The sequence below is a fragment of the Manihot esculenta genome, chromosome 3 (genome assembly GCF_001659605.2).
Source record: "Manihot esculenta cultivar AM560-2 chromosome 3, M.esculenta_v8, whole genome shotgun sequence".
Lineage (NCBI taxonomy): Eukaryota > Viridiplantae > Streptophyta > Magnoliopsida > Malpighiales > Euphorbiaceae > Manihot > Manihot esculenta.
Genome location: NC_035163.2, coordinates 22,949,132 through 23,062,068, shown reverse-complemented (window position 1 = coordinate 23,062,068; position 112,937 = coordinate 22,949,132). Strand labels below are relative to the sequence as shown.

At 32.7% G+C, this 112,937-nt stretch overlaps 11 protein-coding genes across 16 annotated transcripts in view; 5 read left to right on the top strand and 6 right to left on the bottom strand.

Moving 5' to 3' along the window:
* Window positions 1–19,532: 19,532 nt before the first annotated feature.
* Window positions 19,533–22,988, bottom strand: LOC110610444 (3-hydroxybutyryl-CoA dehydrogenase). Its single transcript, XM_021750367.2, has 5 exons — window positions 22,974–22,988; window positions 22,542–22,755; window positions 21,215–21,436; window positions 20,900–21,012; window positions 19,533–20,121 (listed from the first exon to the last, which is right to left on the bottom strand). The coding sequence occupies exons 2-5, from the start codon at window positions 22,725–22,727 to the stop codon at window positions 19,752–19,754; spliced, it is 891 nt and encodes a 296-aa protein (XP_021606059.1). The 5' UTR covers window positions 22,728–22,755; window positions 22,974–22,988; the 3' UTR covers window positions 19,533–19,751.
* A 6,215-nt stretch (window positions 22,989–29,203) lies between these two features.
* Window positions 29,204–30,194, top strand: LOC110610446 (squamosa promoter-binding protein 1). The gene is made up of 2 exons (XM_021750369.2): window positions 29,204–29,564; window positions 29,704–30,194. Exons 1-2 carry the CDS (start codon window positions 29,206–29,208, stop codon window positions 29,951–29,953), a joined length of 609 nt encoding a protein of 202 aa, XP_021606061.1. The 5' UTR covers window positions 29,204–29,205; the 3' UTR covers window positions 29,954–30,194.
* Window positions 30,195–31,266: 1,072 nt separating this feature from the next.
* On the bottom strand, window positions 31,267–36,941 carry LOC110610445 (probable protein phosphatase 2C 39). The gene is made up of 5 exons (XM_021750368.2): window positions 36,722–36,941; window positions 33,845–34,090; window positions 32,406–32,682; window positions 31,781–31,935; window positions 31,267–31,650 (listed from the first exon to the last, which is right to left on the bottom strand). Exons 1-5 carry the CDS (start codon window positions 36,752–36,754, stop codon window positions 31,513–31,515), a joined length of 849 nt encoding a protein of 282 aa, XP_021606060.1. The 5' UTR covers window positions 36,755–36,941; the 3' UTR covers window positions 31,267–31,512.
* Window positions 36,942–38,921: 1,980 nt separating this feature from the next.
* On the top strand, window positions 38,922–39,635 carry LOC110611581. The gene has a single exon (XM_021751970.1). It carries the CDS (start codon window positions 38,922–38,924, stop codon window positions 39,633–39,635), a length of 714 nt encoding a protein of 237 aa, XP_021607662.1.
* Window positions 39,636–44,910: 5,275 nt separating this feature from the next.
* Window positions 44,911–57,401, top strand: LOC110612062 (germinal center kinase 1). 5 transcript variants are annotated; one of them, XM_043955201.1, is made up of 21 exons: window positions 44,911–45,107; window positions 45,657–45,785; window positions 46,430–46,486; window positions 47,043–47,070; window positions 47,159–47,281; window positions 47,355–47,466; window positions 47,674–47,711; window positions 47,851–47,904; window positions 49,162–49,230; window positions 49,324–49,440; window positions 49,574–49,642; window positions 51,453–51,532; window positions 53,767–53,892; window positions 53,992–54,262; window positions 54,684–54,776; window positions 54,881–55,048; window positions 55,968–56,098; window positions 56,186–56,315; window positions 56,607–56,731; window positions 56,864–57,046; window positions 57,214–57,401. In XM_043955201.1, the coding sequence occupies exons 2-21, from the start codon at window positions 45,691–45,693 to the stop codon at window positions 57,242–57,244; spliced, it is 2,100 nt and encodes a 699-aa protein (XP_043811136.1). In that variant the 5' UTR covers window positions 44,911–45,107; window positions 45,657–45,690; the 3' UTR covers window positions 57,245–57,401. The 5 variants fall into 5 exon arrangements, with proteins under 5 accessions (XP_043811136.1, XP_021608406.1, XP_043811135.1 ...); XM_021752714.2 differs by having other exon boundaries at window positions 45,489–45,785; XM_043955200.1 differs by having other exon boundaries at window positions 45,421–45,785.
* Window positions 57,402–58,018: 617 nt separating this feature from the next.
* Window positions 58,019–61,786, bottom strand: LOC110610513 (PRA1 family protein H). Its single transcript, XM_021750459.2, has 5 exons — window positions 61,648–61,786; window positions 60,580–61,064; window positions 59,944–60,080; window positions 58,604–58,675; window positions 58,019–58,486 (listed from the first exon to the last, which is right to left on the bottom strand). The coding sequence occupies exons 2-5, from the start codon at window positions 61,011–61,013 to the stop codon at window positions 58,422–58,424; spliced, it is 708 nt and encodes a 235-aa protein (XP_021606151.1). The 5' UTR covers window positions 61,014–61,064; window positions 61,648–61,786; the 3' UTR covers window positions 58,019–58,421.
* LOC110610791 (protein yippee-like At5g53940) lies at window positions 61,694–64,850 on the bottom strand. Its single transcript, XM_021750866.2, has 5 exons — window positions 64,567–64,850; window positions 64,262–64,305; window positions 62,201–62,309; window positions 62,041–62,096; window positions 61,694–61,953 (listed from the first exon to the last, which is right to left on the bottom strand). The coding sequence occupies exons 1-5, from the start codon at window positions 64,660–64,662 to the stop codon at window positions 61,869–61,871; spliced, it is 390 nt and encodes a 129-aa protein (XP_021606558.1). The 5' UTR covers window positions 64,663–64,850; the 3' UTR covers window positions 61,694–61,868.
* A 7,022-nt stretch (window positions 64,851–71,872) lies between these two features.
* LOC110610790 (ethylene-responsive transcription factor 4) lies at window positions 71,873–72,967 on the bottom strand. Its single transcript, XM_021750865.2, has one exon. It carries the CDS (start codon window positions 72,878–72,880, stop codon window positions 72,194–72,196), a length of 687 nt encoding a protein of 228 aa, XP_021606557.1. The 5' UTR covers window positions 72,881–72,967; the 3' UTR covers window positions 71,873–72,193.
* Window positions 72,968–77,806: 4,839 nt separating this feature from the next.
* Window positions 77,807–81,488, top strand: LOC110612036 (pentatricopeptide repeat-containing protein At5g18475). Of its 2 annotated transcripts, XM_021752675.2 has the most exons (3): window positions 77,808–78,019; window positions 78,120–78,184; window positions 79,804–81,488. In XM_021752675.2, exon 3 carries the CDS (start codon window positions 79,838–79,840, stop codon window positions 81,413–81,415), a length of 1,578 nt encoding a protein of 525 aa, XP_021608367.1. In that variant the 5' UTR covers window positions 77,808–78,019; window positions 78,120–78,184; window positions 79,804–79,837; the 3' UTR covers window positions 81,416–81,488. The 2 variants fall into 2 exon arrangements, with proteins under 2 accessions (XP_021608368.1, XP_021608367.1); XM_021752676.2 differs by lacking the exon at window positions 78,120–78,184 and having other exon boundaries at window positions 77,807–78,019.
* A 17,567-nt stretch (window positions 81,489–99,055) lies between these two features.
* LOC110611454 (putative RING-H2 finger protein ATL19) lies at window positions 99,056–99,631 on the top strand. Its single transcript, XM_021751817.2, has one exon. The coding sequence runs from the start codon at window positions 99,056–99,058 to the stop codon at window positions 99,629–99,631; it is 576 nt and encodes a 191-aa protein (XP_021607509.1).
* A 462-nt stretch (window positions 99,632–100,093) lies between these two features.
* The window catches only part of LOC110611453, a 14,301-nt gene continuing 1,457 nt past the window's right edge, over window positions 100,094–112,937 (bottom strand). Inside the window, exons 5-17 of the mRNA XM_021751816.2 lie at window positions 110,723–110,826; window positions 109,114–109,180; window positions 108,943–109,014; window positions 108,568–108,729; window positions 107,574–107,647; window positions 107,367–107,464; window positions 106,802–106,906; window positions 105,299–105,396; window positions 102,746–102,883; window positions 102,498–102,545; window positions 101,594–101,708; window positions 100,823–100,923; window positions 100,094–100,409 (exon numbers count right to left, since the gene is read on the bottom strand). Coding sequence (XP_021607508.1) covers window positions 100,323–100,409; window positions 100,823–100,923; window positions 101,594–101,708; window positions 102,498–102,545; window positions 102,746–102,883; window positions 105,299–105,396; window positions 106,802–106,906; window positions 107,367–107,464; window positions 107,574–107,647; window positions 108,568–108,729; window positions 108,943–109,014; window positions 109,114–109,180; window positions 110,723–110,826 — 1,269 coding nt within the window. The 3' untranslated portion in view covers window positions 100,094–100,322. The remainder of the gene's footprint in view (window positions 100,410–100,822; window positions 100,924–101,593; window positions 101,709–102,497; window positions 102,546–102,745; window positions 102,884–105,298; window positions 105,397–106,801; window positions 106,907–107,366; window positions 107,465–107,573; window positions 107,648–108,567; window positions 108,730–108,942; window positions 109,015–109,113; window positions 109,181–110,722; window positions 110,827–112,937) is intronic.

Here is a 112,937-nt window from a genome sequence, read left to right as displayed (position 1 = left end):
TGCTTCAATGGAAAGAATCCATCCGGTTTTCCATGTTTCCATGTTACGGAAGTTCGTGTCGGATCCGGGTAAGGTTCTTAGTGAGCCTGATGTGGAGATCCTTGGAGATCTCACCTATGTTGAGCAGCCGGTGCGGATCCTAGACACTCAGATCAGAAAGCTAAGAAACAAGGAAATCCCGATGGTGAAAGTCCTTTGGAATCACCACAACATCGAAGAGTGCACCTGGGAGACACGGGAGTCTATGCTCCAGCAATATCCTCATCTCTTCTAAGGTGAGTGTTTTGTGTTTTGTATGTATGTTTATGTTTTATGCTATGCATGTGCTAGTTTGAGGAACATTCGGGGACGAATGTTCTTAAGGGGGGAGAATGTAATACCCGGCTAGACTCCGGTATCGGAATTCCTACCGTTCGGTGAAATCTCGGATGTCGAAAACCTCTAGAAGAGTAAAAACATATTTTTATAAAATATTTTCATGTATTTTATGGTTTTAAGTAAGAAAGAAATTAAGTTTTAAATGAAAAAGACCATTGAGGGAAATCCATGTTCGGCCGCCGAACATGCATGAGTTTTGGAATCACCTTCGGCTTCCGAAGGTGGCCTGGCCAGCCACCTATAAAAGGATCCATGGCCGAAAATGGGCGAGCTTTCTCCCCTATTTTCGGCCAACGGTGAGTCCATGCCCTCCCATGGTTGGATTTGATGATTTTCCTCAAATCTTTCAAGTTTTAACAAGTTTTAACTTGGTTTTGAAGATTTTTGAAGCTAAGATCAAGTTTTGGAGCTTGGAGGTCCAAGGAGCTAGATTTCTCCCATCTCCAAGTTAGGATCGTCTCTCCTCTCGATCTTCAAGAGGTAAGCTTAGATCCTACCTTTCTTGTATGTTTTAAACAAGTTTTGAGAGGTTATGGGGTAGAAATGCATGTTTAGGTTAATGTTGAGTTTATGGATAATGTGTGTTGTATGAGTTGTTATATGTGTTTGTGTTGGGGTTTAGGTTAGTTTGAGACCCCTATATGCTTATTTGCTTGTGTATGCATGTTGTAGAATAGCTAAATGCATGTTTGAATGGTTTGGGAGGCAAAATGTGCATGGGGAGGCTGAGTTCTGCCCTTTGGAAGAACTCAGGTTCGGCAGCCGAAGGACTTTCGGCCGCCGAACCTGCCTGTGGAGGCAAGCTTTCGGCTGCCGAACCCTGCTCCCGAAAGTTGGACTTTCGGCTCTAGAAGGGAGTTTCGGCCGCCGAAGGTGCCGCCGAACATGCACGAGTTTCGGCTCTGGAACCACTTTCGGCCGCCGAAGGTGCTGCCGAAAGTGACTGAGTTTCGGTTCTGGAGGGACTTTCGGCCGCCGAACCTACCGCCGAAAGTGCCCTGTTCAGCCTTCCTTTGCATGTTTTCAATGATTGTTTTAAGGTGTTTTAAGGGGTTTTTGGGGAATAGTTTAGAGTCATGTTCATGTATGTTTGGTCCCTCATTTGAGTCCACCTGTGTAGGTTCGGACCTGAGGAACCGAGGACCCCAGCAGTGAGATAGCTACTTCAGAGTCTTTTCAGAGCTAGCCTGAGGTGAGTAGAATGGATCTTTACGTTTCAAAGTAAATAAATTTAGAGCATGTTCATGCATCACGAATGCCATGTGATATATTAGGTTGTTTGCATTAGAATTCACGAATATGTTGCATTGCATAATATAATGTTGATGTGGATGGGTGTTGAATGATCCATTAGCCCTCGTATGATGACATGATATGATATGATATGGTATGGTATGTAAGACCAGTGATGTAACAGCCCGGAAACCGAACTGCTACCGGCACTAGGATCCAGATCGGCTTAAGGCCGCCGGGACCCATAGTAAGCCTACTGTGAACTCTGTGTACCTGTGATATCCCATACATGATCATACATTTTCTGTAAATATTAAAACTTTTCTCTGTTCCAAGGCTTAACCTGTGCATGCACTATCTCTAGACTATAAAACCCCTGCTAGAGCTCTCATCTTTGCTCTAGGCGGGTCCTCTCATATACTGGTAAGCCTGGTTTTTCATATACAATAAATCATTTACATAACAGATCAAAAAGGGATTACAACACATAAGGTCAAGCATCATCTATCCAACATACACTATCTTTTACAATTACATGTCCACACTAGCTATTACATAACTCTGCTCTTTATCTGTACCCTGCTAACTACTCTGGACTCTGACCTCTGACCCTGCAAGACTGGGGTGAAGGGAGAGGGTGAGCTATACTAGCCCAGTGAGTAGTCCATATAAAACATGTAAACATGATCTCATGGAATGCATCATAACACAAGTAAATCACATAATCTCAGACGGACTAATTCAAAATTCCCCCACATTGCTCGGCCCGCGAAGGAGCTCCTCAGGTCTTCATTCAGCACCCTATGGTACCGTGTGCCCGGCCCTTTCAGGGCTCCTCAGGTCTTCATTTAGGGGGCTAATGAATCCAAGCTACGCCCGATCTGTACATGCACTGATTAATGCAACATCTTCGTGCTCACTAATGCAATACTATAAACATGGCATAAATGATGCATGAAACATGCTAAAAATGTTTGAGTGCTCATTGAAAGATTTAGTTCAGTTCCACTCACCTCTGGCTGACTCTGTCCTGACTCTGCAGGTTCTGAAGCAGTGCTCACTGCTGACCTCCTTGGTTCCTCTGGTCCGTTCCTACACAAGTGGACTTAAATGAGGGACCAAACTAACTCAAGAACATCTCTAAGAAACTCCCCAAAAACCCTCTAAAACATCAGAGAACACTCACATAAATCATGCAAAAGAAAGCTGGACAGGGCACTTTTGGCGGCAAGTTCGGCGGCCGAAACTCCCCTCTAGAGACGAAACTCATGCATGTTCGGCTGCACCTTCGGCAGCCGAAAGTCTCGTCCAGAGACGAAACTCAACCTTCGGCGGCACTTTCGGCGGCCGAACCTTGCCTCCAGAGACGAAAGTCCAAATGTTCGGGGGCAAGCTTTGGCAGCCGAAACTGCCTCCACAAGGGGTTCGGCGGCCGAACCTTCCTTCTGCGGCCGAACCTGGTTTTGCCCGTTGGGCAGAAACCAACTCTGTTTCATGCAAACTTCACCCAAAACCTATCCAACATGCATAGCAACTACTCCCAACTAGCATATACCATATAACAGGCATAAAGAGGTCCTAACCTCTTATAACACCTCCATCAAACATACCAAATAACACTTAAGCATGCATATACACCAAAGATCATCAAAAAGCTCAACTAAACCCTATCATGCATACTACCCATAAAACTTCCCTAAAACCTTCAAAACTCAAGAAAGGAAGTTTAGGATCTTCACTTACCTCTTCCAAACAAGAGATTAAACGATCCCAACGTGGAGAGATGGAGAAATCCTCACTCAAAGTCTCCAAGCTTCCAAACTTCACTCTTTTGCTCAAAAACTTCAAAACCACATGCAAATCCATCAAAACCATGAAAACGTTGAGAAAACACATAAATCACTGAAGGAAGATCAAGTCTCACCTCAGCTCGTGCAAATGGACAGCAAATCTTATCCATTTGATCGACCTAGGGCCTTTTATAGTTGGCTGGCCAGACCAACTACGGCGGCCAAAGGAGAACCCGAAAGTGACCTTCGACGGCTGAACCTTGGCTTTTCTCCCTTGTTGCTTTTCTTTCAAAACCTTACTTCTTTAAACACTTTAAAACATGAAACTACTGTCAAAACATAAAAAACATAGAAAAACATAATCCGTACCCTTCCAGAGGATTCCACATCAGAAAGTCCACCGGACTACAAGACTTTCGACGCCGGACTCTAGCCGGGTATTACATACTCCCCCCCTTAAGAACATTCGTCCCCGAATGTTCCTCAAACACAAAGCACATAAACACATAGAAAAGGGGAAAGCTAACCTCAAAACAGATATGGGTATTACTGGCGCATAGACTCCCGTGTCTCCCAAGTGCACTCTTCTAGGTTATGGTGGTTCCACAAGACTTTTACCATCGGAATTTCCTTGTTTCTCAACTTTCTGATCTGGGTGTCAATGATCCTCACTGGCTGCTCTACATATGTGAGATCTCCTAGGATCTCCACATCAGGTTCACTGAGAACCTGTCCCGGATCTGACACAAATTTCCGTAGCATAGAAACATGAAAAAACTGGATGGATTCATTCCATCGATGCAGGTAAATCCAGCTTGTACGACACATTCCCGATCCTCTGCAGAATCTCAAAGGGACCAATGTATCGTGGAGCTAGCTTACCCTTTCTCCCAAAGCGAACCACGCCCTTCATTGGAGACACCTTTAGCAAAACCATATCCCCCTCCTGAAACTCTAACTGCTTCCTATGGACATCTGCATAACTTTTCTGTCTGCTGACAGCTGTTCTGATCCTCTCTCTGATGATAGGCACTAATCTGCTGGTAAACTCGACTACCTCTGGCCCTGCAAGAGCCTTCTCTCCTACCTCTTCCCAACAAACAGGTGTTCTGCACTTCCTCCCATACAGAGCTTCATAAGGGGCCATCCCTATGCTAGCATGATGGCTGTTATTGTAGGCAAACTCCACCAGAGGTAGATGCTGCCTCCAAGAACCGCCAAAGTCTAACACACACAATCGGAGCATATCCTCTATGGTCTGGATGGTCTTTTCTGACTGACCGTCTGTCTGTGGATGGAAAGCAGTGCTAAACTCCAACCTCGTGCCCATAGTAGCTTGCAGACTCCGCCAAAACCTGGAGGTGAACTGAGGTCCTCTATCTGATACGATTGACACAGGAACTCCATGCAGCCGTACTATCTCATCTACATACACCTGCGCTAGCTTGTCCACAGAATAGTTACTCCTGACTGGCATGAAGTGAGCAGATTTAGTCAGTCTATCCACAATCACCCATATGGAGTCTAGCCTGTTGGACGTCGCCGGTAAGCCCACTACAAAATCCATAGCGATGTTCTCCCATTTCCACTCTGGAATCGGCAGTGGGTTAAGCATTCCAGCCGGCTTCTGGTGCTCTAGCTTCACCCTTTGACATGTTTCGCAGGCTGACACATATTGTGCCACTTCTCTCTTCATCGCTGGCCACCAATACACCTTTCTCAAGTCTTGATACATCTTGGTGGCTCCAGGGTGAACGCTATACCTTGCATTATGAGCTTCCCTCATAATGTCTTCCTTTAGCTTGCTGTCATCTGGTACACATAACCTCATCCCGTGACGAAGAATCCCTTCACTGTCAAATCTGAACTCTGCACTGTTGCCTGACTGAACAGTCCTGGAAATTTTCACTAACTCAGGGTCCTCATGCTGTTTCAGAGCTACCTGCTCTAGAAACACGGGTGTAACTCGCATCTGTGCAATCAAAGCACCTGTACCAGATAACTCTAACCGTAGTCCTTCTTCCATGAGCTTGTAGAAATCCTTCACCACTGGCCTCCTCTCTGTTGTAATGTGGGATAAACTGCCGAGTGACTTGCAGCTTAAGGCATCAGCTACAACATTAGCCTTACCCGGGTGATACTGGATCTTGCAATCATAATCACTGAGCAATTCTACCCACCTTCTTTGCCTCAAGTTTAGCTCTCTCTGGCTCAAGATGTGCTGCAGGCTCTTATGATCTGTGTAGTTCTCACACTTTACCCCATAGAGGTAATGCCTCCACATCTTGAGTGCAAAGATAACTGCTGCCATCTCCAGATTGTGTGTAGGATAGTTCAGCTCGTGCTTCTTCAGCTGTCTAGAAGCATAAGCTATTACTCTGTCATTCTGCATCAACACACAACCCAATCCCACTCGGGATGCATCACAGAACACTGTGAAGTCTTCATCACTGATCGGCAGAGCTAACACCGGTGCTGAAGTCAACCGTCTCTTCAACTCTTCAAAACTCTCTTCACACTCTTCTGACCATACAAACTTCTGGTTCTTTCTGGTTAATCTGGTCATCGGAGCAGCAATCTTCGAGAAGTCCTGAACGAACCTCCGTTAGTAGCCTGCCAAACCCAGAAAACTCTTGATCTCTGTTACTGTCATGGGTGTAGGCCACTTGGCTACTGCCTCTACCTTCTTGGGGTCCACTGCTATACCTTCATCTGATACTACATGTCCCAAGAAAGAAATGCTCCTTAGCCAGAACTCGCACTTAGAGAACTTGGCATACAAGCCATGCTCCCTCAAAGTCTGCAAGACTATCCTCAGATGCTGGGCATGCTCCTCTGCATCCCTGGAGTACACTAAGATATCATCTATAAAGACAATCACAAAGTGATCCAGGTACACTCTGAAAACTCTGTTCATGAGATCCATGAATGCTGCAGGGGCGTTAGTTAACCCGAACGGCATGACTAGGAACTCATAATGCCCATATCTGGTCCTGAAAGCTGTCTTAGGTACATCCTCTTCCCTGATTCTCAACTGATGGTATCCGGATCTCAGATCTATCTTCGAGAAACAACCTGCTCCTGACAGCTGGTCAAATAGATCATCGATCCTGGGTAGAGGATATTTGTTCTTGGTAGTGACCTTATTCAACTGTCGATAGTCGACACAAAGTCTAAGAGGTCCATCCTTCTTCCTGACAAACAGTACTGGAGCACCCCAAGGTGAGGTACTCGGGCGGATGAAACCCTTGTCTACCAAATCCTGTAACTGCTCTTTCAACTCTATTAGCTCTGCTGGTGCCATCCTATAGGGAGGCATAGAGATCGGTCTAGTACCAGGCATTAACTCTATCTCGAACTCGATTTCCCTAATAGGTGGTAGTCCTGGAAGCTCTTCAGGAAACACATCTGGGAACTCGCTAACAACTGGTACTGAGGATGGTTCCCTAACCTGCATGTCTAGCTCTCTCACATGAGCTAGGAACCCCTGACAACCCTTCCTCAACAATCTACGAGCCTGGAGGGCTGATATCAACCCCTTAGGTGTCCTTCTTCTGTCTCCTCTGAAGACACACTCTGACCCATCCTGGTCTCTGAAACTGACTACCTTGTCCCTACAGTTCAAGGTAGCATTATACGAAGATAACCAATCCATCCCTAGAATGACATCAAAATCTGCCAACTCTAGAACCACAAGGTCAGCTGGAAGGTATCTACCCTCGATACACACTGGACTGACTTGACAGACTGACTCTGCCAATGATGGGTCACATCTAGGTCCACTGACCCAGAGAGGACACTCTAACTCGGAGACTATCAAACCCAACCTCTTTGCGGCTCTAGAAGCAATGAAAGAGTGAGAAGCACCGGGGTCCATCAAAGCATACACCTCTGAACACCCAATGATGAGATTACCTGACACCACTGTGTTCGATGTGTCTGCCTCTTGTTGAGTCATGGTGAAAATCCGTGCTGGGGCTGACGGACCTGCACCTCGGGAACCCATCCATGATGAAGAGGCTGACCCTCTTCCTCTACCTCTGCCACTGCTCTGAGGTACGGCTGAAGCTGCTGGCTGTGCTACACTGCCTGAGGTCATCTGCTGGGATGGTGCCATAAAGGTCGCCTGGGGGCAGTCTCTTGCAATATGTCCCTCTCGCCCACATCTATAGCAGGCTGTAGATCCCATCAGACAAACTCCTCGATGTGGTTTCCCACACTTCTGACATACTGAACTACCTGTACTAGAGCTGGAGCCGCTTCCCATTCCCAGTCCTGACTTAATCCTGCTCCAGAACTTGCCTCTCTTGGATTTAGACTTCTCTCCCTTTCTGCTGCCAGAAACCGCTGCACTGGGGGTCTTAGAACCCGAAGACTGTGCCACCTGCCGCTTTCCTGTTCCCTGTATGATGGCACTTGCCTCCATTTTTCTGGCTGCATCCACAATGGAGTGGAAACTCTCTTTCTCTGCTGGAAGAATCAAGGAGAAATACATGGGGTGAAGCCTTGTGGCATATCTCCTTGCCTTCTTCTGATCCGTATCATACGCCTGCCCTACGTATGGTAACAATGCCAGGAACTTATCTGTATACTCATCAACGCTCATCTCCTCTGTCTGTCTCAGCTGTTCGAACTCGACAACCTTCATCTCCCTGGCACTGTCAGGAAAAGCCCACCCTGCGAACTCATTGGAGAACTCTTCCCATGTCATGCTGTCTATTCTGAGGTCCACATAGTTCTTGAACCATTCTTTTGCTTTCTTGCACTTTAATGTGAACCCTGCCATCTCAATGGCCCTGCTCTCATCAGCTCCCAACTCACTGGTTATCATTCTGACTGCACTCAGGTACTCAAAGGGATCATCTCCTGTATTGAATTTAGGAGCATCCAACTTTAAGTACTCGGTCATCTTCACCTTATGTCCCCCTGATGAACTAGGCTGCTGTGCGTCAACAACAGGGGCTATAGGTTCTGGTATTGGTGGTGGAGGTACTGGTTCTCTTGGTTCAGGTTGTGCTGAACTTGGCTGAACAGGTGGGGGTGGATACATGTGATATGGTGGGTAAAAAGAAGGATAAGGCATATAGGGCATATAAGGTGGATATGGGGCAAAACTGGAGAAATCCGACGTACCTCCCATCGGATACCCCGGGCCCTGTGAAAAGGGTGGATAGCTATACCCTGAGGCCTGTGAGCCTCCTTGGGACTCTCCCATCCCTTCTTCAGACCTTCCTATACCCATACTTTCCTCTCTGCTCTGACCAACTTCCATAGCCGCTCTTTCTTCCTCTGATCTTCCCCCTCTCTCTACTCCTCTTCTGCTCTCGTCAGAAGACCTTCTAGGATCTCGTGACGTTCCTTCCCTGCTTGACCTGTGAGATCTTGCCCTTGGCAATGCAGGAGGACGAGCAGCTGTACCCTCACTTCCTGGTGGGACTCCAGTCAATCTCGCGGATCAATGAGTTCCTCGCATCTTCACTCTCTGGAACACAACACACGTAACATAGCACATTAGCAACATATATGGCACATGCATGAATCATAGCAGTTCACACATCAGATAGACAGGACTGACATCCTATCCTAGTAGACATGTTTTCCTATGGTGCTTAACCATCTATGACCTCTATGAGCCCGACTCTCTCTCTATAGGTCCGACCATATGAACCTAGGGCTTTGATACCAATCTGTAACAGCCCGGAAACCGAACTGCTACCGGCACTAAGATCCAGATCGGTTTAAGGCCGCCGGGACCCGTAGTAAGCCTACTGTGAACTCTGTGTACATGTGATATCCCATACATGATCATACATTTTCTGTAAACATTAAAACTTTTCTCTGTTCCAAGGCTTAACCTGTGCATGCACTATTTCTAGACTATAAAACCCCTGCTAGAGCTCTCATCTTTGCTCTAGGCGGGTCCTCTTATATACTGGTAAGCCTGGTTTTTCATATACAATAAATCATTTACATAACAGATCAAAAAGGGATTACAACACATAAGTTCAAGCATCATCTATCCAACATACACTATCTTTTACAATTACATGTCCACACTAGCTATTACATAACTCTGCTCTTTATCTGTACCCTGCTGACTTCTCTGGACTCTGACCTCTGACCCTGCAAGACTGGGGTGAAGGGAGAGGGTGAGCTATACTAGCCCAGTGAGTAGTCCATATAAAACATGTAAACATGATCTCATGGAATGCATCATAACACAAGTAAATCACATAATCTCAGACGGACTAATTCAAAATTCCCCCACATTGCTCGGCCCGCGAAGGAGCTCCTCAGGTCTTCATTTAGGGGGCTAATGAATCCAAGCTACGCCCGATCTGTACATGCACTGATTAATGCAACATCTTCGTGCTCACTAATGCAATACTATAAACATGGCATAAATGATGCATGAAACATGCTAAAAATGTTTGAGTGCTCATTTAAAGATTTAGTTCAGTTCCACTCACCTCTGGCTGACTCTGTCCTGACTCTGTAGGTTCTGAAGCAGTGCTCACTGCTGACCTCCTTGGTTCCTATGGTCCGTTCCTACACAGGTGGACTTAAATGAGGGACCAAACTAACTCAAGAACATCTCTAAGAAACTCCCCAAAAACCCTCTAAAACATCAGAGAACACTCACATAAATCATGCAAAAGAAAGCTAGACAGGGCACTTTCGGCGGTAGGTTCGGCGGCCGAAACTCCCCTCCAGAGACGAAACTCATGCATGTTCGGCTGCACCTTCGACAGCCGAAAGTCTCGTCCAGAGACGAAACTCAACCTTCGGCGGCACTTTCGGCGGCCGAACCTTGCCTCCAGAGACGAAAGTCCAAATGTTCGGGGGCAAGCTTTGGCAGCCGAAACTGCCTCCACAAGGGGTTCGACGGCCGAACCTTCCTTCTGCGGCAGAACCTGGTTTTGCCCGTTGGGCAGAAACCTGCTCTGTTTCATGCAAACTTCACCCAAAACCTATCCAACATGCATAGCAACTACTCCCAACTAGCATATACCATATAACAGGCATAAAGAGGTCCTAACCTCTTATAACACCTCCATCAAACATACCAAATAACACTTAAGCATGCATATACACCAAAGATCATCAAAAAGCTCAACTAAACCCTATCATGCATACTACCCATAAAACTTTCCTAAAACCTTCAAAACTCAAGAAAGGAAGTTCAGGATCTTCACTTACCTCTTCCAAACAAGAGATTAAACGATCCCAACGTGGAGAGATGGAGAGATCCTCACTCAAAGTCTCCAAGCTTCCAAACTTCACTCTTTTGCTCAAAAACTTCAAAACCACATGCAAATCCATCAAAACCATGAAAACGTTGAGAAAACACATAAATCACTCAAGGAAGATCAAGTCTCACCTCAGCTCGTGCAAATGGACAGCAAATCTTATCCATTTGACCGACCTAGGGCCTTTTATAGTTGGCTGGCCAGACCAACTACGGCGGCCGAAGGAGAACCCGAATGCCATGCACGTTCGGCGGCCGAAAGTGACCTTCGGCGGCCGAACCTTGGCTTTTCTCCCTTATTGCTTTTTTTTTCAAAACCTTACTTCTTTAAACACTTTAAAACATGAAACTACTGTCAAAACATAGAAAACATAGAAAAACATAATCCGTACCCTTCCAGAGGATTCCGACATCAGAAAGTCCACCGGACTACAGGACTTCCGACGCCGGACTCTAGCCGGGTATTACAAGTGAGGCTCATTCTACGCCCCTGGTACGATGTAAGAGAAAGACCAGTGAGGCCCATGCTATGCCCGTGGCACTATTGGAATGTGTAGAGGGCTATTGGTGACAAGTCCATCCTTGATGTGATTTGTTTGTGATGTGATGCATTTCATGAAAACATGAATTTTAATATAATGTCTTTACTATTCTGCTCACTGGGCTCTAGTAGCTCACCCCATTCCCTTAATCCCCCAGGTTTGCAGGTACGGGATAGATCAGGAAGTCAACAAGAATAAAGTCATGTTTTATGTAATATCTAGTTGTGGACATGAGAAAGACATTGTAATGTAAAGTATAGTAATGTAGTGTAATGTAAAGAATTGTATTGAGGATAGAATTGTGCTTGGCCCTAGAGTATGTTAATCCCTTTTTGGTACATGATCCTTTAATGAAATATTTTATTGATGTTTATGTAAACCAAGCTTAATGTATGATATGTTGCCCCATTGGAGCATTTGATGAGGGCTCCAGTGTGGGGTTTTATGATTATGAGTTGGTGCATGCACAGGTTAAGCTTGGTAAATGAAAGAAAAAGTTTAATGTTTTATGTATATGTTTGATCATGTATGGGATTTAACAGGTATACAAGATGTATGTTAGACTTGCTACGGGTCCCGGCAGCCTTATGCCGATCTGGATCCTAGCGCCGATAACGGTCCGATTTCTGGGTCGTTACAGCAAGCATCTTAGTGGTCCATCTGTCCCACCACTTGTTTAGCTGGAGAATTTTTCTTATTTTTATTTTATTTTCTCAATTAATTTTAGCCAAGTGTTATGGAGATGGGAAAGTGTATAAATACCACAATGCCTAGCAGAGAGAGTGTGTGTGTGTGTTCTTACATGTAACCAATAGAAGCTTGAGAGAAATACATTGTACCGAGAGCCCCTAATTTCTCCACTTGTAAATTTTCTCTGAATCAATACAAGTTTAGCTTTCCATTTTCAATTCTTTTGCAATTGAAGTTTCTTCCTTCTCTTATTGCTTGTTTAATTAGCCATAGCTTCCAAGGGAGTTGTGCACTCTAGGTTCAACCTCTGCTTGTTGAACTGCTGTCTTTTGAGGAAAGGCTGACTTAGCTATAGAGATTGGTCTAAGTACCGCATGTAGTCTTCTGGCAAGGAACGTGACAAGTGGTATCAGAGCCCGAAGAAAGTGAGCATAGCAGAACCAGTTGAGCAAGTTGTCCATGGTGGCCAAGCTGGTGGCAAAGAACAACCCCCATGGTGACCCAACCTGCTGGATGAAAGAAGGGATCCAGAAGTAAGTCTCGTGAACCCTCTCGTATTTCTAGCGAGATGGGGGATGTGGAAACTAGGCTGGCTAAAGTGGAGCTGGAGCTCGTGGATAGTGAGGAAAAGTTCAAGGAGATTGATTTGCACTTGGAGGAGCTCATGTCAGCTGCTGATGAGTTTTGAGAGGAGGTGCAAACTGCCTTGAATGGTACCATCAAAAAGCTGGCTAGTGATAATGAGACAACACGCCACAATTTTAGGGGGGAAGTAGCCACGTTGAAGGAAGAAAAACGGTTCTTGCAGGAAAAGCTTGACCGAGTGTTGGGAAAAGTTAGGGAAGTTGTTGATGAGCTCACCTTGTTGAAAAAGGTAGTTGCACAATGGAGCACCTCTAGTCCATCCACATCTATGGGGACGTTGCCCACTTCATAGAGGATGGAGGTACCAAATCATTTCCCTTTTTAAGGCTCAAGAAATGCCAAAGAAATTGATAATTTCTTATGGAGCTTGGATCAATACTTTAGAGCCATGAGGACAGTGGATGAAGGTACTAAGGTTAATAATGCATCCTTATATTTGGCTAACACAACCATAGTATGGTGAAGGAGGCAATATGTTGACATGGAAAAGGGTCTTTGTACAATTGCTACTTTGACTGACTTTAAGGAGTTGAAAAAGCAATTCTACCTTGAAAATGTAGCCATGGAAGTAAGAGCTAAGCTGAGAAGGCTAACCTAAAGGGGGAGTGTTCGGGACTATGTTAAAAAGTTCTCCGAGGTAATTCTTAGGATTCCTGATTACACTGATAATGAAGCTCTATTTGCATTTTTAGATGGATTGCAAAATTGGGTAAGGCTGAAAGTTCAAAGAAAGGGAGCTCAGGACTTGGCTACAACTATATCAATTATTGAGTCCCTTGTAGAGTTTAGAAAGCAGCCTGACAAAAGTAAGGCTAAGTCTCACAAGGGCAAGGGAGCTACTGATGTAAGCCATAAGCCAAGTGACAATCCCAAGAGTGGTAAGAAGAAGGAGAATGCTTTTAAGTTCAAGAAGCCCGAGTATTCCTCCAACAAGAATGTAGCCCGGCCACCCATTAAGTGCTTCCTCTGTGAAGGTCCTCATTGTGCCAGAGAGTGCCCTATGAAGAACAAGCTCTCTGCGATGGTGGAGGACAAAGAAGGGGGCAATAAGAAGGGAGAAGGGGCGAGCATGGGGTCACTCCAGTTGGCAGCTATGAGCAAGCAAGACCTACCCAAGGAGAAGAAAGGTCAGCTCTATTTCAATATGATGACAGGGAATAGCAAGTATGTGCCATAGTTGACATCGATGCTTCTAATAACTTTCTTAGGCTTGAAGATGCAAACCAGATGGGAGTGAATTATGAATCCACTTTGGCATGACTAAAAGCTGTTAACTCCAAGTCTAACATGATCCATGGTGTGGCAAAAGATGTTAAGGTGAAGATAGGTGAGTGGCTAGGAACTCTTGACTTTACTATTGTGATTATGGATGATTATCCTTATGTTCTGGGGATGGAATTCATGGATAAGGTGAAGGCAATTCCTGTAACGACCCGGAAACCGGACCGCTATCGGCGCTAGGATCCAGATCGACTTAAGGTCGCCGGGACCCGTAGCAAGCCTAACATGCAACCTGTATACCTAATAAAATCCCATACATGGTCATACATTTATATAAAAATTTTAAACTTTTCCATATACCAAGCCTGTCTCGCATACATTATACATGTCACATATAAACCCCATACTAGAGCCCTCATCAAATGCTCTAGTTGGGTCAACATCTCATAAGACAAGCTTGGTTCAACACCAACATCATTAACACATTAACAAAAACAGATCATGTATAAAAGGGATTACAACAGACCATAGGGCCAAGCACAATACTAATACTCATATCTTTACATTACATTACACTTTATAACATTTCACAAATCATGTCCACACTAAACTATTACATAAACAACCTTTAGCCTCGAAGACTCCCCGGTCTATCCTGAACTTGCAAGCCTGGGGGTTAAGGGGGGTGAGCTAAAAAAGCCCAGTGAGCAGAACAATAAAACATTAATATAAAACATGCTCTCATGGAATGCATCACAACACAATTAATTCACATCACGAATGGACTGACCCAAAATTCCCTCTACTCTGTGCCCGGCCCTCGAAGGAGCTCCTCAGGACTTCTGTTACATACAATAAGCTCTGTGTCCGGCCCTCAGTGGGGCTCCTCAGGACTTCTGTTACATACAATGACAATCTAGAGGGCTAGTGAGTCGTCCTATTGTCCATCCACACCCACAATGAATAATGCAATGCGTCATATTCGTGAGTTCTAATGCAATCAACCTATTATATATCATGATGTATGAATTATGCTTAAAACATTTAATTTCTTGAAATAAGAGATTAGTTAGTTCTACTCACCTCTGGCTGACTCTGAACTGACTGAAAAGCAGCTATCTCACTGCTGGGGTCCTCGGTTTCTCGGGTCCGAACCTACACAGGTGGACTCAAATGAGGGACCAAACAAACACTAACATAACTCTAAACAACTCCCCAAAAACCCCCTAAAACACCACAAAACATTCATAGAAAACATGCAAAGGAATGTTGAACAGGGCACTTTCGACGGCAGGTTCGGCGGCCGAAAGTCCCTCCAGAGCCGAAAGCCATGCACCTTCGGCGGCACTTTCGGCGGCCGAAGGTTCCTTCCAGATCCGAAACTCATGCATGTTCGGCGGCACCTTCGGCAGCCGAAATTGCCCTCCAGAGCCGAAAGTCCAAACTTTCGGGGGCAAGCTTAGGCGGCCAAAAGTGCCACCACAGGCAGGTTCGACGGCCGAAAGTGCCTTTGGCTGCCGAACCTGAGTTCTTCCAGAAATGGCAAAACTCAGCCCTTATGCACATTTAAGCCTCCCTAACCTTCCAAACATGCATTTGGCTATTCTACAACATGCATAAATACATTCTCAAGCATATAGGGGCATAAAACTAACCTAAACCCCAACAAACATCAACATAGCAACTCATTTTAGCATACATTTATCCTTAAACTAACATTTTTACAACTAACCTAAACATGCATTTCTACCCCATAAACCTTCATAAAACTTACTTAAGACATCGAAGGAGGCGAGGATCGACGCTTACCTCTTGAAGATCGAGAGAAGACGTGACCCAGCTTGGAGATTTGGGGAAAACGGGTTCCGGAGGTCTCCAAGCTCCCAAACTTCGATCCTTGCTTAAAAACTTCAAAACCAAGCTAAAACTTGTTAAAAACTTGTAGGATTTGAGGAGAAAATACAAAATCATCAAAGGGGTGGCGGAGAATCACCTTGCCCGAAAATAGAGAGAGAAAACTCGCCCATTTTCGGACAGGGGGCCTTTTATAAGTGGCTGGCCAGACCACCTTCGGAAGCCAAAAGTGCCTCCGCAACTCCACCAAGTTCGACGGCCAAACCTGGATTTTTCTCCTTTGTCCTTTTTCTTTCAAAACTCAATTCTTTCTTACTTAAAACCTTAAAAACATGTAAAAGCATTTATAAAAACATGAATTTTCCCTTCTAGAGATTTCCGACATCTGATATTCCACCGGAAAATAGGAATTTCGATGTCGGGGTCTAGCCGGGTATTACAATTCCCATTCCATTCGCTGATTCAATGTGCATTATGGAGGATGGGAACATTTTCACCATTCCTCTAGCATGAGGGAAATCTAGTCATAGCCAGTCACTTTTCGCCATGCAATTGGGTAAAGGAGTCAGGAAAAAGAGCCAACCTATCTTGTCTCCTTAAAGGAGGAAGATGCCAAAGTGAAGCCTAATGCCATTCCTATGGAAGTGCTAGATGTCTTGGAGGAGTTCAAAGAGCTGATACCGCCTGAATTGCCTAAGAAGTCACCACCAAGGAGAGAGGTGGATCATGCCATTGAATTAGAGTCTGGTGCCAAACCACCTTTCGGTGTGCCTTACAGACTTGCACCTCCAGAGTTGGAGGAGTTGAGGAGACAGTCTAAGGAGCTCTTGGATGTTGGTTTCATTCAGCAATCGAAGTCACCATATGGAGCTCCTGTTCTATTTCAGAAGAGTAGAAAACGGCTGAAGCCAGATTAGGTAGAGTGAGGAGGCAAAAGCCACTCCAAGAGATAATGGGCAACCGTGAGAATCCCTCTCCCAAATTGTGTCCACATAATCCTTGTACAATTAAAATTTATTCCTTGCACTTTATATTATTATTTGAGTGAATGAAAGCTCCTCATTCTTAACTCTTATGTAACGAGTTCTTCTTCCTTCACCATTATGAATGTTTAGCTTCTGTTGTGCTATACTCTATTGTGTGTTGATTGTTTAGCTCTTTTGATTGAGTGATTTAGAAGGTGAAAGGCTGACTTAGTCTTGGGGGAAGGAGGAGAGTTTTCACCTCCATAAAGTTTAGGGATGTGCAACACTATGCTGGGGAAGATGTTGCCGAGAAGATTGGGTAGAGAGTATTCAGAAGGACCCTTATGTGTAGGATTACCATTTCTGCATACACTGGTCAGGGGACTAGAGCCACTCCACCAATAAATTTAAGGCAGGACGAAACCAGTCAACATGGCAAGACTTCTCAATCGGCAGGCTATATATGGACTTAATCAAGTCCCGCATGGGTGCAGTGAGTTAAAAGCACATGATTATTTGAATTATATTTTTATAAATTAAAACTATACTTTTGGATTTATGGTAATGTGATTTGGAATAGATAATATTCATTAAGCTCATTATTTTTTTATGTTATGCAGGGTATAATTAGTATCAAATCCTTATTTATTTAATTATTTACTAGTTTCTTATTTTGAATGTTTCATTTTCTTTTTTCTTTTCTGTTCTAACAAAGCTTCAACAGGGTTTCCGTCCTTTCACCCTACCAACTTCAAAGTTTAGTGGACGTTGGGCCTCACAAGCTGTAATTGCAGTTTGTGATTCTTTTTAAACTGTTGCATTGAATATATTCTTCTGATGCTCATAGAGCTAAAAGGTTGGCAAGTCATGTTTCGAAATTTCTGGTGAACAAGGTTCGATTTCCTCTCCTTTTCCTCTAAATACCCACTGAAAAAACAAAAAAGTGTATAAATATACTTAGGATGTCCTAGTTAGCTGTCAGAGCAAATTTTCTCGAAAAAAATTTTCTCAATTTTTCGAGTTATACTTGTCTTTATAAGTTAAGAAAAAAAAATAGTATAGAGCAGTTCTAATACCAATCAAAATGCTCGATATTCAATTGGGCAAGCAATTTTTAGACAAAAACTACTTAAGACTTCCATTCAATCACTTAGATTTGATTGCATACAAATTCTAATATTGGGCCATGGGTCATTAGTTACCCTCTTATTGATTACCATAACTCTGCCAAGCTGCCTTCTCAGTAATTACCAGCAGCAAATTATCAATGGATACATTGAGCCAATCTCATTTGCTCTAAAGCATATTCATGGAGCCAAAGAGCACACTATACATCTTTTACCATAATCATTTAGACAATGTTTTAGAAAGAATAGCTTCCCTTTCAAATGGCCTCAAATCAATTTGAAGAACATGGAGTTGTAGCTGAACAAATCAGGAAAATTTGTGGGGAAATTTTGGAAAATATCAAAATATCTTGGCAAATTTCAATTATACCTCTTAGAACTGCTAAAACAAATGCTTTAGAATGCTTACAAACCATAAAGACTCCCTTTTATGGGAATGGGTTGATTCACATTTTCTATTACTGTCATGAGACAAACTGATATGCAAAGCGATCAAGCAGAAACTCGCATACATTTTGCCAGATTAGAGGCAAAACAAAATGTGAAATTTTATTTTCCATGCATGGCAATTAAAAGGTGGAAACATTTCAGATGAACTAGAAAGAAAAAATTTTACATATTACATACAGCAGCAAAGTAAAAGAGCAGTTCCATCATTTTCAAACAGCATCAATCGTCTCATTCCTTTTTTCCTTCCTTGGAATCTTCTACCTTTGCTTCCTTGGCCTTTGGCTTTCCTTGCTTGGGCTTCACGAAGCAGAAACATGAGCAACAAGGACACTGGAACAAGAACTTCATTGCTTATGCCTTCTCTCTCTCTCTCAGCTCTGAAAAATGGACCAAAAACCTTGTATGCAGCAAAAGTCTTAGCTTTCTTTGGCCTTTTTATCCTCTTTCTGGTCTAATAATGTTGGTTATTAATTTGTGCAAATTGTTTTTATCCGTAGGATTCAAAGATCAATCGCTTTCAATAAAGAAAAGCTAAGAATGACAGTAGGGGTGTGGTAGGGTTGGCTATGAGAAACAATGAACTTAATGCTCTTAATAGGCTCTCTCTCTTCTCTTTGTGGGCCATATTTCGTCACTAATGTGGAAATTTAGAGGCTCCTTCTGATTCTTCTGTCTCACCCTAAATGATTCCCTAGTGCTTAGAAACAATAAATTTAATTTACATTACCATGTAGCTAGAAAAGTTTCAAATCTTGAGTTATATTGATATCAACTGGGTTAGAATTCAATGATCATAATTGGAAATTTTGTTAACAAATTTTCTTTTTTTTTTTTCCTTTTTTTTTGTTCATGGACAAGCAAGAAGCATAATCAACAGCAAGCATGGTGGTGGTGGTGAATCTGAGTTTGCTTTAAATGTGGACAAAGAAAAGATAAATAAAGCATGTGAATTGCAATCTAGTTTGCGACTTTCAGGGTTGCTTTTGCCGGTAGAAGAAGAAGATAATAATAATAATTGTGAAGAGGAGTGACGTGGAATTATCGTCACTTCCATACTCAAAAAGCGTCTGACATTGTTAAAATTGAAGGCTCTGGAACTTCCCTTGGGATCTTCTAGGCGTGCATACTGTCGCATTACGGTACTCAATAATTTTAAATCGATGCTATCACCATCATTGTATCTGATAGAATTCAGAATATTATTGAAAATAAGATAATAGAAAGAATACCAAAGTAAACCGATTTACATCGAATTAGATTCACATCAAATCATCTGCTTGGTATCTGAGTTATAATATAACAAAATGACAAGGCAATGTCATATTGAGGTCTTATTAAAGAATCTACTAGGCTATAATATTAACAATTCATCAATATATTTGAACAGATGATAGAAAAGTCTGTGAAGTTCATTACTTCAAGCACAATCTTCCCCTTATATAAGTGTGGGGATGGGGGAATCTTGCCCACCTTCTGGGAGCTTGTTCTTAATTTGCAAGGATCCAAAGGAAGAAAACAACAGTAGGAGGAGTTGGTATTGGACACTTATTTGCATGTAATTTATTTACAAAGCACTACACTATTGGCAAAATACTATGCTATAAATTTCAAAGCCGAGCTGATGGCTTTACTTGTTCAAGGGATTTACGATAGTCATATACTCCGATGCCACGTTTTCGTCCAACACGACCTGCATCAACATACTGCACGAGAAGTGGACAGGGAGCATATTTACTGTCCCCTAAGCCAGCATGAAGCACTTTCATTATTGACAGGCAGACATCTAATCCAATAAAATCTGCAAGCTCTAAAGGACCCATTGGATGGTTTGTTCCTAACTTCATTCCTGTGTCAATGTCCTCCTTTGTTGCCACTCCTGTATAAAGAGTATGAAATGCTTCGTTTATCATTGGCATTAGAATTCGGTTTACAATGAAACCAGAAAAATCCTGTGAGCATATAACTGTCTTGCCAAACCTGCAGATATAACAGCCATTGGTGTTAAAGCAGATAGTGGACTGTAATTATTATAATGCAGTAAGGACAATAAAAAAAAAAGGAAGAGAGATATTCTGTTTGCCTACTGCAACTTAAAAACAGAGGAGAAACAAAGAATAGAGACCATCCAGAAATATTTAATGGATGTTAAAGTATAACAAAGTTTTTTATCGCAGGCACATGCATATGTTGGGAAATAAATTTGGTAGAAAGTCCCATTGAAAATTCAATAATGGAATGACGCAATATAAATGGATGAGTTGTGATATACTAATATTGGATTGATTAGTCATTTTTTATGCGCAAACAGCTCAATAAATTGTACATTCCATACTAAAAATGAATTAAAGTACAATATGTTTGTCACTCTCTTCAAATTTAATATATTATTCGAGCTCTGATTGGGCTGTGAGATTAACCACTCACTTGGCCGTATGATTGAGCCCATATTGAATTAATGCCAATTAATTGTCAAGTAATAACCATGTGTTTGCACTCACAGGGAAGCATTGGGAAATTAATTGGGTAAAAAGTCCCATATTGAAAATATAAATAATGGAAGTGCACAATATAAATAATTGAGCTTTAATATCGAATTATCTAGTCATTTTGATGCACAAGAAGTTCAATCACTTGTATAAGCTAATATTAAAAATAAATTAAATTTTCATATGCCCATCATTATATATACAGCGAATACCAAAATTTAATCATTCAAACGGCAATTAAGTTTCTAGTAAGAGTGTATTTCGGTCACCTCTCTGCCAAGGTCTTGGTTGCGTAAAATGTCTCATCTGATGTGTCTGCACCACGCACAATCTCAACTAATTTCATTATTGGGGGAGGATTCATAAAGTGCATGCCAATTACCTGCAGATGATATGTTTTCCATGACCTAGTTAGAATCTTGATTTGTTGAAAATAATGCATAAACATGATGAAACGGAAGAAAGAAACTCCATAGTAGACTCGCACAAAATGTTGATATGGGAGATATTTTAATGAATTAAATGTGCTTATTATATGTTCCAAGGTAAACTAAGGGTAAAAGAAGAAATAATCTAAGCACAACCTGGCTCGGCGTGCTAGTTGCTGAGGCAAGACGTGTTATGGAGATAGAACTTGTATTGGAAGCCAAAATGGCAGAACTTTTAACAATCTTATCTAGTTCAAGAAATAACTTTTTCTTCACATCTTCAGATTCCACAATAGCTTCAATAACAAAATCTGCCTCATGCAGCTCTTCCAACTTTGAGGTGCAATATAGACGCCCCACAGCTTCACTGAAAGCTGCCTGTCAAGTGGAATAGGCATAATATTTTAAAGTTCATGCACATGGGTTTACGGGAAAACCATATTTTTATCAACATCTTATTCTCACAGTAGCCAGGTATTCTTGAAGTTAATAAAGCTCAATCCCATTATTCCTATTAACATCTTACTAACACCGGAACCAACTATTTCAGTGTAAAAGTTCAGTTGGTAGCTTAAAATCCCATCAAAAAATATTTCAACTCTCAAGACCCAATCTAATTTGAACCTAAAATCATTAAAACCGCAAGTTTGCATAATGATTAGATTAAAGTGGCACATAAACAATAAAAGGATAAAATTAAGACCAACAGATAATTATTTCACAAGCCAATACACAATAAGAATGAAAGAATAAATAGAGTAAATTGGTGATTCTTACCAGCCACACAAGTTTGTATTTATGGTTGGCAAGGGTAAAAGCAAGCAAGCACTTCCCTTATAGTGCAGATATATGCACAATTTTACAACGTGCTACTCTTCAAAATGGGTATGCATTTGCTAGGTTCAAATTCGGGTTTTAGGCTGGAGTCGACCGTCGGTGGGGTCTGGATATACAAATTCCGACACCCAGCATTTTTTTAACTTAATAAGAAGCGTTTTGAGTCTGTTGATTAACCGAATATGTCAATTTTAACTTAGAAACTCATAAAACTCCTTACCCTATGTTTCGATCCTTAATTGTGCAGGAGAATTGGAGAGAAATTAAAGAGAGGAAATGAATAGAAAAGAAAAGAAAAAAAATTTTTATTTACTCTATGATGTTTGGATAAATAAGTAGTTTAGAGAAGAAATCAAATTTCTCCTGTAAAAGAAAGAAGTATATGCAGGTGCTTTATACCTATTTCCCACTCTTTCCCACCAAATTGGGGGGAAATTTGTTGGGGCATTTGCAACAAATTGGGAAATACAATTTCCCCTCTTTTCCTCTCCTTTCTCTTCTTCTCTCCTAATTCATGTCCAAACAAGACAAATTTGAGAAACTTCTTTTCTTTTCTTTTCTTTTCTTTTCTTTTCTCTTCCCTCCAACCAAACAAAGCATTAGACAAAACAACCAACAGGAAGAAAACATATAATATTTGATTGACCTGAGAGAGGTGACCTTTGGAGACGAGACGCTGGATGTTACCGGCAATAGATTTTCTAGCTCTGGAGAGAGCAGCAAGATCCGTGTCAAGGAGCAAGACATCGAGCCCGTATACGGCGGCAAGTTGCGCGATACCAGAGCCCATCTGGCCACTGCCAACGACGCCTATTATCTTGGTCTCCGCCATATTTTTCCACTTGCCGTACCTTTTCCTTCTAATACCACAGAAAAGAATTGTTAAAAATAAATTAACAAATAAATAAGTTGATTAATGAATTATTTATTATTATTATTATTAATTAATTAATTGGCATAAACCAATAAAAAATGTATTTTCATTTTGGTGATTAAATCAAATATATTAGTTTTAATATGACTGATTAAAACTTTTTATTTAAATTTATCTAAATCTAACTAAAAATTATTAAATTACCCCAATTCATATCAAACCCTAATTGCTACTACTCCTGTCATCATTTCACCACTGCACCATGGCAATTGCATACTGGATTTTGCAAGTCCTCAATTCTAAGGCGTTGCTGTTTGTTCCACATCAAAATCCTCTCTTCAATTTTGTGTTGCAATCAATTGTTTCAAAGCTAGCAGTGAAGGGTTTCTCAAAAGGGCTATCAATTCTCATCATCAAATTTTCTAATCAATATAGTTTTATAACAGTGAAGTGGAAAATAATTGCACTTTAAACAATTAAAATAAATTTTAATTTGAAGGCCCAAACCAATTTATGAACTCCCTGAAGTAAGAGTTTGCCAAAGCAAAAGCCCTATTTCAATGAATTGACCCATATGTCATGATCTAGCCTAACAAGGGCATACAAACTCTGGGATAAAGCTGGTTCTACCTAGCTTCTTTGTTTTCCCAATTCTTCATCTGAATTTTCCTTCTTTTTTTTTTTTGTAAGTTTTTGGTGGGTTACTATCAACATTTGATATATATATAAAATATAATATGTTCTGGTGGTTTATTCTAATATTTCATAATTCTTTTATTTTTAATACTAAAAATTAAAAAATTAAATATTAACAATAGTAATTAAATTGCTTAAATATTAAAAGTATTTATCATTGTAGAATTAAAAATATAAAAATACCAAAAATATTAAAAAAATATAAATAATTTTTTGGCCAAAAATATAAGGAACGTGAATAAATTGAGAGAAGAGGCAGCTGTCTCACATTTAGCATTCTATCCTCAAAGTGCATAAATTTTGTCGATTTGCATGTTTCAAACAAAAATAAAAACTCATAGAATCTGATACGCTCTCTACTTTGTTCATTTAATTTCCAAATAAAATTCCAGCTGGAAAAGATTGATCTAAACATGAATAGAAAGCAACTAAACATACCATTTCAAAAAAAAAAAAAAAAAACAACTAAACATAATTCCAATATTCATTTTTTTCCTATGTGCAAATCGAAAATGACCTATAACTGCAATTCCAATTATCTTTATCTGACAACTATTTTGCACTCTCACTTTATTTCTTTTTCATTTTCACATCTGAATTTTTTAGAAGTGTAATTACATATTTAATTTTTAACAATATCAATAATAAAATTTATAAAATATAACTATTTAACTTCATTATAAGATAATTTATACTAATCACGTTTGGCACTGTCATGAACGATGTTGATAAAGATTTTTTTTTAATAATGCATAATAAAACGATATCGGCCCGTAATTATGTCAGTCATTTTTAATGGCGAAATGCAAAGTTAAATTTTACATTAATTTAAGATAAGGTAACGTGTCTCTTGTAATCTAAGATAATCTTTTTCTTTTTAAATTAATTTTTATGAATAAAATAGACACGATTTATTTTTTAAAATAGTATTAGTCTCCTATTAAATATTGAATTTATTATCAGAACATCATGCTCCGAATATTTAATTTTAAGTGTGAGAAGGTATATTAAATTCTCATATTAATTTAAAATAGAGTAATACACTCTTTATATTTTTAAGTGTTATTTCTCCTTAAACTAAAATTTCCAGAGTAAATTAGCCTCATCTCATATTCTTAGGAGGTTCTAGTTTAATTTTTTAATTAGCAATACTCCATTTAATGGATTTTTTCTAATGACGAGATGAAAAAAATTAAAAGAAATTAATATATTTTATTTAATTTTATAATTATATAAATTTTAATAATGATAATATTTTAATATGTTTAATCTTCTTATTACGTGTGCATCACATGTCGGTCGATTAAAATTTGAAAGCCTTAATAGTTTTATTTGTATAAAATTGATATATCTGAAAGGAAAAAATATATATTAAATTTCGTTCGGCTTTAATTTAAAAGAAAAATTAATTTAAGTTTAAGGAGTGTCTAAACTGATATAAAATTCAACGGTATTTTTTAATGCAAATATAATAATTAAATAAATACATTTATAAAACTTGTATTAAATATAATGCAAGTAAAAGTGAAATACAAAGTGACTTTTTAAATAAAAATCAAGAGTAGCAATACGTGGTTGAAAGAAAAATAATTAAAAAAAAGTATGCATTCACTTATGATTTATTTTGTACACATAGAAAACACCATATATTTTATTAAATTAGTACATATTTAGCATTCATAGTAAGAAAATTTTAATTTTCTACAAATTGATTTTGAATTTCGGATACAATTATTGTCGATTTTAAAATTAGGGTATTTGATGTAGATTTTTGTTCTAAAAAAAATTCTTTTATTGAAATTGAATTTTTTATATGCTTAGATACTACGCAGAATTTTTTCTTTCTTTATTCTAGTTTTGGTTCGGATTATTTTGACAGATGTAACTGTTTTTATTTATATTTAATTTAAATTTTTTTATAAACATAATTCTCTCTGAAACTATTATTTTATAGGAAGATGATTTAAATGAATTTTTACATAATAATATTTTTTAACAAAACTTTGAAAAAATTATTTTTTAATAAAAAATAAAATTATATTAAAAAATAAAAAAAAAATAAAAAGACTCAATGTACCACCAAACTTATAATAATAATAAATAAATGAAGAATAATATATCTGCAAGCTCAAAAAAAAAAAAAAAAAAAAAAAGAGCAAGAAGAATATATATAGGACCAAAATCCAACTCAATATTGAAAGTGATGAGCACTCTATGGTGGTGAAATACCTTTTAAGGTAACGTCCTATCAATATTTTCAAACCTTTTAGATAATTAATTAAATTTTTAATTTTTAGTTTTTAATTTTTAATTTTATTATTCAAAATTTAGACGTATAAAGTAAAGTCAAAATTTGTTTAATAAATTGGCTTTCATTCTTCGAAATTTGAATGAATTTTAAAAAATCCATGGAATAAAATTTTTAGAAAAAAAAAAAAAAAAAAAAAAGAGTTAAAATGTCGTTAGATTCAGGGTTTAATAAGCTTGACAGTTGTAGTATCCAAAAAGGAAAAACAAACCAAAAAGGAAAGAGCGACGCGGAAGAGTGGGGAGGTGAAAGCCAGGTAAGTTCTGATAAATGACCATTGATTTTTTTTTTTTTTTATTCGTCCAAAAATTTTTGTGACCTTTCTATTGGTCAATATTTTTTTTATTCTTTTATCTTTTTAGTTGTTGTTGTTTTGGCAATTTCAACTCTAATGATGGTCAGGAATCCTATCCCCAGCATAAATTCCAATTTTAATCAAAACTCACCCATGATTCTCTCTTCTTTTTTTTACTCTTCTATCTTTCTTTTTCCACTTTAAATCATTAATTGCTTCTTAATAATCATGTAAAAATAAAATAAAATTTAATTTTTTTAATTGAAAATTAAAAATTAAAAAATTAAAATTTAAAATCTTTTAAATTTATCTAAATACATTCACTATCAAATTAAATTTATTTAATTTTTTTATATGATTAAAATTTCTCAATTATTATTTATCAATAACTTCAATTTTTAATTTGATTCTATCAATATAAGTAGTGAGTGTGATGTCTTTGTCATGTCCTGGATGCAATTTTTGATGGCACGGTAGCCACGTGAAAAACTTGTGTGGGGTCCTATCATATAATCATATCTCCTGCTACTATTTTTTACTTTCCTCAAAAAAAATTTTAAAAAAAAATTTGTAATTTAATTTTTATTTATATGCACTTCAATTCCTTCCTCCTATAACCATAGCCATACTTGTTATTAGATCTTTAATTTTTTTTAAAAATATATTTAATTACATGTTCATATGTTTTATAAAATTAAATTATTTAATTTTTATGTCAATAAATATTAACCATCTAATTTTACATTTAATTAAAGAATTAAATGGTATAAATATATAAAATTATAAAAATATTATAATATATATAATTATAAATTTTAAATGCTGCACAGTCTTAGTTTTAATCTGATAATAAGTGTATTTAAATAAGTTTGAGAGATTTTAATTTTATTCCCTTAATTTTCATTTCAAAAAACAAATTCTAAAGGCTAAAACCGTCAAGTCTTGTTATGCTTTGACTTTAGTCTGACTCTGTGAAATAATTTGAAAGGTATAGAACAAGTAGGAGGTGAAAGGCCATTAATTTTAACGTTATTTTGTAAATCAGGTAGTGAGTTTGGTTTATACCAACAAATTTCTTGAAAAAAAGAAAATGTGAAAAAAAATGGTAGATTCTGATTTTCATTATAAAAGAAAGGCCTATTGAACTAAATAATTTAAATTTTTATGTGAATTTTTAATTATATTTATTTTTTTAATTATTATGTAAAATATTGAATCTTTTTGAAATTTGAAATTAGTTATTATTGTATCCATTTCTCTAAATTAATTTTGATAAAAAAAATATCCATTAATAGGTGACTTTTTTTTAATTTAAATTAATTATCACATCATCAAACTTTTTAATCAACATTTAATTACAATTTATCTCAATTTTCTCCTCTTATTTTGCTTCAACTTTACTCCACGAATAAAATTCATAAAAACACTCAATATGAACTAATGTAACTTCTCATTTGAGTTCAAGAAATATAAATTCCAATTAACCTTCTCTTATTATCGTAATTTTACTTTTATCATTTTCTACATGGATTATTCAAAAATTATTTTTAAATTTTAATAATATTTTATTAATGCGATATAATTTTTAAATTTATATTCTTTAGATTTTACTTTTAAACTAGCTTACTTAATCGATTATTATGTCAGTTAAAATTGAACTTATTTTTTTTAAAGTGATTGTCAAATTCGTCTAAATTTCTCGATTAGTGAATTAATTATGCTGATGATAACAAAATAATTATAGATCATAAATATTGATAAATTTTTTAGTTAAATTAATTTAAAAATATAAAGATAATTGTAACTAATCTCAAAAGTTTAATTATTTTATACAAAAATAAATAGATATAATTAAAATTTTATATAAAAATTTAAATTTTTTAATCTAATTTACCTAAAAGAAAATCATGAAAGCTAGGCTGTATGAATACAAACATATGATATAAGCTATATTAACATCGATTGTAATAGAATCTAGTTTAATAATTAAAAGATGATGATTGATGATTCATGCACATGAAATCAAATCTCACATCTTGTAATAACGACAGAAGAACAAAAAGGAGAGAGAGAGAGAGAGAATAAAGGTCCATGGGCATGGGTGTAAAAGAAAAGAGAAGAGATGAAGCATAGGGAACTCTGCATGTCCAACTTAAAGAAGCAGAATTTTGTGCAACCATTGCACTGGTGCCGTACCCTACATTTAACACTACAATCAAAATTCTGATGTGTCCTTCACATACCTCTGCCAACCACTATTATCACTTCACATTGTTTTTCACTTCTTTCTCTGTCCTAAAACCTTTTTTAAAAAAATCAAATTTCTTTGGACATTTATACACATCCACATTAATAAGTTTTTTTCTGATTTATTCATTAATAAAATTATAGTATATATTTGGAGAAAAAGGCTAATTCTCTTTAATATTAAGCATCATTGATGCTTTCATGTTATTTCCATATCGATGTTTTGGATCATATGTATTTTTTTGAGTTGATAAAAAACTGATTTTTTGTGAGTGACCATATACTTAGAGGTGATACATGGTGTATTCTAGGCAAGTTATATGGTTTTCTAGAAAAAAAAATTACAAAATATGAGATTGAAGTGGTTTCCAACGAGGAGGCATTAGTTATCAAAACATAGATAGAGTGTTGAAATAATTCATTGATGATTCAGGTATATATACCAGAACTCGATACTCACTCATATTAGGGCTTGGGTGGCTTAATAAGAATGCATATATAAATAACAAATCTTAAAAATAATTTTCAGAGGCAGGACCACCTTTGGGATCAATAATTGAGAGTGAGCACAGCACAAGCTTCAGTACCAAATGAAACTATCACTCTATAACCCCCAAGAACAAGATTTAGGCAGAAAAAGAAGCTTAACTACAAACCCTTTTCTTTCTTTTAATTCTTTCTTTCAAAACTTGCAATGATCCACTTTTTTCACTGACATAAACACGCACATACACTCAATACAAACACCCAAGAATATATATAAGTGTAGCTTTGTGGTCCTCCATCCATCTTTATCACCCTTGTGTCCTCTCTCTCTTTCTCTCTCTCTCAAGCCTTCCTTTAAGTACTTCAAGTACCACATATTCATTTGCCCAGCCAACTCTTTAACAATGGATGCCAAAGCACATGAAGGGAAGCGCAGTTCCAGAGAAAGAGTGATGTTCAAAGATGATTGCATTGTTGATGAAGATTTAGATGATGATATGGAAGAAGAAGACGGAAGTGGTGGGTTTGTTGATGATGAGAAGAAAAAAGGAGTTGGTATGGTGCATGGGAAGAGAGGGAATAGTGGTGGAGGTGGCAGCAGCGGCGGGTCATCGTCGCCGTCTTGCCAGGTGGAGAGATGTGGAGCTGATTTAACCGAGGCTAAGAGGTACCACAGGCGACATAAGGTGTGTGAGATTCATGCAAAGGCACCAGCAGTCATTGTTTCTGGCATTAGGCAGAGGTTTTGTCAACAATGCAGCAGGTAAACATGTGCTTTTAAATTTCATGTGCATTTTCATATTTATAATTAAAATGACATGATTTCTCTTGTAAAAGTGCATTTGAACAGACAAGAATATTCATATTATTCCATTTACCTAATGTTATTTGAGCTTTTTAAGGTTCCATGAGCTGTCAGAGTTTGATGAAGCAAAAAGGAGTTGCCGCAGGCGTTTGGCAGGACACAACGAGAGGCGAAGGAAGAGCTCAGCTGAATCCTACGGGGAAGGGTCCAGCGGCCGCAAAGGGTTGTTTGGTGGACAGGCTCAGTTAAAGGAAAGCCAGTTCAGGCAAGCTGATGAAAGAGGCAAATATCATATAACCATACCAGGGAATAATTCTGCTACTTACAAACGATCCCAAATCCTGTGAACAAAGAACCCCACCATGCTCCCTCTCTTCTGTCATCTTATGCCTAGCTTCAAGCACTTTCAGTATGCTATATATATTATATCTACAAGAATATAAGGACAATATATCATGAATCATTATGTGGAAGTTGAGGCAAGTTTGCTTTCACTTCATGTTGTTGTATGTCATATGTAGTTATTGTATTCTTATATATTACATCATGCAAACTAGACTTTTATAATTAAGTGGTATGTGTTTGATATGATGTTTATTGTCCTAAATCTTATATATATATTTTGGGTATATATCTTTTGATATTCGTAATCGACTGGCTCAACTAATTTGGATTCGCATTGGATAGACTCATTCTCGGTTTTCAAATTCTCAGTTTTCAATGTATTCCAAACTTAGATTCGAACTCGAAATTTCTTATTAAAAGAGAATGGATTGGAGTCTCTATTATATAATATACATGTGCTAGTGCTTTCTGGAATTTCACTCTTGTACTTGTTATTCTATATATAATGTTGTTGATTGCTTTGGAATGACTAGCTAATATTATCTTTTGAACTTTCATTTGGTCATATATGAATTTGGTAAGGCTCTTCATTCTTCCTTTGCTACAATAATGAGGAATCCTTTTCCAAGGGTGGAGCACCACTCAGACTCAAGTTGGCCTGAAATGTTTGGACTTCATCATTGAATTTCAACATTGTAAATTATCTATCTTATAGTGATGGAGTGTACGTATCGCAGTGCAAGAGTGCAGAAGATTCAAACTACCATAATTAGTCTGTATTTTTGTTTATTTTGACGGGTTCATTGGGAAGAATCCTTAGAAGTTTGAATGAAAAGACTAGTAATAGCATATTAAAAGAGAATCGTTCTCAAAAGCGCTACAAAGGAAAGGGCTGGAGGAAGATGAGTGAAGTAATAAGATAAACCTGCTGGGAATTTGCTGTTCAGGAGGGAATCTTCCATCTCAGAGATGAGGCCATTTCAACTTTGAAGGAGAAAAAACAGAGGAAGATAGTTGTCAGTATCCATCAGCAACTATGGCAGAGTTGACAAGATATAATTCAATATAAAAGAATGTGCATAATCAAATAAGAAAACAGTAACCTTGAAAAATACAGGACTACTGTTTAGTTTCAAAGCTGCATCACCTTTAATATGATCATTGATTATTTTCAGTTCGCATCTTCAAGACTGAAATACTTTGTACGAGTTTATTTTCTATTATCTAAAATAAAATTGAAAAATGATTTAAATAAATTTTTAAGTAGTTTTTTTTATAAGCGAGAATGTAATACAGAAAGGGGGAAACCAACCGAGACAAGAACCCAAGAACCAGCAAGCTCAACCCCTTACATTACTATCAACAGTTGATGAGAAGATCAAAACCAGAAATCTGTACTCCAACTTCCAAATACAGCAGGCAAGCTCTTCCTGCAATAGAAGACCAGAACTACTACAGAAGAGGCAGAAAATAAATATTACAAGGTTTATTAATGTTACAGGAAAATTACAGGTATCTGGGAATTATTCATCAAACGAATAATCCAAGAGGAGTTCAGAGATCACTGAAATTTTACAACTATGCAGGAAATGTCATCTTTGCTCTTCCTATTAAGTGCCTCTTCTACAAGGTGTTTTGCTGCCAAACGAGCGTCCTTTATGTCCTTAATAGCATCTGCTGCTTCCTGGTTTGACATCACCTGGCATCATACCAGAAGAACAGATTTTATTTAATACTTTTTCCAGGGGGAAACAAAAAGTTGTATCATCGCAACAAAGGTCAAGGCAGAAGACATTTAAAGTTTAGTGAAAGTTCTCCATAGGACCAACCTTCCACAATCCATCACTAGCTAAGATAATAAATTCTGTGTCCTCATCAATCACTTCCTTTGTGATATCCGGCTCTGAGCTAAGATGCTTTTTCAAGCTCTTGTCACCAAATGCCCTTGCCACCGCCAATTGCCCATCAACACGTGGAACATCCCCTGAATGCATAAAATTTATATTTTACTGCTGGCCAACAAAAACTAGGACAAACCGCAAAGGTAACAACCAATCACATGGCTGACAATCTTATAGGATATCAACTTCAACCCATGACAGAAATAAGTAACAAGTAAACGACAGCAAAGGAAAGGTGTGCAAACATGTGAGGTTGGTTAGTGTTACTCAGAACACAGGACTTCACCAGTTTGATATAAGGGCATAGATAATTTTCGAATGGCACACCAAAAAGATAACCAACCCCATGTTCTCCTGTTAAAGAGAATCATCATCAAGTTGAACGCATTTCTCAATATTCCAATGGGCATTGTGCAGAGCAACAATAGACAGTGCTTATGATGCTAAAACTCTTAATTCAAACTATATACTTTTAAATGGTGTAATAATAATGTTCATGTGGGAGTCAAAAACTCGCATAACCATGTTTCCCTTTATCTGGTGAAGTTCTTACCTGGGAAATTGGATACAAAACCACCTCTGTTCTCAATATCCTTCCTTTCTACACTTGGTTCATGATCAACAGAGAGTTGCTTGGCCATGCCATTCTTGCAGATAACAGCTCGAGAATCACCAACATTGGCCACTACCAGCATCTGACAGTTGATTAATATTGCCGTGACTGCAGTAGAACCCCCCCTACCCAAATCAGCTGATTTGTCCAAAATAGTAGTATCAGTAATATGATATGCTCTCCTCATGGCATTTTCTGGCTCTTTCCAGAAGTCTGGCTACTCGCAGGAAAAAATTGAAAAAGAAAAAAACAGATTTATTTCCTCAAATTTAGCTATGCCAACTGCATGCTGAAAGCATAAACATGAAAATTAGTACTCGTTTTTAGGCTCCATTTTGTTTCATAGAAAATATTTTGATTAAAACATTATTTGTGCCTTATATGCTTCATTTGTAATAAATCATCTGCAAGAAAATGATTTAAATGATATAATCATGCATGAATACTATTATTTCTTTTGAAATGAGAATATTTCCAAGTTAAAAAGAATTAAGTTCTTTCATTCCAAGCACAAGAATTGGTAAAAAAAAAATCAATTGACTTGAATTTTTATAAATTTCTTGATTTCAAACATGGAAATAGTGTTTTAGGAATGCTGGAAAATTTTGACTATCGAAAATGTCAATAAGCTCACCATCAAACACCCACTAGTCTAACTACCATCAATTATCACAAGTTATTTTCGATAGCCATTGGCCACAATAATTTACCTTCTATTTAATCAAATTGTCATTTCATTGAAATATATTAAACCAATTTTGAGAACATATAAACCTCAGGGTCCAGACATTCTCACAATATTCTCCATCAGAAAAAAAAAATACAGAACCCTCTAGGTCAAAACATTCTAATGGTCTTCTTTGTCGGAGCAATTTTTCTAGTGTACTTGAAATGCCAGAAATAAGTTTGATTGATTCTCAATGTAAAGACCAACTATCAGAAAATATCTACACAACAGTAGTTTTTGCAAAATGGATGGGGTTTTAATCTAGACAAAAAAAAGGTTTTGAATATGAGAGAGAGAGAGAGACAGAGAGAGCAAACTGGGATGCCACTGTAGACTTCACAGATTATGAAATGATCTATATTTCAGCAAGAATTTATATAATTCAAATTGAAATGGCAATTCTACAATCCACATTAGCACAACTGATAGTTCATAGATCTAAACCCACAGAGAGAGGGAACCCAAGGGTATAGTTTAAAGCTCGTAAGTAATTTAGTTCAGGTGGTTCTGCTAGAGGGAGAGTGGGGAGGTGATTTGGGTAGAGATCCTAGGTTTGAGCTGTTTAGCTCCCCATTGAATCAAAAACATAAAACAGTGTCCACAGTGATTAAGAAGTTTAACAGCAGCATGAAAAGCAAACAGCATGACTTACCTCTTTTAAGATATTGTCAAACAAATTCAATCTCAAATAATCAGGAATAACATGGCTCAGATGACCATCAAATATGGCAAACAAACCAAGCTCATTGTTACCAGCTTGCTTAAATTGAGCAACAACATAATCTTCCATGGCATGATGTGATTTTCCCTTCACCAAGTGAAAGCCATGTGTTACATTCTTTGACATCTTACTCTTGCCCTTTCCAGAGGCTGTAGATGAACATAATCCAACTTTTTCCTGTGATATGCATATTCAAAGAGGTAATTCAAATGAAAAATAGTCCACCAGAAAATTAAAGCATAATAAAATATCAAATATAGCTGAAAACCAGCAAAGCCAGCTACAATATAGCACTTCCAGAACTCACAAAATGTGTACTCCCATACTTGTTTAAAATTAATTGGAGATTGACCACTCACAAATAACTGATTACCAAAGATAACAACGGGGACACATAAAGAGAAGCAATTGGAAATGTAAAAGAGCAAATTGGCATGTTCTTGGCTCCTAGTGCAGGGTGCACGACAATATATACTAAAAATTACCTCATATGTGAATTGTGAAGTAAAACATAAATTATAGTCAAGATCGAACCCTCTTTTTGTGTGCGTGTGATAATGAAACAAATTCCATCCGCAAGAAATCAAATTGATCACCTAAAAAAGAAAAGACAAAGCTCAGGGGGAAAAAAAATTGAAGCTCTAAGTCATTGATGTTTATTCTTGTATTGAATGTACTTTCAAATCTTTCAGGTTCAGGAACAAATGTCACCTAGTAACTGGAATTTCCCAAAAACTGTTGCCATACAAAATGGAAAGAAGAAAACAGAGGAAAAGGCTCAACGGCACACAATCCTTCTCATTATCAATTCCAGAATAAATTCTCAATACACTTACAAGTCCTTTTATAGCCAGAGCCTAATTGACTAACTAACTACTCTGCAATCGCCCATTAGCTCTTTATCAATTATTCACTAATCCACACCGTATCACTTATTTGTATTACAACAATACTCACTCCCTCGAAAAGCTACTTGACCTCAAGAGCCAATTTGGATACCGAAGCTGAGAATCACCAGCATATTGAAACTGAATTTTCTTTGCAATTTGAAGAACTTCATCTTGCATTTTATCATTTCCAAATGCCCAATTGAATCTTTTTGGAATTTACAGTGCTTCATCTTGCATTTTACTATTTCCAAATGTCCAATTGGTCTTGACACTTGAACATCTAAGTTTGATTCTTCCCGGATATGATTTCACCACATTTATGCCTTTTAACTTTAAATCTCTTTCTCTAGAAATGAAGTCACAACAAACTAATGAACCCCAAAAAATCCATATTTGCTCAGCAGCAATTGCAGCCACAATAGGAAGCGGCTGAAGTTGCAAGAGACCCGAACTATCACAAGACACACTGCAAAGAACTTTCGAAGGACAGCTGACTTTTTTACTATCATCCAACTGTTTGGCAAATGCTTTACCAGCGCCTATAAACATTGAAGACACTCCTATATCTTCCTCTTGCACAAACTCCACATTTCCCATTTATTTTCCCTCTTGAAAGAGGAGCTGATTTAATCAAGCCAAACTTTGCCCCCTCATTTCCACACTCCAGTTTTCCCAAAACGTCATCTTTTCAACTTTCATGGCCCACCATGACTATGAGTTTCAGCAAGCCTCACTTCTAAGATCTCCTCCTGCAGGCTGTCAACTGAATTCATTGTCATTTCATGAGGAGCAGGTTCACGAGGTTCAAATAGCAACAAATTGTGATTCAGAGTCAGGTATGATTGTGTCTGAAAATACTACATCTACCTTCTCTGCAATCTCTAGTTTCTCATCTTCTTTATCTTCTTCATCATCAATAATGGTCACAATGGTGCCTTTTCAGTTGTCACAATTGAGACCCAATGAATAAGTTTCTTCACAACGTAAACACAAACCATTACATCTTCTATCATCCAACTCTGACGTTGTCCTTGTGATTTCAAGAGGAAATGATCCATGATTCTTGTTGCAAATGAGAAATGAAATTTAAGAGAAAGATGAAGAGAAAAAAAATTGATTCAAGCATGGAAACTAGAGAAAGAATCAAGAAAACAACTAGAAAATACGAGGAAGAATACAAAAATAGAAATGGAAACATAGAAGTCAAGAAATAGAAACGGGGATTGAGCTGAAGAGAAAACTAGAAAGAAGAATCAAGAAACCTCTAGTTCCATTCACAAGAGCAAGCTTCCCTGCCATTGCAGCGAATCAACAGCTCTGATTCCAATTGTTGTGATACAAAAATGAAAGAAACAAGAAAATAGAGGAAATGTCGCCACAGTACACAATCCTTCTCATTAAACAATTCCAGAAAAAGTTCTCAATACAGTTACAAGTTCTTTTATAGTTGGAGCTTAACTGACTCATTAACTACACATCAATTCCAACCCGTCAGCTAGCTCCCTATCAATTGTTCACTAATCCACACCATATAACTTACTTGTATTGCAACAGAACGCATCCTCAGAGTAGAAAATTTAAAGAACTTCTCTAGGCTCCAGAGTATCAGCAACCCATCTGGTAGTGATCTCAAACAATAGAACAAAATCTAAAAAATCACCTAATTGAATCTCAAGCACACACATTCCAGTCCCCCAATTGAAAGGAGTACAAACAAACAAACAAACAAACAGACAAAATTCTCTACACAGATACCATAAAATCAACCAGATCCAAGGGACAGAATAATCAAGAGTGGAGAAAATGTCTCAACTCAAACTCAGCATATCCAGTCTTAGCAAGAAAGTGTTAAGAAGCTGTTGAATAGTGCTTACAGAGAACATATTGAAAAATACGGAGTGAATGAGAGCAAAAATACCTTCATCTTGTGTAAGATTTCTTTGCCAGCCATTGCTTTTTGGGTGAAGCTCAGCTACAAATATATAGGAGGTTTGGAGAGAAATGGATATGGAAGTCAAGGATCACAGTGGCCAAGAGTGAACGAAAGGGAGAGTGGTGTAAAACTAAAAAGGAGGAGATGAGGATCTTCCAACAGTTGACGACGAAGAAAGAGTTGCGAATCGCATGTTGAATTTCGCGGCAGAATTGGGCCTCCTCGTGGTCATGGATTGGTCCCATCAAATTGGGTACGGACACAAGACACCTATTTCGGGTTTGGTTTTCTCCTTACGCTATTAATTTAAATTTAAATGTGCATTTTAAAATTTAGCTTTCTTTTCTTATGCATTGCCACAATAACTAAAAACAATTTACGAGATATACAACTAAAAGAAATTAAATAAATAGATGAAAAATTTTAACTCGATACTATTTATTTTCTATCCCTTACTCAAAATTGAGCCTCACTTCTTCTACCGACTTAAATGCTAAACAAGCATGGTATGGAATATAATAGAAGGTTAGGCTGTAATGAACCGGGCCCATGAGCTTAGTTAAAGAGGCTAGACCTTGAGGGTGAAGCCACAAGGAGCCAGATCCAAGTACATGAGCCACCACATATATGCCAAATGATAATTAAGCATGTGGACTAAAATCCAATTGAATTTGAGGAATAGAATACTCATCATTTGGAGTTAGTCTAAGATATGGCTTAGCCATTTTAGAGAATGAGCTGGCCCATTCACCAATAGACCAAGTTGAAGTCCCACTCTCTCATAAGGGCATAGTCCCTAAAAAAATATGTACGTGTCTACATATACACGTACATTAAGCCCTTATAAAGCATCACTCAATTTTTTTTTAATATATTGAGCATCTAAATTAATGTATTATGTAATCTTTTTATTACATCATATATGACATCCTTTTAAACTCCTATCAGAATAAATATTTCTCTCATGTCACGGCTATTTTTTTAATCGGTGGAATAATATAAGCTACTTTTTTATTTAATCAGTGATCTTAAATTTGAATCCTAAATACAATTATAAAACTCAGAAAGCAACACTATATTCTCTTATGATGAGTTTGATCGATGTAAATCAAAACCAGTTATGGCAATAAACTTTTAACTATCACTGTTTAGAGGAAAAAATAGAAAAAAAAAAAAAAGAGAAAGTTGAAAATAATCGTTCATATATACTTAGGAAGCAGCTTTACTAGTATTACATGCAAGTGGTACACCCAAGCTGAAATCAGAACTTCAATCGAGTGCATAACCTAAACGAGGCATATTAATAATTATAAAAAGAAAAGAATTTCAAGTCAAAAATTTGGTTAATGGTCAAAGAAATAAATTGAAACAAAAATCTTTAATAACATGTAGACCTACCACAAGACATAATTAGAGTATCAACAAAGGGAACCAACAAAGAACTTGCTTGGTGGGGAGGGAAAACAGAAGACTATATCTGGATGATATGTGGTCCTCAAGGCATGATGAATAAAAATAAATCTGGATGATGTGTGGTCCTTAAGGCATCATGATCTCATATGGGACCTAAAGGTTTCCTTAGAAACCCTAATGGGAGACAAAACAAATTTTCTAAGAGCTCATTTGTCCTCATTTTGAGGAGATCAGTGATCAAGAAAATTCACATTAAAAACTCTTTAGTCATTTTCTCTTATAGCTTTCCCAGCTCCACTGCATAAAGAAAAGAAAAGAAAAGAAAAGACTTTTGTTGATCCCATCATAGCTTATGGCCTTAGTTTGAAGCCCAAACACCACCATTTTGTTATTGGTACTCGTGTTGCTTGACCACCTTCCTTTCTTTAAAGGTCTTTTTTGCTTTATATGTAAGAGTATATTTGGGAGGCTGTGCCCTTGGACATCGAGTAAAGAAAAGTATATATTCAATAACAAGCTTTAGAGACTTCACTCACATTAACTAATCACTTCTTGTTTATGTACATGGATCACTGGAGGTTGAGTTGGCAAGTATTGACCTCGTGATTTCTACCCATCAAAAAGCATATAAAGATCTTTCATTATTATTTTATTTTTCACTATAATTTAACATAATTATATATATATATATATATACATTTTTCTTCATCATTTACCTTATAGCTTTCATATATATACAAAGCTTAAATCACCCTTTCACCAAAAACCTCCCATGGAGCATCACCACCATCAAAAGACTAGCTCTAGAGAAATTTTCTCCTTCCCTAGCACTCCAAGTCAATATCAAGATTCCGACTTCGAATTCGGTTGTTTAACACCTGATTTTCCTCCAACTGATGATCCGTACATGTCCTCACCAGCTGATCATCTTTTCTCCAATGGTCGTCTCTTGCCTCATTCTTTCCCAGTAGTACTTCAACAGCAAAAACAATCACCAGCAACGTCCATGGTTCTTATCGAATCTATCTCTCGAGCATCTAGTAGAAACAGCAGCTTGAGCAGCAGAGGTTCCCTCATGTCGTCAAGAAGCAACAGTGTTAATAGCAGTAGAAGCAGTGTGAGTAGCAGCAGCGCAAGAACAAGTTGGAGTAGTGACAATTCTGAAAGGAGATTACTATATCACAGTACAAAGCTTTCAAGAAAAACTCCTATGGCTAGTAAAGTTATAATGGAGCAGCTATATGGATCTTCTCAAAGGTGGCAACATGTCATGCCAATGCCAGCCCTGAAACGTGATGATTCCAGGAGAAAAAATAATGCAGCGGTGATAAAAAAGAAAGAAGGTGATCATCAACATGGGAAAAAAGATAAGTCATCGGGTATTTGCCGGAGATTTTTCAGGTCATTTTTGGTGGCGTGTAGAGAGTGCCATGCCATGGAACCTTCAACAAAAGATGATATCCTGCAGGGAATTGTGAAGCTGTGATCGATAGTTGTGGTTTTGTTTCTTTTTCTTGGAGAGTATTGATGAATTGGTTGGAAATTTTCGTAAATTTTTCCTAATTATAACCAAAAGTGTGGAGCTATAGTGATTTTTCGCTCTCTAAAAGAGTGCGTTATCATTTCAGATCATATATAAATATATAACAAATTAAAAAGATATTAGTAATTGTTTGTGGAATGATTTTGCCATGATTTGTCTTGTAAAAAATCATTACTTGTAAGTGCCTAAGAGCCTCTGAATGATTTTGGAATTGCAGAGGGTTGTTTTACTTTTTCTTTTTTTTTTTTTTTGGAATGTTAAAAAATATAAAGAATAAGTAATTCATTGAAATTGTTGTTAGATCTGTGTAGAGACCACAATCATTGCAGAAGTATGTACTTAATTATAGAATGTTGCCACAGTTCATTCTTACTCAAAACTCGTATAATATAAAAGGTATGAATTTAAAAAATAAAAATAAATAAAATATGAGAATGCACTTCGAGGCTTAACCTGGTGGAAAGTGCATCTTTGTAGTCTTGAGAGGTCTAAGGTTCGACTCCCCCAACCTCTATTTCAAAAAAAAATAAAATATGAGAGTTTTATTCATGTATGCTTTTGTTTTTCTCCAATAAGCAACAAAATTAACCTCTTAAAGTCATCCAAGACTTATCCATATATTATTTTTCTTTTTAAAAAAAAAAAATCCTTCAATTTTGAGAATTCCAAAACTGGAAAAAGATGAATGGAAATCCCAAAGCTAGTAGCGTTATTTTCATACAGGTGGAATTAAGCAACAGGTCTTAAACGAAAACGGGCCAGCAATGCGTGGTCCACTAATCCAACCATTGATGTAATTTCTCAGTTTTGCCTCTTCTTTCTAGAGCTCTCCACTTTCTCCGCCGTGTGGTGGCTACTTCCGCCCCATTTGGCAGGAGTAGCTCCTCCTTCCCATTACTTTATTACTGTAGATTTGAAATAAAACATAACTAAAATGATAAGGAATTAAATTCAACTATATACCGAAATTTCGATTCAATTTTAGTTTCTAAGTAAACCGTAGACCAAAATTGAAATTAAAGACCTCAAATCATGAAAACAATGAAAATCATGGAATTAGAAACCCCTCTCGAAGTTTTATTCTTTCTTTTATTTTCTAAAATATCGCTGCTTTTATCACTCTTCGACTTGGCTTTTATTTTCTAAAATATGTACATGGTTCTTTCTGTAATTAATTTTCTTCATCAACCACAAAGATGAATGTTCTTTTTTTTTTTTCCTGAAGATAGAAGACTTGATATTTATATATTAATGTCATACTAATTAGGATTACACAGTAAATATAAGTTTTTTTAAATAATTACAAAAATAAATATAAATATATTATTGAAAAGTATAAATTTTCAACCACTAACTTTTGATCCTTTTAATTATTAGTCACTTACTCTCCTAAAAAAATATTTGAAAAGTATTATTTTAATATTACTAAATATTAAAATTTATATAGCAGTATCGTAATAATATTATAAAATTATTATCTTAATATTATTATAATCGAGAATAATAATTTTCAAAAAATTATTTTTCCATGTTTCCATTTTTAATAGAATTCAGTGTTCAGATGAAAGTTGTTATAGTCTATATTAGGGGTGATCATTCGGTCGGTTCGGTTCAGAACTGAACCGAAATAATCGAAAATCGAATTGCAGTATTTTACATAAATCGAACCGCACCAAATAAGAGAGATAATCGAATCAAACCGATTTGGTTCGGTTCGGTTCGATCGGTTAAATCGATACAATCAAGAGCACACAACTTCAACAATCAACAGCACACAAATTCAACACACAAATTCAACAATCAAACGTACACAAATTCAACAATCAACAGCAAATCATAAATATTTACTTACCTTTACAGTTTACTCAAATTCAACCGTGAATGGCTGGAAACGCGACATAGATACTCGGAGAGGACTGAGGGCTGTAGAATAAGCACGACCAAATTGCCGACTGCCCGACGACACGTGGAGAGCCGATAGAGAGCAACGACCAATGTCGATGGTGAATCAGTTCAGTCGAGAGGAGAGTGGAGGCACAGGTGCTAGAATCTCGCGGCGAGATGAGAGATGGAGTAGAGCATAGAGATGAGAGATTGTCCACTGCCCGACGACGCGTGGAGAGCCAATAGAGAGCAACGACCGACGTCGATGGTGAATCAGTCCAGTCGAGAGGAGAGTGGAGGCACAGGCGCGAGAATCTCGCGGCGAGATGAGAGATGAAGCAGAGCATAGAGATGAGAGATGGAGCAGAGCACAGAGATGAACACAGAGATAAAGATGGAGCAGGAGCACTGGCGGCACGCACGAAGAGATAGAAATTTGTTTTAGATTTAGGGCAGGGAAGGGAAGGGAAGGGAATGGAAATAGGGAATAGGGAACTATTAAAACGACGTAGTATAGGTGATTTCGGTTCGGTTCGGTCTAATCGAAATTTTTACGTCTAAAACCGAATCGAACCGAAATCACCGATTTTTTAAAAATTTCAAATCGAATCGAACCGAAAAAAATAAAACCGAACTAAATTTTCGAAATTAATCGGTTCGATTGGTTATTTCGGTCTAAACCGAATACTGCTCACCCCTAGTCTATATATATGTGATATCCAATAGAATTCACTGTTACAAAAAAAATTATAGATAAATAAGCAAGTTGTCTGAAAGTAATTAATTTTATGCCACTTTATTTTTTTAATTAATTGTTATAGTTATTTTTAATATTTACTTTTAGGTATGATGTTATCGTAAATTAAAAGTTTATATTTACCCCATAAAATTATTTATACAGTTGCACATAAATAATATTTTTCTTTCAATATAATGTACCTTAAGTAATAAAAATAAGTTTTAATTAAAAATAGTAAAAGAAAACTGAAATATGAAAAATTGGAAAAATTAGATAAATGAATAAGTTTTCTTATTTTTCATTTTTCAAATTAATTTATAAAAAATTAAAAGAAAAAATATCAATAGTTTTAAGTTAATTTGAATAAAGTATTATCCTATAATGATATATTTTTATCTCTTAAACATTTTATAAAAATTTCATGAAAATTCATTATAGATATAATTAAAATACAATAATATAAGGATGGAATCTAAATAAATTATTTGAATATTGTCATCAGCTTTAAATATTAAAAATTTTAATATCATGATTATATTAAAGAAATATAATATAATGAAATATTATTTAATATTTTTTCATCTCATAATTTTTATTTATTTTTATTATTTTAATATTATTTTTTATTTTTCTTTTTCATATTATAATAATATAAAAATTGACTTTTATAACTCTATTTAATTCTATTTTATTTTTAAGAAATTTCTCGAAATATTTTATGATATTTAATAAAATTTAATATATCTAAAATAAATATAATTATAAAATTAATAATTTTTTTATTAATATATATAAAAAAGCAAAGTGAATAAAAATTATAAAATAGATGGAAAATAAAATTAATAATTTAAAATGTATAAAGTTAATAAAAAACTATATTTTATAAAGAAATAGCCACTGAAAAATCTTATATTAATGAAAATCTAATAATTATATGTTTTAATATATACATATATATATATATATATTTGATAAAATAGTAATATATTAATTAAATAGTCATAGCAGTATCATATAACTTTAGTAAAATTTTATATAATTATAAAAATTAGTTATAATAATTTCAACTCAATTCAAATTAATTGTAGTAAATTTTATATACATTTTCATCCATAAAAAATAATATATAGTTAGTTTTTATTAATTAATTATAATTTAATAAATAATAATTTTAAATATAATTTAGAAAATTAAAATATTGAATAATAGTATTAAATGAAAATAATAAAAGTAAATAATTATTTTATTAAAAAAATCATATATTGAATAATAGTATTAAATGAAAATAATAAAAGTAAATAATTATTTTATTAAAAAAATCATATATTCTGGAACGCCATAATGAATAATTAGCTTGTTATATGTTTTGATGTTACAATAATAATCAATCACCAGTTCTAGTGCAAGAGAATGATAAGTAGGAAATACATTCCATTCCGAGAAAATTTGCCTTTTTCCTAGCAGAGCGAATCTCGATATGAGTTTAGTATATTTCTATTAGTTTGTAATTGCGGAATTATCAATCTATCGGATTATCAATTATTTTGGACTTAAAAAGTAACATTTAAGAAGTTTTGGGGTGAAAACTCATATATTTTAAAGGTTGAATGACCAAATGGTAATTTTGCAGATGATAAGATGACAAAGAAGATTTGCGTAGAAGTAAAGTTTGACAACCAAGCCAACATTATTAAGAGACCAAATGTCTAAAAGGGAACTAATTAAAACCGAGGGAGAACATTTTCCCTTTTGGTCATTGAAAGGGGAAAAATTTTCACTTAAGATATTAAAAGATATTTACATGAAAAATATTTTTCAACAGAAAATATTTTTTAAATATAATTTATTTTTCATAAATAAATATATTAAAAATTTATTTTATTTATACAGGTTAATTTTAATTTATTTTAACAAACTCATATAATTTTAATTTTATTTCAAAATAAACTACACTAATTTAGTAATAATTTTAGATATTTTTCTCCAATTTTGTTTTTATCACTTTTATGTATCTAAATAAAGTTTTAATTTAATAATTTAATTATTACTATTTTATATTATTTTATTACTTTAAATTATATTTAACTAATTAATGCAAATTCAACTTAAATAAACTTAATTTTAAGGTTTTAATTTATTTTTCTTAACTAATAAAACTATCAATAAAAATTTTAAATAATGTTTTAAAAAATATTAAATATTCTTCATAAAGTGTGATAGAAGAAATCTAGTGATACTTATATTTAAAATACTTTATAATTAATATTAAAATGTAATTCTTATTCTTTAAAATTAGCGATAAAATTTTATTTTAAAAAATATTTTTTAATTAATATTTCAATAAATAATGTTTATTACTTTAAATTATTAAATAATTAAATAATAATTTCTAAAAAATCTAACATTATTTATAAAATTACATAGTTAGCAATGTGCATTTCCATTTTTTTATTTTATTTAAATTAAAATTGAGTAATTTTATTAGAGGATCAAAATACAATTTATCCTTAAATTACTGTCTAGAAGTGTAATTAATAAGAATTAGGAGTTATTTATGAAATAATAAACAGCCAATAAAACTTCCATTAAACATCACACAGCACAAGAGTCTCTCTCTCTCTCTATCTCGATCCCTTGTAGCTCTCACGACCTCTCTGCAACGAGGGCCAGATATAGACATAAAGACAAAGACAGATAGAGAAAACTTGCTCTCTTCTTCTTTTGGGGAGAGAAAAATCCTAAGAGAAGGATCTATGGAGGTCTCTGTAGACCTCTCTTCTCGATATTAACAGGTAAACAGATTCCCAAATCTCTTAATCTCTATTTATCCATCGAACAGAAGCGAAGCGCTAAAATGAAACCCAATTTTGAAGCCACGTGTGTGTTGTTGTTTAGCTATCATTGCTACAAGTCTTTTGTTGCATTGGGATTCTGTTGGTCTGTCACTGTAGCATATCTCACTCTCCTTCACCTAACAGAACCCAATTGTTTACAACTTGGAAATTGCTTTATCACCATCTTCCATTTGCTTTTGCTTTGAGTGTAAAATATCTCTGTTGCATTGCTCAAACGCATTTTTGTATATATAATTTTCCCGTTTTATAGATCTCAGTTGTGGTAGATTTGCGTTTATGTTGTATTTTTTTAATGGGTTGCCGCAAATCATGACGCAGAGTTGGTTTTTGAGGACAAAGTATGGATTGGTAAAGGCCCTTCTTGACTTATTTGGATTTGGTGCTGTAAATTGGAATTGTGTTTTTGGAGAATGCGGGTAATGTGGAGATTATTTGGGTTGGATTGGTGTGTAAAGTGGGTGTAGCTGATTATATTGGTGGGTAAAGTGGGTGTAGGGAAAGGTGTTTGCTTGGTGTAGAAATGGCTGATGCAGCAGGGTTAATGGAGGCAGCTGGTACTAGATTTAGCTCCTTGGAGTTGATTGGGAGAGGATCATTCGGTGATGTCTACAAAGCGTAAGTATTCCTTGATCAAGGCCATTTATTGATTAAATCATTTTCAGTGCTCATATTTGTTTGTTACGGGAGCTAGTAACTATTGTAGTCTGCTCTTAATTGTTTAAAGCGCATCATTTGAATTTGCATTCTCGTGCTGATAATCATATGCAAGATTACTGTAAAATTTATAAACACATGTTTCTTTTGCCATATATATTCCTTAGTAATATAAGTAATGAGTACTTCTGTTGTAAATTGTAATGCACTTGCAATGTCGATAGTGATTTTTGCATTTGAAATTCTGCAGTGGTATTGAAAGAAGGAAAAGCACAAATTAGTCAAAAGAATGTTTTATTTCAAGAATTGTGTTTCCATTGGCAGGCTCCTTAAATGTGGGTTATGTTATATGATTGTTTAAGATGATTAAACTGCACAATGAAGATTTTTTAACAGAAACCAATTACATTATCAGAATCTAAAAATGTTGCTGTGATACTATGTATCCATAATTATGTTGAACATTACAGGGCTTTATAACTCTTGATTCATTACTGTCCATCTTTCAAGCTGTTCTTATTCCCAAAATACTGTGTGTTGTCGTTACAATCTGAGGATTGGTTGCCTTCTAACCTGGCGTTCCTGATGCATTCTTTGATATTTAGGTTTGATAAGGAGCTTAACAAAGAAGTTGCTATCAAAGTCATTGATTTGGAAGAATCGTAAGTATATACCCTTGCTTATTTTTGATGTTTGTATTCTAGACGCATGTTATTCAATATTTACCACTTCATTTAAACTCGGCCTGGTCAAAGAACCAGTGAGGGCCAATGATTAAGGGTTCAAGGTTCAATCATGGTCGAACTACAGTTGAACTGGTAATATTATTAAATAAATATTATAAAATTAATAATAATGCTTCTTATTATAATTAATAAGAAACATAAAAAATTATTAAAATAAGTTTCTGAAATTTTAAATATTTTAAATAATTTAAAATTTAAATAATAATTTTCAATTGTATGTAATAAACAAAAGCTTAAAATTAAAATTTTACAATAATAAATGAAAAATAAATATTACTATATTAAAATTATATAAAATCATAAAAACAAAAATTTGGCGATATGATTTCAATGAAGCCACTCTTAGTCACATGCTGATTTGACTAAGCAGTGCAAGATTCTTATAGTACATGACACATTCATCACTTGTTAGTCTTTATTTGGATATTGTTATTTGATATTCCTAATAGGCTTTTGATTTTGGCTTCTGTAGTGAGGATGAAATTGAGGACATTCAGAAGGTATTACTTTATATTCTTGCCTGTCTAATTTATTATGTGTGAAATTGCCAAATGACTACATTACTCATGTATCTGATTTTCATGTCAGGAAATTTCAGTTCTGTCACAATGCCGTTGTCCATATATTACAGAGTACTATGGTTCTTATCTTAACCAAACTAAATTATGGATAATAATGGAATACATGGCTGGCGGCTCAGTTGCTGATCTCGTAGGTTACTTCAGTTGCTGATCTAGTAGGTTACTTCATTGATCTAGTATTTATTTATTTATTTTTTTTGCAGATCCAGTCAGGTCCTCCCCTAGATGAAATGTCAATTGCTTGTATTTTGCGTGACTTGCTGCATGCAGTTGAGTATTTACACAATGAAGGGAAAATTCACAGAGATATTAAAGGTTTTTTTTCCCTCTCCCATCATAATTGAATCTCATTATCATTTAGATATTGTTGAAATTACTTTGAACATTTGGTTAAATTGGACTTGTGTAAATCATATGTTTGCTTACTTTAGGGGCTTCACCCGTGTGTTATTTGCTCTAGTTTGCCTGCCTTGCTTTAAATTTATTGTTCAAGTGGTAACATTAATATTATAATTTTTGCAGCCGCAAACATTTTGTTGGGTGAGAATGGCGATGTTAAGGTATATCCTTTTTCTCAATTGCATGTAAAAATCTCCTGAATTATTTATAAGAGTAATGTAGAAGGATATGCAGTAATGCAACAGGTTTTACGAGCTTGCACTTTTAGTATTCCAAGTTATAATTATGTCCTTGTGACAGGTTGCAGATTTTGGTGTTTCTGCCCAATTAACAAGAACAATATCTAGGAGAAAGGTACTACATCTTTTCCTCTAAGCTTCATTCTTGATGTGATAAAAAGTGGACATCTTGATGTGACATGGTATAACTTTTATGTTTAATTTATAGCATTATAGTTAGGCCTCTCATTTGACGACCTGTTTCTCATTGTCTCTAGCTAGCTTTTAATAAGGATTAGGTGTGTCTATTTCAAATTGTATACCTCTTCTGCAAACTAAAACAATAATCTTGGTTCATTCATATACAGCAAAACCGAACAACTTTTTTATTGGCTGGTTCACCAAAACCTTGAAAAATTTAAACTAATTAAATAATAGTGCCACTTCATTGAGGCTTCTCCTAAGGAGCAGAAGCCTTGAACCAGGGCTTGTGCAGAAGTATGAAGGGAGATGGGGGCTTATATGTTTATATGAAGAGGAGTCTCTGCTTCCTTTACATGTTTTAATGTCGGATAATTTGTCCCATATTGGTTACATCTCAAAGGAGTTACCTGCCTCCTTTTTGTTTTTCCACACAGATAACAATGGATGCTGTGCCTCCTTCCTTATTTAACCACAGGAGGTGATATTAGATTTTGAAGCCAACAAGAGATAGATCCTTCATCTGTACAAATGAGTGGACAGAAAAATTTGAAGTTCAAATATGTGAATTAAAATATTTTTGTGATATTCATAAATATTATACTATTATTAATGCAGAATATATAATATTATAATAGTGAAGTTGAAACCTTAGTTGGTTGGATTAACTGTTAGGTGCATGAAGTATGAATAAAAACTGAATTGACTGGAGTGGTTAACTATTTCTTTCCCTTTTTGATATGACAGTTTTTCCCCCTTGTCTAAATCATTTTTTTTTTCTTGTGCACATGCTTCCAATTGTGTGTCTGTGAATGTGTGTTGCTTATCAGTTAAATTCTCTTAAAAGGTTAGTCAAATAATGGTTACTACAAAATAGTAGTTTAGCACAAAGCTGAAAGCTATGTTCTTATGTTTTTGTGAAGTTAAGCTTCATAAACTGTTTTAAGTACTGAGTATCGAATATTGTGAAATAATGATTTAGAAGATGGAATTTTACAGGTCTTGGCTTGCCCATCTGATCATGCATTCCTTATATGATATGACCATTTTAGAGCAGAGATGTTTCATAGGGATTTTTTATTTTTTTTTTAGAAATTGAAGTCAGTAGTTCTTAATGTTTGAAATGCTTTTAACTTTTCTAATTTGATAATGGAATTTAATGGAAAATTGCTAATTTGGTTTGTAATTACAGACTTTTGTAGGAACTCCATTCTGGATGGCGCCAGAGGTAATTCAAAATTCAGAGGGATACAATGAGAAGGTAATTCTTCTAAATTATTACTGAGAATTTCTATTTAGAAACCTGTCTAGCCCAATAAATGTCTATTGCATATTGACCTTTTGCATCATGCAGGCAGATATTTGGTCACTGGGTATAACTGCCATCGAGATGGCAAAGGGGGAACCCCCCCTTGCAGATCTTTATCCTATGAAGGTCCTTTTTATCATACCTCGAGAAAATCCCCCACAGGTTTTCTAGAAGTTCTTTGATATCAAACTGGTTAATTACTTATTACTTCATTTAGAATATTGATATCTTTTGTCAGATGGAAGTATCATTCTTCACAGTTTAAGAGAATCAACATTCTGTGTTTCTTGTGCAGCTCGATGAGCATTTTTCTCGTCCAATCAAAGAATTTGTTTCATTGTGTTTAAAGAAAGCTCCTGCTGAGGCAAGTACTTATTCCTCCTGTATAAGTGTTCTAGTTTCTGCTTCTTTTGGATATCATTCTGTGGATAATGGAGACAAGACGGTTTGCATTTGGATTTTGGAATTGCATTCTTGAGCTAAAGTTACATAGCCTTTGCATTTTAGCCTAGGCTATCCACTTCAGATGACATTGCCCAAATTTTATGACATAGCCCTGCTATATTCCCACTCATCAGGACACAATGATTGGGTTGGATATATTTCAGATTAAGGTTGATATTCCTTCAACCGGCATATTTCAGATTAAGGTTGTAATTCAGCAATGATAAATTAGATGAACAACTTCAAATTTTTGACCCTACACATTGACGGAGAGCCACACACCAGTAATATAATGAATCCAAGAAGAATCCTAAAATATTTACTCATAAAACAGTGGGATCATGAAGAGTACGATCTTTGGATCCATACCCGTGTGTCAACTCCATGCATATGGTTCCTGGGATTGGATTCTTTGTTTATTTGTATTTGGATGTCGAATGAGAAGCCATACTTGTGTTCAAGCTGATGTATTGGACCTGAAGAAAGGTAGATTTTTAAAATGGAAAGAAAACAAAAGAAGGCTCTTCCTTTTAATGTATCTTAATTCTCGAGAGTTGCCATCCAGTTATTTATTAAAAACTGAATTTGATCCTGGGACCTGTAGATTGCTGGGTTGGATTCACATGTCAGACCAATTATTTTTCAAAATTGAATTAGATTGTTGGATTGGATTCACATGTATCAGTCAAAAAGTCAGTTGTTTTTTTTTTTAACCATTCTACTCAATAGTTGGTTCTAGCGCAAGCTTAAAAGCTTCCAATAACATTGATAGGTATTTGAGGAGAAATACTTGAGTTGTGAGCAACACGACCAAATTGACTTTGTCCTCGTAGATTTTTATATGGTAACTCACTTAAAAGTTACATTTACCTACAAGCCTAAAAGAGTTGCGTATCCAATAAATTGCATATGGCTGTTTGTTCTTTTTGTGACCACTCTCGTGGCATTTTGTCTTTATTGTACTAGTTCAACAATTCTCCTCCATCTTTTTGTGCTCGGTAACTGGAAATGAATAATTTGACATGGAAGAAGTGATTGAAAAGGAACCCAATATTACCTGTTTAACAGTTTCCCTGAGCAATGAAATCCTTATAGAGATAGAATCATTCATTTCTCAGATGGTTGAGTCATAAGTTAAACATGGATGTTTTAAAGTAAAATTGGACAGAAATTTCTCTAGTTTTTATTCAAGAATTCCGGGTGCAATGATTCTTATAGAACCTTGGTATAGAAGTGACTACAGTAGGTTACACAAATGATTAGTCCAAAAGTGTGCTGTGGGCACCTATCCCTAAAAGACCAGAAGTGACTATGTCCAGTCTTTAGCTTTTGAATCATTTTATATTGCAAAATTTTGTGTTCTATTGGAGTTACTATACAGTACATATGCCTAGTCATTTGAGAACCTTAGGCTGAAGTGACTGAAGTGTTCAAAATTCATTTGATAAAATAATTGCATATTGCTTAGGCAACCTGCACTGATGAAAACCCCTCTACTAATGGTTGAAAATAATATTATAGTTGAGATTTGAAGGTGATCTGTGGTTTTTTCTCAACTTTTATGCAAGTAGTACTCATGTTAATTAACATTTATTGATTGTATGGCACTTTTTGCTTCTTACCTCTTTGATTCTTTTAGTTTTTTAAACATTTATCCTTGTTTTGTTTCATGATTATCTTATGCATACTTCATACTTTCTTGTAATTTAGTCTTATCAATTTAATTTCAGAGGCCAAGTGCTAAGGAGCTTTTGAAGCACCGTTTTATTAAAAATGCTAGGAAGAGCCCAAGACTTCTAGAAAGAATAAGGTGCATGCTGTAACCCGTTATTCATTCTTAATCTGGAAATATGATTTCAATTTTTTTTATTTTCTAGTGAGCCTTTGGAATTTGGGCACTGCACCAGCCTGTCTAACATAAGCTAGTTGTCAAAGACATAAGCTGTATACACACTACACAGGGCATAGGTGAAAGGTGCATGTGCCTAAAATATGTATATAATACTTTTCAGTTTATTAAGTTGAAATGACTGAATGCGAAGCGTGCTAAAATCTATTATGAGACACCATGAATTACTAAGATTAATTCGACTGAAGTCAAAGTACAAACTGGTTGTAAAAATGCAAAACACATCAACACAAGATCATAATTGCATGTTTCAAATTTTTCTCATGCTATTTTGGTGCAAAGAAGATGACTACTAAGACTAGTTCAACAAGAGTCATGTACACATGAATGTAAAAAAAAGGGAAAAAGTCTTTTCAAAAGTGAGCATATTTCAACAGACACTACAATCAAAATAGTGGATCCCAATATTCTGCTATTCTAGCTACTTCTAGAAAAACTAATTAGAATCTTGACTAGTATTAACTAAATCAGCATAGTAACATTCTGCAAATTCTATTCTTCAAGCTCCTATTGGAAAAAAGAGATCAGGTGGATTGGAAGGGAGAAAGGGCGTTTAGGTTATTGGATATTTACTTGCTGAGAGTTTATTCGATTTAAGTGTTTCTTTTATTGGCATTTTTAGTAACATCCATTGTTAAAGCCAAATCCACACTCCACTTTTATAAGTTTAAAATGATGGTACTAGTTAAAATTCTCGACTCCTTGTCATAGTGTGTCACCTGTGTCAACTTGAGGCAGAAGACGTAGGGCCTTAGTGCACTGTAGTTCAGGCATACCTTTGACAACGATGCATTTGAGCAGGGATGGAGCCATATAATTTTTCAGTTGGGATATATATATGTATATCTGTGTGTGTGTATGCATGTCTGTGTACTGCAGAGATTAAGGCTTACTTGTTATATGTTCTGTTTGGCAAATAAAAAGCCCAATGACATCTCTTCATCTATAAATAATTCTTGATGTGAAAATTTGACTTCATAATTATTTTCACATATGGAAATATGAAATTAGTTTCATGTGACAAGCCAAGTGTATACTATATGAAATTAGGTACAAGGATTCCTAAAGCATAATTATAACCCACAAATTTGATTCCTAATCTCACTTTGCAATTTCTGGGGTTGGAAAAGAAAGTATTAACAAATAAAATGAACTTCAAGTATAACAACAATCAATATTATATGTATATATATATATATATAGGTGACTGTTATGGTCACTTTATTTAAAACAAAGTAATAATTAGTTTGTTACGAGAAAATTTTATATTTTACTTAATTTTTATAAAATGAATCTATTTTTCGCAATAAATCATATTATGGAAAATATAAAATTTAATGGAAAAATGATAATAATTCAAAAGAACATATAAATATAAATTTTTGTCAAATTTTTTAAAATTAAAATCTTTGATATTTGTATGCATATTTCATAGATTTATAAAAGAATGATATATATTTCGAGAAGTAACTGTTTTATGAAAAATTATTAAAACAATAACAATTAGTGATGTTTTGAGAATTAAAACAATAACAATTAGTGATGTTTTAAGAAATGTTAAAAAACATTTACTCTTACATAAAGATAATAACATATTTTTTTATAAATAATGTAATAAAAAATAATAATGTTATTAATATAATTTCACATATTATCTGTAAAATGATTATTTTAAAAAATAGATATGTTATGATAAACAATATATAATTTCTATGAAGTTTAATTTGTTTTTGTAATAAAGTAAGTTTATTTTAAATGAAGTAAGAATGGAAACCCCTGTGTATATTTGGTAAATGAGATTGCAAAATCAAAACATCCAAATTTGAGCCCTTTCACCTATTTAAATCAAAATGCACACTGTAATGTTTTTTTTTTTTAATAAGTTAAGTGGGGTTAATAAAGGCCCAAAAGAATTGCGTACCAATATTTTTAATGTTTCGCTAATCCTTGATTCCCCCAATAAACGACAATGCCATGCCAATGCACACAAGGTGCTTTGAGAGAACTCATTATGTGATTGATTTGCTTGCGCATGGAAAACCTGAAATTTCTGTTGTCCATGACTGAAAGTGTTTAGTTGGAGCTTCTTTTTTGGTGCTGAAATCACAGTATTTACAGTCTGGTTATCTTGACAGAGAGCGTCCAAAGTACCAAATAAAGGATGCAGAAACCCCCAGGAATGGTCCAAGAGCAGTGGCACAGTCATCCGGCACTGTGAAAGTGACCAGAGATGTGGGAGATGAGGGAACTGTTCGAGCCAGGTGGATAGAATTTGTTTATTACAATTGCTTGTGTAGTATCTATTCTTACTCTGATCTAAAAGGAGGTGTTATAGTTTGGTAGTGTGGTTTAATTTGCAGTGGTCAGGGAAAGCCATTAAAAAATGCTGGGTGGGACTTCAGTATTGGTGGATCACAGAGTACTGGAACCATAAGAAGTGCTGTTCGATCTCCTCAGGTTAGAGAAAAGAAAACAGAAATTTCGTACAATAAGGTTACCCCCAGACCAACGGAGAGTGGTGATTTGTTGTCTGCATCTGGAAATGCCCTTGAGGAATCCCCAGAAATATCATTTGGTAAAGATGCTAGGGGTACACATCATGATGAACATCAGGATAATTCTCATGATTACGTAAGCCTTAGCAGCCTCTCTCTCTCTCTCTCTTCCTCACAATGATTCGTTTGTTATCAATTGAATGATGTAGCAATATTTTGCATGTGTTTTTGTGGAGTAATTAGAGTTAGAAAGAAAATCAGAAGTTAACATTTCCTCAATATTGAGATGTTAGCTGCCCTATCAGTAAGATTACAAAAGGGACCTGCTTAAAGCACAAGCCAAGGTATTCTTTGGAAATATTTTCATACCATCACAATTATACTGCGATTTTGTGATATCACCAGGATCTACCATCTCCAGTCCAGTATTTGTCTGCTGCTAACTAGAAAGAAAATTTGAGCAAGTTTTTAGTTTGCTGGGCGTATATACTCACAAACAACTCAGCCAACTGAAACTTTGTTGATTAAACTTCCTACCTTTGTATGCTCAATTTCAGGAGGAATTATCAGTAAGTGGGTCAGGAACTGTTGTTATACGGACTCCCAGAGGCTCTCAATCATCTACCGTGTTTCGAGATCAAAGCAATCTGGTATGACTCCCGTCCAGTTTTTGTAAAAAGGATGTTGAGAATATATAGCTATTCTTCCCCTTCGCAGCTCTTTTATTTGATCAGATTATAATCCTTTTTTATAGTCCAGTAGCACAGTCGGGTCTTTTGAAGATGCTTCTTCTAGTGGAACTGTTGTCTTCCGTGGCCAACATCATGATTCTGATTCTCCTTTGACTCCAAAGTCCATATTGGGAATACAAGAGAGAACTTCAAGTGCCTCACTGGAAGACAGTGCAGTAAATCTTGCTGAGGTTATTTCCATTACTTGCTAATTTCTGTTAGGTGCTTGGCAAACATTGTTCCTTAGTTGTCAGAATCTTTGCATCATGTTGAGTTTATATTCTACATTTCTTAATTGGAGACACCTAGGGTGCGTTTAGTTACATAATATTTTCAGTTTTATTTTCATTTTCTTTGTTTTGTTCTCCTTAGAAAATTGGGAAAACGTGTTCATTTCATGTAATATTAAATATTATTTTCAATTTGAAAAATTAGAAAATATATTCAAATTGTCATTATTTTTTCAGAAAATGTGTTTATTTTTTTATAATACTCCCCACCTTAATTTTGATATTAATTTAAAATAAAGAGAAAAATTCATGCATTTTGTATTAATTTAAAATAAAAAGAAAATTTTATTAAAAGCTGTGTTTCACTTGTGTAAAGTGTATCCATTTTTCAATTTTCCACTATGATGAAGAAAATATGAAAAACAATTATTTCAGTGTCTTCCATTTCCTTTATAAAATTTAGAAAATAGAAAATTTATTTTCTGTTTTTCAATTAGAGTAAAAAAATTTTAAATGGACACATTTTCTAATTTTTTGAAAAACAAGTAAATATTTTTAGAAAACAGACATATTTTCCATAACTAAACATGCTCTTATATTCCTGAGTTAATCTTTGCAACTATCTTTGGTGTATCTCTGACTTTCTGTGTGATTCATTTTTGAAATTCTTTTGCTGCCCCGTGCTCTAATTTTGTTAGGAATCTATTGCTGAACTCTTCTGAAATTTTTACCATTGATTTACATAGTATTGAATTTATTTATTTGTTTTTTTTTAAATGTTTCATGTTCAATGGAATCTGAAATCACTGCTGCACTTTCAAATCTGAAACTCGTCAACATGCTTTTTCTTGAGAAGCTTCTTTGGTCAATTGCTGTGTAGGCAAAAGCTGCAATGCAAGCAGGATTACGGAAAGGCAATGCCAGAGAAAGGTCTGCTCTAAACAAGCTCAACAATGATGGCCATGAAAACAGAAGAAGAGAGCAAATGACAAACACTTCTGATTCGTCCAGGTACATATTTTTCCACATGCAGCTGATCATCCACTAACAAAAAGAAAGTTTCTTGTACATTCTAAAGATATTGCATATTCTCTGAAGTTCTCGTGACTACTTGGATGCACAAAGAGCATTTCCAAGATCACGCCAAGCAAGTGAAGATGAAGCAAGTGCAAGAATAGCTTCTTCATCAGCACCTTTATCAGTTTTGTTTATGCCATCATTAAAAGAGGTGAGCCACCACATTACCATTCACATCATATAAATTACATCACTCAGTATTTTTTGCTTTTATTTCTTACCTTTTACCATTTCATGCGGCTTATATAATAAACTATAGATGTGTCTTTTGTACATGAGATGACGTGCACTTTCTTGCTTTTATCCAGAAATCTTTAATCATCTTTATCCAGAAATAAAGAAGAAAGCAACCATCTCATCTTTATTCTTTATAGGAGTATCCCATAGTTTTAGAAGCTCTCAGCTTTATACCCCTTGTAATAGCTCCATCTCTACAATATAGGCTGTTGGTGATGACTCAGAAGGATCAATGTTGCGTGCTGTTAGAAATTCACTTGTAAATATGGAGCTGATGAAGCCTGGATCAGCTGATCTCCTGGTTAGGAGTTTGCTTCAGCGTCTATCAAGGTTTATAAGTTTTTCTTGAATCCCCAAAATATTAAATTTATATCAAAATTTTCATTAGTCCCTTATCCTGTAATAGTTAAAATATTTGCTTATGGTAGTAAAAGTTACTAAAGTGGAAGGGGTTTTATGCAGTTCAAAGGAACCTTCAATGAAAGATCTACAGGAGTTAGCATCTCGGCTGTTCTCTAAGGGCAAGGCAGCACCTGAAGAAACACAAAATGCAACTGCAGAAGCTGAAAACAGGAAGAAGCAACAAAATAAGGAGTACAATTCAAATGCCAATTTAAGCCCTCTTGCGAGGTTTCTACTCTCAAGGTTGGTCAAGTGACAATGTTTCAAAGTTTAGGAAGAAGGCTATCTTTTACGTCATACCAAGTGTCTCTAGAATATTTATGCTCTCTTTGGATTTTACTGAAAATCTTCTGATATTGGAACACAGTTTAACATGAAATTTGCCGATGGCCACTTTATCTTTTATGCAGATGGCAAAGCCAAGTTTCACATCCAACATAAAGGGGTTGGACTTTGGAGTTGGAATTATAACTTTGTTTTGTAGCGTGTTTTGTTTTGTTTTGTGCATTCTTTGAGATTTGATGTACATATCATTGTAAGAAATTGTGCATTTGATATCTATTTTATTTTTTATATATATTACTATAATTATTTTTTACTTTTTATATATACATATATATATATTTTTTTCTTTTTTCTGCTGGGCTGAATTGATGTATAGTTAGGGGTTTGCTAATGTTATAGTAACAATGTAATTTTAGCATATAACATAATTGTATTTATCAACACATTTTGGTAAAATATTTTGTTATTAACATTTATCTCACTGACTGAATTATTTGGATCTGATAACATCTTTCCTCCCACTAGGTGTTTTTTAATTATTATAATTATTATTATTATATGATAATAAATGATAGCGTATGTTGTACTTATAATGTTTTATACATACAAAAATAAACAACTGATTTAAATATTGTTTATTTATTTCTATTATAAATGATTTTTTGATATATAAAATTATAGGTAAATTATAATTTATTGAAATTATACTACTCGTTACTTTTAAAAGCTAAGCTATTTATTTTAGAAACATTAAAAAGATAAAATAGGCTGTTTATATATTAATCAACCATTGGCTTAGCTTGCATCGAAAGGTAAACCACATATATTCTTAAAGATTCTTTCAAAATTTTAGCAGACTGGCTGAATATAACATCGCAATAGCTTTGCCAAGTCCTAGAAAGAGAGTCGTCTTTATTGAGCTTGGGCAAATTGGAGCTTCAAAAGCAATTCCATCATATAAACAAGAATGCAGCATTACATAGGATCATAATTTCAATCTTCATTAGAGCAGCAGTAAAGCATTCTTATGAGGCTAGGCTATCTCACGATAATGTACCAAACTGTTTTAGTTTCCAAGGCTTTTCCCCACACCTGATACTACAGAGACAAAAATATTTATATATAATCAATAATTTGTAATTTCACAGTACAAGTGAACTTGGAACTATATAATGGATTGTCACAGTGCTTTACTGGCCACTGCCATCTGCAAGATTAATAGACCTTTGACATCAGAATGGACAGGACCTGTTGTTCTCTCGCGGTGAGTATCTCCACTTGAAGCCGAATTACCAAATAATCTCTCTGCCTATTTTGAAAAATTTATCCCATTTTATCTTTGCCTAGAAGGTAGTTTTGCTGGTGTCAGCTTCCGAAATGCAGCATGCAAAATCATAACTACAAAGGAATACAAAAGATAACGCTTAACTGGAGGAAGAGGAAAGTTACTGCGTGGATAAGGTAGCTAGTCAGGCTTCTCCCATCATTTAAAATAGGGAAAACATAAATTATTACCTGCATAGCTCACACCAAGGGCACAGAAGAGAGCCATTTGAACGTTTAAACAAATAAGAATAACGGCAGTTGCTGCAATGAAAGATATATCTCAGTACGTTAGATGCAAGTTCAAAAAATATCTTCCCATTGTCAATCACTTGACACGTGGGTTGACTTAATTAAAATATATTACTCCCCGTCTTATAATTTTTGTTCACTTTATTTTTTCACAAGACAATTTTTTTATTAACTTCCTAATTATACCAATTTTAAAGACATTAAATTTTATTAGATACTAAGAGATGTTTTGAGAGATTTCTTGAAAATAAGATAAAATTAAATAGGCTTATAATAATCAATTTATTTGTTACTATAGTGTAAAAAGAGAAGTGGACAATAATTTTGAGATAATAAAAAAATTAGATAAAAATTATAGAAAGAAGGGAGTATGAAATTTGAAAAAAATAAAGTGAAAAAGAAAAGAGAAAATTACATGGGTAGCATAACTTTTCACCTATCTAATTTTAGTCTTTTTTCTTTCTAGGACAATAAATCCCTCCCCCCAAGTTGGTGTCATAACCTCAGAGCCGTAGCCAACATCAGCCTCAATTTAAGCAGTTTCTTCAATTTTTTTAGGCAAAACCAAATGGTTCTGTAGGCTGGGGATTCTTACACGATTTTCTTCAATTTTCATTTCATTTTTTCTAAGTTGAATTTGCTAAACTTCAATTATCGATTTAAGAAAGAAAAAACCTAGTACATGTCTATATCCCACAAAAGGTATGCAATTCAGCAATTAATTCCTGAACAATAATATAAATATTACCCCAAATTTCTGCCATTGTGAACTTGACTCTGGGTTGTTAAATTCATTATCCTAAAGTAGGGTTTTCTCCATAGGTCTTTTGTAGTTTCAATTCCCTATCTTTTCACGATCTTTGTTTTCTCTCCCTCCCTTTTCTTGGTAGTTACTTTTTCTGTATTTATTGGGACAACTCTAACAAAGCACCCAAAAAAACAAAGTTACTGCAGATTACATATAAGTTAAATCCTGTGGAGTTTTTTTTTTTTTTGAAATGCCTTTTTTACTTATCTATGATCTATTTGGTCACACGAAAATAGATGATAAAAGTTGAAACAATTAATTAAGATCAGCATCTTTCTTCTATCAAATAAACTAAAATAAAATAAGACAGAGTTTCAATGTCTGTGTATCACAAGAGCAGTATGCTTTTTTTTTTGTTGTAAACACAGTTTGCACACACAAACTTCTGAAGTACCTTAAGATCAGACATGGATGGACTCCTAGTGCAAAAATAATCATAAAAGACCAGAAGTAAGAAGAGTTGATCACTCACCACATTGAGCAGTGCGAAGCAAAACCTGCCTAGTTACAGGGTATTGATCCAATCCCCATTTATCACTGCAGAACTTGAAAATGTCCCAAAGTGCCAAACTTGATATCAAGCCAATGAGAGCAAGTGGCATCTGATACCTAGAAACCCAGCAACAGAATACAGAAAAGATTGACCAGTATGAAAAGGAGAAGAAAAGAACACCCATAACTCGGCTCATCAATTACACCTAAAAGATGGTTAGCCCATAGATATTGGTTTGTTGTTTGTCTTCCCTTTCTAGTAATGATTGAATATGTACTTCCCCGTCACATTAAATCCAAAGATTAGATGGCCAACACAGAGATACAATCCAATCCAATAATATTTTCTTACTCAATTTAGCTAAAACAACATTGTTGAGATGACTGCTCACGTGATGAAAGCACCCATATTGAATTTTCATTTGTTTCGTCCGAGCAATCATGAACTCGTAAGGAGAAAACAGAAAAAGCAATAAAGAAGCCAAATTTTGAAGAAGCATATCCAAAATTCAACATTTTTCTTAAATTTCATTTACTCTTTTTCTAGGCAACCAAACAGAATATAATCGCTATTAAGGAAAAAATAAAATAAAATATAATAAGAGAGAGAACATACAGAGTGCAAGCAAAGAAGAGGATAAAAAGAGAGGCGTAGTTCCTAGCATAACGCTTAACATTCTCATGAACACGGAGCCTGGCCTGGTCAGTACCGGAAGGGAAGGAATAGGACCCACAGTCCCCTAAAAAAGCGCAGGTCCAGGAGGGTGTTTGACCGGAGAAATCATCGGTAGTGAGCTTAGAGAGCGGGTTAAGAGTAAATAGAGAGAGAAGGGTAAGGATACGGGAGAAGAGAAAAACGAAAAATCCACCAGTTATTGTGGCGGTGGCGGGAGTGCTGGAGGTGGCAGAAACGGTGGTAGTGGTTGCGGTGGAGGAGGGGGAGGAGGAGGAGCGGTGGTCGAGGATTTCGAGGTAGCCGGAGTCGCGAAGCCATGATTCGAAGGCAGCGTCTGGGACGCTCAGAGCGAGTGGGTTAGCTGAGAATTTCATTGTAAATTGTAAAGCAATTTGGTCTCTTCTCTCGCCCCTTGTTTGGAGAAACTGTAAAGAGGAAATTTTGAGAAATTAAATTGGAGGAATCAGCACAAAAGAAATGGATATCGTACTTATTACATCATCGAAATTTTTTTATATAAAATTTCCGAAAAATTACAATTTAATCATCTGGTTTATTTTATTTTCAAAAATACATAAATTAATATAAATTATGATTTTAAAATTATATAATTGAATTATTATATTTTAAAATTATATAAATTAATTTTAAAAAAAAAGATATTTTAGTCTTTTCAAATATTATTAACCGCTTTAATAGTTTTAATTCAAAAAGATTAAATAGTTAAAAATTAATTTTTTCAAAGTCTGACTAAATAGTTAATGTCTCACTAAATAGATAATTGTCTGAAAAATAAAAACTAATAATATATTTTAAGAGAAGATTAAATAATTAATTTAATAATTAATTTATCTGAAATTTCATTGATAATCTATTTAAAATTTGTAATAATTTAATTTAATTTCTAATGATTCTTTTATTTGGAAAATGAAAAAAAATTAATTTTTTTTTAATTTTAAAAAATTTTCATTTAAAACCTACAGTTAAAAGAAAGAGCAACACAACTACCGTCGGTCTCCATGGCCGGAAAGAGATCTCTTGGGAGCACTAAGAATGCACAGTATCAAAGAGTAGGCACAGATTCACTATTTCTAACAATGCAAATTACACCATTTCCACCAAAATTATGAAAAATCTCTCAACTATCAGAGTTTGCACAATTGTTCTTCTATACAAGTGCCTTCCTACTACATTACTTTTTACATCTACTTGGGAGTTGAATTCAAATCTTATGCATCTTCTCCATCACTCATACCAGAGTGCGCGTCTATAAAGACTCCCGTCGACAAGTCCATCTCGTCAACGATCCTCCCTCTGTTTGAAATGCAGCCATGAATAAGTATGACGTCAAGAAGCTAGACAGAAGCATGAATATCTTAATTTATAAAGCAAGAGCTGGACCTTTCAAGAACAAACTTGCCTACTTTGTACTTTTGGCTCTTCTCATGTGCTGCCTCCTGGTAAGGAAATGACAAGAAATCTTAGTTCAAATTCAGCAAAAAGGTTGTTTTATGTACAGTAAGTCAGGCATGCGTGTGTGCGTGTGGGGTGGGGGAAGTACATATTTCCAGCCAATAATTTGTCCACAGCAGCAGCAAAATATGTCTGCAACGGTATGCATTCCGGAAAGCATCATTCTCTCCTCCGAGGCTCCAGTTGTGATGTTCACCCTGAAACAAACTCCAAGTTATGCAGCTTTGTTGCTTTATGAGATAGAAGACATTAAATTGCTCAAGGTGAGAACACACTCCCTGCGTGTCAATCCATCCACTTGACCTAGACACTGAAATGCGGATGTGCATGTCTCTACATCTGTATATGAGTTCATAACCCAGAATTGTATTCTTACCACAAGTCAGAGTTTGTGTTGTCGTCAGATATCATAGGAACTACAGTTAAGGCAGTGATCACTGCCCATGCAACCGAAATTGATACCGATGAGCATGAAAATCAAACAAATACTATCAGTATTTACACTGAGATAGCTCGAGACAATTTCAAGTGAGGGAAGGAAATGTGGAAGCTTTAGCAGGAACATATTGAAGTTTTGCTGAAGGCTAAATGTTTTGACAAGGAATGCTATTGTTTCTTTTCACATCTAATGCTACTACTGCATGATATTCACTCTAAAAATTTCTTCTATATTTAATGAATTAAACTCTAAAAGTTTCTTCTAGATTTTGTGAATCACGGAAGAATGAACAAATTAGGATTTAGGAAGCTGCGGAAGAAAGAATCATAGGGGAAAAAATGGAAAGAATCACAGGGGGAAAAAATGGAGGAAATCAATTCCTGTATACAATTAATTACAACCGTAGAAAAACCATCTATCACACATTTCTTGTTTTGGTCAATTATTGAAACTCCAGGCAATAATTTGTTAGGCTTAGAAGAACCTGAAAAACCACAACCAGCAAAGTGGCTCTTAAGGCTAAGAATGCGAACTATTATGAAGCAAAACGGTCATAAAGATGAAAACCTGCAGTATTTTTTCAAAAAAAGAAAAGCATAGTATCTATATCTAGCTAGAAATCAAACATTTGTGACTACCAACCAAAGCCAAGAAAACTCGTAGTTGCCAACTCTCAGGGTTTTCAACTATTAATATGCAGCAGTTCCAAATAACATGGGAAGTTGCATATAAAATCAACTACTTCACAATAAAGAGTTCTAAGAATACCTGATGGTGAACTGTCATTAGTAAGTTATGACTAGTTGGGTAAGTTTTTAAAGAAATAAAGAGTGTTATCGATTTTTGTTCTGTTCCATTGTGCTTGCTTCAGAATATTTGAGATGAGGGAAAGGTAGAATTTGCAATAATGCAAAGTTGACATTGTCATCTGAAAAATGAGGATGTTGAGGAATTTATTATCAACATAGTCCTTTTCCCACCCATTTTCAAGTTTCCAAATTTCAATTCTTCATTTACATTGATTTTAAATTCAAGAAGTTTCTGCTACTGTTCATCTGAGGTGCCTTTCTCCTAATTTCTCCACATAATGTGTTGGAGCGTCTACCCACTGTCAGTGCTTCTGGAAATCTATGACTCCATGAAGAAATAAAGCTATAAGTGCCACCTTTTGCAATTGAAGAACTGTTAGTTTTTTCCTAGACAAATACTTAAAAGAAGAGATATAGGAAGTCCGTTTACATAATAAAAATCCATGTGCATCACAAAGATAAGCTCCAACGCCGGAGGTTATTCAGCTAATATAATAACCTATACAAAATTGTGCCACCTCAAATTCCCAAGTTGCATATTTTCTTTTGCCAAACTACATAAGCTCAAAACTCAGCCAAGGAGGATCACATTCTACAGGACAGAACTCAGAATGTTAAAGAAAACGAACAATAAAATGCCTGCAACTGAAGCATATGCTAGTCATTTTTCCAGTCAAACATGATCAATTATAATAAGTGCAGCAATACTTTCACTGTTAACAACTTGAAATTTGTATGCTTTGTAGACAATATAGACCCAAAAAAAGAGCAACTCTTTTAGAATCAAAGACAGAATTTGACTAATAAATAGTACCAGAAATCTACAAGTCGTATGAGCTTAATGAAGGCATTAACAAGCTAAGAGACTAATCAGTCCATGAATGAATTGCAAGTAACTCACACATTATTGAAGAGGTATGCCTTTCCTCGACGGCAATGAAAAGACTGTACAAATCAAAGCAAGAGACTGTTAAGTAATTTAGAAACCAAATTAAAACCAATCATCTAATCTTTATCCGCACAAACACAGAGTTCTATGTCAAACAGTTGCCACCAAAATACGTAGTGCTCCATTAAGCTCCTCCAGCACTTGCAAAGATACAGAATTTGTACCAAACAGATCATGTCTTGCATATCCCAAATGCTTAAGGAACAAAAAACACAATGATATAAAGAAAAAACTTGAAAATAACTAAAGGGATTTACCCTTGAGACGAGATCAACAGGAAGGGCAAAGTGGGTACCACAATACTTGCATCTGTAAGACCTGCCCTCTAACTCCACCACAAAAATCCGACCCATGTCTCCTTTTTTCTTGATTCGGTATCAGCTCCTCTGTTGTAAGGTAGAAACTCAAGCTTTGGGTTGAGATGTTGTTGCAGGGTTTTGATTTTGGTTTTGGGTTTGGTAAGATAAGGAGAGAAGGAGATGTGGTTGGATTTTGGATTAGATGGAGGGTACATTGGTATTGGATTCCAAGAATGCCACACAACGTTGGCAATATATCATACGTGTGAACCTGTTTTTGGCTTAACTAAATAAGCTCCCAAAATAAAAAATAAATTTTTATTTCTCTAAAAATGACACAATTATGCATCATCTGAAAAAAAATTCATAAAAAAAAAAATTGCAATAGAGCCGGTAACCTCCTCAACCCAAACACAGTCCAAATCCTCCAATGCCCCCAACTTAGCAAGAGTATGAGCAATTGCATTGCCTCTCTTCTCACCATCTCCAAACAGTCTTTGCGGAATCGAACCTGCGCCGTTATCATCACATTCTCCAGCCAATTTAGACATACTGGTGGCGAAAACGACTGCCTTTTGCTAACTTGGACATTGGCTAGAGAGTGCCAGACTTCAGTTAGATGCAAATACACTAAGGATCTAAGCTTTTAGTACTGGTTAATTTTGTACCCGACTGTAATGTATATTCTTTTACATTTTTTTAGTTTGATTTTTTTATAATTTTTTATTTCATTAACTAAATAAATTTTATTTTTCATTATCATAATAATAAATTAACTAATATTACTATATTTTGCTTTTAATCATAATTAACCATTGTTGAGTTATCAATAGCTAATTAATTTTAGTCTTTCATTATTATAATAAAAATTATCAAAATTTTTATCTCAGTATTTTTTTCCTTACACCATTGTATATTATACAATTATAGAAAATATGAAATATTAAATTAAAAATAATTAATTAATTAATCATTAAGCATAATGGAAATCTAACGTTACATATATATTTAATTATATAAAAAAACTTTTTAAAAAATTTTGTAAGTAAACAGCTAATTATTATTAATGCTAACTTTATAGACGAGGAGGATTTGGTAATATATGAATATAAATAAATTTAAATTAAAAAATTTTATAGATATAAGAGATTTTATTATTTTGTATTTTTAAATTTTAAATGTTTAGTTTGTCAATCCTAAATAGTTTTAAGAGGAATTTAATTAAATAAATATGAAGATCTAGTGATTTTTAAATGTTCAATATGAAGCAATATTTGGTTAGATTTAAAATTAAATCAAATTAAATAAATTTAAAATTAAAATTTTAATATTTATAAAAAATAAATCAAATTGATTTGAATAAAAATTAAATCAAATTAAATTAAAAAAATTAACTAAATTGAATTAATTTTAAAATTTGATTCAATATTTTATTTATTTAGGTCTATTTTGATTTTAATTAAAAAAAAAATTAAACCAAACAGATTTATGATAATAATATATTATTTTTATAATATAAATAGATTAAATTATAATTAAATTAAAATATTTTAATTAAATTTTAAAATATTAAAATAAAAAATTTATTAAAAAATTCAACGAATTAAATCAAATCAATTTATTGAATTAAGCTCAAAATTCAATTTTAATGAATAATCTATCTTAGAAAGAAAAATCATTGCATTGTTTATTGTTTATATGTATATACTTGTGATTAACTCTTACACATATATTTTTATTTTATATAATATTATAATATATTTTTAAATAATTAATTAAATTTAATTATTTATTGTTATAATTCATATACTATTATTTTTTTAAAAGTAAAATTATATGATTATATTAATAAAATTTTATTAAATATAGAGGGATATCATACCAAATAAAAAGACGATTATACCTGATAAATTTTCTAATCGAAGTATGAGCTGTTAGAGTAATATTACGACGAATTCATCTAACAGAAATATCAGTTTCATATTATTATCGTATTTTGTTATTTATTATCGTAATTTTTAATATTTAATTTAATAATTTTATATATTGATTGTATAGCTTTTATTTTCAATTAAATAAATTAGTAATTAAATTGTATTAAATGTTTGAGTTTGTATAAAATTTGTATTCATCTTAATATTATTTTAACAAACATATAAATTACAATTATTAAATTTTGATTATATTATTTATAATATTAAAAATTAAAATTGAGATGAACTTAGGATAGAGTAGCGTTATAATCTGTAATATGGTAAATTATATGCGTACTTAACAATAATATAGAAAATTCTATTATTATCTTTCTCATTTTTATATATATTATAAATTATTAATTATGTTAAAATTAATTATTAAATACAATATATTATAATTAATATATATGGTAACACCCAAAATTAAACTTGATATATTTACAGGATATTTAATATTAGTAAAAAATTATACTAGAGCCAACATATTTACTAAAGGAAAAATTCTAATATAATATTAAATTTAGTCAAATTTAATTTACTATAAAAATTAATTAAAGAAAAAAGTGTTTGAATCTGTTATAAGTTATATTATTCTTATTCCAAATTAATATAATATTCAACTATTTATAATTTTAAAAAAAAGTTTATTTGAAAATGCTTTTTCTATTATTAAAATTTGGTAAATGCTTTATAATTTGTTTATATTTGATAATATCTTATGCTTGATCATTTTAATAAAAAAAATGATCATCTTTAATAATTATTGTTATTATAATTCTATTATTACTTTGTGTTACATATTTTTATTAAATTTATTTTTAGAAAATATCAATTAGAAAGAAAAAACTAACAAGTGTATTATTTTTTATTTTTAAAAAGAGATAAAAATCTCGTTTAACCTATTAATAAAAATCCTAATAAGTTGAGCACTGGGTTATGCAATTTTGATTATTATAAACTTTATACAAAAATAGCACGTTACAATTGATTTTTAAAATAAAAGTAAAATAAAATTATTAATATTGCTATAAAAAAGAGTTAATAGAAAATAAATGTAAAAATTAAGATGATTTCATAATCACTTGTTAAGTCTATTTAGATTTTCATTTAAATTAAAATTATATAGATAAAGCTAATACCTTTGTACACATAATAGGATCTAAGTTAAAATGACTAGAAGAGATAAACATCTTGATCTTTGTTTCTTCTTCTAGGCGACAGAGTTTTAGTTTATGCATGTTTTTTTCAGGCTTGCATGCTTTGAAAACTCTTTCCCCAGCTTTGGAGAATGAGTTTTCCCTTTTCTGCCTCCAGGGCTAAGTTGTGAATATTTTAGCTTTTGTTCTTTCTCTCCTTTTGTTTGCAGGTGAAGCTTAAAATGAGAAGGATTAGTCTATGACCTATTAAGGTAGTTGCATGCATGCCAAACCATTGGAGGGTTTAAGGTTGTGGCTCAAAAAGGCTCAGGAGTTGTTTAAGAGGGAAGGGGTATTGCAAGATAAAGACTAGATTATCTGAATACTCTTAATACCTTGCTCATATGTTGGGTTGTGGCAAATAGGGAGTTCTTCTTGCTTATTTGAGTCTTTAAGTTGCACCACAGTTATAGATTGATCCTGAAACTCTGTTGCCTTCTTCCCTGTTAGCTGCAAGAGACTTGATTTGACCTACTTAATCTTAGTTAGAGCTCCCATTGACCTACTTAAAATTATTATCTATTTTTCTTTATTAAATTATAATAATACATAAATTAATTATTATAATTTCATTTTATTTTATTTTATTTTTAAAAAACTTTTTAAAATATCTTTTTGATATTTAATAAAATTTAATATGTTTATGAGAGATATAATTAAAAAGTTAATAAAAAATTTTATAATTTTTAATATATAAAAAATATAAAGTGGATAAAAAGTATGACACGAATAGATAATATAAATTTAATAGTTACTTCAATCATAATTTTTATTTATTTTATTTTTTTATACATATTAAAAAATATAAATTTTTATTAATTTTTTAATTGTATTTATTTTAAATATATTAAATTTTATTAAATATTAATAAATATTTTAAAAGATTGTTGAAAGTAAAATAAAATTATAATATTCATTTTATGTATGTTATTATAATTTAAAGATATAAAGTGAATAATAATTTTAAAATAATTAAAAAAATAAAACAATATTAAATTTATATATTAAAAATAAAACCTAGAGGTAGTTATTAAATTTAATATTCCCTTGATTCATTTTAATACGAATATGCGCTTTCCATAAAAGTTCAATTTCCCATTTAATTCAGTTATTTTGTAAAAAGAAGCCAATCAATAATAATCAATTTTAAATAAATAAAATTTTATCTTTAGTCTTAACATGAATGATTTTATTAAAAAAAAATAAATAATCAATAATAATGAAAATTTTTTAAATTAAAAAATTTTAAATATTTTTATTTCAAATAAAAATTTCATAAAAAATGAATTCAATTAAATTAAATTTTTATAAAAAATTTTTTATCTTAAACAGGGTATATAATAATTTAAAAATATAAATACAAAATAAATATGAAAATACAATTTTTAACAAAATAACAAATAATCCATCTATATACAGACAAAACGACTAGCTAATTCTGAATTTCAACACAAATGGAACTGCCCCAAGCTCAGATAGTATCCAAAGCGAATGAAGCAAATTTAATCTAAAGCAATAACTACTTCACAAAGCATCTAGATTTAAATTTTTATTTTATTTCATCTATTTTTATAACATATTATAAATATGGCTGCCTCAATAAATCTATTTTACAATAACTAAAATTTTTAAATAATTTATTAATTTGCTCTTATTTAAAAAATTACTTAATTAAAATGTCTTTCAATCATTTTGTAAAGAAAACATTAGTCATATCAACTTTTTTATATTATTTAATTAATATAATTTTAATTATATATATTACTTAAAATTTTAAATTTTAAATTTTAAATATTTATATTATTTAGTTTATTTAACTCACACTAAAATAAATTGATTAATATTTTTTAGATAATTTAACTTCTAAAATATAAATATATTTGAATTTAATAATTTTAAAATAAAAATAAATCAGTAAATTTAAAAAAAAAGTTAAAAATTTAATAATTAAAAAAATATAAAACAGTACTATGTAATTTACTCATTATGTAGTTTAATTTATTTTAAAATAATAATGTGCAGTATTGCATCGTTCATAAACATCAATAATTTTTAGATATTATGAAAAAATATTAATATAAAATCAATTTACGAGATATTGTTTCTTTTTTTTTAAATTAAATTGTTGATCCTAAAATAAAAATGCAAATATTTTTTTATTTTATTCTTTAAAATAAATGTTGATTAATAATTATATTATTTTTTATATTAATATTTTTAATAATATTTAAAAATTATTATTATTTATTAATAATATATGATATTATATGTAATATTCTGGTGCCTTTATATTTTTTCTGAATAATAATTCTAAAAATATTTAAAGAAAAATCATAAAAAGAAGGTAAGGTCACCTAGCAGCCCAACAAACACCGGCGTTAAAGGCACTCTCACACAAACACAAGCAGCCGCCCAAGCCTTTTTGGCGGTTGCTTTTAAAACCCTCACTTTCCTTATTTTAAGCGTTCCACGTGTCGCCCAACTACACTGCCCTTCCCCTACCAGCAGGTCCCATTATTAAATCCCTCCACCGTCGACGCGCCGGCTTCAACCGTCTGTTACCCACTGACATATCACCACACACACACCTCGCTTCTCGCTCCGCACTCGTACATTCTTCCACGTGATGTTTTCCACGTTGCAACCGTTGATTGGATGGTTGTCGATATCATATTACCTAGCTCATGTGACGAGAGAAGAAATCTTTGACAAATGGTTTCCAGAGGACAAATTGGAGTAGGGAGTGGGAGCCCACAAAAGCGGCCGCCGCGCCTCCTCTTACAAGACTGTTTCACACGTGGACCACTCTTGTCTCCTTATAAAAAAGAAGAAAAGATTAGTTCGCCTCTCATTTTTTAAATTAAATTTTCAATTAAGACCTTCTTCTTTAATTTAAATCATTTCTACCCCAACAAATATGAGGTTTCGTGAAGTTCCACATTCATCCAAGCTTGAATACTGCCATTTTAATGTTATGAGATTAATTTATTGTTTTATAATTATATCAATCCTATTAAAGTATAAAAAACAAGAAAGGCAACTTATTTTGATGCTATCTGTGCTTCGTACTATAATATGCAAAAGGAATAATATATAAACGAAAAAATAAAATCTGATGGGAGACATTTTGAAAATAAGAAGGCAGGAGGGGCTAAAATGCAAAAGAAATATGATAACTGAAAACAGAACCCAAAAGCTATAATTAAAGCTTTTATCGGACGGTAGAAGTGCACGTGACGACAACCCGAATCCCGACATGTTCCTCGTCAACACGGAATTACTCGACCGGGCCCCACACTACGTGGACCCATTCATGCCGCACTGATTCGGTCTCTTTCTCACACTCACTCAAATCGCCGTCGGTGCCGCCTGTAATAATCTAAACCTCCAAAAAATATTAAACAACCTACACGTAACGCGTATCTCTGGGCCCTATCTATGAGTCCTTGTCCAGGCGTCTGATTACGAACATTTTAGAGATCTGGCCAGAAAAGGACAAGCGAGTATGCGAATCACGGGGAGAGTTTTGATGACCAGCGTACACCCCATGCTTCTCATCATGAGGCCGCCCGCTGTTGCTGTTTTTGTTTATCTTAATTAACGCAAGCTCTTTTCTTCCTTTTTCATAAATCCTTTGATTATTATTTTAAATTTTCAAATAATGATTAAATTAGGTGCGGCTTTTCGTACGGTGGACGGGGTCCACGTGTCAGCGGATGCTATCGATTAGCCTACGCTGCTCATTCTAAGGAACCACACATCAAAATCAAACCACCGACTCAACGCCGGCGACATGTCTCCTTGACACCTGTACGCCACTTGAGCAAATAAGACGCAGCCAAAATCCAAGCAAGTGAAAACAAATTTGGAATATTGGAACTACGGATTCTGTTTGGTCACTGGGAAAATGTAGGAAAATTCTTCTGATTCTTGGCTCTATTGTTTCTGTTTCTCATATGGGAACATATGCCACACCCGTTTCGCACGGCATGAGTAGGACATCCCCACAATCGACTTTCGCACTGATTTTCTCGGCAACCAAAATCATAACATGGATTGAAAACAAAATCCAAAAACAAAAGAAAATAGAGATCAAGAAAAAGAAATTGTTTTGATTAGAGATGGAAATATTTATATTTATTACTAAAAATAATAACAGTAGAAACAACATCGGAGAAATTCATGATTTCTCAGTTGCCAAAAAACAAGGATATATGCTTTTGCTTGGGTTATCTCTCTTTATGTACATAATTCAAAAAAAAAAAAGATACGTCAGCTTCTTTCCTTTAGCTCTAATTTCCTCTCATTTTCCTCCTGTCTCGACTGGAAATTGAGTTAAAATAAAATCTCTTTTAAAAAAACGACACACACTGAAGCCCAAAACGACTTCCCAAAAATCGGATCTCCTCAAAATCAGGCAACTTCAGCCGGAGGAAGGTTAAGATCGAGATCAAGTGATATTCGCTTGTTATAAGGACTCGGATCGTGGTCATAATCAACAACAGATGAAGAATCTGAATCACTCTGAACACCGCCGTTCATTATCGCCGCCGACCGATCAAATCTGCACGTGTTAGGGTTAGTACGAGTTTTATTCTCTCCCTGGGCAAACGCGTCGAAAAAGAAAACCGGGCGAGAAACCGCCGCGAGTGAAATCCACGCGCCCCCAGGAAAGCCAACACTGTTGGTGAAGTGGCTTTGGCGGTGATGGTTGGGGATGTTCAGAGTGAGGTCGAGAGGAGGTGGAGGAGAAGCAGGGCGTGGAGGCGGAGGAGAGGAAGACTCGACGGTGCTGCTTTGGCTTGGGCTGCGAGCGACGGTGACAAGAGGTGCGGCGCCGGCAGCGGTGTTAAGTTCGGCAACCGAAGGAAAATTAGTCTTGGCCTTAGAGCCGCGGAACTCACGAGCAGCAGCATCGTAAGCACGCGCAGCCTCTTCAGCAGTGTCGAAAGTACCAAGCCAGACACGGGTTTTCTTGCCGGGGTCACGGATCTCGGCGGCGTAACGACCCCAAGGGCGCTTCCTAACCCCCCTGTAGCGGATCTCCTTGGCGTTGGAGCTGGGGGTAGGGCTACTGGTCGATCTGTCTTTGGGAGCCATTGTTGCTGAAAGCCGTTTCAGATCTTCGCGGAAAGAGAGAGAAGAGAATGCAAGACAGGTTGAGTTACGGTGAGGCAGGAGGCGCGTTGGTTTTTATAGAGAGGAGGAGAGAGAAAGGTGGGGTTTGAAGGTTAAAGCTACGCTCCTTTTGGGGTGGGTTTGTGCTGTGTGCATCTGTGTGTACATTCAAAGATAGGAAACGTGGCTTCTCTTGCACGATCCACTCGAGTAAGTTCACTGTCTAATCAGATTTTGACACGTAGGTTTTATACCAGAATAAGCTCTCATTTTTTTACAGCTGTTTTTTTTTTTTTAACTTTTACCGAGTGCTTGTCGTAACTCGATACTTTGCAAATGAAGGCATTCCTTAACCACCATTAACAGACTAATTAATCTCATCGTTATGGTAAGGAGACAAATTCATTTTTATTATTAATGAATATATTTTTCATTTTTTCATTTTTGTATATAAATAAAAATGAGAATTTTATTTTAAAAAATGTTCATCGTATCCTTGATAAAAAATGATGTTTTATTCATGGTACACATGTATTTAAATGGTTGAATAAAAAACTAAAAATATAATAGTAAATTGAAGTAATTGAATAGGAATTATACTTTCAAATCACCAATTTATGTTTAATAAATAAAATAAAAATCTTATTTATTAAAATAATAATGAATCATTTTTATGCTTCATTTGCATTTTTGCAAAAAAAAAAAAGAATTTAAATGAAATTTTATATAATTTATTTACATTTTAAAATGAAATTATAATAGATTAAATAAAGTAATTATTTTTATTTTAAATAAAGGATTCAATAACATTAAGTTTTTTTTCATTAAATTAAAATTTTATTTTCAAGTATCAATAAAATTATTATTTTATGAAAACAATCATGAAACACTTATGGGCTTCATTTGCACTAAAAAAAAATTTAATGAACTTGTGCGCATTATATATGATTTTTATTTTTTACAATGAAATAATATTAAGTTAAAAAGGAAATAAATATTTGAATTTTAAATAAATTAAATTATTATAAAATTTACTGATTTTAAACAGATATAGTTTAATCAAATTAAATACCCATGAAGACATATAATCAGAATTGAAATCTAATGCCACCAGCGCAACTTAAAAAAGTAAAAATGGGATTTTAATAGATATAAGTAGATGAATTTAACAAATAAAATGTTTTATTCAATTAAAACTGACATATTGATAAGAATATCCATTGCCAATTTCAATATTTTATGCAATTGTAATAATTTTAAAATTTTGTTAATTAAAAAAAAGCCTACACGTGTAGAAAAGCGTGTCAGTGCAGGCGCTCCTCAATCGCTGTTTGAGGTTATTCAAATGTTCGGCTCAGTCAACGAGACCTTTGACTATCCTCTTTACTATAAAAACACTTCCCCCGCCGCCCCGCCTGCCGCTTACCAAGTGCTCTTCAATTATTACATATTTGAGCAATTATCGAATGCACCCATTCACATTTTTAAACCTATATGCTTTCTCTTCTAGCCGTTAGATCTTCCATCTTGACCACTTCAACGCTGAAATAGCGAAACTGAGATCAGCAACTTCCATGCGGATTCGGTAATCCTGGCCACGCGGCTAGAGGACGGAGAATGACGACAAATTGTTGGTGTTTGGGAGATGCCGTCATCCTAAATTACCGTTCCCGGTAACCAACAAAACAGACAAGGAAACAGACGGCGGCACGCCTCGTGCAACACGAAAAGCCAGACTCACCGTCTTAACCGCCGTTATCCAACGCCGCCTTTCTTTTCTAATATTTGGCTTCTTAAGCTCCGTGTCTTCGCAAAACGCGTGCCACGTTTGTCTGGTTTCTTTGTGGTCCGAAATCCTTACTGGAACTTGCTGCCTGCCCTGTTTCGGGTCCAAACCAATGAACCACTGATCAGTACCTGAAAAATGAGGATCAGGTGGCGTCCATTTTGGTTCGTGTCCGTTTCAGTTTTGATTTTTTTTTTTTAAAGGCAGAATAATTTGGTTTGTTTCGGTTGAATTTATTTTAAGTTCAAAAAAATAAAATAAAATCGGTAAAAAATGTTTTTAAAATTAAAAAATAAATTTTTTATTTTTTTATTGAATTAAATGATAATTATTTTTATTACAAATAGATTAAAAGATATATTATATAAATAATAAAATAAAAAGTTGTATTAAGTATATAATTTTTATGCAGAATATGATTTACTTATAATATTAAAAAATTGTAATAATTGAAAAAAAAAAGCAGGTGAACAAAATGCATATGCATTTTCTAATTACGAAGAGATAAAATACAAATGAAATTTTATATAAAAAATATATTTTTTAACCATGCAAATATATTTACATTAAAAAGGCTCATAAAGTTAAAAATATAGGTGAATAAGCCATTATTAAAGTCCAAACAAACTCTATAAAAAAAAGAAAACGTAACAGAGATCAGTTTCGTCGGAATCAGTGAAGTCAATAAACCCTCTCCAAGCAAAAATATAAAAAAAGTACAATAAAGAAATTTCAAAAATATAAAAAATTGTTTCATTTTAATTATATGACAATTAGAAAAAAATTTTAATCAAATGAATGAAAATTCTGAAAAGTGTATTTAATTTTAATTATATGACAATCAATGTGCTTAGAAATTTTTTGTTTTAAGCAAATGAATGAAAATTCTCATACATGTTTTGCCTTAAGAAATATTACCAGAAAATAGAGTTACTGCAATGAAATTAGCAATATAAGCCATTTACATATAATTTATCACTAATTTCATTGGAAATTATTATTTTTTAATATAATACAATAAAATATATAAAAATATAGACGAGGAGGTGAATTTTATGAGTTCACAAAAATATTCCATGTGCATATTTGAGAGTATGCTAGATCTAATTTTGAAATGAGAGTTAGATCCAAATCTCCATGTCCCTGGAAAAAAAAATGTTTGCATTACTCCACTTATCCATAAAACTTGCATTCTTTTGGGATGGGAAGGAATGTCCTATTTAGCTTTCCTTCATCGATTTCCAAAGAAGGATGAAATTTCTTTTCCTTAAATTTCTGGGTAACTTTGGATTTTAGTTCTTTTTTAAAAAAAATATTGCATTATTATTCCGTAAAAGGTTTTAATCATACTAGTTCATTATTTTATATGAAACTTAAATTTAACCGTTGAGTAATTAATATTCTAACTTAATAATATATATTTTTTATTAATTCTGCTGCCATACTAACTTATTTTTACTGGTAAATATACAAATAGAGATGGATAAGATGTTATTTACTTGAATATTGGTAAATTCCACAATTTAGAGCCACCAAGGGATAGATGGATTGTTGTTAACTTTACACAAGAGGGGTAAGCATAAGACTTGAGGATCCAACAATTATTTATGATGTAAATAGAATTTACATTACTAGTATGCTAGCAACTCCTTTCTCTAGCACTCCTCTCTTCCATAATATACCATCATCCTAGAGAAACAAGCTTCCATGGAGCTAGAGTGAAAAAAAATATATATATTTTAACATAATTTTCCATGTTTATTTATATAGAAGTATTTTGTTAAAATCCCGCAAATCATTAAAACTTAAATTCCTTTTCATTTTGGATCATATAACTTATTCCAAATAATTTAAATAAAATTTTCTTTTCTTATCTTTTTAACTCTGAAAATTGAGCAATTATTTTATTTTTATCTTTGCAAAGAAATGTTTTGATATGAATAGAACTTAATATTCTGAAATCCAGTCCAAAGAAAATATAGTTTTTTGAGTGTGTGTAAGTTTAATCTGAGAAGTTACGTTCCATCTTTTATTCATTTTTTTCTTGCCATTTATTGACGCATAACAGTGTTACGTATGGGCGTACTTGCTTTTTCATTATCGTCAAGCAACTATTTAATTTCCCTCCAACGCGCGTGTTAATAGGGTAGTGCCATAGTTGGACTTGTTCTCCTTCTCCCTGTCACATCAAACGAGTTAGACTCCCTTCAAACAGGTCTGGACTCTTAGTCAGCCCAATTTGCTGTAATCACGGATTGGATAGTGTATTCATGGGTCGACCTGATTGGTGGCCTCTAATGGGCTTTAGACCTGTCTCCTCCTCCAAAACTCCACCTCAGCCCGAATGCTAGAGGTTCAACGATCATCAGAACTCATCATATACATCGGAATTATTTGAGTAACTACTTGAATAATAACTATTTCACAATATTGAAATAAAAGTTTTTCTCTACCGCCAGCAGTTTTATTTTCAATCGTGTTCCTAATTAACAAAAAAAAATCTTGCTTTCTTAATTTGGGGATGGTAGAATACAAGCCTAAGAAATAATATTATCCTTTAATGCTGAAAATATGTAACTTAGCAATGTCTCTCCTAACTTTTCAAGGTGTATTTTTGCTAAAGGAAATGGTAGAATTCTCAAGATTGATGGAGGAAGAGTAGATAAGTAATCTCTAGTCCTTTTATAGAAATAGAGAGGCATTTTAAATTTGAAATTTTAATCACAAAATATAATTTCGGTCGTAAAAAAAAAAAAACTCAAACCAAAATTTAAATTTGATTCAAAATTTTATTTAAATCGAAATAATCGGTATGTGGTTCGAAATAAGTTTAATCTTTAATAAAAGTACTATATTCTTTCAATCTAGATAATTATTTTACTATGGAAAATAAAATTAATTAATTAATTTCTTTTCTGTTTGTAGCATAAAATGGAAATTTTCCACTTTCCAGGTATAGGCTTTATGATTATAATTATGATCATTATTATTTTAAATCTTGTTATTATTTAAAATAAAGGGCCTTGGTTACCTCAGTTGTATTAAAGATTGGGCCAAGTAATCTTAAGAGTGGGCTTCCTGGTTGGGCTGTACTAGAAATGCTAAAAGTAGCCCTCCAAAAAGCTAGAAATCTCGATTGCCTCTGTCTTTCTCGGCTCTCCGGCGGTCCCGCCTGTAGATTCTCATCACTCATCACTGCTCCAGTCTCTTGGGCTTCCTTTTCCTTCTCTTGATCTTGGGTTATTAGTTACATATGCTTCTAATTACTACTTAGAAAGCACCAATTACCAAGCATCGTCTCTGTAAGCTAAACGCTCAACTCTTTCTCTTGCTAGGTAAAATTTCTTCTTATCTGGTTTGTTGTAGTTTTCCTCTTATCTGAATTGGGTTTTTGCCAAATGGGTTTGTGATTGAGTTTGTTCTTATTCGTTTTAGGCTTTGTTACGGGATTGATATTCATTTTCACTAAGGAATTTTGGTGGCAATATGAAGAAATTTAGGTGAAAATCTCTCTTGTCGTTTTGTATTATTTTTCATACGAAGAGATTAATATTTCAAAATTTCAGAAATTAAATTTTTGATGTTTTAGAAATATGGCTTGCAATTTATGTTGCAATGTGAAGAAAATGTAGAAATGTCTTTTCTTTCGTTTTGTGTTCAAAGCTAATCTATCCTAAATTGGGTTTCTTTCTTCTTTTGGAGCATAGATGTGGCATAGAGTTTTAATTTTGCTTCATTTTCAACTCTTACTGCTTTTCCTTTTTTCAACTTTATGGTGATTTCGAATTTAAAAGAAGTCATGTAAATGTTGTAATCTTTATTTGATTCCCCTCTTTCCAAGAAGTGGGGCTTTCTCCTTTGTTTGATTTGGCCAAAATTTTAGCTTGGATCTTCCTTTACTGCTTTTTATGTTCAAGTTACTCTTGTTTCTAGGATTTGGAACTGGACAGTTGTATTCTATTCTGTATTTTGTTTCACAAGAAGAGGGGAAAATTTTGGAACTAATTTTGATTAAAAAGAAAAGTTTGGGCCACCTTGGTAATTTGATTTGGTTGTCAGTGGTATCCCTTTGACTTTGCGTGACCTGTTGCCTTTTTGAATGAGTGGCTGTTCTTTTCTTTAAAAAAAAAAATCTGGTTAGCCAAAATTGGGGGGAAAGAAGAAAGGATGCAAAGAGAAAAAAGACAAATGAAGCCAAGTTGATTAGAGAGAAATATATGGTCAATTGAGTAAATTTACATTGCAGTTATAATAATCATCGTACATTTGTTTTTGATGATGTTTTAGTTGCAACAACACCAAGAGTAGTTCAAAGAAATAAAAGATTAGATCCTAGAAAATAAATTAGTTATTACAGATTTTTTAGCAATTAAGTTGTAATGTTTTTAAATTTAAATTTACAACATTATTGGCTGCACTTCTAATGCATTTTCTGCTAGTTCCATGTATAAATACCTATTAGTACCAGTGAAATTTATGCAAGGTTTTGCAGCAGCCTCATGAACCTGCCTTCAGCAAAAGCCATATGGGATCAACTTCAGGAGGAGTTATTTTAGCGTTTGTAGCTCCTAAGTGAAGGATGAGCGTCGTTGATGATGCTTTAGTTGCAATAATGCCAATAATAGGTTAAAGAAATAAAAGATCCTAGAAAATGAATTAGTTATTATAGATTTTTTAGCAATCAAGTGGTTATGTTTTCAAATTTAAAGTTACAGTATTATTATCTGCACTTCTAATGCAATTTCTATTAAGATTTCATGTATAAATACATGTTATTACCAACGAAATTTATGCAAGTTTTTGTGGCAGCCCCAATTATGCTGCTTTTCATCTTTATTTCTTTGTGTTCTTACTTCGAAAACCAACAGCATTTTTCATAAAACAGACATGCCACATATGGTAGAGCTTACTTCTTAAATGATGTCACTTTAAACATTCTCGTCTCCTTGGTTAGCATTGTTGTCTTTGCTGTGGCCATCACTATAAATGTTGTTTTTGCTTTGGTCACACTGTATGCTTAAGATATGATTATGAATTGAATCAATGCTTGTGTTGGTGTTGAAGTATACTTTTTGATGGACATTTGAAAATAAGGCTAACAGGTTATCATCTATTTCAGATGATGAAGTTATATAAAAGGCGCAGCAGGTTTCATGATATCTATGAGAAGTTTTTGCCATAAGCATCGCTCATTCACCACTTCTGCTTTAACTCCATCATATTCATTTCCATGGATCTCTCCTCTTCAGTTTTCAAAAGCAACTCCTTCCATGCCAGATCCACCACCGGAAACCTCAAACATCCTTGTGGAATCTCGAAGGAAATCAAAATTCATATCTCACGATTCTGCCATAAACTTGATCAAACATGAGAGGGACCCACAACGTGCATTGGAAATTTTCAACATGGTAGCAGAGCAAAAGGGTTTTAATCACAATCATGCTACCTATTCAACTATAATCCATAAGCTTGCCCGGGCCAAGAAGTTTCAGGCTGTTGATGCAATGCTTCACCAGATGACCTATGAAACATGCAAATTTCATGAAAATGTATTACTTAATCTCATGAAGCATTTCTCCAAGTCTTCTCTGCATGAGAGGGTGCTTGAGATGTTCTATGCAATTCAGCCAATTGTTCGTGAGAAGCCCTCTCTCAAAGCCATCAGCACATGTCTCAATCTGTTGATTGAAGCGAAACAGATTGATTTGGCCCAGAAATTTCTACTCCATGTCAAGGAGTATCTCAAAATAAGACCAAATACCTGTATTTTTAACATATTGGTCAAGTATCATTGCAAAGTCAGGGATCTTGAATCTGCGTTTGAAGTCATGAAGGAGATGAGGAAGTCTAAGAGGTCTTATCCTAATCTGATTACTTACTCAACTCTGATGGATGGGCTATGTGAAAGTGGAAGGCTTGAAGAAGCAATTAAATTGTTTGAGGAAATGGTGTCAAAGGATCAAATATTACCTGATGCTCTTACTTACAATGTTCTGATTAGTGGCTTTTGTCATGGGGGAAAGGTTGATAGGGCCAGGAAGATAATGGAGTTCATGAGAAGCAATGGTTGCAACCCAAATGTCTTTAATTATTCAGTCTTGATGAATGGATTTTGCAAAGAGGGCAGGTTGAAGGAGGCAAAAGAGGCTTTTGATGAGATGAAGAACGTTGGTTTGCAACCTGATACAGTTGGCTATACTACATTGATAAATTGCTTCTGTGAGTCAGGAAGCGTAGATGGAGCCTTGGAGTTGCTTAAAGAGATGAGGGAGATGAAGTGCAAGGCTGATGTGGTAACTTTTAATGTGTTACTTAAAGGTTTGTGCAGAGAAGGCAGGTTCAATGAGGCCCTTGGGATGCTGGAGAAACTAGCTTATGAGGGTGTTTATCTGAACAAAGGAAGTTACAGGATCGTTTTGAATTTCTTGTGCCAAAAAGGTAAGTTGCAGAAGACTTGTGAACTGTTGGATTTGATGCTGAGTAGAGGTTTTGTACCCCATTATGCAACTTCAAATGAATTGTTGATTCGCCTTTGTAAAGCTGCAATGGTAGATGATGCTGTTACAGCATTGTTTGGATTAGCAGAAATGGGGTTTAAACCAGAACCTGATTCCTGGGCTGTTTTAGTTGAATACATATGCAGAGAAAGAAAACTGTTGTTTGCATTTGAACTGCTTGATGAGTTAGTAACCAAGGAGGCTGGAAATTGTACACCATTTGATCTCAATTAATGATTTCTTGTTGCTTACCTGTGGCATATTATCCACCATTATGTGTTTTAGGCAAATTATACAAATTTCTTCATTATTCGTGCAGAAACATATACACAATTTATTCTATTTTGATTGTACTACAGTATGATTGAATACAAATTTCAAAATCATAGAAGCCAGAGACTTGATGGGGCTAGGGGCAGATGAAGTAGAGTTGCAAAGCAACAAGAAGAAAAGCAAACATCCTTGGCCCTAAAAAAGGCCATAGACAAAATGAGAAGCTCAGCAGCATCAACAACTGAAACCACCTATTTCATAAAATGCTAAGCTGAACAAGAGAGTATCATTAAGATAAGCTTATGGCATATAAAGAATTTTAGAAGAAAAAGAAGTTTAGGAAAGGGTAACATTGCATATAAATAATTTATAAAAACTTGCATGATAAAATGGGGACAAGTAAATTAAATTACTTAACAGACAAGCAAAAACAAGTTGTAAACACAGAATTTGTTTGTATCTACGCAGAAAATCAAATTATTTCGCTTTCCAGTTGTTTACTTTTTTAACTATTTTTTTTTTTAAAGAAAATAATGAAGTTTTGTTTTTATGCAAAATTATCATTCCAACTCATTAATAAAATAATTAAAACAAAAAACATCTAAAATACATCATTTTCAAGTCTGTATTATTAGTATTTTTAAATTTTTTTTCAGTTATATTAACTCTTCAGGTTTTATAATATATGATTTGCTAATTTCTTTAAAAAAAAACTAATTTCTAGTTTTTTTTTATTAGTTTCGAACTAAAGAACTGATGTAACTTAATTTCAACTGCCTAACTACTAAATTTGTGATTATAATCATTTAAATATCTGAGTTACAAATCATGAATCATCCCATATTCAACCTATCATTAATTAATTAATTATTAATTAATTAAGAAAATGACTCCTTCAATTTCTGAGTTCTTATCTTCAAACAATTTCTCACATCATAATTTTGCCACTCTAACAGCTCTCATACTCCTTATTCTAATCTTCATAGCCTTCTTATCCATTCTTATAATATCAATAATATTTTTCATTATTTATATGCTATTAAATCATATTCGACATCTATCTCCAAATGCTAATCTTAGTAATGACCTTGAATTTGGCTGGATATTTAATCGATTTCGATTTATATATAATCATAATTTTCAATCGCGTGAAACATTCGATGAAACTTCAACTAAAAAGAACAAATCAATTCAGATTATCGATTGCTTATTGCCATCAATAAAATATGGAGGTGAAGAAATGAAATCGAAATATGAAGATTGTGCTATATGTTTGGAAGATTATATCAAGGGAGATTTATGTAGAATTTTTCCAATGTGCAAACACATATTTCATTCAAATTGTATAGATGCATGGTTGGAGAATAATTCAACATGCCCCATCTGTCGTGAATGTATTTTTAGTACATGACTAATAGCAATTTTTATACATTCCCAATATCTCTGTGTTTTCTTTTCTCCATTTTTAAGACAATATAGTTTTTTTTTTCTCCAAAATATTTCATTTTGAATATTAATGAAGCTTATTATGGTAGAACTCGGAACCAAATGCCATAGACTTCCTTGCTCCTCCAGGTTCTCAAGCCCTTGAGCATCTTAGTGAGGAAGCTGTTCTTCCAGCCGAAAGTTTCAGTAATCAAGTGAGTCCAGCTTCCTCAATCTTGGTTGATGCAGGCAAAGGATTACAGACTGATGCTGGTGAGAACAATAGCAGTGAGGGTATGTAGCTATTTAGAATAAGAGGAATACAGACGAATTGTCAAGGAGTGGGCAGCCCAATCTTTCTTAGAGTTTAGCAGCTTACGTTAGCTAAGTTGAAGCTGAATCGATCTGGCGGCCCTTTTGGAAACTCGCACTAGTCACTATTGAAGCTATGGGCTTCTCTAGGGGTTTTCGGCTTTTATGAAGGCTATTTATTTTGATTCTGTTAATAGTTTACTCCTGTATTTTAAAAAAAATCTTATAATTTTATTTATTTTTTATTTTTAAATTTATAATTTAATTTATATAAAATAGTATATGCTATGATATAGTTAGTAAAATAACAATAATTTTTAAACGTAGTTAAAAATGTTGATATAAATATCACGAAATATTATTAAAATATAAAATAAATTATAAATTTTTGAAAATAAGAGAATTTTTTAATTAAAAATTAAATCACAAAGTATTTTTATATTTTTCTTTTTGATTATGTAAAATTAAATGCCCTTCTATCAATTTTTTTTTCTTCACGAAGAGTGGCTTAAATTGCAAGACATACATCACTGCTCCGCTGGTTTGGCAAAAAAAATATTTTTTAAGAAAATAATTTTTATATTTTTTATCGTTTGGAGTATTTAAAAAATTTAATTATTGAAAAATATATTTTTAATAAAAAAAATACTTTATAGAAAATAATTTTTTTTAAAAGAGAAAATTATTTTTCATATTTTGATATTCTTATAAAATTTTTATATATAAATTTATTAATAAATTTTATTTTTTAGTATTTATTTGTTTATAGAAAATAATTTATATTTAAAAAATATTTTTTTACAAATATTTTTTGAGTAAAATATTTTATGTGAAATGAGATAACTTATTTTTTATTGCTAAATTTTTATTTAAAAAATAAAATATATTAAAATTTTATATATAAAATTCTTAATGAAAATAAGGGAGAAATTTTTAAAATTATAAATTATTTTTTTAAAAATAATTTTTTATTAAAAAATAATTTTTTCATTGATTAAATTTTCTCTCCCCGTATTTCAAACACTAATAAATATGAAAAATATTTTTTAAAAAATATTTTTCTTAAAACAAACTAAATTTTAAATTAAAATTAAATAATAAAAAAATATTTTTCAAATATAAATTATTTTCTTAAATAAACAGAATCTAAAATATTTGTTTTATTTTTTATGGTTCGATTTGATAGACCTGCTTGATTTAGAATACAAAGACCTACATTCACTTAGAATATAAAGATCTACATTCACTTGTCACCCAAATGGACTCCTTGAGATGATTCCGCACTAAATCTTCTAAAAAAGATATTTATTTATTTTAAATAAATTACACTTTAATTCTTGAGTTATATTACAATTAATAAAATAGTCTCTATATTTTTAAAATCGAATATTTAAAACCCCTCCATTTTCAGTCCATCTAAATACACGGTCCTTTCTCCATTCATTTCTCCATTAATTCAAAAATAAATAATTAGTCAAAAATAAATAACTAGTCAAACATCTGAAATTTTTTTTCTTCCCCCCATATCTAACAAAAATTTTTACATCTACAAACTCTAATAAATAACTGTACCATCAACACCTTCACCAATACAACATACTCTACATCAAGCCATGAGGCCTTCTCAATGCAAATAAAAAATTAGGAACAGTTGGTTTTTGGACTAATATTTGCCATTGAAAGAACACCAAGCCCTGTATGCTTTAGCTTCGAGTTTTTTAATCCGTAAATCCATAGAATTTGTAAGTTTGAAATGAAGCGCCCAAGATGGGTTTGGTGGAATTCCTTGGCAAGGTGAATTTAGCTCAGTAAATGGCAATTCTCCTTTCCACGACATTGACAATGTAAAGCCTACTGTTGGATTGTCTTCTTGTACCTTTGAAGAGTTTCAGCAATTTGATTCCTTCTTATCAGGATTCATCAATGTTGCAAGAGAATTTTTTTCTGCCTTCTGAAAGGTACAAATTTGGTCTGGTTTCAAAAATATCGTTGCTTTCATCTCTTGGTGTTGGGGATTATGGTTCATGGTCCACAATGCTTTACGTTAATGGATGTCCAAGATGTTCAAAGGTTCTAAAAGAGGGAGATGACCTTAAGAATGTTCTACTGACCTCATCTATGTCCACAATGAATTTAATATTGAATCAGTGTGTATATCATATTAACTGTTATTTATTTATTTATTTTAAATATTAATTAAATTTACACAAATAATCTCTTAGCTAAAAATATATAACTTTTAGTATTTTAATTCTTAATATAAAATCTAAAATCTCTAAATCTCTATGTAAAAATTAGGAATTAGTAATTACATAAAAAAATATATTTTTTAAAAAATTGTAATATTTACTGAATGAGAGGGAACAATGCAATTTTTTTTTCTTCAATCAAGAACTTGTAATTTAAATTTTAAATTCTGGACATTACTTTAGAAAAATATATAAAAGGGTAATAACATAAAAACATAAAATTTTAATTAATAAAAATTTATTATAATGCCCGTAAATATACAAATTGCGCAAGTAATAAAATATCGTTCATAGAAATTAGTGTTTAAGTACTAGATTATAATTATAACAATTGTTTGAACTGATCGTGCTAAAATTAACTAATTAAATTAAAATATGTATTAAATTAATTAAAAATTAATAAGAAGATGACAATTAAATTAATTAATTATGGACTAGAGAAATAAACTATTAATTAAAAATTAAATTAAACAATGATAAATTAACTTAAAATTAACTGAAATTAGCAATTATTTAGGACTAAAAATCAAATATAGAAATGTGATTTCAGAGATTTGAGATTCACACTCTAATTAATTCGGATTTTCTCTAATTTTTATTAATTCATGGGTATTCTATTACTTAAAAGAATTAATTCTAAAATTATTTTAATTCTTTCAATATATAAGGTTATATTTTAATTAAACCAATGTTTTGATTTAATAAAAATTTATTAAATTCTTTAATTAATTTTAAAAATCTTTCATACTCTTAATCAATTTCTTGTATTTATGAATATAAGTTTTAATCCTGAATTTTATATTAATTAATGATTAAAATACTATTTTAATTGTCCAAACACAAAGTAAAAAATTAAAGCAATCAAAATCAAATATTCAATTTAAAATTAAAAATAGTATAAATCCATTAATAGAAATTAATTTAAAACTAAAATTAAAATAGAGTATTACAAATTCAATGTCTGAAATCTAAAAATTTACCATTACTCATACTTTTTATAAATGAAAACTCAAAATAAAACAAAAAAATATAAAATTAATAAAAGAGAAGAAAATTCCAAATGAAGAACTCTTCATATGATGAAAATCCATGCTCAAAGAGCCTTCATTGGTGAAGTTGCACCTATGACCTACTCCTCATTTCCTCCAAGAGATTTAGGTTGATAGAGAAGGTAAATGGTGGAAATTAAAAGCGGAAGATAAAGGGAGGTGGCTATATACTCTTTTTTTTATTATTTTAGGGCTTTTCTTCCTATTCTAAAATAAAAAATAATTATTTATATGCACAAAAAGGTTGTCCTAACAAAAAAAAAATGCTATTATTACCATAATTTTGAATCTTCTGTATTACTGTAATATAACTGTATTACTGTTTAAAATGAGTTAACAACTTAACAGATATAAACTGTAATATAACTGTATTACTGCTATATTACTGTTTATGTAATTTTTTCCTTTCTTTTGAAATAAATAATTTTTAAATTTTAATTAATATATTATTTATAAAATAAGAGTAAAATATCTATAAAATATCAATTTATAAAATTTAATTAAAATTATTAACAATATCAAATAAATAAATAAAAATAGCTATTTATACAAAAATGCAAAACGTGTTGAAAAAGTATATAAAAATTAAAATTAAAAATATATAAATATATAAATGATTCATTGGTCATATTTAAGTTGGATTAATGCTTTATACTTTTCCCAAACAAATAAATAATCAACGTTAGAATTATGGATATACACATTTGTGATTGGAGTTTGATAACCGTCGGGTCTCACACTTTTTTTTGGCTAAATTAGAGCCCACGAGAGCATACCAGACTTTGAACTCGGAGCGCCTCTAGACAGGTCTGTCCAGTGATTTCAATCCGGGATCTAGTATGAATGACAGGCCGGGTCGTCCGCAAGCCTAAGCCCAATAGGAGGCCAGCCCGAAAAACAGACATGGGAGAAATGGGCAAGTCGCGTCCTTTCGCAGCCCTATTCGCATGCGCATTGGGAGAAAACAAATCTCACCTGGCAGAGATAGACGTCACTGTAGCAAGCAGATAGATCGTTAATCGTCATTGGCAAACAAAAAGAAAAAAATAAAAGGAAATGAGTATCATCCGAAGAATCAAGTTTACCCACACACTAAAATCCTATTCTCTGGATTTTCACACATCAGAGCTGAAATTCGACACTTTGAACAATATTCTTAAAACATCTTCTCTTTCCAATAAAAAAAAAAATCGATCTTGTAAACACACATAGAGATTTATCTTTAAGTACATTTATAATTTTTTTTAAAAAAATAAACTAATTCTCTTTATCTTATAATTACATAAAAATAAGTATTTATATATGTATAATTAAAAAGAAGAAAATTATTTATAATTTTTTGAAAATATCAAAATCAATATGAACCAGATTATAAAAACTTGCATGATAAAATGTGGACAAGTAAATTCAATTATTTAACCGACTTGCATAAACAAGTACCTAAGCAGAAAATTAAAGTATTTCTCCATACATTTTTCTATTATTTAATTAAATAAATAATTTTTTGTTTTGTTTTTAATAAAATAATAGTTTTGTTTTCCGCAAACTTGTAATTCCAACTCATTACCAAAAGAATATAAATTCAGTTTTTCAAGTCTTAATTCTTTCTCAACCAATTGGTTCATTATACTGTAGTCTAACAATAAGTTTGTTAATATACATCTTCTTTCAACTAATCACAATACGTTTTTTTTAATTTTTTTTAAATTTTTTATACCATATGAATAAATCTAAAAATTACATTAATTTATAACTAAGGTTATATATTTAAACAAATTTACTAAGATTTAGTTTTTTTTATTAGTTTCGAACTAAATATGTTTTAATTGATGAAACTTAATTTCAACTTTCTAACCACGTAATTTGTGATTATACTCATTTAAATAAGTGAGTTACAAATCATGAATCAACCCATCGTTCGTTAATTAATTAAGAAGATGATTCCTTCGCTTTCTGAGTTATTATCTTCAAACAATTTCTCACACCATAATTTTTCTACTCTCGCTTTTCTCATAATTATAACCTTGATCTTCATAGCCTTATTATCCATTGCTATAGTATCAATAATATTTTTCATAATTTATATATTATTGAACTATATTCAACCAATATTCTTATATGATAATTTTAGTAATGATCGCGGACCAATATTTGATCGATCTCGATTTACATATAATCGTGATTTAGGATCACATGAACAAATACTTAATGAATTTTCAACAAAATCAGCAAGAATTCAGTTCATCAATTGGTTGTTGCCGTCTACAAGATATGGAGCTGAAGAAATGAATTTGAAATACGATGATTGTGCTATATGTTTGGAAGATTACATTGAAGGAGATTTATGTAGGATATTTCCTGTGTGCAATCATATGTTTCATTCAAATTGTCTAGATGCATGGTTGGAGAAGAATTTAACATGCCCCATGTGTCGTCAAAGTATTTTTATTATGTAACTAATTGCAATGTTTATATATTAATAAAATGTATGTATTTCTTTTCTAGCACTATGTTTTTGGGTTATTTATTTAGAATTCTAAATTCAATGGCCACTTTTTTTTATAAATAAATAAAAAAAAAGTTATCGAATAAATGTTATGTTCACTTTGTAATTGAAAAAAAAAATTAGAAAATGAAAACTAAAAAAAAACGAACGAGATTACCATATGATGCCAATAAAACTCTCGTCCAAGCATTGCCATCATCTTCCTCACACTTGGACGGCCACGAATCATGCTCCGCTGGCCAACCACTCTCCGGACTCCCTAACGTCGCCGTCAGCCGCCACGTCCCGATTCGGGAATTTTAACTAGATTCCCTTTCGAAGCTCGCGCGCGGACGCGCTGTCGGACGGGCTTCTCCTCCTCCTCCTCCTCCTCCTCCTCCTCCTCCTCCTCCTCCTCCTCCTTCTTCTGCTTCTCCTCCTTCTTCTCCTTCTTCTTCTTCTTCTCCTTCTTCTTCTTCTTCTTCTTCTTCTCCTTCTTCTTCTTCTTCTTCTTCTGCTCCTTCTGCTCCTTCTGCTCCTTCTTCTTCTCCTTCTTCTTCTTCTCCTTCTCCTTCTTCTTCTTCTTCTTCTTCTCCTTTTTCTCCTTCTTCTTCTTCTTCTTCTCCTTCTTCTTCTTCTTCTTCTTCTTCTTCTCCTTCTTCTTCTTCTTCTTCTTCTTCTTCTTCTTCTTCTTCTTAGAAAAGAAAATATAGGGACTATTTCATTAACAAAAAGAAATGATACGGACATTTTAATAGATGTGAGAAAAGATAGGAACTATTTCGTTGACAAACAGAAACGATAAGAACGTTTTAATAGATTTCTAAAAATATAGGGAGGGACGATTTCGTTGACGGAAAGAAACGATGATGAAGGACTATTTCGTTGATGGAAAGAAACGATAAGGACGTTTTAATAGATATGAGAAAAGATTCCATTGACGAAAAGAAATGATAAGAACGTTTTAATATATATTGAAAAAGATAAAAATGTTTTAATAGATTTTTAAAAATGTAAGGGCTAACTTATTAATAATAACAATATCCAAGGACTAAATAAAGGATTTTATTTGAGGGTAAAATTGGATTTTAAAAATTTTCTCTCTCCTCCTTAATCTAATTTTAACGGAAAAGAGGGTGGAAGGACTATTTCATTAACGGAAAAAAAACATAAAGATGTTTTAATAGATTTCTAAAAATACAGGGACTAACTTCTTAATAATAGTAATATTCAAGGACTAAATTATAAATTTTCCATATAATTTTAGTGGTTGGTTTTAAAAAAAAACAAAAAAAATTGGGTTTCTGCAAAATTATATTTCCAACTCATTAATAAAACAATATAAAATACAAAAGCATCTAATGCTTGTCAGAAAAATATTTTTTATAATTTTATATTTTTTAATATTTAGATTACTCATGAAAATTGATTAAAAAATTTCTTAAATAAATGAAATTTTAAATTATATTTAATAAAAGTAACTTAATCTTTTCAAAATACAAAATAATTTTCTAGATTTTAAAATTTTTATTTAAATTATACTAGACTTTAATACATAAATAGTATTTACATTGTTCTTTTCTTTTATAATAAAAATAAATAAATAATAAGTTATTTCTTAATTTTTTTAAACAAATTATTCACACATAAATTAATAGATAATTTATTATTAATCCATGTAATATAAGAATTTATTAGTTAGTTTATTAGTTTTAAAATAAATATATTAAAATATTTATGAGATATTAGAAAATCTACGACTCAATATTTCATTAATTTTCAGTTACGAACTTATTATGTTTCATAGCTAAAACTTTTGTTCTAACCAGTACCATAATCATAACTATTTCACAAATTTTAGTGAATAGAAAAATTACCTTAATAAAATTATGAATATATTTTTTTATGGATCAAATCATTACTCTTCTCGAAAGGTTTTGTCCCGTAACCCGAATTAGATTGGAATTTCAACCATGTTCTTTAGCTGTTTTGTTTGATGGCATTCATTTTGGATTACAACATGCATTTGCTACATGGGCTCCAATCTTCCTTAGTTTGATGAGTGTTTAGGGCCCTCTCCTGCATGTGCTCAAGAAAATTATGGATTTAATGGGAGATGTTCTTGCGGTTCTTTATTTTCTATTTTAATTATAAATATTAAATATTATTGTTTTTATCTAATAATTTTTATTTAATTTTTTTATTATTTTACAATTATTATCTACTTTCTTTTTTTACATTACATAACATATAAATTGATTGTTATTATTTTATTTGATTTTTTAAATTTTATTTTCAAAACAATTTCTAATTAATTATTATTTTTTAAATAAATATTTAAAATATATTTTAGTATTTAATAAAATTTAATATCTTTAAGTATAATTGAAAAGTTAATAAAAATTATTTTTTTAATACGAGTAAAAAAGTTGAATTGAAAAAAATTATAGGAGGTAAATTGACCATAGACACAACCATCAACCCACTCGTCAGAACATTATTCGTTGCCGACATTACAAATTCTCCCTTAGAAAAAGTATTCAATATGGTTCCAGCCTTTCCTCCCCTCCCCACCCAAGCTACATCATCTGAGAATAATAAAGTAGCATTAGGAGAATAAGCCATGATGAAATCAAGGGAATTATAGCTACCACACAGGGACAAATCTCGATGGAGAAGACAAAGGGGCATGGGCGTGATGCAGTTGGGGGATCATGACAGGAAAGATTGAGTTATCATCAGAGGGAGAGAGGTCAGAAACTATTGGTAGAAAAGTGGAGATACTTATTTGTGCGCTTGATTGGGATCATTCTGGTATAAAGGCGCTGGGAGCTGGTGCCAGACCTTCAGATCGCTCTCGGTGCATGGTGCTCACCACAGGTCTAGGGAGAGAATAGCTTAGTTGGGACATGAAAAAGAAATCAAAAGAACATAGAGGTTTTCGCTTCTTAAATTTATTCGGTTTTTGACATTTTACCTCGATTAAGAAAGATTTAATTTAAAGTCTTTTTTTCAGTTAAAGGGTAAATTAGTCATTTCTCTTTAAAGTAATGGTAGCTTCACCCTTCAATTAACACAATGAGCACTTGATTACATTAATTTTAAATGTCTAATTTATTCCTAAAAGTTTAGTAAGAAACTATTTTGTAGGTTTTGTCAAATCTTAGAAGTGTTCTGTAAATTATATAAAAAAAAACACTTAAAGTATTCATTTTAATAAATATACCCTAAATTATAAAAGTTAACTAATATAACATAAATTAGACATTTAAATTTATTTATACTCTCCGTTAAGTTTGACAAACGCTATATAAATTTCAATAATTATATCATAATTTTTTTTAATAAATATATCCCAAATCAGATTTTTAATTTAGTTTAATTTTTTATTTTAATTTGTTTTATTTATAATTTTGGATTATATATTTTTAAGAACCGATAACTCTTTTTTTTTTCTTCACAATTGCAACTTTTTGTATAATTATAGATTATAAGTAGTGTGATAACATTAGCTCTAGTAAATTAAGAAGCACAATTCTCTCTACTTGAAAAATTAATTATATTTATTATATCTACTCTAATTAGGTTGCAATCATTAATTTAATAAATTCAAAATGACTAAATTCATTATGCAAGATATAAATTATAGTCATAAATTAAATTAAATTTAGTCATTTTCGACTCATCGTTAACTTTTAACAATATTAAAGTGGATGTAATACATATAATTAATTTTTTTTAGATAATAAAAATTATAATTTTTTATTTACTAGCGGTAATATCGTAATTAAAAAAAATTGTACTTGTAAATGCAAAAAAAATAGAAAAATGAGTTATGGACTCTTTGAAATATATCATCCAAAATCATAAGTAAATCGAATTAAAATTTAAAATCAAATAAATTAAAATTTTAATTTGAAGTATATTAGTGTAGAATATAATAATTAATTTTTATAATTTAGATTATATCTATTAAAACACAAATAGTTGAATATGTTTTTTTTACTATTATCTCTATCAAAATTTTTTATATATCAAAATTAATTAATATATGACTGTATTTATTTGTGGAAAATATTAGAGTTAGTAAGTAATATCAGTATATTTATAATTGGTAATTAACTAGAATTATTTTTTTTTTCTTATTTTTTAGTTTTTCAGTTATGAACTCTTAATTTTTCATATATAACAATATGATTTTGCTAAAACTTTCGTTTTAACAAGTACCATAATCATAACTATTTCACAAATTTAGTAAATATCCAAATAAAATTATAATAATTTGAATTTTTTTTAAACATCTTTGCTTTGCCCTAGTTCCACCGTAGTTAATTGTTTTCATCATTCTAGTTTTTTTTATTATTAGTTTCAAACTAAATTTCTTTTAGTTGATGAAACATAAATTAAACTTCCTAGATAACTACTTAGTTTGGGATTAGCAATTTAAATAGCTAAGTTAGAAGCTAAGCATGATCCCATATTCAACCCATCATTCATTCAAAAAGATGATTCCTTCAATTTCTGAATTCCTACCTTCAAATCCTGTCTTACACCATATCTTTTCCGCTGCAATTGCTCTCATGATTATCATCTTAGTCTGCATAACCTTACTACCCATTATTATTGTAGCAATTACATTTTTTATTCTTTACATATTATTTAACTATTTCATTCAACCTTTCTTTCTAGATGATGATTTCAGTAATGATCTACGACTTGGAGTAACATTTGATCGACCTCAATTTATATACAATCGTCATTTACATTCGAATGAACAAATGGTTGATAGATCTTCAACTATCATGATAAATAAATTAGCAAGAATTCAGCTAATTGATTGGTTATCACCATCGTTAAAATATGAAAATGAAAGTATGAAATCGAAGTATGGAGATTGTGGTATATGTTTGGAAGATTACAGGGAAGGGGATTTATGTAGAATATTTCCTACGTGCAAACACATATTTCATTCAAATTGTATAGATGTATGGTTGGGGAAGAATTTGACATGTCCCATTTGTCGTCAACATATTCTTAATAAGTGACCGATTGAAATGTTTATTTATAATAAAATCTCTTTATTTTTTTTTCATCTTATTATTTTAAACAAATAGCTTTTCTTTATGTGTTAAAATTTTAATTACAAATTTCATAAAAATAAAATGTTCAAATATTTTATTTTTTTTAACTACGAATAATGAAACTCATTAATTATAGTGAAGATCCGAAATAGCTTGAATGAGTGTAAGAGCGATAGAAAGTGAAGAAAATTTATACTAGAAAAATTGATTTGAATTATAAGTATCGGTTACAGTGACTTCTATATAAATTTATTATAATTAAATTGCATGAAATAATTTTTGAGAAAGATGGTTTTTTTCTTATTAAAATCTAATGCCCATACCTTGATGTAAAACACATGACAAAGAAAAATATTTCCAAATCCCATTATCCTCCTTTGAAAATCTATTTCTTCTAGCCCCAACCCAAATTGCTTTGCCGTAATGGTGGGCATTGCCTCCATGATATAAAGCAATTACTCATTGCATCCAAATCACAATAATGATAGGTGTGTCTGTGTCCTGCTTCAAAAACCCATAACCCACAACCCAAATTGTTATTTTTATTTTTTTTCTCCTTTTTGAAAACCCAACACCCACAGACGCCTCTTGCATCCACAACTTGAAGATTCTCCATGAGTGTTTTGTTGTTTGATAGCATTCATTTGGATCACCTTTTCATTTTCAGTTTTTGTTATAATTAACTTCTAATGCACAATCCTATAAAATTTTTTAAAAAAATTATTTATCCCTTATGGTATAAATTTAATTTTTATAATATAAAAAACCTCATTTGATTAATTTTTTTTATTTTAAAAAATATATTAAAATGTTTTGACATTTTAAAAAATTTATTTTTTAGTTTCTTTATTAATTTTATCAATTAAGTATTTTACTATTTAATTTTTGTAATTTAAAAAAATCTATTAATTAGTCTCTAGTTTTCATATAGAAGATATTTTAAATTTTTTTTATAATATTTTGGCTAAAATTAATGGAGAAATTAATTAGTAAACTTTTTAAAATATTAAAAACTTTTTAATATATTTTTCAAGAGTAAATGCGAAATTAATGAATTTTTTTATAATATAAGAATTAAAAAGTAAATTTTTTAAAATTAATAATACAACATAAATTTTCCTCACATAAGGTTTTACTGGATTCCAATTTAGACTTTATTTGTTTCATAAAAATATTTTTTAAATTTTCTGGTATTTAAAACACTCAAAATATTCTGTGAATCGAAAATATTTTTCTAATAAAAGAAAAATTAAGCCATTTTTACGAAAAATAAAATCATATTTTGAAAAAAAAAAAGTTATTTTTTACATTTTTAAGATATTCATTAAGATTTCTATATATAAATTTTTTAATATGTTTTATATTTTAATTAAAATTAAAGAATGAAAAATAAGTTATTTTGTTAAAAAATATGTTTTATAAAAAATATTTTTTAAAATAAGACATAAAATTAAATTAATATATATCTTACCACTTATTTTCATGGACAAAAAGGGATTATTTTATTTTATCTTATAAAATAGAAACAGCAGAGACAAGTTAAAAGATGAAAGAAAATGAGATAAACTAAAAGAAAATAAGATAAAAAAGGGAAAATAAGAAAAATTAAGAAAATTAATGAGAAAATAAAAGAAAATAAGAAAAAAAAAAGACAACATGAGAAAAAAAGGAAAAAAATAAAAAAAAATAAGAGAAAAAAGAAAAAAAAATTAAGAAAAGGAGAAGAAACCATCTCAGGTTAAAAAGATACAGAAGCGTCTCTCTCTATAAAAACAGTTCATGTGAGGTGTGAAGATAACTGCTGAAAGTATAAGTAATAATCACTCCAAAATGAGTCTCCTATTTTAATTTTTATGAAATTTATATATAAAAAAAATGAGAGAAGATAAAAAAAATAAAAAATAAAAGAAAATAGAAAAAAAAGAGAGAGGAAATGAGGAAAAAAGAAAATGAAAGGAAAAGAGAAGAATATGAGAGAAAGAGGGAGGAAAATCAGAGAAAATTGAAAATAAAATGATAAAATTAAAGAAAGCATAAATAATTAGAGGAAAAAATAAAATGACAAAAAATATGAGAGAAAAATAAATGATTTGAAAGAATGAAATGATAAAGCAAATGGGTCCATAGTTATATATACGTGAATTCAATCTATTATTAAATTTAAAAGAAAATATGAAATTTTAAAATAATAAAAAAAACATTATTTTTTCTAAAATTTAGTAAATAATTTTGAAATTCATGGCAAATTAGTAAATTAGTAGGCGTGCAGACTGTTGCTATATTTTAAAAACGCGAGCATCAAAATTTAGTAATGAATATCTAAAGTCGTTATTAACATGTTGTTAAATCCATTATTAAATTTAATAATAAATTTCAGTTTATTAATAATCTATTATTAATTTAGTAACTAATTTTAAAATATATTATTAAATTTATAAATAATTTTAATTTTCATTATTTATAATATTATAATAAAATAACTTTTATTATTTTAATTTTTTAAAACAATGTTTAAACTTTTTGTACTCACAGATTAAATCTACTAACAAGTGCATTTAATGTCTAGTAATAAATGCATTTGAGTAAATCTAAGAGATCTCAAATTATATTTTTTCATTTCAAAAAAAGCAAATATCAAAACTTTTTCTTACCCTTATATTTTATATATATATATATATATATATATATATATATATATATATATGAAAATCTTGAGTCTAACAACAATTCCGTAATTAAAAAAACAATTTGATTTATGTAAATATTGGAGATAGTATGTTGAGAGCGGTTCTTCATGATAAATATCAAAATAGAGGGACAGAAGTGTTAATTACGTTAAATTTCAGAGACTAAAAAGTAATTTTTCCAATTAACTATAATAACATTTTTTTTTTAATTTTTCAGTTATGAAGTCTTGCTGTTTCACATATACATAACAATAAGATTTGCTAAAATTTGTTTATTAGTTTGGAACTAATTAAATTTAACTCCCTAATTTGTGATTATAGTAATTTAAATAGCTGAGTTACAAACCATGAATTGCATTTCAAGCCATCATTAATTATTCATTCATGAAGAAGATGACTCTCTCACACCATAGTTTTGCCACTATTGCTGCTCTCCTGATAATCATCTTCATCTACATAATCTTATTATCTATTGTTATTGTAGCAATAATAGTTTTCAAACACTATGAAACCCAAATTACCAACAATCATCAATTAGTTATTACCGTTTATAAGATATGGAGCTGAGAAATAAAATCGGAATACGAAAATTGTACTGTATGTTTAAAAGATTATATCGAATCAAGGAGATTTATGTATAATTATGCAAATACCTATTTCATTCAAATTGTATAGATGTGTGCTCCATTTATCGATATTGAAAAATTTTAATCTTGCAATATTTATATATATTAAAATCTCTTTATTTTTTAAATAATATAATTTCTTTTAAAAATTTATTATTTAGTTTCTATATTATTTAAAAATCCATTAATCGATTCTATGCTATATTCTATGCTATAGAGAAATTTATTAGTTGATCTCTATATTTTAAAAAATTTATTAAAACGTTTCTGATATTTTAAAAAATCTACTAGTTAGTTATTTTGTTAATTTTAGTCGTTAAATATTTTACTGTTTAGTCTCTATAGTTTTGAGAAATTTATTAGTTGGTCACTTAGGTTTCTAAAATTAAAGTTTACTGATTAATCCTTTGTATTACAAACATTTTAAACTTTTTTTTATAATACTTGACGATAAAAATTAATAGAATAATTAATTAATAGACTTTTTAAAATATTAGTAATATTTTAATATATTTTTCGAGATTGAAAAATTAACTAATGAGTTTTTTCATATAATAAAAATTAAATAATAATTTTTTTTTTATTTTTATATAAAAACTTCTCTTCAACTATCAATTTTTTAAATACAATTTGTTCACGTAAATTAATTTTAAATTTTTTTCGTATTTTAAAATTTAATTGAAATATTTTAACTTTAATTATAATTTAATTTTTTTATATTTTAAAAAATAATATATTTGATTCAATTATTTTGATTTTTTTTATTAAAATTAAATTAAATTGAATTAAAATTTTTTAAATTAAAAATTAAATTGAAGTAAATAAAAAGTCTAACTGTAATTTTTAAATTAATTTAATTAAATTAATTTTTTAATTTAAACCGAAAACCGATTACTCTGACTCACCATTTGAACCCGCTTTAATTATGTACTATTTTAACAATCATAATTAATGTCTACATTGATTCTCTTTTAAAAAAAATTAACGTTAAAAGAAAAAATTTCACATGGCAATACTTAAAAATTGAATTTATAATCTCCCAACAATGCTACACATTTATTTATATAATTTTAAAAATAAATTTATTTAAATAATAAATATAAAATTATAAATAATATAAAAACTAGGATTATTTTTGCCAATCCAATTATTCCTCTTTCACTTTTATATAAATCATAGATTATAGATCATTTTAGTCCTAAACAACATAAATCAGATAAGAATTTTACCAAACGCCTATAATCTATTTTTAAAAATAGTAACAATTTTCATGTATACATATTAATGAACGCTTAACTGAAATTTTTCTTCCTGTATTCTTTCAGGCTGTAACAATTTCAGGTATACAAATATTTATTTTTTTATAAATATAACGGTAACAAAATCTAACAAATCAATCTCGACAACCTTATAACATTGTCCTGATAGCTAATTACAGTATAGTTACAATAACAATTTCACTAATACAATCTTTTAATATTTGCTTTAATTTCTTAGTTAGTTTAAGAACTAACTTTGTTCAAACTGATAAGCTATCAAGCCAACGACTTTATGATGAATAATATAAATTGTGAATCAGATAGCAAATGAATACTCAATCCTTTCTGATTTGAATATTCCTATACAGAGCTTCATTTAATTTTGGCAATAAAATTTATTGGCCAAAAAGAAAAAATTCAATTCTTACATGGAGATTCATTCAATGTTTGAGCAATTCTTCCCCAAAAGCGACACTTCGCATTCCGATTTAATTGCTCTAATGGGTTTTATAGCCACCGTCTTGATTTGCACAGTCTTACTGTGCATGATTGCCCTGTCAACCATCTTCCTCATTGTTTACATGACATTTAACTACATCATTAAACCTCTGTGTTTGCACGATGAGTTTGATGATCTTGAACTCGGAGTAATGTATGATCGAGATAGGTTTATGTATAACTATAGTTTGGAGTATTGGAATGAAGAGATACTGGACGAGATTCAAAGGTTTAGAAAGGATAAAATAGCACGAACGCAGTTTATCGACAATTTGTTGCCGTCTGTAGAATACAAAGAAGCAGAAGAAGAAGAAGAAGAAAATGGAGATGAAGAAATGATATTGAGATATGGTGATTGTGCAATTTGTTTGGAGGATTACGTTGAAGGAGATTGTTGCAGAATATTTCCCAAGTGTAAACATATGTTTCATTCAGATTGTATTGATGATTGGTTGGAGAAGAACTTGACATGCCCAATTTGTCGTCGATACGTTTTTGGCGCATAAATGTAGATTTACTTTTAAATTTTTAAATGAGAACAAAGGAATTCTTTTACATTCTATACATATTTTTTAATTAAATTGACTTGCATGAGTCTAGTGATATCCAAACTTAGCTCTAGGCCTATATGTGGCCAGGCGTAGGAATGTGATTGGGCATTGAAAACCCTAATTTTAGCAATGACAGAACAATAAGATCTAATATCACAGTACTAACGTGTAGTTTTATTGAACTACAAAAACTAAATTATAAATTATCCTATTGAAAAACACTAATAAAGTCGTGCAAAAACAGAGTTGAAAAAAAAGTTGTTACCTCTTTTATAGAACTGGAGCAGCAGGGAGCACAGCCTTGTTGAAATCTACAAATTGTGAAACATATCGAGCGATATTTATAATAAATAAATAAAAGAATTAATGCTCTGAACGCGATAAAGCATATCACCTGCCTAAAGAAATAGGATCAAATTGACAAGTCTGATCAAAATTTGCCTTCTCAAATCATCCTTTCATCTCATAAACTAGCAAACAAGACAACTAAATTGGAGAAATTTCTGTTTAGTTTTTGAGAATCTTGGGAGACTTCGGATTTTCTAAAATCAATCCAAATAACTTTAAACAAAGGTATATAATTTTAGTTCTGTATGAAAATAAGTACACAACTTTGTCAGGTTAAGTATCCTCCTCTTCAAGCAAATTAGAATCTGTCGGCTGTCATTATTGCAGGCTGTGCTTCCCGAAGCTTGCCAGTGAGGTATGGACCTCTACTCACAGCTTCCTGCAACTGTACCAATAGAAAAAATGAAACCATCACAAGTTAAAAAATGACAGAGATGAACACCCAATTTCACCAGGTCTTAAAAAAAAAAAAAAACAAAAGACAAAAACAGTAATAGACACCCAATTTCTCCAGGTCTCAAAAACTCTATGCTGCAATGATTTCCCAGTTTCCAGAGATATCCACAGATCCCAGATCCCAACCATATATAACACATTACACCATTGAATTTGATAACATTAAATGTGCTTTTACCAATAAATTGCATTTCCTTCTTTGTCAATACATTAACATGGTGAAGGCCAAAAACTATGACCAAACATTTTTAGCATTCAAAAGATGATAAAAGTTAAAACTTTCTACATGATCAGTGCCAAATTGCCTGCTACGTCAACATGGGGTTTAATCATAAATCTCACCTTGGTAGCAATTCCAATAAGAGCAGGATTAGTGCTAAGTCTACTTGAGGACACGAAAGCCTTTTGGATTGCCTTGCAACAATTATATCTAGCTTCCATACCTGAGTATGGAGAGCGCAAAAAAGGACATATCATTAGCTGAGTTGAAAGAAATTCACATTCAACCATGAAAGGAATTGCAAGTATTCACTGTACCAGAGGTACCCTGAACACCGATCATCAGCAAAGGTTTCAAGTGTTCTATTATCACTTCCAAACAAACCATTGTCCATTGTTATTTAAGCCTATCAGCTATATCAGGCAAATCACTATTAAGAGTTATCTCGAATTTCAAAGAGATGACAACATTATTTTATAAGTTGATCAAATTGAAAGTTCATGTAACACATCTGGGCAAGAAAACCACCACGCAATTATCAGTTACTAGTTAAAATCATGTTTAAGCAGTTGCCCCAATAAGCCAGTCATCTCCAGTTTCCCAGAAAGCAGAGGAATCCATTTGAAATATGGAGGAATCAGTAATATGACGTCATGCATAGCCTACAACTAAAACTTAAGACTTCAGTCACATATCAACTTTTCTTCACAACTGCAAATGAAAGATATCTAGTGCAGTAAAAGATATGTCAGAGCAAAAGCATTCAATTATACTGCTATTTTATATGAGCTACTAACAGACATCCGAGTTAAAAAGCCACCACATCCACACAAAATTATCAACAAAGTTTAAGCAATTATGCACATCATAATAACGGAGAGAAGAAAACAGACCTATTTTTGTGGTTTCAGTATTTGGATCAGTAACTATATTTACAATCTCTTGTTTTGAGCATATCTCCATGAGGCACCAAGGCCGAGCCACCAGACCAGTTATCATTCTATAAGCCTGAAATATTCACATGAGAACGAGATATTAACAATTCCACTCATAAAGTAAATCTAGCAATTGTAAACTACTGGTTGTTAGACTCAAAACCATGGTCAAACAAACCCTTACAATCGAGTTGTGAGGGGACGCAAGGGACTATGACTTATGTCCCACTGATCTTCAACACAGCATGGGTGGGCATAATTCACATTGATTTCCAATTAACATTAGAAGATTAACAAAGAAGTGTGTTCCCACATTAAATATTTTTAAAGAGGATATCCCAGTCAAAACAGAAGCATAAGAAGAGCAGGCAAATTTAGATTCTCACAAAGACAACTAAAAAGGAGAGAGAGAGAAGAAAATTTGGGAATATGATATTTGAGGCCTGAATTAATAGGAATTTTATGCCATTTTGTAACTGGAATATGAAATGATTCCATAAATTTCTTTTTCTGCTTCCCCAGAAGAAACTGAACCTGAATGAAAACCGAACTTGCATTCAGCTGAGACTTGCTCATATTAATTGAACAAACCGTTTATCCAAACCTTTACACAAACTATGCCTATGCAAAGGAAAGCAAAGGAGACTAATACCTATACAAAGGAAAGCAAAAATGAGTAAATTCCAGAGGATTATGAAAAAAGCCTTTCAGAATCTTGAGCTTTAGTTACATAGACATGCAATCATGGCTTAAAAGAGTTTGTTTAATATAATTACAACAGATCAGCCTCAATTTCATATTCATGGAAAAAATAAAATAACAAAAATATTAACTTAAAAGTAAACACAGACAAAATTCTCACCGCCAAACGAACTTCTGAATCCTGTTGAAGAACTGATAGGAAAAGACCCTGCCAATTGTTCCAACTTAGTTTTTACTTGAAGACAATTTGAAAAGTTTATTGTAAAGTGAGAAATGCAATTGTTGCCCAGCCCAGAAGAAGGGAAATGCCAGTAGCAGACACCATATATGATACATCAAACAATATGAGAAAAATTGCAAAAATAAGAGGCAAGAAAATTGCGAAAATTTTGAAAAGAAAACACTCACTGATGGTGTCAACTTTGAAGTCTTGGATGCCGTTTCATAAATCAGGCGTCGAAGATTTTCTTCAGCATCAGCATTCAGAAGTATATTGCTCTCTGTCCGAGTTTCTCCTGATATGTTTCCAAGAGAATGCAATGCAGCCTGTGCTTGCCATTTACGAAACAATCTCAGGTCAGATCCATAAAAGAGAATATAGAGTGTGGTTTTAATTTTGTTTTGCAGAATTCCCTGATACAAGATCATTTATAACAGCATTTTTAAAGCAAAAAGACTTGGTGGCACGAAATATCGGGTAAAAGTGGATTTGTTGAAGAATGCAGGGGAAAAAATCTTACTAGGCAGTCGAAAAATGAACAAGATAAAAAGGACATCTATTCATTAATGCAAATGTTGAAAAATAATTAATAAAAAGGGTCATTAATAAAAATCTTACTAGGTTGAAAGATGAACAACATAAAAGGACATATACTCAGTAATGCAAATGTTGAAAAAAGATAATTAGTAAAAAATGGGTAATTGATCAGCATGGTTAATTTTACACATTCATTTTGTGTCAGTCAAAACTAATTCTTTCATGACAAAGATATCCAAGATTTTCCATTTTAATCTTTTTCAGAAATGCATCAGCAATTCTTCCATGCTCCTGGGACATATCAAACAAATGTGTTCTACTAGAAATGACCTTTATCAACACAAGAAAAAAAAATGCAATGATTCATGAACAATTCTGATTTTTAAGGTATATTTAAATTTTAAACATTCTTCCTTGAGCTATAGATTAAAAATGCTTGCTTGTCTAGTATAAAAAATAATAATTGCAAGAGTTTATGCATAATTCTTATTGTTAAGGCATATTTAAAAATTAAGCCTTGTTCCTAGAGCTATAAAGGAAGAACACTTGCTTGTCTAACATCAATTATATGTTACATTACATAATTTACCATTCATGCATGGATGCACACATATGAAATCAATGCTAGATTCTCATGAAGTCCTGAATAGTAGAACATGTAGCTTTATCCATATCTATCCACCCCCAAGAGTAGCTCTGGGAAATCCACTGTATTGACAATCATACTGATCTTTAAAAAATGGAAAAAAATGTTTATGCTTAATGTGAAAAATACAGAAGCCTGAGCTCACTTAAGGAATGCCACTCAGAAAGTTTACAGATTCCACTAGTAAATATTCTATGAATCTACTTCATGAAGAAAAGATAGCAGAAATGACATGTTTTAGGCAAACATGTGGTTCAGAGTAGCAGAAGAGATTAACACTGAACAGTGCTAGATTAATGAACACTGTGATATAATAAGGGTAGGCAACAATACACAAGCAAAAGCACCAACATATGAAACAGAGTTTAATCAAGTAATGACAGAAACAGAAGTTGAAACAGTGAAGTAGTAGCTCCAATCACTCCACAAAATGCAGTTTTAGTACATGTCAGAAACTCAATGCACACATATGCGAATAAGAATATACATATAGTGCACAATACTCTCTTTTCCAAACCAAACATTAAACAAACAAATAAATAAAAGGAGGGGAAATGTCCATAAAAATCCCGAACTTTATACTTTTTTACAATTGTACCCCTAACTTTCTTTTTAGACAAAATTACGCTATAGTAACGATATTTTTACAATTGTACCTTCCGTCCGTATTTCCATTAAAAACTAACGGAGAAAACTATTTCAATATAATAAATCTCCGGATTAACAAAATAAAACCCTAAATAGAGTAATATTTAAAACTAAAGTAAGAGATGGCGACAAAAAAGAGTGATGTCTTAAACCATAGATGGATGATTATTAATTCCAGCATTAACATTGGTTGAAATATCTCCTCTATTTGTTTATTGTTTATGCAGAATGTTCATTTTCATGCATCTACAATTTACATATCTGCCGTCTGATATTGATGCAGAACTTTCACCATCTGACTGTGAAGTTATTTACTCCATTAAATTTGATGACTTAACCATTACTTATGTGATTACTGTCATAGACGCATTCTCATCCTAAGTTGTCCCACCCCTCTCCATTTCTGTTGCTTACCCTGTGCTGAGTGCTAGAAGTTTAATCATGAAAAAAAGAAACACTTTTTTTGTCCCTATCTCTGTCTTTAGATTTAAATTCTCTTTGTTAAGGGTCTCTTATGCTAAATTGGGTTTTTCTATTAGTTTTTAGTTTTTAATGGAAATATAGATAAGAGGGTACAATTGTAAAAATATCACTAGTATAGAGTCTTTTTATCAAAAAAAAAGCTAAGTGTACAATTGTTGCAAAATGCAAAGTTTGGGATTGGTATGAACATTATCTCATAAAAGAAAAAAGAAAGGAATACAGAAGGGGCAGGACAACAGGTGTTAATACTATACCATATTCTCTATATGTGCTAATGTTTGAGAGGAAGTCTTATTATTTGTATTGTCTGTTAAAAAACATTCGACGATAACAGCTTCCCTTCATCTAAATCATGTATTTACAAGCAACACGTAACTGGCAAAATAAACAAAGCAATGTATGAAGTGGTTGAATCCAACAAACTCACCAACTGATTACCGCGTGCTTGTCTATCAAAGGCAGCATCAATAACATGTCTTGCAGCAGGAGGTGACATTGAGAGTAGCAACATTGCTCCAGGGATTGCTAAAGCATATCAAAGTAGTTCAATAATTTTGTGTTAAAAAGCTCTCAAGGAAAATGATAGCAAACCAAAAATTATTTCAATCATCTCAAGATAGTGCAAATGACAAGGACCAATCCTATTTGTTTGATTGTCTCATATTTCTGAAAACAGAACAATTTATCAATCATCTTAAGAGTATTTGTCGATAAAATGTTTCGTCTGCAGGACATATCTATGTTGCAGTAGATGAAGCAAAATACCCAAGAGAAATCTAACATTTGTGAGAGACAACTGAAAAAAAAAAGTATACAGTGCTGAAGATAATAAATTTTCAAATATTATTGAAAAAAAAACTGTCAAAAATAACTCTTCTTAACTTGAAAAAGAGTAAGCATACAAGCTGAATCAGCTCAGACGTGAGAGCCATTGGTCATCTCAGAAATATCGATCCCAAATAAAACAGAGACCATACTGGTATATGGGTGAATTCTATTGTAGCTGCAAACATGCAAGCGCGGAAACTTTTTTCATATTTAGGCTTCTGTTGCAAAATAAACCAACAGAAGCAAACAACAACAAATGCTGATAAATCGCTAAAAATTAAAAAGAAGAACAATGAAGCTATAATTAAATCCCGATGTTCAACTATGATCAGAGGATCATCATCCAAAATGTGCATCTTAGACCTCTCTCATCCATGGTCCAAGGAACATGTTAAATTTGGGCCAGGCCTAACTCACCCCAAAAGTTAGCTCAAAGGGGAGGAGTGCCTATGGCCCATATATGGGGCACATTACCCCTTTCCACAACCGATGTGGGATTCAACACACCCCCACGCCCAGAATTTTTAATGCTGCATGGCACATTTATGGGGCGCCCAACATCCGATGGAGAGGCTCTGATACCATTTGGGTCAGGCCTAACTCACCCCAAAAGCTAGCTCAAAGGGGAAGAGTGCCTATGGCCCATATAAGGGGCACATTACCCCTTTCCACAACCGATGTGGGATTCAACAGAACATATGGTTGATGACATGACCCAGTGCCTGCCTCCTGACTAACATAAAAGGTAACAGCAAATGGATTTGATGCTACTTCATATACCCAACAAGTGTTTGTAAAAATTTGATACAAGGATATTATCAACCATATTTCAGTGTCTCCAACATGCTAATAATGAATGAGCCATTCAGACCCAGTGAATATGATCTGAAACTCGCCAAATATACAATAAATCACTAATCAAGAAATATATTCATTCTGTTATTGATTAATGACTGAATCAAAGAACATCAATACCATATCAGACCAATACAGAAACTTAATCCAAGGCAATCAGAAAAGGAGCATTACAACTACTGAAGAAAAGTAGCTTTGCCTCATAGAAACCTTTCCAGTAGACCAATGAAATTATTGGCATACTCACATGATCCAATTTGCCCCAATGCTTCCAGTGCACATTCACATTCATTCGGATCTTCACTCTCTAATGAAAGTCTTCTGTCAATGGCTGATATAACAGTTCGAACGCCTGGATTTAGAAGTACTATTAGTACTCGTATAAATCAATTTTGACGATCTTCGAATGAATAGATATGCAATTGCAGGAACTGGAATGCATATCAGTTTTTCACACTTGGTCGCAGCTATCAGTAATTCAGTATCCTAAGGAGATCTCTCTCAAATGTGCATTCACACACGCACAATGAAGTATTAACATTGCAATCAAAATAGTTCTTAGAAAAGAAAAAAAAGTACTATAAATAATACTTGCATTTCTCAATAATCACGAAAATTTGCAATCAGCGAGAAGAAATGAAATGAAACAAAGAGCTCTGGTTGAGTAGAAATGCAATTTCTTTAGACAACAATTTTATCAGCATCTAGAAAGAGTAACGAAGAGCTTTGGTTGACTAAAAGTACAATATCTTCAAACAACAATTTTATCAGTATCTAGAAAGTATATTCCAAAACCTAAGATCAAGACTTACAAGACTCATCAATGAATGAGTACATATTTTCCTTCGATAGGAGTCTTCCAGTTATCATCATTGCTCTTGATCTTAATATTGCATCCATTGATGTGTTGCTTCAAAAGAGGGAAAACAAACAACAAAAAAAGGAAGGAGATCTTTTAAAGTGTGTAATGATTAAAATCTAAGTATAGATATATAGAAAATGTCACTCAAAAAAGGTACCTGATTAAAGAAGAAAGCAGTTGGATAAGAGTGGTCCTTGACAAGAACTCTGTACCATGCTGGACTTGTGCTAACTTCATTTATTCAGCACATACAACAATAGAAAACAATGCAGATGTAAATAAGAAAAAGATAAACCAAAGTAAAACCAATGGAAGAAACAGAACCTACAAAGCTGAATAATATTAATGAAAAACAAAATTATAAAGCAGCAAAGTGCATGCTTGCATAAGCTTAGACCTCAGCTATCTGCTATTTATGCAAGGTAACCAACAGCAGACATGAAGGTTGCACATCAAAACTCCCTATAAATACAAATATACCTTTAGTGCTTTTTATGTTCTTTACTATTGTATTGTAAGAAAACCTCAAGTCATATTAAATTTGCAAATATTCCAATTGTCACATGCATTTTAATGCCTTCAGACATCACTCTGGTTGAATAAATTTCCCTAACACAATGGGAGTCCAGGAAGAAAATGTTGTATTAAGATGCCATCTTATGGTCTATTCTTTCCAGCTCTTGATACATGCATGATCTTTACTCATGACAAGCACACATCTCACAGCTTTTGATAAAATCCTAGACATCAGACAACTGCTATAATGGAGAGTTCAACCATTCTATCATTAAGAAGCGGGACTGATACTTCTTGAGAACAGCTCACAGTTTATTGACTCTAGTTAATCAGTAATTTCTTATCACACTTGTATTTTGCAGTGAACAACTATTTACATATAATACCAATGATAAGGAAATATGAAACACACAATCAATTTTAGAGTGTGAAATTCAAGTTAGGCCTTTTAAGTGAGTTTTTTAATTCATTCTGAAAAAAAAATTAAAATCACACGTAGGAATCTATTTTCACTTAAGAATATGCCAAACCAAAAATCTATGTACATTGAATTCTCATCAAATACTCCTCCATTTCGAATCCCAACCTGAAAAGAGTAGGAGAACTGTACAAAAAATAGTCAAGCAATGGGAAACCTCGTAAAAGAGCTCCAAAATATTTAAAGTTGCTAGAGTATCATTTGAATTGCTGACTTCTGCCTCCAACAAACCGAGTAGATTTGAATTGTAAACTGCTGATGCCACATAGTCAGAAACAGAGAATAGCTTCACCACCATAGCCAAAATACGAACTCGTCCCTGAAAGGTTCAGATGATTAGAAAGGGATGTACAAACAAATAGTTAGCCAAAAAACTCAATTTACACATGACATGCCTGATAAGATTAGTATAGCTACTATTTGTGAGACAGAGCAGCAACAATCAAACGCAAAGAAGAAATCATGTTTTAGCTATGCCCATAAAGGAAGAACTGGAATATTAAGAAACAAGCCAAAGGATTAACTGCCATACCAATGATGAACATCGAGCAGATAAATTTCTAAGATGTGTAATATCGCCAGTATTTGCTGGGAAGATGACCTCCTATTTAAATTTTGCACCACTTAATCAATAAATATAAGTAATAGCTCCATGGTAGAGAAAGACAAACTCACAAAGGAAACCAGAAATGATCAGTCTTACCACGCCTTCTGCAAAGCCAGCTAATTTCTTAATTGCCTCCGTTGATGCACTTGCTACTTGTTCATTACTGCAGGAAGAAAATGCACTGATGAGGAAACCCAGAACAATGTTTAACAAACATGATAAATTTTTGCAAGTCTTTAGTCTCTACCCACTACCCAGGGGCAAAGGCGGCATTAAATTGCTATGTTCAAATTCAGATAACAATTGAGAAATCCTTTTCCTAATTATCTCCTTATTTTAGAGATCTGGCCAAGCAAAGTATTACTAATCACCTTTGGATTTAAATAAAAATTAAAATTAAAAAAAAAATCCAGTGTCTATAATGCCATATGGTTTGGGCTCTTTACTGAGCCTCTTTGAATTTGCATTGCCTTCATCATACTGATTCACCCTCCATAAATGGACCACACTACGACAAGATCAACCATACTGGCAAACAAGAATCACACTACCGCAGAAATGCAAGCAAATCAGAATTCAGGGATCATCACAAACCAAAAGTATTCAATTTAACAGTAGAGTTGCCCATAAATTTGACAATTTTCCAGCAATGTAGTTCAGATGCATATTTCTCATCTCACTTATGAAAATGTCTCAAGATCATTACAGCTGTTATAGGCATCACCAAAGTTTGCATCTGAACTTCATTCCTGCTTTCTTATCGCAATCCACACTTCTTATAATATATTGAGTTAACATGAACAACTGGAAGTCCAAGAAGGAAGCTGCAAGCTCCTTACTGATGCAGAAAGCTCAACAATTAGGAATAACATAGGGTTGACTGTGCTTTGAACAAAGAAAAGATGCATAAGGTTTACAGAGAGCCACTTCATACAATTATGAGTGGAAGAAGGCTGCTGAAATGTCTACCAGCAACCTTAATTATACTCTAGATTTGTTTGTTTTAGGGTAATAGAGGTTAAAAGTTACTCCTGTAATGTGTTAGCCTTCATCAAGTATGTCTGATAATGTTAACATTAACTTCTGACCTAGTTAAACCATTCACCTCACTTACGCTCAAATTTGTTAAACTAAGGGGGAGTCAGGTAATGACCTACACTAGAAATTTCCTTAAGTAGATACTTCTAATTCTAATAAATAAATATTATTATTTTAATAAATATATTATTACAAATAATTATAGATATGAAAATAATTTTAATATTATTATTATTAATTATTATAAAAATATTTTCATTAATACATGCTTCAATCGACATTGCAAATTTTTATATCATTCATTTGTATAAGCATACCAAACACATCTAACTATATAAGTTTAATCGTTACTCTCTTTTCATGAGAAATACCAAACACAATTAGCAATGCTAATTGTTGTACCTATAGTTATTAGACCATTAACTGTTACTCTTTTACTATCATTAACCCCCATTTCATTCACCCATACCAAATGCATCCTATATAGGATAAAATCCTAATCAAAGAGTGAAAACTCATCCTCATTTTTAATTAATGAAGACTTATGGACAAGAATCCTAAATAAAGAAGGATCCTAAAAAGGAAGGAAAAGAATATTGTCTGGAACTAAAAAGAAAAATAAATAAAATCCAAAACTGAAAACTTCAGCTGCTCCTGCATCACTTACCCATTCACGAGACAATCGAGCAGAAGAGGATATATGTCATGGTCAATGATTAGCTCTACAGGTGAGACGGTTTTATCATTGATATTCTCCAGAAGACAAGCAACCTGAGTACAATTGCAAAGGGGTAAACTAACAGTCAATCCAGTGCATGTGGAGAAATTGAATAAAATTTAACTAAATGGCATGCAAATTTGCAGTAAATAAAAATTATGCAAAGCCTAAATATGTTAGCTCAGTTTCTAGGCAACATTAGGGGAAAAAAATTGGCAATCGCGTCTTCAGCATACACTCCACAAGTAGGCAATCTAGTTCTAGCAAGGCTATCTCTTAAGTGAATTGCATTTACAAAGTTGAATGGCACTCATATTATAATCAATTAGAAAGTATACCATACATTATACAGTAATAATATATAAAAGCTTGCCCATCATGTGTCTTCAGCATAATTATGCAATCAAGTTAAAGTGAACGCCATCTCCTAATGTGAACTGCACTTTTCCTCCTACCACTACATAGACTGTCATACACATTATGAATTTCTTCATAGCATAACTGGACAGAGGAACTGACATCTAAGAACTTCAACAGCATCTATAGGTTCCCAATTAGCACCCGCTGTTGAATTTCATTCCTATGCCTATATAATTTTGAGAAATTTAAAAAATATATATACATATATATTTTCCTGCAGAGTTTTATTTTCTCTTCCACAATGTATGAGCTAGTCAGCTACATGTGTGATGGCAACAGGTTTCCTTTTCTTGCAGCAGCAATTTTAGACATCTGGGCTCTTCTCCGATTAGATTGATTCCAAACTTTCACAATAATATATCATTCAATTCCAACTGATGTTTTAGATACTTTCAAATTCAAGCACCACATAATTATGAGAGATGATACATGCTGCTTCATAATTCATACTGCCAAAGCTGCAATTAACTCGAGCCTGGCTCACTATGAATTCTATACCAGGAAGCAATAGATCAATATAAGTCCCTAAAAGAGCATCAGTTACAAATTGGGCTTGTATATACCTGTCACCAACAGTGGAAAATGTTGCCTTCCTGAAACATTCTACTAAAGGCACTATCAAATTAACTAGATTACTCACAATTGACAATGCGAATGATCCATACCAAGTACTTGACCAATGACTGATACAGCATATACGAAGTCTTTAAAAACGTAGAGTAGCCTCTCTCAGCAAAATTTCCAAAAAATGCCAAACATCTTTTATGGTGCAGCACATAATTTAATTTAAAAGGAACAAGTCCATGAGGGCCAAGTTCATTTGATTCAACTTCAACAGCTCAGCGAGGTAATGCCATCTAAGGTCTAGGAGTAAGCAATCACTCGCATACTACAAGGTAATGCATAGACTGATGTAAAACACATTAGAACACTTGAAAGGAAAGAAAAATAATTCTCAAATTGTGTATTAATGCTTAAAATCAATTCCAAAATCGATAATAATAAAAGTATATCAAAGTACCTAGAGGGCGTAGGTATTTATAGCAGAATTTTCGGTCCTACTATTAATAGGATTTGGAATCCCAAAACAAGAAAAACATTAAAGAAACAGTAATTAAGAATCTTAAACCAACTCAAACTTGCTAAATAAAATAAAATACTATTTTGCATATTTCTTCATAAAACATATAGTCCTAAAATTTCTAAAGGTAGATCCTCATCATAGAGCCAGGAACTCATAGCCCAAGGAAGCAATGTACCCCTGAGATTTTGAAATTTTTTAGGTGTAGTGGTAGTTTCTCAAAAAATCAGTATTTTTTACTATTGCCAACTAGAGTTTGATGAGGCAGATGACTCCATCAGGATTTTAAAATTTTTGAGGGATGCAGTGATAGTTCCTCAAAAGTCATATCTTTTACCGTTGCCTACCAGATTTTGATGGGGGAACTAGACTTGTATTTTAGAAGTTGCTAGTAAATGATTAGTAATTGTACATTTTTAAAAAATCCAAATTCTTTGTTGTCCTACTGAAAGAATGATATCAATAGCAAAATATAAATCTTCATTTGCCAAAAAAAAAAAAAAAGACACCATTTTTTGCCTCTTGGCCTCTTCTTCTCTATCAATTATAGTTTACCATTTTACTCTTCAAACAATCTAACAAACACCAACTTCATTCTTTGAAATTTAAACTATTCGAAAAATAATTAAAGGGAAGCCATGCAGAATTCTCTCATCGTTTTTT

Bases quoted from the DNA above. Each gene is read 5' to 3' on its own strand.
- LOC110610444 (XM_021750367.2), bottom strand. From the start codon at position 22,727: ATGGCGGAGACCAAGATAATAGGCGTCGTTGGCAGTGGCCAGATGGGC. The intron at 21,437-22,541 runs GTCAATCAAATA...TCCACTTGACAG, and splicing joins CCAAAGGTCACCTCTCTCAG to GCAGCTTTCAGTGAAGCTGT. The intron at 21,013-21,214 runs GTTGTGCTTAGA...TATCATCTGCAG, and splicing joins CAACTAGCACGCCGAGCCAG to GTAATTGGCATGCACTTTAT.
- LOC110610446 (XM_021750369.2), top strand. From the start codon at position 29,206: ATGGATGCCAAAGCACATGAAGGGAAGCGCAGTTCCAGAGAAAGAGTG. The intron at 29,565-29,703 runs GTAAACATGTGC...GAGCTTTTTAAG, and splicing joins TTTTGTCAACAATGCAGCAG to GTTCCATGAGCTGTCAGAGT.
- LOC110610445 (XM_021750368.2), bottom strand. From the start codon at position 36,754: ATGGCTGGCAAAGAAATCTTACACAAGATGAAG. The intron at 34,091-36,721 runs GTATTTTTGCTC...TGCATATCACAG, and splicing joins AAATCTTACACAAGATGAAG to GAAAAAGTTGGATTATGTTC. The intron at 32,683-33,844 runs GTAAGTCATGCT...TCCTGCGAGTAG, and splicing joins TTGACAATATCTTAAAAGAG to CCAGACTTCTGGAAAGAGCC.
- LOC110611581 (XM_021751970.1), top strand. From the start codon at position 38,922: ATGGAGCATCACCACCATCAAAAGACTAGCTCTAGAGAAATTTTCTCC.
- LOC110612062 (XM_043955201.1), top strand. From the start codon at position 45,691: ATGGCTGATGCAGCAGGGTTAATGGAGGCAGCTGGTACTAGATTTAGC. The intron at 49,231-49,323 runs GTAATTCTTCTA...TGCATCATGCAG, and splicing joins CAGAGGGATACAATGAGAAG to GCAGATATTTGGTCACTGGG. The intron at 56,099-56,185 runs GTACATATTTTT...TATTCTCTGAAG, and splicing joins AACACTTCTGATTCGTCCAG to TTCTCGTGACTACTTGGATG.
- LOC110610513 (XM_021750459.2), bottom strand. From the start codon at position 61,013: ATGAAATTCTCAGCTAACCCACTCGCTCTGAGCGTCCCAGACGCTGCC. The intron at 60,081-60,579 runs GTATGTTCTCTC...CTGGGTTTCTAG, and splicing joins CTCTTCTTTGCTTGCACTCT to GTATCAGATGCCACTTGCTC. The intron at 58,487-58,603 runs GTAATAATTTAT...ATTCCTTTGTAG, and splicing joins CCTTGGTGTGAGCTATGCAG to TTATGATTTTGCATGCTGCA.
- LOC110610791 (XM_021750866.2), bottom strand. From the start codon at position 64,662: ATGGGTCGGATTTTTGTGGTGGAGTTAGAGGGCAGGTCTTACAGATGC. The intron at 64,306-64,566 runs GTAAATCCCTTT...TGATTTGTACAG, and splicing joins CTGTTGATCTCGTCTCAAGG to TCTTTTCATTGCCGTCGAGG. The intron at 62,097-62,200 runs GTACTTCCCCCA...TTTCCTTACCAG, and splicing joins AAATTATTGGCTGGAAATAT to GAGGCAGCACATGAGAAGAG.
- LOC110610790 (XM_021750865.2), bottom strand. From the start codon at position 72,880: ATGGCTCCCAAAGACAGATCGACCAGTAGCCCTACCCCCAGCTCCAAC.
- LOC110612036 (XM_021752676.2), top strand. From the start codon at position 79,838: ATGATATCTATGAGAAGTTTTTGCCATAAGCATCGCTCATTCACCACT.
- LOC110611454 (XM_021751817.2), top strand. From the start codon at position 99,056: ATGGAGATTCATTCAATGTTTGAGCAATTCTTCCCCAAAAGCGACACT.